At 39.9% G+C, this 144,179-nt stretch overlaps 2 protein-coding genes and 1 long non-coding RNA gene across 6 annotated transcripts; 2 read left to right on the top strand and 1 right to left on the bottom strand.

Moving 5' to 3' along the window:
- The first annotated feature begins 4,695 nt into the window (after positions 1 to 4,695).
- celsr2.L (cadherin EGF LAG seven-pass G-type receptor 2 L homeolog) lies at positions 4,696 to 105,591 on the top strand. 2 transcript variants are annotated; one of them, XM_018246553.2, is made up of 36 exons: positions 4,696 to 8,701; positions 26,140 to 26,402; positions 29,115 to 29,496; positions 30,466 to 30,688; positions 31,654 to 31,769; positions 33,686 to 33,774; positions 35,495 to 35,652; positions 38,913 to 39,076; positions 46,880 to 47,005; positions 47,161 to 47,327; positions 49,972 to 50,154; positions 50,269 to 50,382; positions 50,543 to 50,702; positions 51,381 to 51,522; positions 53,857 to 53,977; positions 54,235 to 54,418; positions 54,524 to 54,625; positions 54,716 to 54,810; positions 56,554 to 56,763; positions 56,910 to 57,093; positions 58,033 to 58,176; positions 59,165 to 59,342; positions 59,472 to 59,630; positions 60,333 to 60,462; positions 69,349 to 69,549; positions 76,776 to 76,950; positions 77,138 to 77,250; positions 79,074 to 79,153; positions 81,236 to 81,362; positions 81,442 to 81,558; positions 86,918 to 87,033; positions 89,294 to 89,382; positions 90,660 to 90,821; positions 90,899 to 90,979; positions 101,206 to 101,380; positions 105,376 to 105,591. In XM_018246553.2, the coding sequence occupies exons 1-36, from the start codon at positions 5,218 to 5,220 to the stop codon at positions 105,395 to 105,397; spliced, it is 8,736 nt and encodes a 2,911-aa protein (XP_018102042.1). In that variant the 5' UTR covers positions 4,696 to 5,217; the 3' UTR covers positions 105,398 to 105,591. The 2 variants fall into 2 exon arrangements, with proteins under 2 accessions (XP_018102042.1, XP_041437972.1); XM_041582038.1 differs by lacking the exon at positions 101,206 to 101,380.
- Positions 105,592 to 116,711: 11,120 nt separating this feature from the next.
- On the bottom strand, positions 116,712 to 119,292 carry ppil1.L (peptidylprolyl isomerase like 1 L homeolog). Of its 3 annotated transcripts, none has more exons than XM_018244889.2 (4): positions 118,992 to 119,078; positions 118,753 to 118,907; positions 117,697 to 117,765; positions 116,712 to 117,616 (listed from the first exon to the last, which is right to left on the bottom strand). In XM_018244889.2, exons 2-4 carry the CDS (start codon positions 118,904 to 118,906, stop codon positions 117,396 to 117,398), a joined length of 444 nt encoding a protein of 147 aa, XP_018100378.1. In that variant the 5' UTR covers position 118,907; positions 118,992 to 119,078; the 3' UTR covers positions 116,712 to 117,395.
- Positions 119,293 to 123,327: 4,035 nt separating this feature from the next.
- LOC121399977 lies at positions 123,328 to 128,412 on the top strand. The gene is made up of 2 exons (XR_005965392.1): positions 123,328 to 124,479; positions 128,019 to 128,412. It is a non-coding gene; the product is annotated as an uncharacterized LOC121399977 (long non-coding RNA).
- The last annotated feature ends 15,767 nt before the right edge of the window (positions 128,413 to 144,179 follow it).

Raw genomic sequence — 144,179 nt, forward strand, 5'->3', positions numbered from 1 at the left:
CACACACACAATGCAGCACTTCTGTACTGCTAGATTTGCATTTTTGTATATGATCCAGAAGGGATAGAACAGACAAAATGACTCAACTACACAGATGTGCCATTCAGGGTGGCTCCAGGTTTCCACAGTGTCAGTAAGCACATTTGAATATGATTCCATGATGCATTTCGCTGCGTGTGCATTAGCGCAGGCAATTTTGCGTTGTAGCCTATGGGGAAAAAACGCTGAGGCAGTTCGGGGATATAGTCGCGCAAAAGACGTGGTGATTAGTCGCCAGGCGACAAAACCTCCCCGAATCTCCTCGTCTGGCCTTACCCTTAGACTATGGCTCTCTGCACAAAATGTAAAGTTGATGTACTGTGTTAGCTGACAAAAGTGCCACAAAGCTGATGACTGTTAAGTAAGATGATAATTACAGCAAACATTCAGAGCCTTTCATTTCCATAAAAGTGAATCAACTCACAAAATTAAAGGAGAAGGAAAAGCTTCATGTACTTGGGGGTGCCAAATGTTAGGCACCCTCCAAATGATTGTATTGACTTTCCTGAAACCCTGGGCCGGTGCTCCTATAAGCAGAAAACTGCACCTGCCCAGAATTATACCAGTAAGCACCATGGAGCAATCCTTTTCCGACTTCCTCTTTCTTCACACGGCTGCGCAGTAGAATGAAAAGCCGAACTTTAACTAAGAAGTCGGCTATTTCGCTCAACTGCGCATGTGTGTGCAACGGGAAATTTGAAGAAAGAAGCCGGAAGACAATTGCTCCATGGTGCTCACTGGTCTTTACTTATCCTAGAAATGTTTAGTTAGCCAATAAAGGTATCAACTTTATGCCTGTTTATTTAAGTTAGTGTTTTTTACAAAATGTCTAAAAACTTTGTTACATATACCTGTATGTTTTAATGTTCTAGGATGGACAAAGGAAAATAATGTTATCAGTCTTTTGAATCCTCAGATATGAATTGTAAAATAGTGCACTGTTGAAACACAACTATATTCTCTGGAGTTTTTTTAGGCTCATGTCCCGTTCTCTCGCCACTCTTAAAGGAGAATTCAACCTGTGGGGAAAAAAACCCATACCCACCACCCCAGGTAGACCCCCCTCCTTCCAGGCTAACTACCCCCCCCCCCCGGGGAAATGCCCCATACTCCATACTTAACCCTCACTGCAGATTCTTCCAGCGGAGTTCCACGCATCCATCTTCTGTAAGCTGATTGGGAGATCGGTATTTCTGCGCATGCGTAGTTGGAGCAGTTTGCCGGTTTGCAAAAACTGCACATGTGCGGAATTACACTGAAATTGCCGATCTCTCAGTCAGAGGGGGGGGGTAGTTAGCCTGGGGGGAGGAGGGGTCTACCAGGTTTTTTTCCCCACAGGTTGAATTCTCCTTTAAGCATTCCCCCAGTTTATGATGATTTGCTGCGAAAATCCAATGTGCACATGTGTAGAGCATTTCAGTGACGACAGTGGGAGTACACATGCACAACATAGAATCTTTGGCTTCAGGAAAGGTCTGTGCATGCACGTGATGCCACTTCCAGGTAGGAAAACAAATTACACGCTGTGCTCGCTTCTCCCTAAATGCGAGCAATCGAGTTTGTAGTTCTGATATAATGAATTTGCCTACCCGGAAGTCAATTATATTTTCAACTTTTTGATTCCTTCTGACTATTGACAATAATTGGTGAAGAAGGGGGTGGGGAAGACATATAAGCATATTAGGAATCACAAGTTTTAAAAAGGCAAAAACTATGTGAATATTCAATGAATCCTAAAGTTTCAGCTCAAACATAACAGGATTTATCTTCCAGGTGTGGCAAACTGTCCCAGGCTAAACAACTTTTGTGGGGAAATTAGCAATGGTAGAAGTAGGATAAAACTGCACTCAGCAGTTCTGAGAAAATGGAGCAAAAACAGGAATTTTATTAAAGGAGAAGGAAAAGCAAATGTTACAACCCCCGAGTGACTATTTTTACTTACCTGACACCTCGGGCCGGTCCTCCAATCAGCAGAAAACCGTACCGGCCCAGGGTTTTTCTAATGAGAACCACAGAGAGATCTTCTTCCTGCTTAATCGGTTTCAAATCTCCCGGGGCAGACGCATGCGCAGTAGAGTGAAATAACCAACCTTTTCATTAAAGTCTGCCTTTCCACTCTACTGTGCACACGCAACTGCGAGAAGACCCAAAGAAGCAGGAGGAGGATGGTGGTCCATGTTTGTGGCTAGAAGAACCCTGTTAAGTAAAAGTAGTCACTTGGGAATGCCTGAGTGTCAGCCAATAACAACCAACAGTTAAGGGGAAGTACACCACTACCACAAACAGACATACTTTATTTCTTTGTTTGTATCCCTTGTTATCTGTCTCCCTTGTTATCTACTGCACAAAGGAGTGTGAAACTTTTCCTTACTCACTGGCAGCATTGTGCTGTTACTGAATAGACAAAGGGTACCCAACATTCTGCAGGAGACTTTTCTAGCATACAACAGATTCTGCATCCTTCCTTTTGTGCAGACTGTGAGCAATGCAATGGTGGATGATGAATGTGAGACAATAGGAGTTAGGATCCCCAGCCTTCTGTCACATTCAAATGTAGAAGGTTTAGGGGGCTTCAAGTACAAACTATTAATTGGCACTCCTTCAATCAGGGGTGCTTGCACCTCGATGGTCACCATCCACTAATAAGAGACACTAGATACAACCCTGACAGCATGCCAAAAACGTTACATACTTTATTTAAAAAAATTATTTATTGATATGCTGTCTAGATTGTATTCAGAAATTCAGCCACAGAAATAATGCATGCATTGCCATAATATTATATACAGTTTCCAAATCAATGCTGGTTGGCTCTTGGCAAGCCCCATGTGGGGTATGGCAGTATTTAACTGGTTGTATGCGTGTGTACTCCAGTAGTTATAATTGCTTCTTTTCCACTATGAGAGCTACACTTCAAAGTTGAGCATCTGCTCTGACACTTTTGGGAGCAACATTTAATGTTGTGGCAAGCAACATGTTGGTTGCACTGACCCAAATTTGAACATTCTGCCCAATGAGAGCAAAGGTGCAAACAATCATTAAACAAAAAAGATTGCACTGATTCATGGGCTGGGTCAAGATGCAGCTACAGGTCCCATACAGCATCATGTCACAGATGCTTAAACTTGCTACACTCCTTAGCTCAAGTTTGGCCCCACCATATTTTGAAGGTTTATCATAAAAATAGTTCTTTGCAAGCATAATCACATTATAACTCAAAAAACTGTGTGTTGAAGTATATGTATTAAAATAATGCTTTACTGGGGCTGGTTTGTCAAGTGGCTATAGTTTTCGTTGGCAATAGTTCTCCTTCAACAAAAGGAACAAGAAAAACCTTACATAAAGTCTAATTTATAGTCACGATGTGTGCGTGTTTCCTTGGTTTCCAAATTTATAAAAGACTTTGTACAGAAGCCTCCAATAAGTGAAACTATTTAAGCTTCAGTAATTGTATACAGTATGTAATAACATTTTATAGCCAGTCTTCCACCAGCCTGCTCAGTTTTTACATTACATTAACAAAATCTGACTCATATATACCAGTAATATAAGCAAGGTCTAAATTATTTTATGTAACTTCTTACCACTATTTTTAACCAAAATGTGAAATTATGGAAAAGCTGCCCTTGGTGGGTTGAAAAAACAGTTAATAGCTTTCCACACCCTTTGGGAAAAAAACTGAATTAATCAGCTTCACCCTTCTGCTTCTATTCTTTCAAATGCTAACATCCTAACACAAAAAACCAAGACAGAAGCTGTGTTCCAAACCTTCCCCCTCTCTTCCTTGGGCAGGCACTGAAGTGTCAATGCTTTTCCAGTTCCAATAACAAAGCATTTTTAATACTAAACCTTACATCTCACAGTTCTGCAGGCATCACTGAATGCTTTGAAAAGGAGGGTGATTTAAAAAAGGAGGGGGGAGAAACAAATGTATTTCCCTTTTTAAATTGTCCTCTTCTCAAATCACTCACTGATGCCCGCAGAACCTTGTGAGATCAGTTTTAGTGTAAGGGAGCTTTGTTATGCGATAATATTTTAGCTGCTGGACTCTCATGTTAAACTGCTTAGTCAGGCATCTGTAAAAATATGATTGAATTATACATCATTCATAGAAACAAACACAAGGTGTATACAGCCCTAAAATGTAAACCATAAAATTAAACATTCAGTGTTTGGAATTGAAGAATTTGAATGTAAAATAAATGAGCATTATTGGCGGGGTTTAATTTATAAAATACGGTAAGTTTCCACAAAGGCAACAGGCAAAAGTGACGCATTTTGAAAAGGATCAGAAGGCCGCGCGAAATCATGAGAGTTTGGTCGCAGATCATGAATATGGGGATAAGATCGGATTTCTATATGAAAAAAATATGTTCACTTACAACACACATAATACTGTTTCATAACATTAAGACAATATTGATTGTAAAAACTTATTTTCTCAAGAAATCAAAAATGTGTAAAGTAACTGCGGTGAAATGAACGCACATTGTACTGGTAAGGTGGGCGGGAACGTTCAGGTAACTCCGCATCTGGAATAGACATTTTATTAAACGTTTCTAATAAATCAAATTCAGAGCAATTTAAACAATTCTTTTTCTCCACCACTAAACAGTTAAGCTATTTAAATAGCCTGCATTAGTTCCCCCTCCCCCTCTGCTTTTCTTTTCTCACCCCTCCCCATACCATTCCCCATTCATTCTGTGGATCAGATAGACAGCCCGCACTGCTGCAGGCATTGAGGTGGATTTTGCGGTCACATTTACAGTGCGAGGAAAAGGAATCTCGTTTCAGGGCGTCACCACTACCCGTTCCGGTCGTGTGTGAAATCCTAGCTGCTATTGATACGGATTCTCACCTGGCGTTACCTCTGTAACTGGCAAGCTTTCGGGATTTTAACCTAAATAGTGTTGAATTAAAAACAAGATTATCGGCAAAACATGTGGAGACGTATACGGTGGTTGTTACTGTAGTTTTGTAAATCTGAAGAGGAAATTGCTGAGGCTGGGCCCTGGTACCTGTGCAGCTATTATGGACTCTGTGTGATTCCGTACCGGGGGGATCGAGGATTGCAGGTTGCCGTGATCACAGTCCAGCTAAAGCCTGGTTCCCACATCTCTGCTTCTGAGAGTATCTTCTGCAACATGTGTTCGGGAGAATATTTTGCGTGCACGAAATATGCTTGTTACCTCTGACTCACACTCATCTGGCTTTGATCAGGTAACCCAGACGCCCATGGCATGCATCTACAATCCACGACACCTTAAGAGGCATTTTACTCTGATTACACCTGCTCCTTATCTATCATTGCTGCTTTTCCTACCCGTGTTATGGGGGCATTTAAATCATTCCTCTCAGGATAACTGTACGCTTTCACTAGTGTGGGAAGATTCAAAACATTCACACTGCCAACCAGACCTTTCAAAGCTTCTCTTTTGGCTATGCACTCATCCTTTCACTTCCAAAGTACAGCCAGTTCTGGGTATCAGCAGCCTTGTGAAAGCCAAGTTCCAAAAATGTCCCATTGCTTGTATACATATAAGTTCTTTTTTGTTTTCGAAATTTATGCCTGCTGGAGAACAAGCCCAACTCTGTTTCAGCCCTGGAATGATTATGCTTCAGTTTCCCACTTTAAAGTTCTCTTTATGGGGCACCTCCAAAATAAATTGTAAGACTGTTGGCATCCCTGGAGCAAGTTTTTCACATGGGATATTGATTGCCTCACGTCATCTCTGCCTTAGTAATCAACAACATTTAAACTGGAGCTTGCACTGCCAGCTGCGTGGTAGGCGTAAGGAGCAAAAACTTATGTTGATCTGGGACATAGTACTGTTACAATCCGCTATGCCTTCAGACAGTGGCTTGGGAGCCGCAAGATTCAAAAGGAATGTAAATTTAACCCCTAAATTTCATTCACCCACTTACCAAGTATCAGTGGCTGAAAACAAACCGTCTGGAACCTTTGTTGTTCAACTTCGAGCTAGTGACCCAGATGAAGGAGAATTTGGTAAATTAGAATATTCCATGGATGCACTTTTTGATAGCCGTTCTGCCAGCTACTTTACACTAGATTCTAGCACAGGAGTGGTCACCACATCAGGTGAATTGGACAGAGAGACAAAGAGCACCCATGTTTTCCGGGTAACTGTCCGTGATGCAGGTAGTCCCAGTAGGACTGCAATGGCCACCTTGACTGTCACAGTTAGTGACACCAATGATCATGATCCAAACTTTGAACAGCAGGAATACAGGGAAACTGTACGTGAGAACATGGAGGTTGGCTATGAGGTAATGACAGTCCGTGCAACAGATGGAGACTCCCTTGGGAATGCTAACATTGCTTATAGGTTAATATCTGGAGGCAGAGAGGTCTTTGAGATAGATCCACGTTCTGGGGTCATCAGGATACTGGGTCCTGTAGATCGTGAGGCGGTAGCATCCTTCCAACTACTAGTTGTAGCTAATGATCAAGGACATGACCCTGGGCCCCGCAGTTCCACAGCAACTGTGCACATAACCATAGAGGATGAAAATGATAATGCGCCACAGTTCAGTGAGAAGCGCTACGTGGCACGTGTACCAGAAGACAGCGCTATAGACTCGCAGCTTGTAGTGGTGACCGCTACAGATTGTGACCAAGGTGCCAATGCTGCAGTGCATTATAGCATCTTAAGTGGCAATTCTCGTGGACTTTTTTCTATTGACCCATTAACTGGTGCTATATTTCTGGCTGGAACGCTGGATTTTGAGACCGGACGAGAGTATTCCTTAAGAGTGCGGGCACAGGATGGTGGACGCCCTCCTCTGTCCAATGTTACTGGTTTGGTTATTATACAGGTACTGGATGTTAATGATAATGCACCTAATTTTGTGAGTGGTCCTTTCCAGGCTTCAGTCCTGGAGAATGCTCCTATAGGTTACTCTGTACTACAGGTTCAAGCATTGGATGCAGACTCTGGTGACAATGCTCGTCTGAATTACTGCCTCAGTGGCATTGCTGGGCCATTTGCTATAACCAATAGTACAGGTTGGATTTTGATTCAGACAGAGCTGGACAGAGAGGAAATCGAATTCTACAACTTCATAGTTGAGGTACGGGATCGTGGTCAGCCTTCATTATCCACTTCAACATCTGTAAGTGTTCAAGTTTTAGATGTTAATGACAATGCTCCAGAGTTTACTCAAAGTGAATATCATGCACGGCTGAATGAGGATGCAGCAGTAGGTTCAAGTGTTCTGACAGTGTGGGCAGCGGACAGGGATGCTCATGCTACTATCACCTACCAAATTACTGCTGGAAACACTCGTCATCGCTTCTCTATCTCAAGTCTTTCAGATGGTCAAGGGCTGCTGACTTTGGCACTTCCTCTTGATTACAAGCTAGAGCGACAGTTTATTCTTACCATTACTGCATCTGATGGAATGCGGTCAGATACTGCAAGAGCTATTGTAAATGTTACTGATGCCAATACACATCGCCCTGTTTTTCAAAGCTCCCACTACACAGTCAGTGTGAAAGAAGACCAGCCTGCAGGTACCACTGTTGTGGTTATTAGTGCTACTGATGAAGACACTGGAGAAAATGCACGTATTGCTTACTTAGCAGAGGAAGGCCTACCACAGTTTGCCATAGATCAAGAAACTGGTGCGGTGACAACTACCATGGAACTCGATTATGAGGATCAGGTCTCTTACACATTAGCAGTAACAGCACATGACTATGGCATCCCTCAAAAATCAGACACTACCTATTTGGAAATCTTAGTAATTGATGTTAATGACAACCCTCCTGTGTTTCAGCGTGCATACTTTAGTGGAAGTGTGCCTGAGGATTCTCCTCCTTACACAAGTGTACTACAGGTATCTGCGACTGATCGTGACTCTGGTCTCAATGGAAGAATATTTTACACTTTTGCAGGTGGGGATGATGGAGATGGAGACTTTACTGTGGAATATACTTCAGGGATTGTGCGAACGCTGAGACAACTAGATAGGGAGAATGTGGTTGAATACAGACTTACTGTATATGCTGTAGACAAGGGACATCCATTTCCACATCGTACCCCGACTGAGGTGTTGGTCACTGTTTTGGATGTCAATGATAATGCACCCGTGTTTGCTAGAGAAGAGCTGGAAGTGAAAGTTTTTGAGAACAGTCCTCTTGGACCACCACTGGCCAGAATTACAGCCACAGACCCAGATGAAGGACCCAATGCACAGATAATGTACCAGATTGTAGAGGGCAACATTCCAGAAGTGTTCCAATTGGATATATTTTCCGGGGAGCTTACAGCCCTCGTTGAATTAGACTATGAAGAGAGATCAGAATATATAATTGTGGTGCAAGCTACGTCAGCACCACTTGTAAGTAGGGCAATTGTTCGTGTTTGTTTGATAGATGTCAATGACAATGCCCCAGTCTTGAGTGACTTTAGGGTGGTCTTCAATCATTATGTTGGAGGGGGAGGCAGTTTCCCTGATGGAATAATTGGAAAGGTACCAGCTCGAGATCCAGATGTCAGTGATGTACTAACTTTTAACTTTCTCCATGGAAATGAGTTAGGATTACTTCTGCTCAATATAAGTAGCGGGGAGCTACAGTTAAGCCATGATCTTGATAACAATCGTCCATTCGAAGCAACTATGAACATAGAGGTTACAGGTAAGTTAATTTTTTGTTATTCAACAGAATTATTTATAAACCAGGAACGACCCCAAATGTTGACTGGACAATATTTTAATGTCTAAAATAAGTCTAGGGTCCTGTTGTTGTTGTTGTTGTTGTTGTTGTTGTTAGATGTTGCTAAACTACAACTGAGTGGTAGTTATGCCTTTCTCGAGGCCTATGATTAAGCAAGTGGTCTAGGGCCATTTAGTATGTAGTATGAAATCAGGAATAAAACATACTTTTGTGTAATGTCTGATTACATTCAGTTAAATACAGTTGCATATTCGGCTAAATCGATGTTGCACGTTTTCAATATCAAAATGTTTGTGACCTGTTGCTTTGTAAATTTTGCACTTATCATATTCCCTGCAGCTGCTATAAATATGCAAGGCTCAATTGCTTCCTGTCATTGGTTGACCTGGCATTATTTTCATGGATGGATCTATGCATTTTAGGAGACCCTACTGCCTTCCTGATGGGAAGTTTTTACAATTACAGTGTATGGAAAAACAATATATTATATGAGGCTTTTTTGTTTTGTGTTGTGGTGGCAAATTGATGATCTGATTAAGCATACAGGCTAACTTGTCTTTCTGGTTACTCCTTAAACTATAGTAGTGTCACTGTAATTACACTATTTCATGTCTACATTTTATGGTTTCATTTGGTGTGGGAGAAGACTAGAATTTGGACTCCAAATGGGGCTTTAAACCAAATTCTGAAATCAAAAGTAAACCAAAAATGGATTGCTTTATTTTTACCCAAGCAAATTATTCCAGCTAATCAAACAGACTTCTATAAACATGCTCTGTATAAAGTAGCTCCTCTCTACATGCAGTTTTTGTCCCAGGCTTACAGATAAGGAGGAGTCCATTATATTGGGTGGGGTATAACTGCTTTGGTGATAGATAAAAATTAGTAAGTAAAAGCATTTCAATTACACTATTTGCACTGTTTAGGAGTAGGGATGTAGCGAACTGCCGTTTAAATGCGAACAGTTCGCGAACTTCGAACATCCGCAAATCGTTCGATTCGAACGATCGAAGGATTTTAATCGTTCGATCAAAGGATTTTCGTTCGAATCGAACGATCGAAGCCATTCGATCGAATGATTTCATTCAATCCAATGGCTTTGATCGTTCGATTCGAACGAAAATCCTTCGATTTTAGCGGTCGAAGGAATCGAATGGTCGAACGATTTTTGTTCGAATCGAACGCGAACGCCTATTGGCGAACGTCGCGCGACGTTCGCGAACATTCGGCGGACGCGAACAGTCGAAGTTCGCCGGCGAACAGTTCGCTACATCCCTATTTAGGAGAAGGAAAAATAAAAACCATAGATATTTCCTATTTGAGTGATGGAAATGATGTCCTACAAAAGTCTTAATCATTAAATTCATGTTGCACTCATGTGATGTATAGTTGTTTAAATTTGAGAGGATTTGATAAATGTCTGCGGAAATTTGTCATACTTTTTAAAGGACATTGGTACTTTAGTTGTTTTTCTACATATGCATACTTTCATCATGCAAATTTGGATTGGAGCAGATCAGTGTGCTACTAGCCTGAATATTGGTAATCCTGTTTCCGTGTGGATCCCAGCTGAAGGCCTGTAGACCGTTGCCAGCCTCCCAAATCAGTGGAGCATAAAACAGTGGATAGCAGGCACAGTTTGGGGTATATGCTTGCTTGTTGTCCTGAATTCTCCTTACACTGTTAAAGGGGAACTATTACACACATATTTGCATATATGTTTAAAGTGGCAGTATACCCCCTATTCAAAATTAGATTAATGAATAGGACTTGATGAACATACTTTTTTTTGTAGTTTTTTTCTAAATTACATTTATTACCTTGCAAATAATTCACAGGAATTACAATATAAAATGTAATTCCTGAACCAGCAAATGTATTTTTTTATTTATTTATACTATTGGTGTGTAGGCAGCCATCTCAGGCCATTTTGCCTGGTCATGTGCTTTCAGAAAGAGCCAGCACTTTAAGATGGAACTGCTTTCTGACAGGCTGTTGTTTCTCCTACTCAATGTAACTGAATGTGTTGCAGTGGAAACTGGATTTTTACTATGGAGTGCTGTCTTGGATCTACCAGGGAGCCGTTATCTGGTGTTAGGTAGCTGCTATCTGGTTACTTTTCCATTGTTCTGTTGTTAGGCTGCTTGGGTGGGTGGGGGGGTCAGGGGGTGATATCACTCCAACTTGCAGTAAAGAGTGGATGACATTTTTTTAAAAATTTATTTATTTGAAATTTCGACAAGTAATTGCATAATATCACATTTTAGACTCATTGTTTCACATCATATTAGGTGGCACGGTGGTGTGGCATACACTTATGCAATCTACTCCTATGGAGTAGTGGCCATGGGTGTATACCATTTAGTGTGTAATCTTAGGAAACAGCTGTGGGTTTGAGTCATACATAATAAAGCAGTGCATAATATAGAAATAAAGGAATTAACTTTTAACCATTTGAGCCCGGGGGAATCGTAAATGTGGCCCTTATGTACTCTTAGAGGGGAGAGGGGGTTTGTTCCCTCAAATGTCACCTTGCTTCTAAGGGGGTAGACAACTTTGGGTGAAGAGGGAGTTAGTTGTAGGGTTCAGCAGGTCCGATTGTGATCATACTTTATCAAAGTTCATCAACTGGGATCGATGTAGTGCTGCTAGATACTCCATCCTTCTGACATCCTGGATGGCTACTTTCAACTTGTTATCCGTAGGAGACCCTGGTTTCTTCCAGTTTCGAGCTAAAAGACGTTTAGCTACAGTCAGTATAAAGTTGGCCTACTTTCAACTTGTTATCCGTAGGAGACCCTGGTTTCTTCCAGTTTCGAGCTAAAAGACGTTTAGCTACAGTCAGTATAAAGTTGGCCTGCTTCTGTATTTGTTTCTTAAGTCTGGGAAATGGTTTGCCTAAAAGGAACGTTCGTGGATCCAAGTGTATGGGTTGTCCCAGTAGGGGTTCTAGTAAAGCCAATACGACTTTCCAATAGTCCTCCAAAAGGGGGCAAGTCAATAATATGTGGTATAGTGTGCCTTCCTCACCACATTGTCTCCAACATTGTGTTGTAACAGCTGGGTATATAGAGTGTAGTTTGGCGGGTGTCATATACCAATGCTTGAGGATTTTATAGTTAACCTCTTTATGCGTGACATACACTGAGGTTTTCCCATATTGTAATCCAATCATGCAGGGAGAGCTCCTCCCCAAGGACTGTTCCCATAATAACATATACCTGTGTTTCACAAATGAGAGTTTCGTGTCCATCGTAAGAATTCCATAGATATCTGAAATAAGACCTTTTCTATTGAATCTAGTAGCCATAATAGTGTCCAGTGGTGTATGGTTTCTAGGTAGTTGGGGGGGCCAATCATCCTGAAGGCGTAATGTCGTATCTGCAGATGTTGATTGAAAATTGTATTGGTTAGGTCATTGTGTTCATTGTGTTTAGTTTTAATTCCTGAAAGGTATGGATTTTGCGAGACAGTGGGTTGTAGAGGTCCCTTAACTGCGTTAAACCCATTTTCAGCCAGGGTTGGGCGAATGTAGTGGACAGGCCTGGTGCAAAGTCAGGGTTGCCAAAGATAGGGATTAATCTGACGGGGCCTTTAACAATATTGTAGCGTGTCTTGGAGTAGTTCCATATGGCCAAAGTCAGTTTCACAGAGATCAGTTTAATGTCTTTCATAGGAATCATTTTGTTTATATCCCACAGTAAAAAGGCTATTGTATATGGAAACATTGCATCATTCTCAATTGTGACCCATTTACCACAGTGTGATTTGTCAGACCAGGCCACTGCTTGTCACAGTTGTGCTGCTAAGTAGTACTTATAAATATCTGGTGCTCCTAGGCCTCCCCATTTAATTGTCGTTATTAATACATTCCTAGCTATCCTATGTGACTTGGAAGCCCAAATGAATTTAGTAATCCTAGTCTGCAAAACCTTCATAACCTTATTGGGTAAACCGATAGGGAGTGTTTCGAAATGGTATAGCAATCTAGGGAGGGATATCATTTGTATGTGAGTTCCATTTTTCCATGTCCCTATATAGTTGTGAGAGAAGGGGGGTATAATTTTCCCTGTAAAGCTTGCATACGTAGGAGTAATCCTGACACCCAAGTATTTGATATAGTCAGATTTCCATTTATAGTCAAAGTTTAATTTTAGAATTTTGTTTTGAGTGTGTGGTATATTTATTGGGAGTGCCTCTGATTTATCCTGGTTTACCTTATGGTTGGAGAGCTTACTGTATGTCTCCAATAGAGTGTGCAGATCTGGAAGAGATGTCATAGGGCGTGTAATAGTGAGGAGGACATCATCTGTCAATAAGGATATTTTGTATTTTCCCCCCCGATGAGTGATGCCATGTATATTTGGAGAATAGCCATAGGGAATGCATTGTTCCCGTAGTGTTGTCGTGACTGGCTTGAGGGCCCTTCACTTGGCTAGGGTGGCGGGAGAGAGATCATTAAAGATCTGGAGGGTGTCATCTTTGTCGGTAATATCTCGCTTGTTCCGTGTCGCCATTATTATTTTCTCCTTAGGAGAAGAAGTGTAATCTCAGAATGACATCACAGGGTTGTTTCGTCTGCGGGGGTCTCCCTGTCATTGCACGATGGGCCCTTACTAGGCGCCATTCTTCTTTCGGGAGGTCGGGCACTATGTGCTGGAACAGAGCTATCCGGTAAGCATTTAGTTCTGTGTGGCCTACCTCCTCTGGTATCCCCTGGATTCTGAGATTCTGCCTGCGATCCCTGTTTTCTGTGTCCTCCTGCTGATACTGGAGTCGTTGCAGTTCCTGCCGGAGGGCCTTATTTTCTTACTCCAGGTTCGACAGATGCTGTGTGATCTCATCGGTTGTGCATTCCAACCGTTCGATCATCAATGTTTTGCACTCGGTCCCACAGTTCCTTAGTCGCTTCAGCAATGGAGGTACGGATCGTGGTTTTAAGTTTCTCATGTAGCTGGAATAACTGAGTTTCGAGTATATCCTCAGTGACCGGGCTCAACTGACCTGTGGTCTGAGTTGGGTATATCAATTCTTGTGCCTGCTCATCCGTGGGTCTTTGTGGGCCTGCCGCCACGCGGGTGGGAGTAGCTTTGACCGGGTATCGATCCATGGAGTCTTTCTGTGGTTGATTTCCACGTTTACCCATGCTCACTGCGACGTCAGGAAATAGTAGGGATCCCCGGTACGCTGTAAATTTAGCTCTGGAATGCTATTATCGGGGACGGGTCACGGAGCTACTCTACTCTGCGGCCATCTTAGTTGCATGCGCACATGCGCCCCCCAGAGGATGAAGTTTAACAGAGCACAAGTCACACGACTGGGGGCAGCTTGGAAACTGGCAATATGTCTAGCCCATGTCAGATATTAAAAAAAAAAATCTGTTTACTCTTTTGCGAAACGGATTTCAGTGCAGAATTCTGCTGGAGCAGCACTATTAACTGATGCATTTTGAAAAAAACATGTTTTCCCATGATAGTATCCCTTTATGGTGGTGGCACACGTGCAGATTCTGGGGAGATTAGTCACCCAGCGACAAATCTCTACTTCTTCGGGCGACTAAACTCCCAGAAATGCCTTCCTGCCAGCAAGAATGTGAATCGCCGACGGGATGGCATATGGAACGCATATATGGAAAACAAAGCGATCCAAATGCCATCCCACTGGCGATTCACATTCTGGCCAGTGAGAAAGCATATTGGGGAGATAAGTTGCCCAAAGAAGAGGAGATTTGTCACTGGGCGACTAATCTCCCTGGAATCTGCAAGTGTGCCACCACCCTTAAAGGAACAGTTCAGTGTAAAAATAAAAAACTGGGTAATTTGAAAGGCTGTGCAAAATAATAAATGTTTCTAATATAATTAGTTGGGCAAAAATGTAATCTATAAAGGCTAAAGTAAATGGATGTCTAACATAGCAGAACAGATCATAACTTGCTTTTCAGCTTTCTAACTCTGAGTTAGTCAGTGACTTGTGAAGGGGGGCCACATGGGATATAACTGTTAAGTGAGTTTGCAATTGATCCTTAGCATGCAGCTCAGATTCAAAAGCAAGTTATGACCCATGTGCCCCCCCTCAAATCACTGATTGGTTACTGCTTGGTAACCAGGGTAATCAGTCAGTGGAAACCAAGAGAGCTGCAAAGTAGGAAGTAGTGTTCTGTTCTGTTAGACATCCAGTCACTCCAGCCTTCATAGATTACATTTTTGGCTTACTATATTAACACAATTTTTATTTTGCACAGCCTATCTATTTATCCAGTTTTTATTTTTATACTGAACGGTTCCTTTAAGCTTCTCAGTTTTGGGTCCTTTGCGAAGTAGATAATTAGATTACCAGATAAACTGCATTATGCAGGGGGACTATCTGTGCACTGGGAATCCAATTACTCCAGCCCTATTAATTGAACTGATGTTGAAAACGGGTTATAATGCTCATTCTATTTTGTGTGTTTGTTTAAAAAAGTAATCATAAATAAGTGCTAAGTACTATCTATAGTAACTAGTTGTTTGAAAGTCAGACTGCAAGATCATTAGTGGAGGGACGAAAAGAAAGATAAAGAAATTTAAATCAAAAACAAAAAACTCAATCCTCACAGTAGTGCTATTTAGCTTTTCGTGTCAGTAACCCAGGCAAGTGGACAGGATTGTCAGTTGAAGGCTGTTTATGGGCAGAAAAGGAATGATAATAATTCATAAACCATAGAAAATGATTATAGCCAAAAGTTGCTTATACAGTAGCTGGTTTAACCATAACATACTAAAAATTAATATAAATGTGATCATCCCCTTTAACCCTAGTATAAGCTTTGGTGGCTTGACCAAATGTTGCAATTAGTCATTTTTAAAAATGAATCTAAAAATTATAAAACAGGAAAAAACCTTTTACAAGCCATCAATTATCAGCTTTATAATATATAACTTTTTAAATGGCAAACGTTTAGCTTCATTCACTCACTGTAAATTGACATACCCTGCATAATAAACTGAATGAGTGATATGGTGCAAGTTGCATTTTCAGAAAATGCACGCTTCCTGATTAAAATCTGTTCTATGTGCACACTGTTAATGCACATAGATGCTAAGTGGAAGGCAGCAGAATCGGAAACAATGATGGGGAAAATGCAACCTGTGCCAATAAGGCACAGGTGAATCATTGATGGAAAAGTACTAATTGATAATAGCTGGAGCAAGCAGTACCAGATTGGATAAAAAAGGAGTATTTTCATGTATAGAAAAGGGTGTAAACTTATTGAAGAAGAATTTAGTACTACATATTTATAAGGAGCTTGTAAGGTCACATCAAGATAATGCAGTCATTTTTGGTGTCCTATGCACAAAGAACATTATTGAACTAGAGCAGTGATCCCCAACCAGTAGCTCGCGAGCAACATGTTGCTCCCCAACCCCTTGAATGTTGCTCCCAGTGGCCTCAGAGTAGGTGTTTATTTTTGTATTCCTGGTTTGAAGGAAAGCTTTAGTTGCATAAAAACCAGATGTACAGCCAAACACAGTCTCCTGTAGGATGTCAGTCCACATGGGGTGCTACCAAATAGCCAATCACAGGCTTTATTTGGCACCCCAGTGAATTTTTTCATGCTTGTGTTGCTCCCCAACTCTTCTTACTTTGAATGTGGCTCACAGGTAAAAAAAGGTTGGGGACCCCTGAACTAGAGTGTCAGTAGTAGAGTGGCAAGATAATTGAGTTTTTTTTTTGTTATGCAGATACATAAGTTTCTTTTGGAGAAAATTATTATTAGTATTGTATAATAAACTTCTGCTTCTTGAAAATAGATCTTTTCAAGTATAAATATCAAGAATATATATCACATAACATTATAAGGAATCAGGTTTACTATGAAGTACCTAGTTTCCATTTTCATATATTCTGCTGTTATATTTCTGTTTACTTTGTTCTCTTTGTGTCCTGTCTTGGCTTGCTTCCCATGTCCCCTTTATTTATTCACATTCATTCTTCAAACTGTTCTTTTTATTTACCTTTCTTTAGCTGTTTTTCTTTCCTATTCTGTCTGCCATTTTTGTGTTCTCCTCCATTACCTTTCCATTACTGCTTTTTCAGTTCCTTTTCTTTCTTGTATTTTCTATTTTCTAATCTCTTATAGTTGTCTTTATCCCTTTCCATTCAGCTCTCTTTCTGGTTTACCTCACCCTTTTCACTTCTCTTTTTCTTCACATTATTTAACTTTCCTTTATCCTAACAGTCTTTCTGTGGTTGATTTCCACGTTTACCCATGCTCACTGCGACGTCAGGAAATAGTAGGGATCCCCGGTACGCTGTAAATTTAGCTCTGGAATGCTATTATCGGGGACGGGTCACGGAGCTACTCTACTCTGCGGCCATCTTGGTTGCGTGCACACATGCGCCCCCCAGAGGCTGAAGTTTAACAGAGCACAAGTCACACAACTGGGGGCAGCTTGGAAACTGGCAATATGTCTAGCCCCATGTCAGATATTAAAAAAAAAATCTGTTTACTCTTTTGCGAAACGGATTTCAGTGCAAAATTCTGCTGGAGCAGCACTATTAACTGATGCATTTTGAAAAAAACATGTTTTCCCATGATAGTATCCCTTTATGGTGGTGGCACACGTGCAGATTCCAGGGAGATTAGTCACCCAGCGACAGATCTCTACTTCTTCGGGCGACTAAACTCCCAGAAATGCCTTCCTGCCAGCAAGAATGTGAATCGCCGACGGGATGGCATATGGAACGCATATATGGAAAACAAAGCTATCCAAATGCCATCCCACTGGCGATTCACATTCTGGCCAGTGAGAAAGCATATTGGGGAGATAAGTTGCCCAAAGAAGAGGATATTTGTCACTGGGCGACTAATCTCCCTGGAATCTGCAAGTGTGCCACCACCCTTAAAGGAACAGTTCAGTGTAAAAATAAAAAACTGGGTAATTCGAAAGGCTGTGCAAAATAATAAATGTTTCTAATATAATTAGTTGGGCAAAAATGTAATCTATAAAGGCTAAAGTGAATGGATGTCTAACATAGCAGAACAGATCATAACTTGCTTTTCAGCTTTCTAACTCTGAGTTAGGCAGTGACTTGTGAAGGGGGGCCACATGGGATATAACTGTTAAGTGAGTTTGCAATTGATCCTTAGCATGCAGCTCAGATTCAAAAGCAAGTTATGACCCATGTGGCCCCCCTCAAATCACTAACAGTAGACTTTTTAGGGCAGAGACACAAGCAAAGATTCAGGGAGATTGTCGCCCGGCGACAAATCGCCTCTTCTCCGGTTGACTTTATGAGGTGACTTTGTAAAATGAAGCGCTCAGAGTGCCATCCCCCGGCTTTTCGTGGAGATTAGTCGCCCAAAGAAGAGGCAATTTGTCGCCGGGCAACTAAATCTCCCCAAATCTTCACATGTGCCCTTACCCTTAGGGTGAAGATACACAGAGCTACTAGTATCAGCTACTTGTCACTGCTACAAAATATACAATAATTGGCTTTGCTAAAGGTGGCCATACACGGGCCGATAAAAGCTGCCGACAGACCGTGTCGGCAGCTTATTTGCCCGTGTATGGGGCCCCACGACGGGCTTCACCGATCGAGATCTGGCCGAAAGTCGGGCAGATCTCAATCGGATAGGACAGAAAATCCCGTCGGATCGCGGCCGCATCTATTCGTTGACGCGGTCCCGCGATCCGACCACCCGTTTGGGCATCGTTAGGATACGATCGTTGGGCCCTAGGGCCCACGATCGGATCAGCCTATATTGCCCACCTCAAGATGGGCATATCGGAGGGAGATCCGCTCGACATCACCAAACGAGCGGATCTCTCCATGGATGGGCACCTTAAGACGCTACATGAGTTTTAGCAGAGGCAATTTTCTGTGGCAGGGTATTTAGTTGTAATGACAAGTAGCTGCTGCTAGTAGCTCTGTACGTATTCACCCTTAGGGTTGTGGCAGATGGGGAGATTAGTCACCCACCGACAAATCTCCTCTACCGCCAGTGATTAATCTCCCGGCACTGCCTTCCCACCGACAAGAATATGAATCGTAGGCGGGATCGCTTCGGATTTCCGAAGTCGTCCGAAGTTGCCTCCCGTCTGCCACCACCCTTAGGCTTATTTTGCACATGTAATGTTCTCCGTCAGTGGAGAAACTGTCAATCACGAGGCAACTTCAGAAATCCAAAGCAATCCCATCGGCGATTCGTATTCTTGCTAGTAGGAAGGCATCTGGAGAACTCTGAGCAACAATGGTGTGTGTGGCATTGTTGTAAGGAGAAAGCCACTACAGGTATGGGACCTGTTATCCAGATTGCTTGGAACCTGTGTTTTTTCAGATAACAGATCTTTCCGTAATTTGGATATTCGTACCTTAAAGGAATTGTTCAGTGTAAAAATAAAAACTGGGTAAATAGGCTGTGCAAAATAAAAAATGTTTCTAATATAGTTATTTAGCCAAAAATGTAATGTATAAAGGCTGGAGTGATTTGATGTATAACTTGTCAGTCAGATCACTACTTCCTGCTTTTCAGCTCTCTTGGTTTACACTGACTGGTTACCCTGGTTACCAGGCAGTAACCAATCAGAGACTTGAGGGGGGGGGCCACATGGGTCATTTCTGTTGCTTTTGAATCTGAGCTGAATGCTGAGGATCAATTACAAACTCACTGAACAGAAATGTACCATGTGGCCCCCCTTCAAGTCGCTGACTAGCTTAGAGTTATAGAGCTGAAAAGCAGGAAGTTGGATTTTGGCCGTTTTATTAGACATCTGTTCACTCCAGCCTTTATAAATTACATTTTTGACTAACTAACTATATTAGAAACATTTTTTATTTTGCACAGCCTATTTATTTACACAGTTTTTATTTGCACACTGAACTATTCCTTTAAGTCTACTAGAATCATTTAAACATTAAATAAACCCAATAGACTGGTTTTGCTTCCAATTAAGATTAGTTATATCTAAGTTTGGATCAAGTAGCAGGGATCCCCAACCTTTTGAGCCCGTGAGCAACATTCAGAAATAAAAGGAGTTGGGGAGCAACGCTAGAATGAAAAATGTTCTTGGGATGCCAAATAAGTGCTGTGATTGGCCATTTAGTAGCCCTTATGTGGATTGTCAACCTAAATTAAGGCTCTGTTTGGCAGTGCACCTGGTTTTTATGAAACCAAAACTTGCCTCCAAGCCTGGAATTCAAAAATAAGCCCCTGCTTTGAGACCACTGGGAGCAACATCCAATGGGTTGGAGAGCAACATGTTGCTCACGAGCTACTGGTTGGGGATCACTGAAGTACAGGATCCTATTTTATGATTACAGAGAAAAAGGGAATCCTTTTTAAAAATTTGGATTATTTGGATAAAATGGAGTCTATGGTAGATGACCTTTCTGTAATTCTGAGCTTTCTGGATAACGGGTTTCCAGATAAAGGATCATATACCTGTACTATCCAAAAACAACATTGCTGCCCATGTTCAGTGTTCAGTGTGTGGGTCAAAATCAAATGTTTTGGCTTGAATGTAAAGTGTTATGTTTGGTGTTATATTTTTTTTGTGCATCTATACTAAGGTATTCAATTTGACACATGAAATTTTGAAGTGATACTGGCACATTCTGATAAGATAAGGTATGTGTCCGTATAATTTTTACTCTTAGTTAACATTTATGGCAGGGCTGTGCAGGTGTAGCCTTGACACTCCCAATTTAGGGTAATTGTCACACTGTGCCTTCTTATATGATACCTATGAAAGTAAGTGAGAATAATTATCCTACACCCACTCTCAGAGAAAGAGCGATAGAGAGAGAGAGAGCAGTATATTTATTGTGCTTATATAAGGGTTTTAACATTTTTTTTTTTGTTATATTTTAAAATGTTTTGATATTGTCATGATTTCCCCAATAATTACCTGTCCAGGGCTATGTATGTTATGATTTTATCACATCTTAGCCTACAATGAATCTTGTGCTTACATTATATATTACATTATAGGTAAAACATCCATCCTGGCACTTTTCACTATCCCACCCAGGTCTTAGATTAACATGCTGTTCTGGACTGTGTCCAAAATTCACATGGCTTGGAAATGCCCCACGTGCTGTATGTCTTTTGTGCCTTATCTATTATTCTTGCTCAGTTCTGTTTTCTCCCTCTACTGCTTTCAGTCTTCATCATCTGTATGTAACAATCTCCATTTCAGAAAAGAAATTCACTTCCTTTTTCTGTGTTTTCCTATTATTTGGAGCTTTCTGTATAACAAGTTTTCAGATAAGGGATCCCAACTTACATGTTTTTGGAGCACCACAAAGGCTGATTCAGATCTTTAGAAAATGCTACCCATCTAGCCAAAATAGAGAAATTTTTATTACTTACCGTAATTTCTATTTCCAAGTCACCTTCCATGGCAGCATTCACCAATATGAGTATTCCCGCCCCACAGGCCACTGGACAGGAAAGGGTTAACTCCAACTACTCTATAACATCCGCCCTGTTACACTCCCCCTTTGTCTATGTATCTTAGCTTCAGAAGGGAGGGGGATTGGTGAATGCTGCCATGGAAGGTGACTTGGAAATAGAAATTACGGTAAGTAATAAAAATTTCTCTATTTCCCAAGCCACCCATGGCAGGAATTCACCAATATGAGAATTCCCATAGCCAAGAAAAAAGAAATGAAGGGAGGGACAATCAATGCTTAAGTCTTTTAATTATGAATGCACCACAGCCTGTAAGACTTTCCTCCCAAATCTAGCATCTTGGGATAGCCAAACATTCAATTTGTAATGCTTAATGAACGTATGTAAGGAGGACCATCTTGCCTCCTTAAAAATCGCTTCTGGCGGAGCCCTGGCTTCTGCCGCCCACGACGTAGCCAACGCTCTGGTAGAGTGAGCCCTTAAGTCTCCAGGATCCTCTCTGCCTACTTTGTGATACGAAAAGACAATACACCCAACGATCCACCGGCTAAGAGTAGCCTTCGAAGGGGCCATTCCTCTCCTTGGACCTCTAGGAATAACGAACAATCTGTCAGTCTTCCATCACGAATTTGTCCGATCTAGATAATGGGACAGAGCTCTCACCAAATCCAAAGTATGCCACTCACGTTCCTGCTTGTTACTTGGATTCGGACAAAATGATGGTAAGGTTAGTTCCAAATCTAGATGAAACTGTGACATCACCTTAGGCAGGAACTGAAATGATGGCCTTAGAATAACTTTATCTGGAAATATCACCGTCTCTGGTTCTTTCGCCGACAATGCATGAATCTCTCCTACCCTGCAAGCTGAAGTAATCGCTACCAGGAAGAGTACCTTCAACGTAACATGCCAATCTGATGCACTCTCCATAGGTTCAAACGGAGCTGATGTTAACACCTTTAAGACCAAGGGCAAATCCCACGGAGGTACTCTTTGCTTTCGAGAAGGTTTCACTCTCTTTAGGGCGTTGAAAAAACAAATCACCAACTTTTCCTCAGCTAAATCCTTGCCAGTTATAGCCGAAAGGGCCGAAACTTGACCCCTAAGCGTGCTTGCAGCCATACCCCTCTGAAACCCTGCAAAGAGGAACTCTACTACCGACACTGCTGATGGAACTTTCGGATTAAATCCTCTCTTTTCTGCAAATTTGGCGAAACAAGCCCACACTCTGTAATATTGAGTAGACGTGGATATCTTTCTGGATTTCAGTAATAAATCTGTTAACTCAGTTCCACACCCCTCGTCCGCAAGCCTCTGCCTTTCAATTTCCACGCCGTCAGTGACAGGCGACACACATCTTGAAAAGGTATCGGGCCTTGCATCAATAAATTCTTTAGGACTGGCAACCTTACTGGAGGTTGTACTGCCATCTGTGTCAGCAGAGGGAACCAAGGACGTCTCGGCCAATACGGAATTATTGCAATTACTGAGGCCTCTTCTACATCTATTTTCCTCAACACCCTCCAAATCATTGGAAAGGGCGGAAACACATACCCGAATATCCCTCTCCAATTCTGGAGTAGCGCATCTACTCCACTGGTTTTTTGTGACGGGTATCTTGAAAAGAATGTCCTGCATTTGGAATTTTGATCTGATGCCATTAGATCTATTTCTGGTTTTCCCATTTGTTGTACTATGTTGTGAAATACATTTGGTTCTAGGCACCATTCTCCTGGATCTAAGACATTTCGACTTAGAAAATCGGCCTGTACATTCGTTTTTCCTGGGACATAAAGGGCTGTGAGACCTTCTAGGTTCACCTCTGCCCAATCCATGATGGTCGCCACTTCTCTGAGCAGTTGACCACTCCTGGTCCCTCCTTGTTTCCGGACCTACTGTATGCCACCGCAGAGGCGTTGTCCGAACGAATCTTTACCCACTTGTGAGCAATTCTTTTTGCGAAAGCTTCTAACGCCATTCTTATTGCTCTTAGTTCCAGCAAATTGGAGGGAAGATGAGCTAAGTTCCACTGCCCCTGTGCGGACACGTCGTCCATTATTGCACCCCAGCCTGTCTGCGAGGCGTCTGTGGTTATGATCACAAAATTGGGTTGTTTTAGGGGCATTCCTTTCGATAAGTTTCGAGGATCCAACCACCACTCCAGATTTGACCCATTTAGGAACACGAAGGGACTGACCCAATCTGAGAGAATTGATTGCTCCCGATTTCAGAAAGAAATTTTGAAGTGGCCTCGTGCCACCTTGCCCAAGGCACCATCTGTATTGTAGAAGAGAAGAGGCCTAGAAGGGACATACATTCCCTGACTGAAACCTCCAACTTCCGTCTGAAGGATCCCACTTTGTCTATTATCTGGAATATCTTCTGTTCCGGAAGCGACACTGTCTTTTGAAGTGTATCCAACTCTGCGCCTAGAAACACAAGTTTTTGTGTGGGTATTAGCTGACTTTTCTGCCAATTTATCACCCAGCCGAACCTTTGAAGTACAGCAACTGCTCTGTCTCTGCTTCTTTTTGCCTCTTCCTCTGTATTGGCAACCAAGAGGATATCGTCCAGATAGTGGAAAGCTGAAACCCCTTCCACTCTGAGATGAGCTATGATCGTTACTAGAACCTTTGTGAAAGTTCTTGGCGACGTAGAGAGGCCAAATGGGAGACATGTGAATTGTACATGTTGGTTTTGATCTACAAAGCGCAGAAATTTTCTGTGAGGACTGTACACCGGCACATGGAAGTATGCGTCTTTGAGATCTAACTTGACTAGCCATGTTTGTGGGGACACCGCCACAATTATCGACGCCAGCGACTCCATTTTGAATTTTCTGCAATTTATGAATCGATTTAAAGGACGTAAATCTAGTACTGGTCTGAAATCTCCTGATGCTTTCCTGACCAGAAAAAGCTTTGAATAGAATCCTCTCCGTCGCTGTAGAACAGGCACTGGTTCCACCGCTCCTATTTGCAGCAGTTGATCTACATAATCTTGTAATATTTGTCTTGCTCCTTGAACCTTCGGAACTGACGAGACACGATACACTTCGCGCTTTTGCACTCTTGAAAATTCCAACCGATAACCCTCTTTTATAATCTGAAGAACCCGATGATCCCGAATTCTTTCGACCCAGACCTCTTCGAAAAGCGCCAGACGCGCCCCTACCTTGTAGATCTGGGCTGGCCTGATCTCATTGTATTCTGCTCGAGGATGCTCCAAAGGAAGTGTTCTTTCTCGTTGGTTGCCGAGACTCTCCCTTAGTATTCCTCCAGGATGCTTGTCTATTCTGCGGTCTTCCAGGTTTATACTGCCTTGAGTTTCGAAACGACCTATTCACTGGCGACTCTGCTCTCGCCCCTTGACGTCTGAATCTTTTCTCTTGAGGCAGGAACACGCTTTTACCTCCTGACACCTTCTTAATAATAGAATCGAGATTCTCTCCGAATAACCGCTCGCCTTCATATGGAAGTTGGCACAGGTTTGTCTTTGATGCCGAGTCCGCTAACCAGGGCTTCAGCCATAGAGCTCTTCTAGCCGCAACCGAAAGAGCCATAGACCTTGCTGCTAGGTGGACTAAATCTAATGAGGCCTCCGCCACAAAATCTACTGCCACTTTTAGATCTGACAGCATCTCTCGCAATGTTGATCTTTTCACATTGGAAGCTATTGCCTCATCAAGATTATTGACCCGCACCTTCATGGCCCTTGAGGTCGATGTTAGAGCCACTGCCGGTCTACAGGAGGCCCCTGCCGAAACACAAGATTTCTTTAAATCAAACTCCATTCTCTTCTCCATTGGATCTTTGAATGCCACTGCGTCATCAACCGGCAAAGTGGTTTTACGGGCCAACCTGACTACCGCTACATCCACCTTAGGTGGATAATCCCATAATTTTGCATTAGCTTCTTCCACCGGATATTTCTTGGCAAATTTCCCCTGAATTACAACTCTTTTTTCAGTTTTCTTCCACTCAGAATTAATTAATTCCTTTATCGAATCAGGTACTGGAAATGTCGCTGCTCGCTTTTTCACTGAAGGAAACAGCTTATCCGCTGAAGAACTCTTTGGTAACTCTTCTGTTAGGTTCAAGGTCTTCCTCACTGCTTTAATTAAACCATCAATCAGTGCTGTATCAGAGTTTGATTCCTCTTCCGAGAGAATTTCACCTTCTTCAGAAAAATCCGACTGACCATCCGCTGGATCATATAATTCTTCATCAGATATATCTGAAATGGAATCATACAAAACCTCCCGCGGTCTTTTAGGTTTCCTAGATGCCCCAGAGTTAGATGCCTCTTGTACTCCTTGAACCACTGCTTGCTTAATAATAGAGCAATCAGAATGACCTCCTCACAGAGCACCAGCTGCGCTCCGCAGCTCCAGTTTAAAACCGGAAGTGACGTCACCGGACACGCGCATGCGCCCAGGTGGAACGCATGCATTCCAAACGCTAACTCTGGGGAAACGCTGTACTGTGCGCACATTTCTTCAGTTCCTCATGCGCCAGTAACAATGGCGGTCCTGCCTAGACGCCGCATTCTGCCACCATTTTATTTTACGTTTTTTTTTGTTTAGTTGATGGTAGAAATGGGGGGTTGGATTTCTATTGTTAAAATAGATGAAAAGGAAATAGGTATTGGCATCAACTAAGACTATGATCAATACAGTATAAGAAATAGTATGGGATATTTTACCTATAGTTTAACTTCTGCCAATGGAATGTATGTATAATATTTATTTTTTTTACTTTTATTCTCCCTGTGAGCTTCGTTTGGCAGCTTGTCCAGTCTGCATTTATTTGGGTCAGTATGGAGGGAGTATTGAAGGGGCTAAAGTGGATAGACTATTCTCAACATTAATTTTCTCTACTTGCTTAATGTTTATATTCTAAATAAGAGTTTTTGCTGCATAATTATGTTTACACACATTTATTTGTGAAATTTTACCAGTTCTGTTATTAACATTATTCTCTTATTCATCTTTTCTTTCTAGATGGTAAACACAGAGTAACTGCACAGTGTACCTTGCAGGTGTCTATAATTACAGATGAGCTGCTCTCACACAGTATCACACTGCGTCTAAGTGGGATTTCCCAACAACAATTTCTCTCACCTTTACTTCCACTCTTCACTCAGGCTGTGGCCCAAGTACTTTCTATATCTCCTCAGAGTGTGGTAGTCTTTAGTATGAAAAATGATGCTGAGGAACCAACAACAATACCTGCAGACAGGCAGATTCTTAATGTCAGCCTTTTGGTGAGTAAGCTTTACACATACTTTAATATTATTACAGTCATGTTGTTCTTATATGTGTAATTCGATTTAAATGAGCACACAAAAATAATTCCAAGTATTCCAACCTTCCAAAAGCATATACACTTTGTGGCAAAAATTAAATGATACCTTAAGCTGGCCCCAGTTATGGGAACCTCCCCTCAGGCCAAACAATCAGGTCAGCTTGATATCACCCACCTCAATTGTTAAGCGAGGATGATGATTTTGGGATGATACAAAGCTATTCTTAATAACAGTATTAACAACATTTTGTCTGCCTGTTAGCTGTGATAATGTAATTCCAAGACTGAAGAAAACAAGAATTAAAGGGGTTATTCACCTTCCAAAACTTTTTCCAATTCAGTTGTTTTCAGATTGTCCACAGAACTAGACTTTTTTTCAATTACTTTCTGTTATTTATTTTTTACTGTTTTTCCAAAATCTAAGTTTAAAGCTCAATGTCCCTGTCTCTTGTGTTTGAATCTGGCAGCTCCCCTTTAATCTTTACTTACACTATATAAATTACTTATTTTGCACAGCAAGCACAATAGAAATTAATGTGGAATTGTTTAGTAAGGTGGCAGGTCCCCATTAAACTTCCCTGGTTTTATTCAAGTTTTGCAAATTTGGCCTAAATCATTATGGTGGTCTTTTATTATCTAATTGTAAAAAGGTAAAATGAGACTTAAAATGAAAATGTGATTTTTTTTTTATTTAATAATACATTTTTTTACATATATAATACTTCTAAACATTTCGAAATATCTCTACAAATCCAACCAGGGTATATGAATGAAAAAAAAAAAAACGATACCAAAATTCCATAAGCGAACTGCTGTTAAGGTCCCCAAACAAGAGTAGAGAAGAAATTACCCTCGCACACCCTGGCCTTCCTGATCTGTATGAGTCCCAGGTGCTCAATGAAGGAGGCATTGGCAACCTTAAATTCAGCGTGAAGAGCAGAGAAATCACTGGCACAACATGGGTTATTTCTAGCAGGGAAAACCCTTGCTGATTTATTGCGGTGCAACGTTTCGGGGCGTAACCCCTTTGTCAAACAAGCTTGACAAAGGGGTTACGCCCCAAACAAGAGTATCAGTCATCTCAAGTTGGGCATAATGGGGAATGATATCGGTTGATCTGATCGTTGAACCCAAGGACCAAACTATCGGTTCACAACGTCTGAGTATACAGGCCGTTTGGCGAGGATTGCGTCAGAGGATGCAGTCCTCACCCTGATGGGATTTTCAAACCTGCCTGATCAACTTCTGCCTGATTTTTGGTCAGATATCGGTAAAGTGGGCTCATGAAAGGGCCCCATACACAAGTTGATAAACTGCCATCTCCGCACATTGGCAGCTTTTACCAGCACATGTATGGCCACCTTTACAGTGAATAAACCTTTCCTTGAACTTTTTGTAGCACAGTGACAGTAGGTGACTAGATGACATACAGTGCATCAAAAGTGTATGAAAGTATGGCGCACAATTATTTTCCTTGTCTGCAATTTAAGAAAACTGGAGGGTGCATATGCTATAGCTATAGCTAACAATTTTCCTCCCACTGAGAAATTTCGGTAACTTGTGTTCCATTTCCTTAGGCCTAAGACACACAAGGTATATTTGAAACAATAGGCTAAAAATGCAGACAGAGGCGTGCCCCTACTGCCTGTTATCTAGTCAACTGAAGTTAACCTATGATCAATCGTGACCAGCATATTCCATTTAACTAAATGGCAGACTAAGGGCAGGGGCAGAGTCGGGGAGATTTCCAAACTGCTTTCCCCCTGCCTTCCACCTGCTATAATGAAAAATCGCCTGCGCCAATGCACTTGTGGAGTTTCGATTTCCGAAGTTTCCTCACTAGGCAACTTCGAAAATCGTGCTGTGCCATCGCGAGTGCCATCGCGCTGGCGTTTTCTCATTATAGCAGATGGAAGGCAGTACGGGGAGATTTTCGACCCGCAGAAGAGGCAATTAGTCGCCAGGCGACTAAATCTCCCCGAATTTGCCCGTGTGCCCCTGCCCTAAATGGGCACATTTGAAAATAACAATAATGGAAATACATGCCATGTACTATAGACCATAGAATAGTTGCGTTATGAATTTTATTGTGAAGGAGGTGGTAATTAGTGATTGATTGTTTTAAACGCAACAACATTTAAAAAACATTTATAGCTGCAAATTTTAAACTGATATAATTTCTGAACCAATGAGTTACTCCGATAATTGTAGTTTGAGATCTGTTTTGCTCTCAACTACTTATTGGTAGCTGAGTCAGTATAGAATGAGTTCAGCAACGGTGGTATATGATGGAACAAAGTAACATTTTTCCGCATTTTTCTTTGCTCAGCCACCCAAACAGATATCCAAAAACAATGGATAAAGAGCACTGCTCTTTACTGTTAGAGGAGAGAGAGAGAGAGACACTATTTAATAATCCTTACTCTGCATATCTGGATAGTTAAAACTCGTATGCTTTCTATTTTAAGGTCCAAGGTCCTGAAGAGTTTCTACCTTCAGAGAAATTGCGTGAGCTGCTGTATCTTAACCGCACACTTCACACCCAAACAGCTATCCAAAAACAATGGATAAAGTGCACTGCTCTTTACTGTTAGAGGAGAGAGAGACACTATGTAATAATCCTTACTCTGCATATCTGGATAGTTAAAACTCATATGCTTTCTATTTTAAGGTCCAAGGTCCTGAAGAGTTTCTACCTTCAGAGAAATTGCGTGAGCTGCTGTATCTTAACCGCACACTTCTGGGTGCCTTGGCACAACAAAGAGTATTGCCTTTCGATGACAACGTGTGTCTTCGGGAGCCATGTCCCAATTATATGCTGTGTGTATCTGCCCTTCGTTTTGACAGTTCTGCTCCATTTTTGGCTTCTGACACCTTGCTGTTTCGACCCATTTTGCCAGTAGGGGGGCTGCGCTGTCGATGTCCCATTGGATTTGCTGGAGATTACTGTGAGACAGAGGTAGACTTGTGTTATACTAGCCTTTGTGGAGACCATGGCATTTGCCAAAGCCATGAAGGAGGCTATGCTTGTCAATGTGAGGAGGGTTACACAGGTGAGAGGAGGCTTGAATTTTTAATAGTTAAGATGTAGCAAAGATATAATAACATAGATACAGCTCTTATATCAATGTCTAGTGAGAAATTACAATAGTTTGCATTGTGTCTTACTCTGTAGGACTGATTTACAAAGATTGGTGATAAATTGTACAAGCGCAGTTGCCAATAGCAGCCTATCTGCAATTAGTTTTGAATGGTATACTACAAATTGGAAAATACTTGATTAGCTTCTATTCACAACTGCACGTGTGCAAGTTAGCACCTGTGTTTGTAAATCAGGCCTTCTCTCTGTGTCTCACTCTTTCTTCCCATCTTATCTGAAACAAATAAATGTTTGAGTTACTTGAACTTTAGAAATAAGATATTGTGTTTGATCCAGAGAAAGCAATGGTTTAGGAAAGCTATACATATATATGTACAGGTATGGGACATTTTATCCAGAATGCTTAGGGTTTTCCAGAAAACATATCTTTCCATTATTTGAATCTTCATACCTAAAGTCTACTAGAAAATCATGTAACCATTAAATAAACCCAGTAGGCTGGTTTAGCTTCTAATAAGGATTAATTATATCTTAGTACAAGGTACTATTTCAGTATTACTGAAAAAAAGGGAATAATTTTTAAAAATTTGGATTATTTGGATAAAATGGAGTCTTTAGGAGACGGCCATTCCATAATTTAGAGCTTTCTGGATAAGGGTTTTCCGGATTACCGATCCCAGAGCTGTATATATTTATTTTTACTCTTGGCCTTCAATATAAAGGTAGTTTTATTACGTAGAAAATTATTGCTGTGAGAGATTGTAAAATTTTCAGTGGATAATGCTGTTTAGGGGAAGCAAAGGCAAAATTGCTAACACAATTTGACACCCGGTGTTCCTGTTCACTGGCCCAGGGTACTTCTGTGGAACACTATGTCTCTCTCTCTCTCCCTCCATTCATTTTCTTTTTTTCTCTTCCACAGGGACTCACTGTGAAATCTCTCTTCGTTCTGCACGCTGCTCAACTGGCCTTTGTAAGAATGGGGGGATGTGTGTGAACCTGCTGGTAGGGGGATTTTACTGTGAGTGCCCACCAGGGGGTTACGATGCTCCACAATGTGCTGTCTCAACACGTTCCTTCCATGGGGGATCATTCCTTACATTCCGAGGTCTAAGACAGAGGTTCCACTTCACAATATCACTTAGGTGAGTAGTCGCTTTATATTTTTCTATGTAATTATAAGTGTTTACTCTTTTTCACTGCATGTCATGCTTCCTAACATTTTTCATTATTTCTCTGTACCTACTCCACTCTCAATTTGTTAAAACCTATTAAAGGGATACTGTCATAGGATGCAAAATGCATCAGTTAAGAGTGCTGCTCCAGCAGAATTCTGCACTGAAATCAGTTTCTCAAAAGAACAAACTGATTTCTTTATATTTAATTTTGAAATCTGACATTATCAGTTTCCCAGCTCCCCCAAGTCATGTGACTTGTGCTCTGATAAACTTCAGTCACTCTTTACTGCTGTACTGCAATTTGGAGTGATATCACCCCCCCACCCCAGCAGCCTAACAACCGAACAATTGGAAGGTAACGAGATAGTAGCTCCCTAACACAAGAGAACAGCTGCGTGGTAGATCTAAGAACAGCACTCAATAGAAAAAGACAGTTCCCACTGTGTTACATTGAGTAGGAGAAACAACGGCCTGCACGAAAGTAGTTCCATCCTAAAGTGCTGGCTCTTTCTTAAAGCACATGACCAGGCAAAATTACCTGAGATGGCTGCCTAAACACTAATATTACAACTTAAAATAAATACACTTGCTGATTCAGGAATTCAATTTTAATTTTATATTTGAGTGAATTATTTGCAGTGTAAAATGTAATTTAGAAATAAAAAAATACATTATAAAAATCATGACAGAATCCCTTTAAGAAGTACAGGATATATTTGTATATTTTGCGAGGTAGGTTATAAATTGCTTTATTTAATTGGGTGAGGGTCTGTGGTACTTTCTAAAACTGATAATGTATTATGAACTACCTATAATTTTGTAGTTTTTCAGAATTTGTCAATAGAGTTTATAATGTAGTAAGCTAACTTTTTCTTAAAAAGCCTGATGTGAAAAAATGGGCACATTTTGATATCCTCTTGTCTTTCCTTAAGTTTTGCTACTCAGGAGCAGAATGGCCTTCTCTTGTATAATGGGAGATTTAATGGAAAGCATGACTTTATTGTCTTGGAGATAACTAATGAACAGATCCAGTTAACTTTCTCTGCAGGTAGGTCCCACTTATAAATCAGTCTATGCATTACAGTACTTTTTTTTCAGTGTATGAAGAAACTGAAATACAAGTATTATATATAATACTGTACTGAATAATAAATGACTTTGTTGGATTTGAAATATTAGGATGTCGGAGACATTGATAAGAAAACACTTGATGTAGCTTTCTATCCTTCAAATTTGGACCTTAGTATGAACAGCAATTTTTTGAAAACCTATTTAAAATTCCCATAATACAATACATTTTGCTGTTGCAAAATATTGTGCACCAGATATCCATCAATTCTTTACTGTCAGGCAGTCGGGTTACAGAATTCTGTACCAATAATTGTGCCTGTAACTGACTAAATCCCATAAAGTAAGTGGTTTTGTGTAGGACAAATCAAGTCAAACAAATCTGCTTGCATGTATACTAATAGGCATGCTCTACCATCTGGCAGATGTAGTAGATAGATGTGTAGAATGTAAGGGATGCATATTGATTTGAAAATATGAAGGTTGTTTATAATCTTAATCAGAATAAAATAATTTTTACTGGAGACATACCTAGGAATATGTGTGATGGATAAACTGACTACCAAGAAATGCAAGTCTACAGCAAATATTCCATAAAAAGTAAATGTTCAATAAAGGAGTATTCAATTCTTTAAGTTAAAGGACAAGGAAAGGCTAACATAGGTGGTGAAGTTAAGCACTCTACAGTGAATTAAATTGATCAATTTTAACATTGTTATACTTCTAGAGTGGTGCATATGCAGAACAGTAATTATTTCCTACTTTATCATACTGCACATACACAAGTCTGGTGTGGCACAAGACAGTCCTGGGAAAACAGGGTAAGTTGGGGGCATGGAGCTTATATAAAAAGAACCCCAACCCAGTACAATTCACTGGTGCGCTGAGTTAGCCTTTGCTTTTCCCCGATCTATGCTGTATATCTTTGTGCTTCATTTCTCAAAGACTACATTGTGGTACAAAGGTGTAGTTGAGTAATATGGAGTGGAATGGAGGATCTGAATTATGAAGATAAGCTGACAATTTTTTTTTACATTTCCAAAGATTCTTTGAAGATACTACTGGTTTATCCTTCAGGCTTATGGCACTCTGAATCTACTGCTCAAATGAAAACCAGTGGTGATCAAGAGAAAAGCCCTTTGTATAATTAGCTTATTTTTATCTAATAGTGTTACTGGCTCAGTTGCAGATAACCAATGTGCAATATATGGTACAAGAGTAGAGAGTGTTTAATTAATATTGTAGTTCTGAAAGTGGTTCTTGTCTGTCTGGTTTAGCTTAATTTTTAATTACAGGCACAGGACCTGTTATCAAGAATGCTTGGGACGTGGGGTTTTCTGGATAAGGGGTATTTCCATAATTTTCATCTCCATACCTTAAGTATGCTAAAAATCATTTAAACATTAATTAAACCCAATAGGATTGTTTTGCCTCCATTAAGGATTTATTATATCCTAGATGGGATCAAGTACAATGTACTGTTTTATTATTACGGAACAATTAATAAAAAATAAGATTAAAATGGAGTCTATGGGAGACAACAGGAGCTTTCTGGATAATGGATCCCATACCATTTGAAATCTTTTTCCTGCACTAAACAAAACCACACACATTGGATAAACTCTAATAATGCAAAATTTGCTAAATATGTATTCTGTTATAAATTGGAAAGGAGAACATTTTTTTTCATTAAAAGCAAAAATAGTTTCAGAACTTGACTGGCTTCACACCAAAAGATATTGCACTACTGATGCTGTCTATACCTGTGTTTATACAAACCTTAAATGATTTAATGAAAACACTGATTCTAAATATTTTTAATTGCTACACTCTTTTCTTAACCAGGTAGGAAAACAATAATTCCAAAATAATAAAAGCATTTTTTTTGGTCTTTAGGGGAATTCACAACAGTGGTGTCGCCTTTTGTGCCAGGAGGAGTTAGTGATGGCCAGTGGCACTCTGTCCACCTTCATTACTATAATAAGGTAAAATAAAAGTTCTATAAGTCATGTATGGCATGATTTTTTGGTATGTATATATATATATATATATATATATATATATATATATATATATATATATATATATATATATATATATATATATATATATCTCTGCCCTTGTGCATGTAAAAACTGAATATACATATAGAGAACAAAGGAAACTGCACCAAGGGTCTTTGCAAAATATTTGTATTATGGAATGGTATGCTCAACCGAAGGTTTCAGTCCCCAATGGGTACATACATACATATACACACACACACACACACACATATATATATATATATATATATATATATATATATATATATATATATATATATATATACACACATACTTAGGGGCCCATTTACTAAGGTTCGAAGTGAATTTTCGAATTAAAAAACTTTTAATTTCGTAAAAGTAATTTTTGGGTACTTCGACCATCGAATAGGCCAAATTCGACTTTGACTTCGAATTGAAAATATTTCACAAATTTGACCATTCAAAAATCGAAGTACTGTATCTTTAAAAAACGTTGACACTTCACCACCTTAAACCTGCCGAATTGCTATGTTAGCCTATGGGGACCTCCTAGAACCTATAGCCAGTATTTGGCTAAGTTTTGAGAAGTCAAAGGATTTTTTTTGTAAAATCGTACGATTGTACGATTAAATCGTATGTTTTAAAGAACGATCATACTTCGACTTCAAATGTCGGACTACCCTATTCGATAGTCGAATTTCAATGTTTTTTTCACTTTGAAATTTGACCCTTGATAAATCTACCCCTTAAAGTCCAGTGTATGCACTCTTACCGGATTATAGATATTCCTGGGTGCAAGGGTCAACATTGCTTCATATAATGTTTCAGAAGGACCCGCACTCCATTTTCTTGTGAAACAACTGGGCTTTATTTAATGCATATCCATATGCATTAAATAAAGCACAGTTGTTTCATTCGAACGATTTTAGCGTACGATCGAACAATTTTACTTCGATGTGTAAAGACTTAAAAAATGGTTGTATAAAGTCCCCATAGGCTAACATAGCACTTCGGCAGGTTTAATATGGCGAAGTATTGAAGTCGAAGTTTTTTTAAAGAGACAGTACTTCGATTAACGAATGGTCGAATATTCAAACTATTTTTACTTCGAATCGAATTCAAAATAAATTCGAAGTCGTAGTATCCTATGAGATTGTCGAAGTATCCAAAAAATTACTTTGAATTTCGAATTTATTTAGTTCGAAAATTCCCTCGAATTCAATTAGACCCTTGATAAATCTGCCCATATATGTCATTATTAGAAAAATGTATGTAGTGCTATTACCTCATAGGGATTGCACTGTGCATGGCCATTTTGATTTTTTTTCCTGGAGGTGTGGCCTGATTGACGCCAGGAGTGTAAATAGGTGTGCAGTGTAGGGGACAGGGGTGTGCAATGTGGAGGTGGCTTGGTGGTGGGCCCTTGACTCCATAAAGCCCAACATTCCTTTGTATTTCTTTAAGTAAGGTCTTAAACCATTCCATATTTAAGAGAAAATTACGTTTTTGTGTGATTAGTTTATTGGAGGTTTTTTTTCCAAAGGCAAGTATGTACTACCTGTATAGTATTTGTTGTAGCTGCTGCTAATGTTTATGGCAGAATTTTTCAAAATGTTTTTTTTAAGCTTACAAGGCTTTTGCACAAAAGAATGGTTTTATTATTTTTATTTATTTTCAGCCTGTTATGGGACAGTCTGGAGAGCTGCTTGGTCCTTCAGATCAGAAAATAGCCGTGGTGACTGTGGATGATTGTGACACTGAAATGTCTTTGCAGTTTGGAGCTATCCTAGGGAACTACTCATGTGCTGCAAAGGGAACGCAGTCTGGCACAAAAAAGTAAGTGGAACAGATAAAACACTAAAATAGCAATGTATATTGGGGAGTTTTTATGTATTTGGGATGCCCTTAAAAAAGGGTTGGTTCACCTTTAATTTAACTTTTGGGGGCAGATTTATCAAGGGTCGAATTTCGAAGTAAAAAATACTTCGAAATTCAACGATCGAATTGAAATACTTCGACTTCCATATGCATTAAATAAAGCACAGTTGTTTCATTCGAACGATTTTAGCATACGATCGAACAATTTTACTTCGATGTGTAAAGACTTTGAAAATGGTTATAGAAGGTCCCCATAGGCTAACATAGCACTTCGGCAGATCTAATTTGGCGAAGTATTGAAGTCGAAGTTTTTTTAAAGAGACAGTATTATCGAATATTCAAACGATTTTACTTCGAATCGAACTCAAAGTAAATTCGAAGTCGTAGTATCCTATGCGAGGGTTGAAGTATCCAAAAAATTACTTCAAATTCCCCTGAATTCAGTTCAACCCTTGATAAATCTGCCCATTAGTATGTGATAGAATGGTCAGTTCTAAGAAACTTTTCAATCAGTCTTTTATTTATGTTTTATCTGTTATATTCTATGTAACCAGTGCCATTTAGCCCTATATCAATTGCCTCAATTATTACAGCACCTTGTTTATGTACACAATAGCTGTGTTTTCCTAAGCATATAGATGAGTTTTGGCAGTGCAGAGCAACAGTACATTATATTTTAATTACTTTAAAACACTTTAATTTTTTGGGGTTACTGTTTTACCTTTAAAACAGCCCAGCACTGGAAGCTTTTTTTGGACATGTATCTGGTACTCCTTGTGTGCTAAATATCACTGTGCCTTACTTTGTCCTATTATATACATATAAACAGACATTCGCTCCTTTTTCCCTTTCCCTTCTAGTAAAGGGTTTTTCAGGTGGACTGTTTAATATGGAGAATAATCAGATGCTATCCTTTACTGCCAATTTGTGGACATTGTATTCTTCTTTTACAACCTTTTCAATTTTTAGTTCAACGTATGGTGTATCTTTTTGTCTGGGTTTTTTTTTTTTTACAGTTTTCAGTAGGCAGTAACTTTGTGTTAAAAAACACTAGTGTGATAGTTTAATGCATTTCTAGTTCTACATTGCTGTTGAATTCTTGTTTGTTCCCATAAAATAAACCTATGTTTTGACCACCTATTTACTACATGTTAATTATTTTTAATAGTTCTATTGGATTTTTATTGATTATATTGCATTCTGCATTGTTCTTGATGGCAATATTGTAATTCTGGGCTCTTTCTATGCTACACAGTTTCAGAATACTATGCACATTGGGCATTAAACTGTTCATAATAACACTGGCATTCATATTAATGTGTTTGAACTCTATTTCTAAGGGCAAGTAATAACTTTAAAGCTATTTTCAGAAATTCCATCAAAAATTTGCAATAGCTTTGCCGCTTGGTTGTATTTAGGATTAGAAATTGTAATTTGTTAAATCTGGTATTGTGCTTATGAAAAATTTTCTGAACTAGTATTTTGGCCATGTATATTATATAGAGTGGTATATCTTGTTACAGATGTAGAATTTACAAGTCAAAGGTGGTCATGTAAAAAACATTTAGTTTTTACATAAACTAAAAGCCCACCCCTAAGAAATAACTCTAAAGTGATAGCACACTAAAATGAAGACTAAAAAGCAGCTGGCACTGCAAGGATAAAAATAACTTAAATACAGATGGAAGTAGGACTCATCAGAAGGTTTGAATCATAAGCCAATATGCCATAAAAAATCATCACTAATTCATTCAGTAACTTGACTTGATACATATCATACAGTTACCCTTATTTGGTAATTTATTGTAATTTGGTTTGTTATAATTATTGTAAAGCACTGCTTAAAGGACAAGTCAACCCCAAAATAAATTTATACCTAATACCTGTGCAAGAAAACTTAATTCAAAGCACCTTTCCAATATACATTTGTTAAAATTTTTCAATGCTTTTAAAGGTGTTTGTAAAAACAATAGCTATTGAAAAGCAGCATTTGCTTTATTCCTGGTTGTTTCTTTTTAAACAATGTTGCAAAAGTCTTGGTTCAACAGCAAAGACAGGTCTGTTAATCGGCTGCCTTGTCTTAAATTGTATCAACAGCCTGAGCCATCAGGACAGAGAATAGAAAGGGACAAACACTGCTTTCAATAGCAATACATATACAAATAACTTAAAAACCAAGTAATTGGAACAGATAAAACACTAAAATAGCAATGTACAGTATATTAGTGCTAAAAAATCACAGGGCTTCCACTGCAATTTTTATGTATTTGGTTGACCTTTAATTTACTTTGTATGTAATAGAATGGTCAATTCTTAGCAACTTTTCAGTCTTTATTATTTGTGTTTTATAGTTTTTTTTTATTTGCCTTCTTCTGACTCTTTCCAGCTTTCAAATGGGGGTCACTGACGCCATCTAAAAAACAAATACTCTGTAAGGTTACAAATGTATTGTTATTGCTACTTTTTATTAATCATCTTTCTATAATGCACAAAAGCCATGAATATCTTGTAAATTATATCCTTATAAATGGTGAGTTCTGATGTCATCAGTTATAAATGGTAAGTTCTGATGTCATTTCTGTCACATGACTCACTGAAACTTGTGTAATATAATAAATAAAGTACCCCCAGTTGCAAAATATGAGGATTTTAGAAGTTACCTCGGCGTTCTATGACCTGTATAAAAACAATGGGCCTTCGGCCTCGTGTTTTTTTGTATGGTCATGAAACTCCTCGGTAACTTATAACATCCTTATAATTTACAAGAGGGGATACTTTATTCACTATATTAACAAATCATATTCCAGTCTCTTATTCAAATCAACGCATGGTTACTAGGCTAATTTGTACCATAGCATCCAGATTTCTGAAATTTCATATTGGAGAGCTGCTGAATAAAAAGCTAAATAACTAAAAAATCACAAATAATAAAAAATGAATATCAGTTGCAAATTGTCAAAGTATCACTCTCTGCATCATACTAAACGTGAACAAACTAAAGGTGAAAAACTCCTTTAATGCTGCTTTTGAATGCACTGTAAAGATTAAATTGAAACAATTCAATGTTCTTCAGGTTTTTCAATGATCTGGCTTACATCACTGTTTTAGGGGTCAGAGCCAGAAAGTGTAAACAGACACATACTGAACAGAATATTGAGCAGAATATGATGTATATAAAAAGTAATAAGTAAGACAAATTTTCATGGTTTCTTTCATAGGTCCCTGGACCTGACTGGTCCTTTTTTGCTTGGAGCTATTCCAACACTCCCTGAGGGATATCCAGTAACACATTGGCATTTTGTTGGCTGCATGAAGGATCTGGTGATCAACAACAAGGCTATCGATCTTGAAGATTATATAGCAAACAATGGGACAACACCTGGTATATTATATTAAAAGATATATGAAGACAATTGAACATTAATTAGCCTTAGAGATTAAAAAAAAAACGGCAGTGGAAATGGGAGAGAAGTAAACGCTTGAACTATATAAGTGTTTAGAAAGAAAAAAGGGTGCACATTGTGGGGTAAAAAATTGTGAGATGCAAACAAATTATAGGAAATCCATAGTAGCACAGGTTGTAGGAGATACATAGGTACTCTGAATGTTGCTATTTGATAATGGTCCATGGGGCTCTTTTTGGCTCTTTAAGCTCTATGTTTTTCTGCAGCCTGAAATTGTGGCAACAGGAATTGCCATAACCAGTGTTTTTGTAATCACTTAAAGGACCAGTAACATCAAAATGTTTTACAAAAAAATTCGTTGGAATACAACAAAAAAAAAAACACCAACACAAATTAAAATTTAAAATAGCAAAGCCTTTATTACGAAATAACTTACATACCAGAAGCATCATTTTTACAACATTAGTTACCAGCAGATTTTTAATGATCCCACTAATACATATCCAGCTGTATGTTTCTAGTCAACTTTCACCTGACAAGCAGTTGCAGAAGCACATTTAAAGGACCAGTAAAATCAAAAATTTTTAGAATTAGAATACAACAAAAAAAAAAAACACCAACACCTCTTCAGAAAAGGCGACAGGGCGACCATCCATCCTGCGGCACTCGATTTCTCCTCCCTGGCTATTCACTGACAGCGTGTCCTCTGCCCCAATCTCCGTCTCTTCTTAATCCTCCTCCCAGGAGCAGCAGTAGGAAGGCGATCTCGGCAGCTCCCCGTTGCCTCCACATGAGGTGCACGAAGGTAGAGGATGGCAGCGCATCCGGTGCGTCTCACAAGATCTGTTCCAACAGCTCTTTCCCTTCATTGCACTCGCACTCTGCCCACATCGCTATCCAGCTCAGGCCGCACACAATCTGCGCTTTCCCTGACTGGCCAGTGTGATTGCATCTCCCCAGCAGTCCTGTCTGTCCCCAGGCTTCCTCCGTGATGTCCTGCCAGTGTCCCTCGCCTCCTACAGAAGCCTGCTGTCACTGCACCGTCTGCTCCATTCTGCCGATCTGCCGAGCGCACTTTCATACACTGCATACTAACACGTGCATACCTTTGCAGTAAGCAGGGTGTGGTGTTTATACAAATACTCGCTTGATTTAGTGCATTTCAATCTTATTCTCCAAGGTAAAACACAGTAAGGGGTAATTGTTACTATACTTGGTGCGGCAAGGAAAGGAAGTTATTCTTTGTTGGGGTACCATGTTCCTGCATTGTATGTCTGTGAACTTTATGTATTGTTACTTTTATATGCTCATAGATTCTTTTGTATGTCGCGGTGTGTGTACACAGGTATGCACGTGTTAGTATGCACGTGTTAGTATGCAGTGTATAAAAGTGCGCTCGGCAGATCGGCTCAAGCATTCTCTGCGCTTTACTGATGCGCCATAACACATGGATAGTCTGGCTAAGGGCCAATTTAAAAGGTCACATTTCACATTCCAATATTTATAAAGGGAGATCTAACTTGCTAGGGTACACAAAGAATAAAGTTAAACAATCAATGCTGCTGTATTCCAAGAGAAAACTACACAGTGACTCCAAAGAGAGAAGCAAAATGATACTAAGCGCCAAAGATAACAGTAAATTGCTACAGATTACCAGCATTAGGTCCTGGGGAACAAAAAAGTCATAATTGTAACAATTTAAATCATTAGGGCTCTAGAAAGGAAATAAACGTGTTACAAATTGTATTTGGCCTGAGCTGGGTATCGATGCGTGCAGACTGCAGAGTTTGAGAGCAATGACGGGAAAGAGCTGTTGGAACGGATCTTGTGAGACACACCGGACATGCTGCCGTCCTCTACCTTTGTACACCTCATGTAGAGGCAATGGGGAGACCGCCAACATCGCCTTCCTACTGCTGCTCTTGGGAGGAGGATGAAGAAGAGGATCAGGGGCAGAGGACACGCAGTTAGTGAATAGCCAGGGAGGAGATATTGAGCGCTGCAGGATGGATGGTCGCCCTGTCACCTTTTCTGAAGAGGAGGGGAAGCGGAGTTTATGCAAGTGATTTCTTAATAAAAATTAATCTGCTTCCATGCTATTCAATGTACTCGCACTCAAATACAATGTCTCTGCTCGGGTGCAGACAAGAGCGGCGAATTTTGGAGCCTAAACATGAATTTTTGCATTTCTTGCCAAAATCCACTATGTGTGCCTGTACCCAAAACAAGGCAATGTATTTGGGTGCAGGCACATCAAATAGCGGAGGAAAAGCAGATTCTCAGCCTGAATTCTGGGTTTAACTTAAGTCGGGGTCGATGTTATGCCTGAAACACATGCATTGTGCTTTGTTTGCAACAATATTAAAGAGGATCTAACCCCCAAAAATTATATACAGTAAACGTATTCTTAAGTAAGCAGTTGTGCAAATGAAATTCAATTTAAAGGGGAGGTTCACCTTCAGAACATAGTCTAAATTTTAATAGCCCCAGTCAAGAAACAGTTGTGTAATTTATCTTTTCATTATTTTAAATGGATGGTTTTGAAGCTTCAGACCATATAAGCTGTGGATCGCTGTTGCTTAAAAGGCTCTCTCCTCTGCTCTCTGCCCCCTCTCTGGAATTCCATTCTGCCCATACAGGAAGCTGACACTGAACTGGTTACTGTGCATGCCTGCCCTCTCCTGCTTCATTTGCATTTCACTGATCCTATTGGTTAAATCTCGCCATCCGGGGGCCTGTCCTGATGGCACACTGAATCAGAAGCATTTTTTAGAGCACTCCTTGATAAAAATCTAATCGCTCAAAATTGGGAAAAACCATAAGACCTTATCCATGGCTTCAACCCCCAAACCCTTGGGGGTGAAGTGCAACAAGTATATAGAAAAGTTTTTCGAGAAACTACCTGAAGATGCTGAGAAGCCGAAGGCTCCAATATGGCAGACAGAGAACCCAAGCCACCGCTCCAATGAATGCCATACCAGCAAATACCACTCCAGATCAGCAATCCCTCCATACACTACTCTCCGATCTACCTAATAAGTCTGATCTAGCAGAGCTTCTTACGGACATCGACTTCCATAAAACAAGAAATAATTGCACTGCAGACGTAATTGATGAAACTCGCAATTAAGTGGACCTCGCTAGAATCGGAGCAGACCGTTCTGCAAGACAAAATGACTCAAATAACGGCTAGAGTCGATAATTAGAACTGGCAAGTGTATAAGCTGTGGAGAGCAATGGAGGACGTGGAAAATAGGAAATGGCGGTGTAACATACGGATCAAAGGATCCTCGGAAGATGTGAATCCCCCTGAGGCCAGTCAACTTATGGAAGACCTTTTCCGACAGCTTCTAGGCCTTGAGAGAGACATACCAATTTGGATTGATCGGCTTCATAGAGTGATGTCAGGCAGACATGGGAAACCCAGGGATGTTCTGTGCTGCTTCCACTATTTTATTTAGAAGGAAGAAATTCTCCGTAAAGCTAGGGAAGTCTGAGAACTGAAAATAGAAGAAGACAAAATAGAATTATAACAGGATTTGGCATACTCTACTATCTTGCAAAGCAAATTCCTAAAATAGATTACAGGAGTATTGAAATCTTGCAAAATCATCTACCGCTGGGCCCATCCACCAGCCTGACATAATGGGGCCTGGCTTCACCTACGCGAACCCACCAAGGCCGGCCGCTTCTGCTCAGCTCTAGAAATCGCAACCCTGGACCTCACGGATTGGTCTCAATACGCATATGGATCTCAGATCACAACCAGGGAAGATGGCTGACCGCTTTATCTGCCTCTCAACATTTACTTTTATACCCTGGAACTCGGACGAGTCCCACAAAGACAACTTTCCTTTCAGAAAATAGATAAAACACGGCACTAGTAAATTTGCCCACTAGTGGCTTTACCTCATTTTTTTCTCATTTTGGTAAATCTGGACTTAAATCATTACTGCATTGCAGACTCTTTAACATTGTTCGATTTGCCTGCTGTTGCTTAGTTGAGACTAAATTATTGTGATCGGACAGTAGACTAGAACTTCCCTACTGCAGGAAACTTCTGCCATCATTCCTAATAACTACTATGGTTTAACATTCTATTTAATTGGTTACCTGTTATAACCTCTACTGTAAAGTTTGATGTGATCTACTTTATAACATTCTAGGTAATGTTATTCAGACGCTGTACCAACACTCATTCCTGTAAGGGTAAGGCCACACGAGGATATTTGGGGAAAAAGTCGCTCAAAAGACGAGGCGATTAGTCGCCAGGCGACAAAATCTCCCCGAATCTCCTCATGTGGCCTTACCCTAAAGATGTTACACATCTAAATGTGAACAGATCTTAAGCACTACGGGTCTCATATAATCTCACAAACAATTAGCACTGATCTAGGGACTCTGTCATTTAGTAGAGATCAAGTTAGCATTTGACTGCACAGTTAACCATATATTCTCTATTGCAGAGAACACTTGCTTTAATTTGCCATAATTGCTATTTTTTAACATGACACTGCTTAAAGAGGTTACAGGTTATCATCCCTGGTACAAAGGTTAAATCGATACACTCTATAAATGTCTGAACCACCCAGCATGTATAGCGCATTGAACTTTACGATGATATGTATATGTTGAACTTGTATATAATTTGCACAGTTTATGTATACGAGGATAGGAAGATAGTTTTACGCACCCCGGATCTTAATCAACCACACGACGAAGTAGCTTACCTCCAGACATTTTAATAGACAAGGCTAATATCCAAAATATTCCCCTGACAAATGAAACTATTGGCTCCTAACACTAGGGTGTACCGGAGCACTACTACGATCAGATTGCTCCCAGATACACAATCCCCTATCACGCTCATCATAAACACATTACCATGTGGAGGCAACTGCACTGTCTATCCTCTGTAGGTTGAAGCTTGACAACTACTTCATACTCATCTATGAAGAGGGGATCTCTCTCATCCTCACCCTATTCTTCAACTCACTGACTTTTACCTAGTTTCTTAACTTTACCTCCCCCTTTTTCCCCTCCCCCCTATTTTTTCTTTACACTAGAATTGACTACACTATCTGAGCAACTTAAGCAATGCAGACATATCCATGGCTTTGAACTTAAAGGAACAGTAACACCAAAAAATATAATTGTGTTCAAGTAATGAAAATATCATGTACTGTTGCCCTGCACTTGTAAAACTGATGTATTTGCTTCAGAAACACTACTATACTTCATATAAACAAGCTGCTGCTGAGGAAATTGAAAAACAGCTATATGGCACAGGTTAACTAATGGATAACAGATAACACCATTAGACAGACAGAGCTTATTTGCTATGCAGCTTATTTATATAAACAATAGCAGTGTTTCTTAAGCAAACACAGCAGTTTTACCAGTGCAGGACAACACTGCATTATATTTTCATTACTTTAAAACATTTAAATTTTTTGACGTTACTGTTACTTTAAATACGAAATTCCCTAAATGTGGGCTTTGGAGACTAAACGAGTCAATACAGGCCTCACCTTTTTTAGTGTATCCCACTCACTTTTCTGACAAATGGCTAAAAACCTTTCAATCCTCAATAATCAGATTTATTTGGAAGAGCTGACCACCAAGAATGAAAACCACTCCTATATTTAGAAGCAAGATAGAAGATGGCCTAGTACTTCCAGATTGCATACGATATTTGAAAGCTTCAACACTTGCCAGAATAATTGACTGGTCTCATCACCTAGATAACAAGGACTGGGTAGAAATCGAACAACAATCTACAGCCACACATCTAAACCATTTGCCCTGGATAGATAAGGTCCACTGGAGGATATAATATGATTCTCACCCCTACTGAAATGTACATTAGCAACATGGGACTACGTGAAAGGGAATCCCAAATTTACTTCCTTTCCTTCACCACTCACCCCTATCACCAACAACCCGGCATTTCCCTAAGATCTTAATCCCAATGCTTTCAAAGAATGGCTAATAGATGGCCACTTAAAATGTGTTTATATCATGGAGACTTGCCGCCTTAGGGGTACTTGCCGCCTTAGGGGTACTTAGACAGGCCACATCCAACAACACTCTGCAAGAATTTCAATATTATCAACTCAAACATTTTTACAGATACAGCGGAAGCGGTAGTAAAATAGGGAGACAGCTAACCCAATTTGAAAGCCTATGTCACAGTTATATACCTCCAAAACAGGTGATATCTATGATATATGAAATGCAAGATTCAGTGGGTGGTAGGAAAGAATTGTTCTTTATAAAGGCATGGGAACAATATCTTGGACTGGAAATTTGAGAAGAACGTCAAAAAAAGGATATTGCCCACTTACTATTTAGCTTATTGTGTAGATGGTATTATACTCTGAACAAATTGAAATTGATCTATCAAACAGCAAGTTATGTATGTTGGAGATGCAAAGCTGAGACTGGCATACTCCTTCACATTTTCTGGGAGTGCCTCTTTCTCACAAACTATTGGTTAGCAATTCTCCGGATGTGTTCAGACACTAGATTGAGTCGTAACTAACTCCTCGGAACAGGTCCTCTTGTTCTGGGAAGGGGACTCTACAGAGAATGTACCCGACACAACTTTAGAAAGCCATTTATTTAATGCAGCAACGTTACTTAACCCCAGATTGTGGAAATCTTTCACTGCTCCCAAGCCTAAAGAATGGATAGATAAGGTGAACGAAATTGCAAAATTTGAGGAATCATCCTCATTTACAGAAAAACAACAGACCAACTTTAGGGACACATGGTTACGTTGGTTTCTGTTTAGGTACACCACTGAATACAAACAACTAATGAGCTCTTAGGAATGTTTGAAGAACAATGCTATCAAAACCTTCCCATCTGTTTATTGGAGAAAGTTCTGTGAATATGACAGCATTAGATACTTACTTTACAGCACTTAACACAATTGCCTTAGGATGCCTTTGTTAATATATTTGGATGATCTCACATTCATTGTTAAATCCTACATTTACAAATCATCTGATTAGTGCTATGTACTACTGTTTCCCCACTCCCCCATTCTTTTTTCTGTACCCCTGCCCCATAACAATCTGACCGATAAATAAAAATATATTATACAAAAAAAAATCTTGCCAGTCAATCCCATCAGACATGCAAATGAAACAGGATAAGGAAACATGCACAGAGACAGTTCAGTGTGAGTTTTTTTTGTTCCCTTGTTCGGCTGCCTGCCATGTCTTGGCCTAGGATATCCCATACAGAGAGAGTTGAGAGCACAGAAGAGGGAGCTTTAGCAGGGCTGATCCATGGTTTATATGTAGCCTCAAAACTGAACATTAAAAATAATAAAAATAATTTGCAAAAATGTTTTTTCTCACAGGGGCTAGTCAAATGAAGAATATGGTTTAAGGTGAACATCCCCTTTAAATTCATTTTCTAATGAGGTGCTTTCTAATGTTGTGGGTTTTTTATACAAGTAAGGAATCTCATTGAAACTATATGTATTTGGTATTGGTGCACGCTGGAGATTATGGCTCAGACAAACCATTCTTAGTAGAAAATTAAGAAACCCGAGAGCCTGTTTATCATTGTAATTGTTCTATATTCTGCACATTAGCATAAAACTGATCAGTTTATGTATACCTCTGTAAAAGGCTCAGTTACAGAACAAAAGGTAACTTTGCCTTCAATGTATACAATGTAAAATGTATACAATATATGTATAAGGGGCAGAAGACAAAATAATTTAGAGCAGATGAATTGAAATTAATTACTTCTTTCCAATGCAGGATGTCTGGCTAAGAGAAACCAGTGTGATGGAAACATTTGCCAAAATGGGGGGACATGTGTAAACCGATGGCATGGTTACTCCTGTGAATGCACTTTGGGTTATGGAGGCAAGAACTGCGAACAAGGTAACTCGTTATTTTTGTTCTTGTTTAAGTGAACATTAATTTTTACCACCATGCCACAATTTGGCTCCATACTTGAGTGTTTGCATTTTTTTCTTTATGTTTAGAAAATAACATCTCATTTGCTTTATACTTTGTTCCATTATTATATATTACAGAGATGCTGTTTCCGTTACATTTCCTTGGTGATGGTATTGTATCATGGAAAGGACTGGTACTGCCCCTCTCTGTACCATGGAACCTTAGTTTTATGTTTCGTACACGCCAGGCAGATGGCTTTTTATTGCAAGCACATGATAAGCACAATTGTTATGTCACACTACAGGTAACCTTTAAATGGATGCTTAATCAGTTTGTTTACACAATTCCTGATTCTTAGCAAGTCAGAAAAAGTTTGAAAAAAATTATGGATTTGCTTTAATAAAAATGTTATAATTGTGTTTAATCTTGTATAGCAAGTTATAATAATTTCTTTAAGGGTACACCCCTTTTGCCCTTTTTAAACCATGCCCGGTCAAATTCTAAAAAAAAAACCTATACAGTATATCATTTATAGATGCTTCTAGCCTGCTATCCCAAAAAAGTAATGTTTATTAAAGGGAATGTTCACCTCGGGCCGTAGTCTGAAATTGAACAGCATTCCAGCCAGTCATACCAAAGACATCCAAATGGAGCAGGAGAGGAAAGGAATGTGCAGTACCAGTTCAGTTGTGAATTTTCTTATTTGGCTTTCTGCGTGTAATACAGTGAGTGTTGTTGGGGATCCCCTGCCTGAGGAGAAAGTTTAGTATCAGTGGTGCTTAGCTTATTTGATGTGTATCAAAAATGTAATATTTAAAGTAATAAAGGTGATTTAAAAAAATAAGGAGGAAGCTCATGTGCCATGTCAATGCCCCTCATTTGATGTGTGTCCTATACAGCCTATTGGCATTAAAGGGGTTGTTCACCTTTAACTTTTAGTATGATGTAGAGAGTGATATTCTGAGACAATTTGCAATTGGTTTTCATTTTTTAATATTTGTGTTTTTTGAGGTATTTAGCTTCTTATTCAGCAGCTCTCGAGTTTGCAGAATGAACAATCTGGTTGCTAGGGTCCAAATAATTACCTTAACAACCATGCATTGATTTGAATAAGATACTGGAATATGAATAGAAGGGGTCTGAATAGAAAGAGGAGTAATAAAAAGTAACCAACAAAGCATTCAGTGACCCATGTTTGAAAGTTAAAAAGTGTCAGAAGCAGAAGGCAAATAATTCAAAAACGATAAAAAAAATAATAAAGACCAATTGAAAAATTGCTTAGAATTAGCCAATCTATAACATACTAAACGTTAACTTAAAATGCATCGGTTAATAGTGCTGCTCCAGCAGAATTCTGCACTAAAATCCGTTTCTCAAACAGGTTTTTTTTTTTAATTTAATTTTGAAATCTGACATGGGGCTAGACATATTGTCAGTTTCCCAGCTGCCCCCCAGTCATGTGACTTGTGCTCTGATAAACTTCAGTTACTCTGTACTGCTGTACTGCAAGTTGGAGTGATATCACCCCCCTCCCTATCCCCCACTAGCGGCCTAACAACAGAACAATGGGAAGGTAACCATATAGCAGCTCCCTAACACAAGATAACAGCTCTCTGGTAGATCTAAGAACAGCACTAAATAGTAAAAATTCACGTCCCACTGTGGCATATTCAGTTACATTGAGTAGGAGAAACAACAACCTGAAAGCAGTTCCATCCTTAAGTGCTGGCTCTTTCTGAAAGCACGACCAGGCAAAATGACCTATGATGGTTGCCTACACACCAATATTACAACTAAAAAAAAAATACACTTGTTGGTTCAGGAATTAAATTTTATATTGTGTGAATTATTTGCAGTGTAATTAAGAAATAAAAACTACACAATGAAAGTCATGCTGTCATGGTACTAACAAAAATGTTAGTACCATGATTTCGGCAAGATATTTAAACTCGCGTGACATGTCAAAAGCCCCTTATTTAACATGAATCTTACACTGCCTATTAGCATTCTATAACTGTAGTGAATTTAAAATCAAGATGACAAGAATCAAAATTATAAAAAATAAAAAAAATTCTGACGGGCTATTCAAATTTGAACTATTGTCTGAAGGTTAAAATCCCATTTAAGAGATCGTTTTAATTTTTACCTTGTTTTTTAAATTTGTGCTTCTCAGGGAAAGTTTTCTTTTGTCTAACTATTGTCTGTGCAGGGTTTTGTTATAAATGCTGGAGTTTTTTTTTTTTAATACAAACATCCTCCTGTGTCTAAATCCTTAGATGGTGTTTTGTCTGGTCAGAATTGCTTCACCAGATCGTATACTGCATTATTTATAGTCAGGTTAACCCCTCATGAATTTTGATCACCCTCCATACACAATGAACTAAATGAACTCATGTGCCTGTGCCCAAACTGCAACCTGCCATGTGTGGCCATGTCATCATTCACATGTTCCAGTGAGGTGTTCAGTAACCAAAAGCATAAACGCTGGAAGCCAACCACTGGACCTTGTCCAGTGCTCCTGATTCAGCTGTAGGTTATGTAGCATCATGCCTCTCTGTGTTCATTTATCTTATTTCTGTCCAGGCCCTCTAATACAGGCATATTAAAAAGTGAAGTTACTTGACAGCACACAAAGTAGCTACTTGGGGAATGTTTCCATTTGTTAAATGTGTCAGTCTCTTGTTTGCTATCTGTCAACAACGCTTTATGAACTCTCTATATTAGTGGGGATGGCTACAACAACCTGTAGGGTTGGGCAGGCACACTTTTGCTGAACACCACAGGCCACCTCTGAGTTAGATGAAGCATGTAGGACATCAGTTGGGCTGCCCAGTTATAGTGTAATGTTGGAACAAAATTGTATGTTTGATGAATACACTGCTGGCTGACTGACTTAATTGACTAGGCTTGTGTTTTGAATCATACATATTTGTATAAATCTTTTCTAGATGAGCGAGGGGGGACTCCTCTTATCTCTGTATAGCTCTGCTGGTCTCCGTTTTTCTTTATCTCTTCATCATGTGAAGCTGAATGATGGAATTTGGCACCATATTGCAGTAGAGGCTAAGAATGACCCTTTAGTGCCTGGCACTCCAATAGTTATTCTAAATGCTGACTATGGACAAGAACAGGTATAGTATTATTGTTTTACTTAGCTTAAAGTTAAAATAGCATTCACTTATGCTAAAGAATAAGATGACCTGCTGGTATTTTACATGCCAATAAACCCAGTATCTTTCCTAAAGGTGAAAGGCTATTTTCCAAATGACCTCTTAGGGATTACTGTTTCTATTCTCAATATTGGAGGTGTAATCATTGATGGCAGTGTTGTTCAGTTGGGATTTCGTGGATGTATACAGGTGAGGATACCAAATATATTTCATGGTTAATTTGCTTGTTGTCTTGTAACTGTTGCTGTGTTGCTTCCCTTGGTTCTTCATAGCATAGACTAATGCTTTCTACGCCAGCCCTCTCATAACACAACGTTATTCTCTATTTGTGCTTCTTTGTATCTATAAGGGCGTACGAGCAATGGGTTCCCTGCTGTCTCTGCTTAATGCAGAGACTCTGAATGCAGAAAAAGGTTGCAGTTTCCCTGACCCTTGTGACTCAAGCCCATGCCCTACACACAGCTACTGCAGGGATGACTGGGACAGCTACTCCTGTGCTTGCCACTCAGGTAATGAAACATATTGACTTTAAAAGTTCTAAATGCTAGACAGGCTAGAGAACACTGAATACAAGAACAGAAAGAGAAAAGCAAATCAAGCATTCATTTTAGTATCCTGCACACCAAAGTTGTGTGTTATGCATGTTTAGTGTTTATCATGCTATTCATTTATTTTTCATTGTTTATTTATAAAAAAAACTTTCTGTGCAACAAGAAGAGAGTATAAATGAAAAACAATTGACAACTGTACATTTACAAATTCTGGTACAGGGTGCTAAGAGGTAAATTTGAAGGTTTTTGCAAAAGTACCAAGTGGCTAGGCTGAATCTGTTCAGATACTGAAGAATACAGCAAAATCCAGCCACTCAGTTGGCAGCAGAGCAGATGTAGATAAGTTGTTGTAACAGGGTTAAAGTGTGGTGTCACATGGTGCAGAAAAAACATTCAGGGAGAAGTTTACTAGAGATCAGCAGTTGTGTAACCTTCTAAACTATAAAAGTAGTAACAGTGTCCTAACAAATCTGTAATATACCTAAAAGATGATACAGGTAGGCATGGGAGGGTAAGTAGGAGCAAAAAAAGATAACATAAGATAAGGTTGAGATAAGGGAGAGGGGTAATAAGGTATTTAGCGATGAAAGTCCATGCAGGGAATTTGAGAAGACATTTTTGTCATTTTCTTGACAGGATTCTATGGAGATAACTGTACAGATGCCTGTGAGTTAAATCCTTGCCAGCACCAGTCTACATGTGTCAGACGAACTGGTTACCCTCATGGCTACACGTGTGATTGTTCCTCGGGTTATTATGGAACATACTGTGAAAAAAGGTAAGTGAAAACAATGTGTTTACATCTAAGTAAATGAATTTCATACTGTGTGTATGGGTTCCTCTGGGTACTTAAGATTACCTCCCACTGTAACGGGTTTATTGGCTTCTGATTAAACTCATCTTATTAAAGGGATAATGTCATGAGAAAACATATTTTTTTTTCAAAACGCATCAGTTAATAGTACTGCTCCAGCAGAATTCTGCACTGAAATCCATTTTTCAAAAGTGCAAACAGATTTTTTTATATTCAATTTTGAAATCTGACATGGGGCTAGACATATTGTCAGTTTCCCAGCTGCCCCCAGTCATGTGACTTGTGCTCTGATAAACTTCAGTCACTCTTTACTGCAAGTTGGAGTGATATCACCCCCTCCCTTCCTCCCCCCAGCATCTTAACAAAAGAACAATGGGAAGGTAACCAGATAGCAGTTTTCTAACACAAGATACCAGCTCCCTAGTGGATTTAAGAACAACACTCAATGGTAAAAGCCAAGTCCCACTGAGACTCCTTCTGTTACATTAAGTAGGAGAGATAACAGCCTGCCAGAAAGTAATTCCATCCTAAAGCACAGGCACAAGTCACATGACTGGGGGCAGCTGGGAAACTGACAATATGTCTAGCCTCATGTCAGATTTCAAAATTGAATATAACAAAATCTGTTTGCTCTTTTGAGAATTTCAGTGCAGAAGTCTGCTGGAATAGCACTATTAACTGATGCGTTTTGAAAAAAACATGTTTTCCCATGACAGTATCCCTTTAAATGTGTAATGGTAAATAAGACTGTAAGCGCCACTGGTGTAGGGACTGATGTGAATCACCTTTGTAAGGCATACCATGTCCAGTGTCGGACTGGGACACCAGGGGCCCACCAAAAAACCTTAGACCAGGGGCCCACCCTCAGTATTATTTTTCTTCTCTTCACTTAACCTCTATTCTCCTGTTCTCTTTTCTTTACATACTATAATCTATTGTTCCATCTATTTAGCTCCTTTGTGCTCATAGAAATAGGGAATGGAATAGGCCATGGAACATGCCAAATGTTTAGAAACAGGAGGGCCCACTGGGAGTTTTCCTGGTATCCCGGTGGGCCAGTCCAACACTGAACATGTCAGTGATAAATAAATTATATTGGCTATGCCAAACATAGTAAGGAAAAATAAAAAGCAGATGAGTAAACAACAATAGTGCCAAACCACATAAAAATACTTAAGTATGCAATTCGGAGCCAAAATATGAGTGTGCCATAGGAACATGTAATTTATGTCACTACTTAGATAGATATAGGGGCAGATTCACTAAAGGGCGAAGTGACTAACGCTGGCGCAAATTCGCCAGCGTGACGTCATTTCGTAACTTTGCCAATTCACTAACGGGCGCTGGCGTAAATTCGCTAGCAAAGTAGACCTACTCTAGCGCTACTTCGCACCCTTTGCCAGACGAAGTTGCGATATGGCGAATGGGATGTAACTACGCTAATTCACTAACTTGTGCATTTTACTGAACGTCACCTCTTGCGCCAGACTTGCCTTCGCCACCTCAGACCAGGCGAAGTGCAATAGAGTAGATAGGGATTGCTTCAAAAATAGTTGAAATTTTTTCTAAATCCAAAAAAATGCTGGCGTTTTTTTTCTATTTTAAGGGTGATAGGCTGAAAAAGATCGTAAACTTTTTTGGGGGTACCCTCCTTCCCCCCTACATTTCCTAACATATGGCACCTAAACTATACAGTGGGCACATGTGTAGGGCAAAATAACAACTCTATTTTATTTTATGAAGGTTTCCCAGGCTTGTGTAGTGTAATGTACAGTATTTGCAGCTACATATACGTTCATTCAACTTTAACTTGGCGCCGTATGCAAATTAGGCATCGCTAGCGTAACTTCGCTTTGCTTGACGAATTAACGATTGCGCAAATTCGCTACCGTTCGCCTCCCTGAGCGCAACTTCATATTTTAGTGAATTAGCGGCGCCCTGGCGAAAATTCGCCTAGCGAAGGCGTCGCTAGCGAATTTTCGCTGCTTAGTGAATTTGCCCCATAGTGAGCTTATTTGCTTTTTCGCGACCTTTAGTGAAAACACCATTTGTGACATACCTCTAATTACCTCTAAGGTTTTCTTTCATCCAGGTCATTCTATATCTAGTATAAATAAATCTATAGCAAATGGACATGCTGAGTAATCATTCAAGTTGTTTCACTACTCATCTGAGCAGCTTCCTCAATTCAACTGACAATACTAATACTACTTCCATACTTGGAACTGAGAGCTAAACTGTTTGCTGCAGGATATTTTAATACACTTTATTCAGCTTTGTTCCTGTTTTTCAACACAGGCTTGATCAACCTTGTGCACGTGGCTGGTGGGGTCATCCTGTGTGTGGCCCATGTAATTGTGATGTTAACAGTGGCTTTGACTTAGACTGTAATAAGACTACGGGAGATTGCCGTTGTAAGGTGAGACCATGGTTTCAAAAACAATGTGAAACAAAGTTTAATGGAAAACACTTGCCCTGCAAAAAAAGGAGTTTAGGAGAATAAAGAAGGAAATGGCTTAAGTGCAGATTGTGTTGGAACGTAGACAGACACAATTATATGTATATGTCTAGCAAAGTGAAGAAGGACTAAAATCATTGCTTTGGAGTTCTCCTTTTCTTTAATCATATTTAGAAAAAAGACATTTGTTTTATGCTATCTTTTTTTTTTCTTTTCAGGATAGTCATTACCGCCCCATTGGTGCTTCATTTTGTTTACATTGTGATTGCTATGCCACTGGATCAATAAGTAGAACTTGTCATCCTGTTTCTGGGCAGTGTCCTTGTAAACCTGGAGTTATTGGGCAGCATTGTGATCTCTGTGACAATCCCTTTGCTGAGGTTACTATGAGTGGTTGTGAAGGTGAGGACATCTAAATTGCTGATTGTGTTATGTGGGGACAGAATACTGGGATGTGTTGACGTTTTTTCAGATTTGTTTGGTGTTCACTGTTTTTTGTTCTGTTAGTTAATTATGACAGTTGCCCTCGAGCTGTGGAATCTGAAATCTGGTGGCCAAGAACACACTTTGGGCTACCAGCTGCAGTATCATGCCCTAGAGGCTCTGTAGGTAAGCATCTCTTCTTGTTTTATTCTGCTACCTTTCGTCATATTTTTGTACCTAATTTATTTTCTTTGCCCCCCCCCCTTTTTTTTCCAGGAACTGCTGTTCGGCACTGTGATGAGCACCGAGGATGGTTACCTGCGGACCTCTCAAATTGTACCTCCAATGCATTTATACCTCTTAAGGGAATGGTAGGTAACATGCTGTAATGCATCTTCCTCGGCCTCTGCTTTTAACTTTATCTTCCTTTTCCTGTAAGACTGCATTTTATCTGTAATTTTATCTATAATGATCTATATATATGCAGGTATGGTATCCCTTATCTGGAAACTCATTATCCAGAAAGCTCTGAATTACAAGAAGGCTATCTCCCATAGAGTACAATAAAGCAAATAAGCAAATAATTTTAATATTTTAAGATAATTTCCTTCTTATTTGTAATAATAAAACAATACTTTGGAGGCTAACTAGACTGAATAAATTATATATATATATATATATATATATATATATATATATATATATATATATATATATATATATTTATTATTTTGGAGGCAAAACAATCCTACTGGGTTTATTCAATGTTTAAATATAATTTAGAGGACTATGGGGCAGATTTATCAAAATGTAGATTGCAGCCAAAGAAAAACTCACACACTTTCTGTTCATTCCTAAGACTATGGGGCAGATTTATCAAAATTTAGATTACAGCCAAAGAAAAACTTGCACACTATGGGGCAGATTCACTAAGGGTCGAATTTCGAAGTAAAAAATACTTCGAAATTCGACCCTCGAATTGAAATCCTTCGAATATCGAAGTCGAAGGATTTAGCGATAAATGTTCGTTCGATCGAAGGATTTTTCGTTCGATCGAACGATTAAATCCTTCGAATCGAACGATTCGAAGGATTTTAATCCAACGATCGAAGGAAAATCCTTCGATCAAAAAAAGTTTAGCAAGCCTATGGGGACCTTCCCCATAGGCTAACATTGACTTCGGTAGGTTTTATCTGCCGAAGTAGGGGGTAGGGAAAGTACTTCGACTATCGAATGGTCGAATAGTCGAACGATTTTTCGTTCGAATCGAAGTCGAAGGTCGTAGTCGAAGGTCGAAGTAGCCCATTCGATGGTCGAAGTACCCAAAAAATACTTCGAAATTCGAAGTATTTTTCATTCGAATCCTTCACTCGAGCTTAGTGAATCGGCCCCTATCTGTTCATTACTATGGAATTTTTAGAATAATATATTTAATCATTCAGCCAAATCGATGTTCATAATCAAATGGTAAACTCTAACTTTCACCCATAGATAAATATGATTTAAAAAATCCCATTAGATTGAATTGAAAGTGGTGAGTTTTTTTGTGGTAAGGTGTCTAAAATACAGAAAAAAAGCATTTTTTTCCCCCAGAAAACTCAATGTTCTCTGCATTCTGGGTAATAGATTCAATACCTGTAGTACATATCTATACACAAAATTCTGTTTTGCTTCATTATCATACTTTTCCTTATACATTTAGAGATATATCTGTAGAAATAAGTCAAATCAACTGGACTTGCTGTGTTTTTCTTGAAGACATTTCACCAGTCATCCAACTGTCATTCTCAAATCTCTCCGATCTTTCTGAAATAAATACCCTGGAATGTTGTATGTGGCAGACAATAGATGTTGCCCCCCACACCTCTATTCAAACTTGGTTTTTCAGTTTTTACATATATGGCTTCTTCAACACCTCTTTTGTATGAATCATTCTCCCGGTCTAGAATCTGGACTTGGCAGTCTTCAAATGTATGTCCTTTTTCTTTTAGATGTAGATAAATCGGAATACAATTCTGGATGAATGGTGAAATGTCTGTATGTGTAACAAATTATTGTAATTTTTTTTATTCAAACCATTAAACTACAAATTGCTCTTTTTAATATTATCTTAGCTTGACACAGTCAATAAGAACCTGTCGTTATTGGGATCTGCCCATGCACAGAAGGGATCACATGATCTTTTGAGTGCTATGCAAGAAGTGAAAACTTTTTTGGATAGTGATGTGCGCATATCTTACCGTATGTTGAGTGCGATTCTACAACAGCAGAGCCAAGAAAGTGGTTTCAGTCTTGCAGCAACTCAGGATGTTCATTTCACAGAGGTGACTTTTCCAGCATCTGATAATGCATGGGGCAATGTCATTGCCTATTGTTCACAGTTGGGCTGTAATAGTTTATAACATAATCATAAAATCAGTTTGAGTTATTTGTAATGCTAAATCCTTTTCTGTACAATTTGGTTTTGCAGAATGTGGTGAAAGCTGGCAGTGCGCTTCTTAATATTAGCACTAAAAAACAATGGGACAATATTCAGCTGTCTGAGCCTGGCACCGCTCTTTTGTTAAGGAACTTTGAAACCTATGCAAGCAGAGTTGCACAAAATATGAAGCAAACCTACCTCAGTCCATTTACAATCAATACTCCAAATATTGGTGAGTTTAAAAAATGCTTTATTCATCACCCCCAATTTTTTTTTTTTTATAGCCTTCAAAGTAGTGCTTGGCATCCTACAAATGTCTAGCTTTCCTAAACTTACATAGTTTAACACTGCTGTGGAGAACTTTTTACCTTGAGCAACTTGATAATTCATCTTCTTAAAGTGGGTTGTAAAGTGATACAATTAAAGGAAACTTTGGCCAAAATGCTTTTAATTTATTTGTTATTTGAAGCCATGTAAAATATAACACTTTTATATAACTCAATGGAGCTGAAAGCTCAGAAGCTTGCTCTCATTACTGCTGGGCCCAGGCAGATGAGGAGATTAGTCTCCCCAGAAATGATGTGAATCAACGGTGAGAAAACATACAAGCTGCTCCTGCTTTGGTAGGTTGCCTCCCAAGAAAATTTTGCTCGACTTTTGGTGTCCATGTGAGAATGGTAGAAGAACATGATAATGAATGGGGAGTTTAGGAAGGAAACTGCTCCTTATCTATAGATGTCATTATATGTCTAAAATCTGTGCCCACATATTAAATTTGCACCCAGACTGCTGGTCCAAATGGCCAGAAAGAACTGCTAAGCCATTAGAAAATCAATAAAATCAATAATAACTTTTAAGTGTATAAGTGGCTTAAAACAAAAAAATATATAACTGATCATTTGCTCAAATAAAGCATTTTAAGCAAGTTTACATTTTTAATTATATTCCCCACAATGGCCCCTCCCAGCATCAACAGTTTACCATAGTGCTCATAGTAACTGTTTTATACTTGTAAAGAGTGCATTGCATATCCAAATACATCATCCTAGTATATCTTAAGTGTAATCTTTGTAAATATGAACCGTGTTATGCCAATAGCTGTATAAAACCGCTTGTTACAATAGTATCCCTTTAACTGCTATCTTCTACTGATTTATTTTATATTTTTCAGTTGTCTCTGTAACACAATTGGATAAACTGAACTTTGCTGGAACTGTATTGCCACGATATGAGACCCTGCGTGGAATAAAGCCAAGTGATCAAGAAACTACAGTGATCCTACCACGGCCAAATTTCTTACCACATACTACTTATGGTACGTATTAATTGGACATGGCATTAAAGATCTAGTCACCTGGTTATACAGGACCCTGGCTTTTTTATGTACAGATAAAGTATGTTTTTTTTCTAAATAGTATATTTTTGAATAAAGATACATTTCTGTAATAGGGTATTGTGCTGTTTATGTATCTTGAAAGCAGAGAATAAAAAAGCCCAAAGCCCTGCTCTTCCAAATGCCATGGAGCATGCAACAAAACCCTGCATTCAGATAAAGTATTTGCCATATAATACGTCTCTATTAGTTCTGCCATTAAAATGTTATCCATGGACATCCATTTTGCAGAAATTGCAAAGACTTATATGATTGGGGATATCTGTGACAAACATCTCTGCTGTAAAGATACCTAGAATCTCGGGCATAAAGCCATGTATAAGCATACAGTTTTTTAAAACATTTTCTAAACAGTTACATAGTTTACATTGCATATTTTACATAGTATATTGCATAAGTAAAATATTGCCTTGCGATTTTAGACTATACATTAATATGTATTTGTGTGCCTGGGTTTTAGAGCAGATCTTGATAATTTTTTTTAAAAAAAAAGAGATAAAAAGTACCCCGCTAACTATCTTACTTGGCAGTTACTTATGTAATTTGTTTAAATACCTGTTAGTTTGAGGACTAAATATATTCCAGTGCAAACCCTGTGATTGTCATTAGACCAATCCCATGGATTGTTAATTACTAAAGTGCCGTGCTACAAATTCATTATATAATAATTAAGATTTAGACAATAGAAATTAATTGTAAATAAAGTGCAGTGCAACGGGGTACTTTTTCTTTCTCTGTTTTTTTTTGTGAATTAATAAGTACTGACTTAGGTCAGACCTCTGCTTCAATCTTAGGATAAACTATTGTGACACAAGTAAAGGGATCAAGTGTTTCAAGTGTTTCTTGATAATTTTTTAATTATAAAGTTTCTATGCTTAACTGACTTGCTCACTGTTGTATCATTTTCCAGCACCTTTTGCTAGTAAATATCCAGAAGATACAAATAATAACAGTAGAAAAAAGAGAGATAAGCAACAATGGGAAAAGAGGATACCGGGAGATAACCAGGCAGTGATTACTGTCATAATATACCATAGTCTTGGTTTACTTCTACCTCAAAGCTTTGATCCTGATAAGAGGAGCCTCAGGTAACCATAGAAAATGTGGAATGTCTATATTTTAGCCCTGTCTCTCATTGACCCATTATTTTTTTATTTTGACTTTTTTCAATGTCATCTAGCATGTTTTGTTCAATCACGTTCATATTTTGCTGTTAGGGTCCCTAAACGTCCTGTAATAAATACTCCTGTGGTCAGTATTAATATCCATGAGGCAGAAGGTGGAGCTTTGGATCAACCAATAACGGTGCAGTTTCGCTTGCTTCACACTCAGGACCGTTCCAAACCGATATGTGTTCACTGGAACCATTCTCTTCCGTGAGTAACTTCCCCCCCCCTCTCTTGCCCTGCAGTACACAGGACCCAATTCTTTACTTGGCTGAAAAAATCAGTTGTAAAAAACATTACTGGTGTACTCTTTTAAAAAACATTGAAGTGAAAAACATGAAAAGTATTGGGTAAACTACTACTTTAGGATAATGCCAGGCTGAGAAACAGCGCGTACACTGGCATCTGCCTTCTCCTGTGCCACTGTCTTAGCTCAGGTGCAGGCACATGCAGCAAACTTTGGCACCAAAAGGTGTGTTTTGCCAAAGTCCGCTCTGCGTACCTTCGCCCAGGCCAGCACAGTGGCTCGATGCAGTCACAGCAGAAAGCTAATGCCAAAGTATGGGCTGATTCTCGAACGAGAATCAGCCCCATAATTAGACTGTAAGCTCCTTCCTACTGTCTGTCTTACCACATGGCACTTTAGCTCTGTGTACTTTTACATATATTGTATTTGTTACTTGTTCTTCCGGGGGGGATTTTTAAATATTGTAAGAATGTATAACTGAAAATATTTACGGCAGTGTGTATACAGGAATTTGTGTGTCTTTGTTAGGGTAATCAGATCATAAGCTGGAGCAGGGATTGGTGTGAATGATTAAGGCATCTATGCAAAGCATTTTCAAAAAAAGAAGTTTTTCATTTCAAAATGTTTACTCTGCTACTCATATATTTCTCTTTCTAACCACACAGAATACAGCACCCTGGTGGTGGATGGTCAGCTCGTGGCTGTGAGCTTGTTTTTCGCAATGAGACACATATCAGCTGTCAGTGCCATCATATGACCAGCTTTGCAGTCTTAATGGATATGTCGCACCGAGAGGTAAAATATTTCCTGAAATATCTATATTTCTCTAGTTGGCCCTCCTGTCCCAGAAAGGCCAGTAATTCCCTCCTTGCTTACACACAGCATGTGGAATCAGTGCATATCATGCTGTTGGTAGGCCCAATACCATTCAGCAGTACTTACATTAGAGTAAAAGGCATGCTGTGCTAACTATTATTACTCCCTATGGCCAAAACGAATAAAGTGAGAGTAAAACGAACTACAGCTTCTTATAATTAATTCCCTAACCCTTAAGGTGACCAGTGTGGTATCTGGTTTTTTTCGCCCTTTCTCGAGGTGCTTTTGGCGCCACGTGCATCACGCCAGCGCCAATTCAGGACGCAGGCGTCCATTTTCTTCCGATGCGGGTGTCAAACCTTGGCGCATACATCAAAACTTTGCGACGTCATTATGTACGTTACGCATATGATGTAATGACGTCATAATCTGCACGGAACTTTTCAAAGCTGTGTCACACACCACAGAGAAGTGCAGCAAATATGCACAGAGTATATTACACTCTGCACCAAAGCACAACAAGACTCTACATCCAAGTGAGTTACCAGTGTGCCATAGGAGCTTGATAATAGCACTCTGGAAAGGTCAGATTCCCACAGGGAGCACATTCAGTCTGCCAAATCCACTAAGGGGACCACAAAAAGGGCAGAGAAGGTGATGAAATGCAAGGAAGTCTGAACAAGACTATTGTTCTGACTGTATTACAACAGAGGCAAGCTTAGATCAACCAAACAGGTTTTCTAATCATGGTCTACTCCACATAAAAATGACCGGTCATTACGATCCTCCGCCTTTCGCAATTCCAATACTGACCAAGGTTCATCGAGAAATAGCCCGCAATAGCAACAACCAGCGCGGCAAGCCAGGAAACCGCCTGCCTCAAAACCTATATCCTCATGACTCACCTCATCGAGAGTCCCAAGTAGGAGGCCGTCTAACACAGTTCCTCTCCTACTGGGAGACACATGTCACAGAACAATGGGTGCTACAGATCATACAATGGATACATAATCCCCTTCTCAGCCCCCCCCTCCAATTTGTTTTGTCTGTGCACTCCCCACTAAGAAAGGATGCATTTGATCTAGAGTTATCCTCTCTACTTCATCGCTCCAGTCCCAGAACCACCAAAGTTTTGCGGTTTCTACTCCACCCTCTTTCTAGTGAGAGAAAAAAAAAAGGCTCCTTCAGACCATTCCTCAACCTAAAAAGGTTAAACAAATTTGTTTCCAACCACAAGTTCAACATGGAGTCAGTGCGCTCCCCCATAGCCTTCATGGAAGTTGACAATTTCATGACTTCAATCGGCCTGCAGTATGCATACCGATTCATCCAAAATCACAGCCATTCCTTAGGTTTGCTGTCAGAGCCCAGTACTTCCAGTTCACAGCACTAACTTTCGGCCTCTGCATGTCCCCAAGGGTATTTACAAAGGTCTTGGCACCAGTTATGGCACACCTGCGACGCATAGGAGTGCACACCCTGCCTTACTTGGACGACTTACTACTGAGAGCTCAGTCAGTAATGCAGGCGACAACCAACACAGAGACCTGTCTACAAATACTACAAAAGCATGGCTGGTTAATAAACCAGCGCAAGAGCTCCCTCATACCATCACAAAAAATTAAATTCCTAGGACTAATGTTTGACTCCAAAAAACAAATGGTCCAGCTCACAGACGAAAAAATACAAACCTTAATCAGCAGTACCACAAGGACAGGATTTCTACAGCTACTCTGTTACATGGTAGCTGCACTGGAAGAGGTACCTTATGCATGGTTCCACATGCGACCCCTACAACTAAAATCACCAATATCTTCAGCAGATCATTCCCATATCTCACAAAACCAGAGAGCTTACTCTGGTGGACAGTGTACAACCATTTGTCCCAGGGCAGAAGCTGGGCACAACCACGATGGGAGGTAGTCACAACCAACACCAGCAAGTTCGGATGGGGAGCAGTTTATCACACCCTCACTCTACAAGGGCGCTTGAAAAACCAAGAATCACAACTCCCGATAAATATTCTGGAACTATGAGTGATAGTCCTAGCGCTCCAGGGCTGGTCCAACAAACTCCAGGGCCGCCCAGTATGAGTACAATCAGACAATGCCATGTTGGTGGCTTATGTCAACAAGCAGGGAGGCAGGCTAGCTATGCAGGAGGTAGCAAAGGTGGTGACTTGGACAGAAAACACGGTGCCTGCCATATCTGCAATATTCCTTCCCGTAGTCTTAAACTGGGAAACTGACTTCCTCAGCAGACAGACAATTGACCAAGGGTAATGGGCACTATACAACGAGGTATTCGCTCAACTAGTACAACGGTGGGGCCTACTGGACATAGATATCTTAGTCTCCAGACACAATGCCAAACTTCCCTGCTATTGCTCCAGGACCAGAGACCCAGGAGCAGTATACACAGATGCTCTGGTGATTCCATGGACTTTTCATTCAGGGTCCAGCCAGACACCATGACCTGGCCATGCTCAATTTGACTGCCTGGTTTTTGAGTCCAAATTATTAGCACAAAGAGGCTTTTCATCATTAGCCATAGAAGTAATTCTCCAGGCTTGAAAACCATCCACCACTAAAGCATACCACAAGGTATGGTATACGTTTCCTACCTGGTGTTCAGCCTAACAGTTAGCATGGACTGACAGTACAACTTAGATAATCACAGACTTTCTGACGAATGGCTTTACTGGAGGCCTTGCGCTGAACATGCTAAGGTGTCCGGTTTCAGCTTTTATCAGCATTCAGATATCTAGTGGGCAGTAGACACCACCATACAAGGTTTTTTTACAAGGAGTCTTACATGCCAGACCACCTTTCAAAGATCCAACTCCTCCTTGGGATTTACCATTACTACTCTATATGCTACAAAAAACACCTTTTGAGCCATAAACTCTTGTGAGCTTAAATGGTTGTCACTCAAGGTGGCATTCCTCATAGCTATAACATCAGCTAAGAGGATATCCGAAATGGCGACTCTCTTGCAAAGAACCATGGCTAGTTATGCATCAGGACAAAGTCGGCAGAACAGTACCAGGTTTTCTACCAACGGTAGTCTCCAACTTCTACATTAATCAGGGTTACCATCCCTGTGCCCTAACCCAGCAAATGATAAAGAAAAACAGCTACATAAACTAGATGTGGTGAGAACAATTCACATCTATTTAAAACGGACTGCAGTCCTAAGGAAATCAGACTCTCTGTTGATATCATACTCCGCAACTCACAAAGGGCAGGGAGTTTCCAAAAGAGCCATTGCTAGATGGTTAGTAGAGACAATTAATTTTGCTTACGAAATTAACAAAAAACAAAGCCATTTCAAGTCAAGGCTCACTCCACTAGCACAAAGTACCTCATGGGCCTTACAAAACTTGGCTACACCTGAGCAGATATGCCGAGCAGATATGCCAGGCAGCCACTTGGGTTTCTCCAAACACCTTTATAAAGTTTTATAAACTATATGTCTTTGCTTTCAACTTTGGCCGTGTTTGGCCTCAAAGTGTTACAGGCCGCAAAGTGTTACAGGCCGCGGTGGCACAGTAACAGTATTCTTCAATGTTTTATTGTTGGCATAGTGATACTTGAATTGTTTTATTGCAAAAAGTATACTTTCAATGTTTTGTTGTTAGCATGGTAATAATTGCATCGCATTATACAGTAAACTTTACACTACAATGTTAGAAAATGTTTCTGTTATTATCCACCCTAAAAGGTGGGTAATAAAAGGGATTTTATACTCACTGGGAGTTCCTTTTCTAGTAGGCCCGAACTGTCAATATGGGTCTGTGGAACAAAATTCTCTATATGCTACTGTCTCTTGACCTTACTTCCTACTTTCCTAATAAACTCCACCTCATTAAGCTTTACAAACCAACTGGCAATGGTAGGTGGAGCCACAACTTATATACCAGGGGAGGGGTCAAGAGTCTTATTCTTCTGTCCTGCCTTCAGAGATGAGATTGATATTAACCCACACGTTTGCACTGACAGTTCGGGCCTACTAGAAAAGGATTTTCCAGTGAGTATAAAATCACATTTTGTAATACGTTAAGTGCCAGTGAAACATTCTAAGAGGCAGCAAATAAAACAACACAAAAATTAAATATATATTATGTTGTTAATTATTTCTGTATATTTGGATTTATAAAAAGTGATCAACAATAAAAAAAAAAAAAAAATCAAAAACTTAAGAAAAAAGGTAAAATTTCACTGTTTAAACCAGTGGTGGATCTAATTAGTTAGAGGTTATATACAGTATAATCAGCATGTCCTATTTATGGACAAATTATGACTAATTTATTTTTTCTCCATTGTCTGCTTGGGGGACATAGAAACAGTGGGGTATATAGCTGGTACAACTAGGACACAACAATATAAAAAATAGAACTAGCTCCTCTCTCACTGGCTATACTCCCCAGCAGGTGGAGCCAAGATCAGTTTTTTGTTGTGTCCTCAGGAGGTTAGGACATGCTGTTGATATTCGTTCACTACAGTCAGTTATTCTGACACCAGGAGATGCTCAAGATCCCTAAACTAAGTAGGTGGCATCATCCAGTGTAGGATTGTCTTTGGGGGTCTAATGTGTGCCTTCCGGCACTGACCACCCAATTGCTCTAACTTCTCCATTCCCTCACAGGAGGAGAGTTAACTGGCTGGAAGACACAGAGGGAGCTGAGACTCACATTGCGTAAGTATTGCTCCCATCCCCTGGTTGCCTTCCCCTGACCCAGGCTACTGTCAGGGACATAGGTGGTGGACTAAGGAACAGAGCTAGAGGCGCCCGGGGTGAGCGCTTCATTCACTCGATGTCCTGCACTTGGAGTGGTACCATGGCAACCCATTACAGCACATATGGCTTCTGAGCGACCGGCCGGGGACGCAGTGGGGGCATCAATATATTTAAATTGGAGCGAAAAATATCTGTTGCGCGAACTCGCTCGCAACTGGAAGTGCTTCAGTGGGATTGACACGCTTACACCCTGCACCGCAAGAACTTGTCAGATTGGCGCCAAGACTTTGTGCCGGACCACGGAACAGGGATTCTTCGTGCAGACGGATTTAGCTGCAGTCACTACCCAGCAGGCACACCCCACTAGAGCTTCGTCTGCTGCTCCTGCTGCCTGCCTCCCCCGCTACAGGCTGGCTCAGTGCAGTGACAGCCCAATATAAAAGCAAAGCCTCCACATCTCATACGTCCCATTGACTTAGAAGGTAACTTACTTAGACACTTCTGAAGGATCCAGCCATGGCCCTCTCTCCAAAGGAACCTCATCAGCATCCATAACATTTTTTGCGTTTTCCAAAAGCCACAAATATTTGCCCACTGGGCATAAAGAGTCCATATGCGCTTTTTGTAAGCCCACAGCTCTAGGCTCGGAACCCCAAGGACCTACTCCTCCTCAAGTGCAACAGACTCCCCAGGTGGGTACAGTGGTCACACCCATGGACACTTCACCCTCTGATGCACAAGCCATTACTGAATGGGCATCCCAATTGGCAACAGGTATCCCAAAGCTGGCCAAGTCACTGGATAAACTCCTATCCTGCCTCAACAACCCAAATACCCATATAAGTAGAAGGCACTCAGAGGAAGAGCGTGACGGTGGCTCCAGAATTCAATCCCCCCCTCCCCCAGACACCACCCTCTCGGAAGGAGAACTGTCACTCAGTGACTAGGAAGAGGAGGAATCCATCCACATTCCTGAGAGGTGATAGACTCCGTGATCCTATCGGCCCTAGAAACACTTCATCTTTAGGAGTCGGAGGCCGCTTCTGCGTCATCTAGCTCTCTCTTCATGAGACACCGCAAAGCATATCTGGGTTTTCCCTCTCACATTTTGACCACATAATCCAACAGGAGGGGGACAAGCCTGAGAGGGGTTTCCAAGCTAACTGAAGGTTCTTAAATCTTTACCCGTTCCCAACAGAGGTAACAGAAAGGTGGTCCGCCCCGCCCTCAGTGGATGAGCCAGTATCCCGCCTTTCCAAGAACACTGCCCCACGAGTTCCAGATGCCTCGTCCTTCAAGGACGCTATGGACAAGAAACTTCCTTTTGCCTGGCTTTGGCCATGGCCTGGGTTAGCAGAGCGATCAAATCCTGGTCAGAGTCTCGACTTGGGCTTCACAGATCAAAGATGCAAATGACTACGTCGGTGAGGCATCCCTGGATACCGCCCAGGTGATAAGCCGAACATCCGCACTGGCGGTGGCTGCTCGTCGGTCACTTTGGCTCAATCTTTGGTCTGCAGACTTTTCTTCTAAGAAATCCCTGACTTCCATCCCATTCAAGGGAAAGCTGTTCTTTGGCCCTGATCTTGATAAAATTATAAGCCAAGCTACAGGAGGCAAGAGCACCATACTTCCACAACCAAAGATGCGTTCTTCTTTTCGCACAAGCATCTCCTCCACGCCATTTGTCCTCAGGGAGGTAAGACCAGATCTTCCTGGCAAAGTCGCAAACCCCTTGCCAAGACCACAAACCCACCCCAACATGACGGTCTACCACCTAGAATTTGCTTCCATCCCTCCTTGTCACTTCCTTTATGTCCTGGCTCCCTCGGGAACTGACCAAACGCAGAGCTTTTCAGGGCATGATCTCCACCCTGCTCTGTAGAGAAGTAATCATTCCAGTCCCATCAGGAGAATGTTTCAAGGGTTACTATTCAAACATTTTTGTAGTCCCCAAAAAGGACAGATCTCTCTGACCTGTTCTGGACCTCAAGGAGCTGAACAAATTCATCCGCTCACGCAAGTTCAAAATGGAGTGACTCCGCTTGGTCATCGCAGCAATGACTGCGGGCGATTTCTTGGTGTCCCTTGACATAAAGGATGCATATCTACACATATCCATTTTCTCTCCCCATCTCAAATTCTTATGATTTGCCTTACAAAACTGTCACTACCAATTCACGGCACTTCCGTTCGGCCTGACATCAGCTCCCCCTGTCTTCACGTAGATAATGGCGGCAGCCACAGAAATGATCCGCAACACAGGCATTTCGGTCATTCTTTACTTGGACAACCTCCTAATCAAGGCATCCTCAGCCTCGGAGACCCAAATGGGTCTTCGCTTCACTGTGGCCACACTCTAGGACCTGGGATGGTGTCTCAACCGGGACAAGTCCTCCCTGATTCCCAGTCTACCACAGGGTATGGAACACCTATCAGCAATGGTGTACCCAGAAAAACTTTGAAAGATTCTTCATCCCCAACCTTCTGGATTTTCTCCAGGATGGGCTGTCCATGGGTCTCTCTCTAGGATCTCTTAAAGGAACAGTAACGCCAAAAATTAAGTGTTTTAAAGTAATAAATATATAATGCAGTCACCGAAGGTTACTCAATCCCCCCCCCCACCCCTTCCCCCCCCCTTTTTTTCCCATTTTAAACAATAAAGAAAAAATGGTTAACACGCAAAAAAGGTTTATACATGTGATACAATGAGATTGACGAGATTGTATTTCAGTAAAGATTTTTATTGTTGTATGTATGAACAAAATGCCATATTACAGTCTGTCAAAGTTTTGTGTTAACTTTAATAAACAGAAAGTTGAAAAAAAAAAAAATATATATAATGCAGTGTTGCCCCGCCCTGGTAAAACTGCTGTGTTTGCTTAAGAAACACTACTATTGTTTATATAAATAAGCTGCTGTGTAGCAATGGGGGCAGCCATTCAAAGGAGAAAAAGCTCAAGTTACACAGCAGATAGCAGATAAGCTCTGTCTGTCTAATGGTGTTATCTGTTATCCATTAGTTATCCTGTGCCATATTGCCGTTTTTCAATTTCCACCATTGCTCCACAGCAGCTTGTTTATATGAACTATAGTAGTGTTTTTTTTTTGAAGCAAACACAACAGTTTTACCAGTGCAGGGCAACACTACATGATATTTTCATTACTTTAAAACACTTAAATTTTTTGGTGTTACTGTTCCTTTAAGTCACAGATTTCTGCCTCGTTGGTCTTTTTTCAAAGACGCCTAGCTCTCCTACCTGATGTAAGGACCGTCCTACAAGAAGTAGCTCACCTAGCTACTCCAATTCGAGCACCTGTCCCCACATGGGACCTTACCTTGGTTTTGCGGCCACTCCAAGAACCACCATTCGAGCCCATGGTCTCCGTCTCTATGCAGTTGCTCACGTTGAAGGCCGTGTTTCTGATGGCCATTGCACTGAACTCAGTGCCTAATTGTGCAAGACTCCTTTCCTTATTTTCTATTCTGACAGGGCGGTACTTTGTTCCGTACCATCCTTCCTACCTAAGGTGGTCTCGGCCTTACACCTAAACCAGGACATCACCATCCTAACCTTTTGTCCCTCGCCATCCAATGCTAAGGAGGTGGCTCTACATTCACTGGACCCCGTCTGGCTCTCAAGTTTTACCTCTACATGTACTCACCTTTAAATCTCTTTCTATTCAGTCCCTTTGGGGACACAGGACTTCCCTCCCTGGATAGGGCTATGACTGCCACACGTGGTTACTAACTAATTGTTAATAACGGGTTTCCAGACAAGCTTCATATTGGCAAAATAATACAACTTTCTAAATCTAATCAGTTGAAAATGTTGTACCATTTTTGAAATAATTAAATTACTCTTCTTTATTCTCCTCTCATAAATCTGTAACAGCATTGCCACAAAATGCACGAGAGACAGATGTCTCAGAGCGGGATTGTGAAGCATAATTTGATTATTTAAAAACATTTATTTTTAACTTAGAATATTTAGAACATTTATTATTCTTATGATTGTTATATACAATTTTATGATGTGTAATTATATCTTGCTTCTAAATGTATACAATGTTAGTTATCTCTGTGTTTTTAAACTTTTTGTATCTCTATTTTTGGCTGCTCAGAATGGTGAAGTTCTTCCTTTGCGTGCCATTACATACCCGTGCCTAGGGCTGACTTTGGGATTCCTGCTTCTTTGCCTGCTCTTCTTGTTTATTTTGAGTTCTCTACACTGCAACAAACACAGTATCTACCGTAACCTAATACTTGCACTACTCCTCTCTCAGCTCAGTTTTATGCTGGGTATCAACCAGGCTGACATGCAGGTAAATGTTTACAGGTTTTTCTATTGAAAACATCAGAATTATGTCTGTAGTTTACAGAATATAAAAGTGTGTGTTTATTTCATGGAATGTAAAGTGCAGAGATGCAGATGCCAGATGTCTGTTGTCAGCATTACAATGCCATATATCTAATAGTGCAGACAACCTACAAATTACAGATACAGTTCTAGCTGCAGGTTCCAGGAGTACATTAAGTTTTTTCCTTATATGTATGTGAATGCTTATATTTTCTCCCCAGAAACAAACATGCTGAGAAAATGCAAGGAATTCTCTTGAATCATTTCCTATCATAGTTAATTTGAATTGCCAAGTTTGTGGTGCATTACGGAATATGGCTTCAAATACAAGCTCTGTGCTTTTTGGTAATATATTTCAGGATGCCATTATAAAACTGGCATGAACAGTGTATAATGATAGGGTGCAAACAATCACAAAATGTATTATTATTCCGACAACATTGTCCCAATAGTCATTCGGTCAGGTTCAAAAATAGTCATGAGACAACCAGATAATCATTGTTTCGTGAATGTTCACTGCACATACCTTAATATGAAAGTAACCAAAGTTATATAGGTAATATATGTTATATCTTGCAGCCAACACAACAAAAGTCTCCTCACATGTTGTTAACCATTGATGAAGCAATCGTTCCTTAAAGGGCACCTGTTACCCTAAAATATTTCCCTCACCCAAGGCGTGGGCTAATAGAGCCCTCACTCCAGTTGAAGATTACAGTAGCTTAAAAAAAAAAAAAAAAAAGGTTCCTGGTTCGAGCGGCCGCATTGGGGCACACATATTCGCGCTTTGGGTGAGGGGAAACATTTTTAGGGTAACAGGTGCCCTTTAAGGAACGATTCATCAATGGTTAACAATATGCCTCAACTTTCTAGCACATGCTGCATGACATCAGCTCCCTCCCTCCCGGTGCAAGTGTTTTAGTGTTGGTGGGACAATTTTTTAAAAAAAGAAATCTACTGTTACCCCCAACAGGAGTGCGGTGGAAAATATTTTAGGGCAACAGATGCCTTTTAAAATGATTGGTTAGCCGATAAGATTGTTAGAAGAATGGTGACAAAATCTGCCTGTGTATGGCCAACTTTAGAAAGGCTCCAGCTGTGGAAAGGGACCAGTTTGTATATATCCATTTGAACAATAACCCTACTGGTAGGGGTAGCGGGGGAGGATGTTCAGTGGGGAATAAAATGTTCCATTAATGCTTTATAATTTGGAAAAAAACTAGGAAAACATAGATTAAATTTAATTAAAAAATTGGCACAATACAATTTCAGCATGTTATTTATTGTGGTCATTTTCTGTATCTTTTTTTTTTTAAAACTCCAAAATTTAAATACTTTACGAGGGATGCACCTAATCCAGGATTGGTTCGGGATTCAGCCTAGATTCTGACTTTTCCAGCAGGATTCACATTCGGTCAAATACAGTTGCCTGGCCTTACTAAATCAAAAAAATCATGTGACTTCACACAAACAAGGAAGATCTCTTTCTCTCTTTGTCCCCTAATTTACATGCAACTGAAGGGTTGGATTTGGTTCTGGATTTGGCCGAATCTTTCACAAAGCATTCAGGATTTGGCCGAATCCAGTGCATCCCTATACTTTACACAGTCTAATTTCAGATTATGTTAGAATATTGTTGTTTCTATCATATATACAGGCTAGAAAAATATATCATATAGCAGGCTAGCAAAGGTGCTGTTTCACAAAGAAAGTAAGTTTTGATATATATATATATATATATATATATATATATATATATATATATATATATATATATATATATATATATATATATATATATATATATATATATATATATATATATATATATATGAATTATTATAGCTGAGACAGCTAAAATTACAAAGTTACCCAAAAAATGCTTGCACAATGAAAAGAAATATAATTGTCCAATATGCATTAATTAAAAATTGATTCCAGACCATCTATTAGGGTGACTAAAAAATAATGCATAACCAATTGTCCTAAATATGCACCTCCCCCACTTCAGCTCTATAGTAATCCAGCTGTATTATTCTATATTAAAAGACTTGGCTGATATCCCATCTGCTTAAAGTGGATCTGTCACCCAGGCATAAAAAGCTGTATAGTAAAAGTCCTTTCCAAATAAGACATGAAACCCAAATTATTTTTTTCATTAAAACATCCACACTTGTTATAAATGCATTTTAAAGCCTCTATGCCTTAGGCATATGAGAATTTGGAATTATTTCTTAGGGTGACATGTCCTCTTTAATGAAACTGCTCCTATAGTAAGACGTAGACCAAACGTATGTGCAGAAGGAAGATGTTTGTACTCCCCATTATATCTTTTCTCTCTAGCCATAAGGGGGGGCACAGGAACTGTGGGGTAAAGCCCCCCCCCAACAGGCGGCAGGACACTGCAGTGATATCAAAGCTGTAGCTCCTGCCACTTGCCTTTTACCCCCCCCTTATCTTCCTTTCTCTTGCGTCGTGGGGGACACAGGAACTGTGGGGACATACCAAAGATGCCCCCTATACCAAGGGAGGTAGGAACTCATGAAGAAACTGCTGCCAGTAGTGGTGTGTAAGGAGGCCCAGGTAGCTGCCTCGCAAACCTGATCTGCTGACGCCATATTTCTGTGAACCCAAGAGGCTCCCAATGCTTGGATAGAGTGGACCAGAATTCTAAGAGGAGGGGTCCACTTTTGCAACAGGTAGCACTGTAATTGTTTCCTTGATCTAATGGGCAAGGAAGGGGAAGAATGTTCTCTGCATTGATGTGAAAGGACCACCTTGGGACAAAATCCAGGGACATTGCAAAAAATCCCACAGTCCTCCTGGAAGATGAGAAGGGGTGGTGAGCAGGATAATGCCCCCAATTCCGATACCTGAATCGAATGGAGGAAATTGCCACCAGGAAGATAGTTTTCCACATGAGCCCAGAGGTCTACCAAGTCAAGGGTCCCATGGGGGAACTGGATGATGGAAAGGTGGTGCCACTTAAGAAAACCCCTGAAGGAAGGTACAAATGTCCTCTTGGAGAGCCAGGCATTCCTGAAAAAGGACTGGAAACGCAGATACCTTCGACTTTAGGACCCCTAGACTAAGTGCCTTGGACAGACTGGACTGAAGAAAGTCTAGAACACTCGGAATGTTGTAGTCCCTGAAATCAAGGTTCTGTTGTGTGCACCAGTAACAATTCCATATCCTATAATAGATCCTGAAAGTAGACGGTTTTCAAGCTTTAATCATGGTCTCGACGAAGTAATCAGAGAAACCCTTCTTTTTCAGTATTGTGGCCTCGAGCCAGCCCATTAAGATGCTGAAGAGGGCCTTGACAAAGGAGGTTGTCCCTCATAGGCAGTGGTATTGGAGGCTCTAGAGAAAAAGCCACCAGGTCTGCATACCAGGATCTCCTGGGCCAACACAGGGTGACCACTAAGAACGTGATGGTGTCTCTACATATCTTTTTGAGTACTCAAGGAAGAGTAGGGAAGACATGTGCGATGGCGGTGGCTTTGTCCGTCTGGAAGCGCAGCGGCTTGTGTTGTAGAAGGTCCTGCCAATACTGAAGAGCTAGGCGAATTGCTCTAATTTCCAGGTGTTTCCTCGAGGGACCACACCCCTCTGAACTGATCTTCCCCAGCTGTGGAGACTGGCATCTGTTGTGATTGTTTGCCAGCTCGGTTCAGAGAAAGTCTGTCCCTGAGCCAGGCAGTGGGATTGAAGCCACCACCTCAACGACCTCTTGGTGTTAGGTTAGGTGTTGTTAGGGATATCCGTTGGTGCAGGGATAACGCATGCCAGCTTCATAAGATTGCTGCCTGAAGAGGACAGAGATGAAATTGTGCAAACGGCACTGCTTTGATTGCTGATACCATGAGGCCCAGCACTCTTACAAGTCTATTGTCTTGAAGCTCCATATGGATGTTTGCAACTTGAGTTGTTGTTTTTCCTCCGGCAAAAACACTTTCTGTTGCCTCGTGTTGAAAAGGAGACCCAGGAAGGTCATGTGCTAGCTGGGTAAAAGAGAGGACTTCTGGAAATTTATAGTCCAGCCGAATTCCTTAAGTCTGGATGGTTAACTGAAAGTAAAACTAGGCATTGGCTTGTTTTGTTGAAGTGTACTCTTGAGCTGAGGTCAGCTGACCACATCTTTAGCCACAGTGACCTACAGGCCGCAACTGAAAGAGCTGCGGACCTGACTACGAGCTGTGCTGCATATAACACAGCTTCCCCTACAAATGCATTAGTCTCGGAAATTTATAAGTCTAGCTGGGAAAACTAAATGGTAGTAGCGTCATCCCATGTCATCTGGAGCAATGAATTCGACCAAGTCTCAATGGCCCGACTAACCCAGGCAGATGCCAGGATTAGGAGTAGCCAGGATTAGGAGTAGGGCCAGCAGCTAATAAAACTGCTTTGAGGAATTCCTCAAGCTTCTTATCACTGGGGTCTTTAACTGCTGAAGCATCTGGGACAGATAATCTAGATACTGTAGCATCCACCAATGTGGGTATGCTCCATTTTTCAGTAAGCTCTTTAGGAAAGATACTGGAGCATCCACCACTGCGGGCATGCTCCATTTTTCAGTAAACTCCTTTGCCTGGCAAAGTGCCTGGTGACCTGAAACTTTTTCTCTGGTGCTTGTCACTCTCCTGAATGAGTGACCAGAGTTGCTTGTGAGCTAGAAAGGTAGCAAAAGTCTTATGATGCTTTTTAAAAAGAATCTTTGCTTTGCCTTGAGCAGAATCTGTTTCTTCAATCTGCAATACCTACAAAAACCGCTCTTATCAAGTGGTCTACATTGTAGAAGGATTCTATGGAGCTATCCTCACCTTCAGACTCTTGACTGCGCAGAAGAAAATACCTCATCCTCGCTTGCTTCGTCCAAAAGGTTTGTCTCTGGCCTACCAAAGTCACGCTTGCGTTTGGTTGGCGCTGGGATATCTGCCAATTTCCCCAACATCTTATCAATAGAAGAGCCAATTGTGGTATTCATTGGAGACCAGACAAGGATTGAGACATAGAGATGGCCCAAGCATGCACATCTGAGGAGGCCTGTGTGGCTGATACTCCAGTGTGAGAAGTACCTGCAGTGGGTTGGTCAGAGAGACCCACTGAGGGGAACTCAGGGTGCTCTATGGCCTGTGTATGGCGCGGGCTACAATCAGGGCAAAGTGGGCTAGACTGACCCTCCTTAAATTTGTTAAGGCACTTTGCACAGTTGAAGAAAGTTACCATAGGTGGGTTTTGCCTGCTTCCCCTGGTAAATAAATCCCCCCTGCCTTCAGCAATGCTGTGGAATAACTTGACTGCCATCCACAAAGTTACCTTACCACCCCTTGAGCAGAGTAGAGGGAGAGAACTGCAACCAGTCCTGCATGTGGCAAGGTGCTCTGTGCTTTGCTCGAAGCGGCATTAGTGAATTGGGTTCATGGAGTCGAGTAGCTGCGGCTGTGGGGAGCGAGGTGCCAGCAAAGTGCATCAGCAACTGAGGACCCTGTCCCGCCATCTGACGCAACCGCGCACTATGGGATCTGCCTTGAAAGGCATGATTAGCTGTGACGTTATCGCAACACAAGAGATACTTGCAGCACAAGTTGACTGAAGGCAGAGGCGTTGCCCAGGAAAAAGCCTGCTTACCTTAGCGGAGATAACTACTGTGTGGCACTTGTCTCTTCCCTGTCCAGCCACGGACACCCCAAACTCTCTTTGTGCTGTGCCCAGAAGGGAGCTCACTCAGGATACATATATTCATTTTACAGAGGGGGAGGAAAATTCCTGCAAAGGCAGTGGTCACGCTGAGTGCAGACAGGTTGCTTAATCTTTTAATGCTAGTCACTGACCAAAGTAATCTCTGTGAAGGGCCTCCCTAGAGGCCAGTCCTAACCTCCTGTGACAAGTACACTTAAAAACTGAATGTGGTTGGTTGAGCAAGGGGGTAAAAGGCAAGAAGAAGGAGCTACAGCTTTGACATCTCTGCAGTGTCTTGCCTCCTGGTGGGAGGGCCCTTTACCCCACGGTTTCTGTGTCTCCCATGATGTAAGAGAAAAATCTGTTTACATTTACACTGACCTGAACATCATGTGATCAAAGGATAGCTGCATGTGAAAAGAGTGATTTTCTCCATGGTCTGGCTCTGACTCCTGAGACAATGTTGCAAGATGGCTGAATAAAGGACCTATGTGAAAATGTAATAGAGGTGCAAAAGAATCATAATTTGCCAGCGGGATGGCACTCTAAGCGCTTTGTTTTCCAAAGTCACCCCAGAACACCAACCAGGCTCACCTGCCACTGGCAGGGTAGGGCAGGCATAGTATGGCACACACAGGCAGTGTAGAATAGGGCAAGCAGAGTACTACTTACAGTGACACCATGCTGGCACGACTCCTACAGTCTGGCTGAGATGTGGACAATGTGGGCGCTTACAGTCTGAAGTGTAAACAATGCAGGGGCTTAAGCTCCCTATAGACGCGACGATTCTTCTTGCCGAACGACCGATTTTAGGGAAGTCTGACCAATCCTTGGAAATTATGGTGTGGTTAGTGGGATTCGAACGATCGTACATCTTACGATTTTTCGGCCGACATCTGTCAGGAAATTGATCGGCCAGGTCAAAAAATCTTTGTCGGTCCCAGTGCAATCTATCTATGTTTGCAGGGCCAAGCTACTCGTTGTTTTCCTGGCAAATTGGTCTTTTTAGTTGATGGTAAATTTGTACAATCGTTCTGAGGAGATCGTGGTCTCACGATCAGGATCTGATCTTTTAAAAATCTTAACATCTATGGCCAGTTTTACATGTGTGAACAGTGCAGGAACCAGTTAATCTCTGTACTTATACCTTTTAAAGCTTACAGAAGCAGGGAGAAGTTAAAGGTAACAAGTGTTTAAGGAAACCGTACAGAATAGTTAATTGATTATAAAAATTCTTAATATCATGAGATCAAGCAGTTTATCCAGTGGCAAAATTCTGCACCCTGGGAAGGTCATTCATTTTTAAAAAATCAAGGTTGTGTACATGTTCTGTCAAACAGTTTAATTTTGTCTGCACATGTTCTTCTTTATTTGCTGTTTACATGCAAATAAATACTCAGAACACTTCTAATGTTCTTCTTATTTTTTTCTCTCCAATCTTCTCTCTCTTCATTTAATATTTTTTCATGTTTTCCCACACTTATTCCTACCGGTGTGTGTGCCTTTCAGTTTGCCTGCACTATCATTGCTATCCTGTTGCACTTTCTTTCTCTCTGTTGCTTCTCCTGGGTTTTCCTTGAAGTTTTGCACCTTTACAGAAGACTTAATGAAGTTCGTGATGTTAACTCTGGGCCCATGAGATTCTACTATGCACTTGGATGGGGGGTCCCAGCCTTCATAACTGGTATGTGTGCTTACTCTGTTTCTGTCCTTTCATGAATGCCTCGTAAAAGATAGATATATATAGATATATATATATATATATATATATATATATATATATATATATATATATATATATATATATATTTAGTCTTTTAGTCTGATTAATTCATGGAACACCTGCTTATTATTCTATACCTTTTTAACAGGGCTAGCTGTAGGACTGGATCCAGAAGGTTATGGAAACCCAGATTTCTGCTGGCTCTCTGTGTCTGATACTCTTATCTGGAGTTTTGCTGGACCAGTTGCTTTTGTTGTGTCTGTAAGTAAATAATGTGGATACTTTTGTATATTTGTTTTTTTAAGTTTTTCATCTTCATAGACAGAATGTAACACTTGGCCCCACTTACAATAGCAACAACTTGCATTTAAAAGTTAATATAAAAAGAAACACAATTTTGGTGTCTGTATTTTCTCTGAGTGAAGTGTCACTCAAAAAAATAGTGGTCTGAAATCCCTTCATTGTGCTATATCACAAGACAACTTGCTTTTTCATTTTATGTTTAAAGGTGTCCTCCACCCAAAAAACTATTTATTACAGTTACATAGTTAAACCGTGTTGAAAAAACACCGTCCATCAAGTTCAATCCCTTCAAATGAAAACCCAGCATCCACACACACACACACCTCCACCCTTTCCCATAAATTATATATACCCATATCTATACTATCTATAGAGTTTAGTATCAAAATAGCCTTTGATATTATGTCTGTCCACAGTCCTTCTGTGTGGCACTGTATCAAATGCTTTAGCAAAGTCTATGTAAATCACATCCACTGCCATCCCAGAATTGTGGTCCCTGCTTACCTTCTACCTTCTCATAAAAAGAAATTAATTTAGTCTGGCAAGATCTATTACACATAAAACCATGCTGACACAAACTCATAGTATTGTTATTTGCTATGAAGTCCAGTATCTTATCCTTTATTACCCCTTTGAAAAGCTTTCCTATCACTGATGTCAGACTAACTGGCCTATAGTTTTGGGGCTGAGAATGGGATCCCTTTTTGAATAGAGGCACCACATTACCAATTCACCAGTCTCCTATAAATAATGAAAATATTTTCAGTGGTTTTGAAGTTATTTGTATATGTAACTGTGATTAAAACCTTAAAAGCTGTATAGGCCTGGCTATTTACATTCCCTACATTCCTGGCTCTAAGTTTTGAAACAGTGTTACATACCAGCTGATATCCATATCTGAATGAGACCTGACTGTTGTTGCTTTGTTTGTGAGATCCAGAGAACAGAAATGGATTAACAACTGCTTAAATCTATAATTACATTTACATATAACTTTACAACCACTGAAAATTAATTTAACTAATTTATGTAGGGCTGAAACATATTAATAGAACATAAATACAAAAACATATCCACCCAAATGTATGTGACACAAGTAAAGTATTTGTCTGCACTTACACTGGTATATTCATCATATATTCATCTTTAACAATAAGTAAAATCCACTTGTTGGGTTCACATTCAAGGTGTGCTCTAATAGAGGAAGCCTTGAATATGCACTTCAAATGCAAAAAAACTGTTCTTTGGAGACACTTTCCACCCAAATTCTTCATTTATATAAAGGGAAATTTTTGCTTTTATTAAAATTGTAATACATTGTAAATGATGCTACTTTTTTAAAAAGGTTTTTAAATGTTATTCATTTACAGAGAGTTTTAGTGTGCTTCCTCTGCTTAACATTTATTTCCTCTGCTTAACATTTATTTATAGAACTATACTATGGTTTTTGTCATTAGTTCATTTTATATCACAAACTCCTGCTGTAATCCTTTAATTCACAACATGTGTGTGTTGATTTCAGGCACAACCAAAATGTTAGGTTTATAACAAATACATTGTGATTTTTCTCTTACATTGTACAAAGTACTTGAGAAAAAGCTTTACGGTATTTGATATCTGCTATAAGTGACATTTTTTGATAGTGATCATATAAAGGGTTTGTTTTTGATTACTTGCTAAACTACAGCCCATAATGTTGATCATATGTCTGGAATAATGATCAGTGTGTGATCACATTTATATGGTTTGCATTGGCATGCTTAATTTTCTGTCTCTCGTAGGCTGGCTTATTCCTGTGTGTCCTCTTAGGCAGAGTATCATGTACAGCACAGAGGGAGGGCTTCCACAAGAAAGGGACTGTGTAAGTATATTGACTTCCGTTCTGCTTAATACATTGAACAGAGGAGATATATGCAGTATAAATTATGCAGTTTGGGTGGGGGAGATGTGTCTAGATTATAAACATGGTAAGCAAATATAGTATTTACCTGTCCTTTAATTGTTTAACAATTGTGCATGTACACACTTGAGAAAGGGCCCGTGATGCCAAAAACATGTAGTGTGGACTCACAGTAAAGCACAAGTAAGCAGTTATCCTGTGTTTGTCCCTGTCCCCTGCTTCTTATGATAAGCTAGTATATATGTTTGCCTTTGGTTTGTGAGCATAGTGGTCCCTCAATCAGAAAGAGGGTGTTTTAAATTAGGTCTGTTTTTGTGGTATTTGTTATAAAGATCTGCAATTTTCAAGGTTATAAATGAAGTCTTAAAATGTGTTCCTATTCTTTTTTTTTTTTTTTTTTGTATTTGGAATTATATTTTGATTATATCAGTATGAATGAATTTGGCATTTCTTAAGTTACCTTTGTTCAAGAGCACTTATAATGCTTTTGTATGTATTTGTATACCTGGAAGGTAGACCTCAGACGCTGTTACTTAAATTTAAATATGGAAATTAAATATGGAAATAAAGATACTTTTTTTTTTTATACCTTTAATCGTGGAGTAAGCGATTCCTGAAAAAATCCCGGTGTGTGTTGCTGTAGCATTTGGTGTACCTGAAAGGTGCATTAACTCTTAAGTCCCTCAAAGATTTATTGTCCAAAGGCTCCACTAAATCTCAGAGACTGTTTTATGAAACCTTTAGGGGCCCATTTACTTAGCTCGAGTGAAGGAATAGAAGAAAAAATACTTCGAATATGGCTACTTCGACCATCGAATTGGCTACTTCGACCTTCGAATCGAACGATTCGAACTAAAAATAGTTTGACTATTCGACCATTCGATAGTCGAAGTACTGTCTCTTTAAAAAATTCTTCCCCCCCCCTAGTTCGCCACCTAAAACCTACCGAGGCCAATTTTAGCCTATGGGGAAGGTCCCCATAGGCTTCCTAACAATTTTCTGATCTAAGGAATATCCTTAGATCAATGGATTAAAATCCTTCGAATCGTTCGGTTAGAAGGATTTAATTTGTTCGATCGTAGGAATATCGCTAAATCCTTCAACTTCGAATATCGAAGTCGAAGGATTTCAATTCGGTAGTCGAATATCGAGTGTTAATTAACCCTCGATATTCAACCCTAGGTAAATCTGCCCCTCAGTGTTATATTTGTGCAATCACTTGCAGAAACTACGAGCAAGCTCCTAAACTCATGTTTTTAACAATCGATTGCAGAAAACATAAGTGGAGTTCAGTATTTCTGCAAGTGATTGCACTAACTTGGATAACTCGTATGTCTCTTATGAGTGAGACGTGTCAAATGTGTCATAATAATGGCTGGATTTATGAACACTTGAGTGCTGGCTCAAGGGTTCATAAATCTGGCCTTTTTATGATATCATAGTTTAATTAAATCTGACCATATTTGTCCTGAAGTGGATATATGACCCACTACATGTACCAAGTTGAATAACTCTGAAGATCGGACCAAAACCAAAAGTCCAACCAAAATGTCAGTTTTTTTGGGTTTTTTTTGTCAAATAGGTCCGTTTTCATTTGAATAGGTCTATATTCGGCCGAATTCGAAGCGAAGGAATATTGCATTCCACCTAATTCGATTCAAAGTTTTTCCCAAAAAAATCTTTGATTTTTCAAAGTCCACCAATTGACTCCATGTAGGTTCTAGGAGGTCCTCCATAGGCTTAAACAGCAATTCGGCAGGTTTTAGATAGCAAATGGTCGATGTTGAATTTTTAAAAAGACAGTACATGATAAATTTCGATGATATAATTTTTTTCAAATTCGAATTGAATTTGGACTATTCCTTAGTCGAAATACGCAAAAAAACAGCTAAAAATTCTAATTTATTTCATTCGAAAATTCACCTCGACCTTTGATAAATCTGCCCCTCTGTGTACTGTCTGTTTAGCACTGCATAAGCATTTCTTTACCATCTGTCCTCATTCAATACCTAAATATCTTCAATCTCATATACCCTTTCCTAGCTCAGGGCTTCATTGCACCGTGACCTTGCTTCTGATAGTCAGCGTGTCTTGGCTTCTTGCTCTTCTTTCAGTTAACAGTGATCTGCTCCTCCTCCACTATCTATATGCAGGAGTTGTCTGTGCACAGGTAAGCTATTAAACATGATTAATCTGAAATCTACCATTGCTTTACTATTTATATAAGTCACAAAAATTTATTTTGTCAGGGTCCTCTAATTTTCCTGATAAGTGTTGTACTGAACAGAGATGTACATATGGCATTGAAGATGAGTTTGAGTAAAAAGCATGACTCCAGTGTCACAACAAAATCTACATTTACTTCGGTAAGCATTCCATTAATATTTGAACAGAGACAACTTTTTTCTAATTTTGGTTCTGTACATTAAGACAATGAATTTTAAATGAAGCAAATGAAACAACTTAGACTTTCAGCTTTAATTCAGTGGGTTGAACAAAAAGATTGCATGCAAATGTGAGGAACTAAAGCCTTTTTTAACACAATCACTTAATTTCAGCGGCTCAAAAGTAATTGGACAAATTAAAAAACTGAAAATAAAATATTCATTTCTAATACTTGGTTGAAAACCCTTTGCTGACAATGACAGCCTGAAGTCTTGAACTCATAGTTTGTTTGTGGGCCTTTCTGTTTAAAGTTTAGTCTTTAACAAGTGGAATGCATGCTCAATTGGGTTCAGATTCAGACTGAATTGTCCAAAAACAGATTTGTTTGTACCTGCTAGTTTGTAACTTCTTACTCCAAACATGCTTTATCCTGCATTTCTCCTCCTTTCACTCTCATGTTTCATAAAACATTTTTGACTACCTCCTCCATCAAATCCCAGTTCTATACAAATCTCAGCCTCTCTACTCTCTTCTCCTTCCCTCTCCACACATGAAGTTTATAAAGTACTCTGTTTAGCTATTCCACAAAACTCCTCCTTTTCATACAAACCAAGGACTTATAAATCCCACTCTCACTTAGTCTATCTTTCCTTTCTACTGCTGGCAGCTGGGGACATTTCCCCAAACCCTGGCCCTTACCCCATCCCAGTTATATCACGGCCACGAGCTCCTTCTCTCCGGAGCAATTTCAAACAGTACAGAACACTTACTCCTATACCCAAAAACCCAGTTAATCTTTCATGTGCTCTCTGGAATGCCAGATCTGTTTGCAACAAACTCACCGCTATACACAACGATTTCATTGCAAATTCCTTTAACCTACTTGCGCTTACTGAAACCTGGCTCTCTCCTACTGACACTGCCTCACCTGCTGCCCTGTCCTATGGGGGCCTACACCTTACTCATACTCCCAGACCTGGTAACAGACCTGGAGGTGGGGTGGGTTTGCTTCTCTCTCCCCGCTGTACTTTTAAAGTTCTTCCACCTGTTCCCTCTTTATCATTCTCCTCATTTGAGGCTCACTGCATTAGGCTCTTTTCTCCTGTTTCACTCTGCATTGCTGTTATATATCGACCACCAGGACCAACTGCACAATTTCTGGACAACTTTGCTGCTTGGCTTCCTTACTTTCTTTCATCTAACATCCCATCCATCATATTAGGTTACTTTAATATACCCGTTAACAACATCAACAACTCTTCTGTCTCTAAACTTCTTTCACTAACCTCCTCCCTAGGCTTATCTTTGTGCTCAGACTCCCCCTCTCACTCCAATGGTAATGCTCTGGATCTCATATTTACCAGACTCTGTTCAACCTCCAATTTTACTAACTCCCCATTTCCCCTCTCTGATCACAATATGCTCACATTTCAACTCTCACTAACTCCCTCCTCACCCCCTGCTATTCCCCAAACACGTACTTACCGTGACTTGCAAGCTGTAGACGTGTCACATCTCTCTTCTTCCTTTGACTCTCTTCACTCTAATATCTCAGCCATCTCATGTCCTAATGTGGCTACCTCTGTCTACTATAGTACTCTCACCACTGCCCTAAATGAGCTTGCTCCTATAAAAACTAAACGTTCTCGACCCAAACCACTTCAACCGTGGCATACTGCTCATACAAAAGCGCTCCAAAGACACTCACGTGCACTTGAGCGTCGCTGGCGCAAATCCCGTTCAGAATCAGACTTTTGGAGCTACAAATCCGCCCTGCGCTCCTTTAACACCAGCCTCTTCCAAGCCAAACAAACATACTTTACTTCACTCATTAACTCCCTTTCTAAAAAACCAGCACAACTTTTCTCCACCTTTAACACTCTCCTTTCCCCTTCTCCACCCCCTCCATGCACATCTGTCTCTGCTCAAGATATTGCTGAGCACTTCAAAAACAAAATTGACACTATCAGAAGGGACATTACACTACTCAACCCCCCTAGACTTCCACCACCCTCCCTCCACACTCCCCAGTCTCTCCTGTGCTCCTTCACCCCTGTCACTGATGAGGAAGTCTCAAAGCTTCTGGCCTCTTCTCACCTTACCACCTGCCCGCTTGATCCAATTCCCTCAAAACTTCTCCGCAATACCAATCCTTGTCTAATCAAAGCCTTAACTCACCTATTTAATCTTTCGCTCTCAACTGGACTGTTTCCTTCTCAACTAAAACATGCTCTTGTCACCCCCATTCTGAAAAAACCCTCTCTTGATCCCTCCAATCTTGACAACCTCCGACCCATCTCTCTGCTACCTTTTATCTCTAAACTACTTGAGCGCCTAGTCTACAACCGACTTACCTCATTCCTCTCTGACAATAACCTGCTGGACCCCCTACAATCTGGTTTTAAGCCACAACACTCCACGGAAACTGCCCTGACTCGACTAACTAATGACCTTTTAACCGCTAAAGCCAACAATCATTTCTCACTACTAATACTGCTTGACCTCTCAGCCGCATTTGACACTGTAGATCACCCTCTCCTCCTCCAGTCCCTCCAGTCGCTTGGCCTTCGTGACACAGCCCTGTCCTGGTTCTCTTCTTACATCACCAATCGTTCCTTCAGTGTCTCCTACAATGGAGTATCATCTTCTCCCCTACCTCTTTCTGTTGGAGTTCCTCAAGGCTCTGTCCTGGGACCATTACTATTCTCCCTCTATACTTCCTCCCTTGGCAAATTAATAAATTCGTATGGTTTCCACTACCACCTCTATGCTGACGATACTCAGATCTATCTCTCATCTCCTGATCTCAACCCAGAACTCCTAACTCGCGTCTCCTCCTGCCTGTCCGCTATCTCTACCTGGATGTCGCAACGCTACCTTAAATTAAACCTCTCTAAAACTGAAATGGTTCTCTTTCCTCCAATTAACACCAGTAGCATCCCCGAAGTATCCATCATAGTTAACAATTCCACAATCACCCCCTCTCCCCAGGCCCGGTGCCTTGGGGTTATCCTAGATTCTGCCCTGTCATTCACTCCTCATATCCAATCACTTATTAAATCATGTCACTTCCACCTAAGGAACATATCCAAAATACGATCATTTATCACCCAAGACGCTGCCAAAATTCTTATTCACTCTCTCATCATATCGCGTCTAGACTACTGCAACTCTCTTTTAATTGGCCTCCCCCTCCAGAGACTGTCACCTCTTCAGTCCATAATGAACACTGCTGCGAGGCTCATACACCTCAGCAACCGCTCCTCCTCTGCCTCTCCATTCTGTCAATCCCTGCACTGGCTTCCGTTACCTTTCAGAATCAAATTCAAATTAATGACACTGACTTTCAAAGCACTTCACAACTCTGCTCCACCCTACATCTCTGAACTCATCTCTATATACTCACCCACTCGCTTACTACGCTCCTCTACTGACCTGCTACTCAACTCTTCTCTCATTACCTCCTCACATGCTCGCATTCAAGACTTTGGAAGGGTGGCACCCCTCCTCTGGAACGCTCTCCCACGGTCTGTCCGACTTTCTCCCAACCTTTCTGCTTTCAAAAAATCTCTGAAAACGCACTTCTTTCGAGAAGCCTACCCTCACTCTGCTTAACTACCAAACGCAACACCACATACAGTACCACATTTCTCACCCACTTACTTCGATTTTGCCCACTCCCACACCTTGTGTATTACTCCCTTCCCTTTAGACTGTATGCCTATGCATAGGGCCTTCCTCACCTCTTTGTACCTGTATTGATTGTGATGTTTGTTACTCCATATATTCTATATATGTAATTCATGTGATGTAGTTGTATAATCACATTTACTTTACAGTGCTACGCAATATGTTGGCGCTATATAAATACATGTTAATAAAAAAAAATAATAATAATCTGCAGAGGCGGGCCAAGCAGGCCGGGCGCTCTGGGTAGCTCAGCCAGCCTGCTCGCCCCTTCCTTTCCCCCGTCACTCGCGCATGCACAGTAAAGGCATTCCCAGCACGCATGCTCAGTAAGGGCGTTCCGGCGCGCATGCGCAGTAAAGACGTTCATGTGAACCGAAATGCCACTCGAGCGTGTGGCGCTTATTGCAAACAGATTTCCAGATGGGTTCGGTCTAGAGGTAGGCAGAAGAGGCAGCTGCCCAGCGCCCCCCAATCATTGCGCCCTAGGCAGCTGCCTCTTCTGCCTTCCGGCCCTGTCCATCTGTCCAATTAATTTGACTGCATTTAGCTGGATTTGAGCAGACAGTATGTCTCTGAGCTCCTCAGAATTTATTCAGCTGCTTCATTCCTTTGTCACATCATCGATAAACACTAGTGTCCCGGTGCCACTGGCAGCCATGCACGCCCAAGCCATCACACTGCCAGCGCCATGTTTTATAGATTATGTGGTATGCTTCGGATCAGAAGCTATTCCACAGTTCTCCATACTTTTTTCTTGCCATCATTCTGGTAGAGGTTGATTTTGGTTTCATCTGTCCAAAGAATGTTTTTTCAGAACTGTGCTGGCTTTTTAAGATTTTTTTTTCAATCTAGCCTTTCTATTCTTGATGCTTATGAGTGGCTTGCACCTTGCAGTGTACCCTCTGTATTTACTTTCAAGCAGTCTTCTCTTTATGGTAGACTTGGATATCGATACGCCTACCTCCTGGAGAGTGTTGTTCACTTGTTTGGCTGTTTTGAAGGGGTTTCTCCTCACCATGGAAATGATTCTGAGATCATGCGCCACTGTTGTCTTCCGTGGAAGTCCAGGTCTTTTTGCGTTGCTGAGTTCACCAGTGCTTTCTTTCTCCAGATGTACCAAACTGTAGATTTTGCCACTCCTAATATAGCACCAATTTCTCTGAGGAGTTTTTTCTGTTTTTGCAGCTTAAGGATGGCTTTTTTCACCTGCATGGAGAGCTCATTTGACCGCATATTGTCTGTTCACTGCAAAATCTTCCACATACAAGCATCCCCCTCAAATCAACTCCAGGGCTTTTATCTGCTTCATTGATAATGACATAACAAAGGAATTGCTCACATCTGCCCATGAAATAGCATTTGGGTCGATTGTCCAATTGCTTTTGAGCCCCTGAAATTAAGTAATGGTGTTAAAAAAAAGGCTTTAGTTACTCACATTTTTATGCAATCTTTTTGTTCAACCCACTGAATTAAAATTTATGGACCTAACTGTATATATAATAGATTGATAGATACATTCATTACTTTTTAAAAAAAAATAAAAGCTAGTGGTTTAGTGTGTTTTTTTTTTTCATTTGAAATCCCTTATATTGAATATTGTATTCCTTTTTATTGACAAAACTATCTTGCAACAAAATGTCTACCTTGCAGTCACATCCTGGCACCACTTGTCTTGATAACCAACTCTATCACATGCCATTTGGCTCCTCTCATGGTTCTTTGCACAGTTCTGGGAGAAGTCATAACTACCTGCCCTTTGTGCTCAGGTAAGATATTTATCATGTCTTTTTGTTCCTAGAAAATTCTTCAGATCTTTACAAAAAATGGTCATTGTCCATTTTTGTATGAGTTGTATTAAACACATCTAATCCAAAGTAAATTTATCCAAAATAAAATTGAAAATTAAGTGGAAAATCAGAAGCGTTGTTTAAAGTGATTTTCTTCCTCTGAGCAATGCCCCTTACATGGGCTGTTAGACTTTGGTCCAACTCCTTTATAGATGTTTTCTGGGTAAAAGACCTTACCAAGACCCAACCTTAAGGGCTGCTGCCACCTACTGTCCTAAGTAAAAAATACACATAAGTATTTATAATCTTATAAGGAGGTTGAATATATATTTTCAGTGAATAGTTAATATGGTTTTGCTATTTTCAAAAACTTTCCCTTTTAGTTGTAATATTGGGGTAATTCTCATTCTGTGGCAAGGGTATCCGCTTCCTTTTGCTGAGTATTTAACTAAATTTGGGTGGTATGTATTCATGCATTGTATACTTTGCTGACAGTTTTGTCTTACCTTGCATACAGTATATAACTAAATTGATTTATATTTGTAATTGCCTATGATTCTGTAAATACATTTCTTCTGCAATACCACTTGGTCTGTTTATTCAGTGTGCAAGCCCTTTTTGTTAGATTGTACTTACAGGTAAAAATAAGTCTGTTATACATAGTTGTTACTATTACTACTGTGCACTGGAAATCTGATTATCTATCTCATAAGAACCAAATATGAAATAGCGTCAATTTTCCTGTGAGCTCTGTTAGTTAAAACAAGCCGTATTAGTTGCACTAATGTTAGAAAAGATGTATATTACCCCTTTACAGTTAAAACAAGCCGTATTAGTTGCACTAATGTTAGAAAAGATGTATATTACCCCTTTACAGTTACACATGCATGATAGAAAATCTCCTTGGTTTTTTATTTGCGTGCAGCTTCCCATTCATTCAGGGTTTTAATTGTACCTGGAAATAACTCAAGATCAAAGAATATAATGCATACACTTTTAATTCAATAGTAAGGTAAATGGCACAAAACACAGATGATTTCGGGCTTCCTGGTAATACATTTAAAAGTAGAGAGTTAGCACCAAATGTAGCAAAGTGATTAGGACTCCAAGCCCAAGGGTTTTATGGCCTTATTTAGGTTGTAGTTCAGTCTAGCTGCCTATCCTGATGGCTAAACTGGCAGTAACCCATGGCATCTAATCACGTTTGCTTTAATTGTTCTTACTACATCTGGTTGAAACAAATTACTGATTGGTAGCTATGGGTTACTGCCTATTGTTGATAGATGAACCCCATTGTGTTCCAATTCGGCCAATACAAGTTCAGATTCAGTTGCTTGTCAATTATCTATAAAATCAGCTCACTAAAGGTGGCCATACATGGAGAGATCCGCTCGTTTGAGGTGGGCAATATCGGGCTGATCCGATCGTGGGCCCTAGGGCCCAACGATCGGATCCTAACGATGCCTAACGGGCGGTCGGATCGCGGGACCGCATCAACGAATAGATGCGGCCGCGATCCGACGGGATTTTTTCTCCCATCCGATCGAGATCTGGCCGACTTTCGGCCAGATCTCGATCGGTGAAGCCCGTCGGGGGGGCCCCATACACGGGCCAATAAGCTGCCGACACGGTCTGTCGGCAGCTTTTATCGGCCCGTGTATGGCCACCTTAAGGTAGATTATATTGTCTATCTGGCTTATGATTGTATACACAGGTCAACACAGTCGTCTGTTTAATTAGTATCTAATCAGAATGTTTTTGAAACTGAACACAGGCATATATAGACCAGTTGCTCTATATTGGACAAAACTATCTGAATCAGGTTTATTCATTGTAAAAGCACCTGTAACCAACTAAGGGCAACATCATAGAAACACCAGAAACCAACTAAAGGCAGCACTATTGAGAAATCAGGAGCAAACTCAAAACAAACTGACAACTGTATTACTGCTGTAACTAGACTGATGTCAGAGTGATGTCATTTAGTAAAGATTAGTAATTGTGATTTGAATATAAAGGATTTGTAGAAGTGTTGGATGCACAGTCATAATCCACAGTTTTTTTAGACACCCATTTGAGAAAACACACAACATATTTGAGACCAGTAGTAAAGCAATAGTATTTAATATCTGCATGTTATTATTTTATTTTTTTTATGATACAGAAACTGTATTTCTTGAAAAGCTCACTAGTTATCCAGGATATGTAGATTTATATTTTAAATGTGTTATGTTTTTAGAGATGGAACTGGGCCTACTAACTTCCAATCTCTTGCTGAGCTCCATGATCTTGATGGAGTATTCCTAGGACCAAAGGAACCGAGTGAAGGTGATCATTTGTTCATACTTTGAATAGAAAGTGCATGTGTTATACATTTTCAAAGCCCACACAATGCAAACCTACAGACTTTTTACACTGTCATATGCACAAGTGCTACCTCTCTGTTTTATTCCTGAATCAGTCTGTTCCCTTGCAACCTACTCACGTCCATGTATATGCTCCATATTTACTCACTATAAATTCCACCAAAGTAGGTGGAAAATTATAATAGCACCCATTATGCTTTTGTTTTCTCTGTCCTTTGAAGTTCTTTTCTCATCTCTTTGCTTACTTTTATTCTCTTCATAGTTGTTATATTTTTTAATTATTTAACTTTCATATTTGTAAACAATCTGTTATCCAGAATGCTTGGGATCTGTAGTGTTCTTGATCAGGGATCTTTTAGTAATTTGCATCACTATTCCATAAGTTATTTGAACATTAAATAAATGCAGTAGGATTGTTTTGCCACCAATATGGATGCATGGAACTTAACTGAAGTACAAAGTAATAATTAAAAAATATAATTATTTGCTTTAAATAGAATCTATGGGAGTCCTGTAATTTGTGGCTTTTTGGATAAAGGAAAGCCCAATTTACTGTGGTTGCCAATAAGTTAAGCATCCCCTTTGAGTTCAATCAGTCTTTTTTTTCCCCTCATCCTCACTTTAAGAAAAAAAATCACTGGCTCTGGGAAAAATTAATACCATACTGCCATGTTTCTTACTTTCCATAGGCATCTATAGCACAGACTCAACTAGGTGCAGTAGAGTAAAATGTGAAACATTGTACTATACTGTGTCTAAGTCCATGAGGGATGTCTGGAAAAGGTAAGAACCGTGGCAATGTTGCACATTTTTCCTAAAAGAAGCACCAGCCCAGTGAAAAAAAGGAACCATTGAATTCACTAGGGGTGCCTAATATATTGGCACCCCAATGAATTCCTTTTCTTTAAAAATACTTGTAATAAGGTTGAGCAGTTTATAAATTATTCTCTATTTAAACAGCTTTAAAAAAATAATTTTTAAAAAATAATTTTTTTAATGACAATGACACATCATGTCTAAGTTCAGGACTGAGGCAGTACATATTGTAAGACTGCACGGCACTAACCAGAGTACCTACCAAACAGACCTACCAACCCAGGCTACACAGTTCTGCAATTTGCAATGCAGCTCAAGGCAACTGCACAGTCAAAACATCTGTGAATATACACCCTTAAACATTATCTTCTGTACAATTTTAATTCAGCGATATTTTTCTTTACTTATCTTTACTCACCACAGATTCAGATTCAGAAAGTGATATGTCCATGGATGATGATCAGAGCTGCTCTTTTGCATCTTCCAACTCCTCAGATAGTGAGGAAGAGGCTGAAGGCCATAATCCCCCATGTTGGGAAGTCTTAACCAGTCTAAATAATGAAAAAATAAAAACCTCTCCAAAAGGTATTATTTACTTCTGTGATTGAGTTTTTTTGTTTATTTTTTTGTTTTTAAAGATAACAATTTTTATTTGCCTTAAGGGAGCCTAATGAATGGTGCGGCACACCCTGTGGATACAGTAGTAACATCAACAAATGGTCCCAATCCTCTGCCACAAAAAGGTAACAGGTTGTGTATTAAAGAGTACTAAAAATCGTATTTCCTTCCTGCAGTCTCATTCCTAAAATGCATTCTTTGATAATACCCATATGACAATACCAGCATGTCCCATTGATGCCTAAAATTCAACAATGGATTATGGTAGCAATCTTGTACTTTAGATGTGAAGGTTAGGCAATGAGCAAGATTGATAAATGTGGTCAAACCCTGTAAATAAAATTCAGGCTAAATTGCTTGAAGAGTACTCCTGTCACTGGCAACATTTTGTTTACAGGGAGCCGTCATCTCAGGTTATTGCGTCTGACCTGTGCTTTCAGAAAGAGCCAGCACTTCACAATGGAACTGCTCTTGTTTCTTCTACTCAATTAACTGGAGGAGGAGTCATGGTGGGGCTTGGGTATTTTATTAAGTGATATTCTCATATTTACCATTGGGGGGCATGAGAGCATTTTTAGCGCTGCATGTGTCAGGTTGCTGATATCTGGTTACCTTCCCATTGTTCTGTTGAAAGGTTGCTGGGGGGAAAGGAGGGGAATGATATCACTCCAACTTGCAGTGCAGCAGTAAGGCTGTGGTCACGCATGCGTTTTTAAGTTGATTTTACTGCGCGCTTTATAAAAAAGCTGTGAAAACAGCTGTGTAAATACACATCAAATGCTGCCCCATTGAGTATGATGAAACCCACCGTCTCCTAATCCCACTAGGCATAAATCAGCAGATGTCCGCGAGGGAATGCAAGTCCCTGGGTTTTTTTGGCTGAACCGCCAATATGCAGCAAGAACAGTTACCTATTGAACTGTACAGAATCCACAATATACTGAGCACATTGGCTGAATCATAGGTTCATCAAAACGCCTGGCCGAAAACCGTGTTGCAATGGCACTGTGGGTTAACACGTGCATATTTATGCAGCTGATTTAAAAACGCATGTGTGACCATAGCCTAAAGAGTAACTAAAGTTTATCAGACCACAAGTCATATGGCTGAGGGCACCTGGTAAAAAAGAACATGTCTAGCCCCACATTAAATTTTAAAATTATATATAAAAACATGTTTGCTCTTTTGAAAAATTGATTTCAGTGCAGGATTCTGCTGGAGCAGCACTATTGCCTGATGCATTTTGAAAAAAATTAACGTTTTCTTGTGACAGAATTGCTTTAACATAAACAAGTTTTCAGTAATTGACACATGACATGGTACATGTCATGGTTAGCGCTGCTAACTGTAGCTGTTTGTTTCATGCTGAACTTAAACGGGAACTCCACACAAACATAACTTAAGCTTTCTGAAAAGTAAACATAATTTCAAGCAACTTTGCAATATACTGTACAAAATATGAAGACTTTTCGTTATTTTAATGGTTTGGAACAGTTCCCTAAGCCTAGCCCCCTGCTCTCCTGCTGATCTGTCTGACTACTTTGCTGAGCTGGCTGACTACTATTACTTTGTATCAGCAGCAATCTGTCCTTAGCCTTCATCCTTCTAACCCCACAATTCCCTGCACATGTGATTTCAATAAGGAATGGAACATCACAGTGCATTGCGGGTTATGAAGTTCCTGCAGGCTGTCTGTAAGCTGTGGAGTAGTTGTTACAATTTGTAATATCAGTGTTTAGTCCCTCCTGCCCTGAAAGGATTTCAAATAATGCAGAAAGAGAATAACTGGTAAACAGCTGGATTTTAGCATAGAAAATTGCATTTATTCATAAGTTTCCCAAGTCACCATGGCAGCAATTCACCAACATGGGTTATCCCCTCCCCTTTTGGTCATTGGACAGGAACAGAAAAACCTCCTCTATAAAGCCTCCTCCCTCCCCCTCTCCACTGTCTTTTTTTCCTGTCCTTCGGTCATATGGATTGTTGGAGTGCTTACCCAGGCTGTGTTCCGTGAGAGGGGGGTTTTTCTCTCTCTTTTCCCCCCTCTTCGATGCCTCCCTTGTGCTCCCTGCGGGGGGTCGCCGTGGGAGAGGAGCTTCCAGATGACTATGTGGGTCACCAATGTCCGTACCCTGTGAAGCAGGGCGGGTGGATTGGAAGCTGAAAGCAAAATATGCAGGGAAATGGCCTAGCATTCTTTTCCGGTGCGTGTGCAGTCCAAAATGGCGCCTATGCGTTCCAAGGACCGGAAATGACGCACACATCCGGAAGCGTGTTTGGAGGCAGAATGAGCGGCGTGTTTATGCAAGCGTAATTACGTCACTTTCAGGCGCCTTTAATTGAACGCTGGCGTGTTTTCGCTTGTGACGATCGCCATCACTAAGAAGCATGTTACAATATGGAAACAGTTAGCTCTGGGAAAGGAGCGCAATCTAAAGGCTCAGGGTAAGCAAAACAAAGATATTAAAAAAAAAAGAGAGAGAGATATATGGAGTATCGCTAATTAAGCAGGCTGTTGTACTGGGAATACAGGAAGCCTCAGCATCAACTTCTGTACCTGTAGCTAGCAGGAGGTCTAGAAGAGTCAGGGAATCGCTCTATGACTCGTTATCTGAAATTTCAGAACAAGAGTTGTATGATCCGGTAGGAAAGTATGACTGAGGAAGGAAAATTTGTTTCAGAAGAAGAAACTACTCTGGATGTCGCAGCAGTTGACAATTTGATTAAAGCTTTAAGAAAAGCGTTGACGTTAACAGAAGAGACACCGAAGGGTTCCTCAGCCGATAGATTCTTTCCATCTCTCAAGAAAAAAGCACCGACATTTCCGGTACATGAGTCGATTAAAGACTTAATACACTCAGAATGGAAGAGTACAGAGAAGAAAGTGGTGATACAGGGGAGATTTGCAAGAAAATATCCAATTGAGAATGCTTTTTCGAAGTTATGGGATAATCCGCCCAAGGTTGATGCAGCGGTAGTTAGGTTGGCAAAGAAAACTACGTTGCCAGTCGATGATGCTGCATTCAAAGATCCTATGGAGAAAAGAATAGAGTTTAATCTTAAGAAATCTTATGTTTCAGCTGGAGCAGCTGGTAGACCAGCAGTAGCAATAACTTCTATCTCGACTAATGTGAGAAGGGCAAATTTGAAAGAGATGCTCTCGGAGTTAAGACTGGCTGTGGAATTTATGGCAGATGCCTCGTTGGATTTGATAAAACTTTCAGCGAGGTCTATGGCACTGTCGGTGGCTTCAAGGCGGGCCCTGTGGCTGAAACCATGGTTGGCGGATTCAGCATCTAAATCAAATCTGTGTCAGCTGGCCTTCGAAGGAGAGATGCTGTTTGGGGAAACATTAGATTCAATTCATCTGGGGGGAAAAGCGTATTTCTTCCCCAGGAAAGAAGATTTAAGCGACAGAGGTCCACACCATCATCCCCAACTGGGAATACTTTTTGTGACCGAAGATATTCCAGACCAGGTAGAAGCTATGGCAAACAGCAGAATTGGAGAAACTCTCATAGAGATGGACGGCAGTCCAATAAAAAGACTTCGGCCTTCCTCACAGGTTCCAGTAAGTCACAATAAGATAAGGCAGACCCAGACTGTGGCAGTGGGGGCGAGGTCAGCCCTTTTTCAACAGATCTGGGTCTCAAAAATCCAAGATGTCTGGGTCTTGAATATAATCCAGGAGGGGTATCAACTGAAGTTTCCAAGATGTCGAGACACAATATTTTTTGTTGTTCAACGGCCCCGAAGGTTTTAGGGGCGGAAGCTATTTTTCAAAATTATGTTCAACAGCTCAAAATGTCTGGCGCAGTGGAGATGGTGCCGGTCTCCCAGCAACGCTTGGGGTTCTATTCAAAGCTGTTTTTAGTGAGGAAAGCATCAGGGGCCTTCAGGCCAGTTCTGGATCTGACGCCACTCAATCGGTTCATTTCATGTCGAAAATTCAAGATGGAGTCCTTAGCCTCAATCATTATGACAATTCGTCCAGGGTCTTGGCTGATAAAGCTAGACCTAAAAGACGCCTATTTCCACATACCAATTTACAAGCCGCACAGGACGTTCCTTCGGTTTATGACAGGAGACCAACATGTTCAGTTCACCTGCCTTCCCTTCGGCCTGTCAAAGTCGCCAAGAACGTTTTCGAAGGTGTTAATAACCAATATAGCAGCCTTAAGAGAGGCCGAAATTTCGGCATACCATTATCTAGACAACATTCTGTTGGTAGCCGAGTCACAGGAAGAAGCCACAAGGAACAGAGACAAGGCGATACAGGCATTGCAAGCTTTCGGTTGGGTCATAAATTGGCAGAAAAGTTGCCTTGTGCCAACTCAGGATTTGGTATTCTTGGGGGCTCAAATAGAGACCGACAGAGACCGAGTAAGTCTTCCTCAAGAGAAGGTAGAGCAGATTCAAGAAAGGATGTCGTTATTTGCGGCACAAACAAAGGTTACGGTGAAGGACTGTATGTCACTTCTGGGAGTAATGACATCGACCATTCAGATGGTGCAGTGGGCGAGATGGCATCTCAGGCCTTTGCAACAGTTTCTGATCAAGTCATGTGCTCTGAATCCTCTAAATCTAAAGGAAAATCTTTACTTGCCGGAGGAAGTTCGATCAAGTTTAAGGTGGTGGATGGAGCTACAAAATCTTACCAGAGGCATGCCTCTGTCCGAACCCCAGTGGGTTACGATTACAACAGACGCCTCGGAGTCAGGTTGGGGAGCAGTCATGCCTGGCAGATCAGTGCAGGGAAGCTGGGATCTGCGTACCCTCTCTTCCAATATTCTGGAGTTGAGAGCCATAGGTCAAGCTCTAAGAGCCTTATCAGGAGAAATATCTTACAAGTGGGTGAAGATACGTTCCGATGTTCCGACAATGCCACAGCAGTGGCTTACATTCACAAGCAAGGGGGAACCCGAAGTCCCAGCCTAATAAAAGAGTTGGCTCCGATAATGTTCTGGGCAGAACAAAATCTAGCAGGACTAGTAGCCTTTCATGTGCCAGGGGTCCAGAATTTGCTGGCAGATTATCTAAACCGCAATTTCCTAGCTCCCGGGGAGTGGAGTCTCAACTCTGCAGTTTTCCACCAAATAACTCAAAGATTTGGAAGACCAATGGTCGATTTGATGGCAACAAATTTGAACCAGAAATGTCAGATTCTTTTCCAGAAGAGCCTGCCCGTCAGCCGCAGCAGTGGATGCTCTGTTGCAGGATTGGAGCAAGATGTTCTCCTATGTCTTTCCTCCATTTCCCATGATCTGGAGAGTTTTGAAAAAGATAGATCAGGAGGGTGCCGTAGTGATAGCGGTAATCCCCCATTGGCCCAGAAGGCCTTGGTTTCCCCTGTTGCGTCAGCTGGCGATAGAGAAACCGTGGAGACTGCCAATTAGACAGGACCTGTTGTCACAGGGTCCTGTGTTCTGCGAAGAGGTGGCACACCTATCCTTGACGGTGTGGAAATTGAGAGGCAGAGGTTGTATGAGAAGGGGGTCAGAGGAGACCTAATGACCCTTCTTTTAAAGTCCAGAAAGACTTCTACCTCATCGCAATATTATCGAGTTTGGGATCGATTCGTGCAGTTTGCTCAGTCCAAGGGTTTGAGCCTATAGATCCAAAGCCATGCCACATAGTGGATTTCCTTTTCTCTGGATATGAGAAAGGCCTGAGTAATAGTACATTAAGAGGCAAGATTTCAGCCTTGTCCGCTTTGAATGGTAAAACCTGGACAGAAGATTCTTTGGTTATAAGATTATTTGCGGCGTTGAAGAGGATTCGTCCATATGTTAAGCCGCGTGTCCCTCCTTGGGAGTTGCCAGTGGTGCTGAAAGTTCTGATGGGTTCACCATTCGAGCCAATAGAAAAAGCTTCAGATTGGCATGCAACCTTAAAAGTGCTATTCCTGGTAGCAGTCACCTCAGCATGTAGGTAAAGGAGATTCATGCCCTCTCAGCAAAGGAGCCAGACACAGTAATCTTTAAAGACAAAGTGGTGATGAGACCTTCGTTTGGATTTCTTCCGAAGGTAATCTCTCAGTTCCACATGGATCTGGAGGTGGTCTTACCCTCTTTTTGTCCCGAGCCGAAGACGAAACGGGAAGAGCAATGGCATACACTAGATTTAGTGCGAGCAATCTCGCACTATTTGGAGCGAACAAAGAATTGGCGCAAGTCAGACAGACTCTTTCTGATTCCAAGAGGCCCAAGGAAGGGTCAAGCTCCGTCCAAGTCTACGATTAGTCGATGGATAATTAATTGCATTGTGACCGCTTACCGGTTGACTGGCAGGGAGATTCCCAGAGACCTTTAAGCTCACTCAACCAGGGCTGTGGCTACATCCTGGGCGGCGGAAGCCAGGGCCCCACCAGAGGTGATCTGTAAGGCGGCTAGATGGACATCAGCTTCAACCTTTGTTCGGCATTATAAATTGGATGTGTTACAGTCCCAAGAAGCTAGATTTGGGAGAAAAATCCTTCAATCTGTTGTTCATTAATGAATCAATTAAAAAAAATGGAATTATGCAGCAGACAATGTGTCCCTCCCTTCTTTTGCTTGGTAGATCCCATGTTGGTGAATTGCTGCCATGGTGACTTGGGAAAGGTAGAAATTTTTTTCTACTTACCGTAATTTCTATTTCCAAATCACTGTCATGGCAGCATTCACCAACTGCCCACCCTTCAGACGCTAGTTAAGAAGACAGTGGAGAGGGGGAGGGAGGAGACTTTATAGAGGAGGTTTTTCTGTTCCTGACCAATGACCAAAAGGGGAGGGGATAACCCATGTTGGTGAATGCTGCCATGACAGTGACTTGGAAATAGAAATTACGGTAAGAAAAATATTTCTACCTTTTTGAAGAAACCGGTAACTGTGATGGGTTTATTAGGGGTTTCTGTGTTATGTGGGCCTCTTTATCAAATTTTGGTTTGGAAGGCGGAGTTCCCCTTTAATGATGATGTTCCTGAATACAAATGAGTAGTAAGTAAGTACTGTATGCACAACTGTTCAGCCAATGAGTGGTTACTGTAGAAAGGTAGTTGCCATAGGGCTACCTAAAAGAAAAATCAAAACGCTAATTTAGTAAATGATGTAACTACACTTGTTTGTCTAGCACTCCGCAATACCTTACAATTACACATCATACAGATGCAAATTTACAATCAGCCATTAACATTCCTTAGTTACAAGCGTCCCAGCACTTGTACATTTGGGGCTTTAGAATCTCAGACAATTTGCAATTGCTTCAATTAATTTTGTTTAAACAGACCTGATCCATACTGAACCGAAACACTCTCAATAACTAAAATCCTTTCCTACAAATGCTGTGTTAGCTAGTCTCCTTTACAATCTATTTTAGAAAACTAACCAAATTGTCATATGGTTGATTGGAAAACTGTGTGTTTGTATTTATGCTTTTATTTTACAAATTGTTTTTCCTAATGTAACCGCCCCACTAGACTGCTTAAAGGAGCTGTTCATCTTTGAGATAACTTTTAGTATGATGTAGAGAGTGATATTCTGAGACAATTTGCAATTGGTTTTAATTTTTTGTTAATTGTTTTTTTTAAGTTATTTAGCTTTTTATTCAGCGGCTCTTCCATTAGAATTTTAAGCAATCTGGTAGCTAGGGTCCATATTACCCTAGCAACCATGCATTGATTGAATATGGAATATGAATAGGAGAGGGCCTGAATATAAAGATGAGTAATAGAAATTAGTAATAACAATACATTTGTAGCCTTACAGATTGTTTGTTTTTTTATAAGGGGTCAGTGAAAGGGGTCATTTGAAAGCGTTTGAAAAAGTCAGAAGAAAAAGGCAAATAATTATAAAATTATAAAAAAAAATTAAAACCAATTGAAAAGTTGTTTAGAATTGGTCATTCTATAACATACTAAAAGTTACCTTAAAGGAGAAGTAAAGGTAAAATAAAGCTCTATGGATTGCCCCTTAAGTGAAGAGCTACTTACAATAATGCTGCCTCTATACAAGTTCCTATTCAGCTGTAGGCGAAGATCGACTTTAAAAATATTGAAAAGTGCATAAAAGATAAACGACATCCCTCTGCTGATAGAAAACTGCACAACATGACTTGTACATGCGCAGAACAAATCATCCAAGCCCTGCGCCCTCAGACCAGCGATGACGTTCCGGTCATGTGGTAAAGACACACGCCTCAGTTCTCTTCATGGGAGCGTGCAAATGCTGTAATATGAGTGTGTAGGAGAAAATCACTCTGAACTCCCTCGCAGTTTGGCTTACTGCCCAGTCAGTGGCTACAGAGCTGCAGTAAAATCCACACAGTATGGCTGCTGCAATTAGGAATGTACCTGTCTTTGACCTGTGCGAAGCTTTTAACTATTCAGAGCACAGCTACTTATCGTGATCACTATGCTGCCGAAATGCATGAGTAGTAACTATCTGGCACACTACAGATGACCAGCTCCCTTCAGCTCAAAGCCAGGCACATTCCAAACATCTGCAACTGTCTAAATGGAATTCTGACATGTTCAACTACTTTAAAGGAAAACTATACCCCCCCAAACAATGTATTAAAAGATACTGAGTAAAACAGCTCATGTGTAAAACCCTGCTTCATGTAAATGAACCATTATCATAATAATATACTTTTTTAGTAGTATGTGCCATTGGGTAATCATAAATAGAAAATTGCCATTTTAAAAAATAAGGGCCGCCCCCTGAGATCGTAAGATTCACTGTGCACACAAACAAACCACATGTAAGGTCACATGAGCCAATTAACAGACAGAGTTCTGCCTTTTGCTTCCTCACTTCTTCCTGTTACAGTTAGTGTTGTAGTATTTCTGGTCAGGTGATCTCTGAGGCAGCACAGAGAGTCACGAAATGGTGGTTCAAGGCAAGAGATGTAAAAGGGCAGTATTTATGTAAATATATATTCCAGTTTGGTAAGATTCTTTAATATGTCATTCAATTTGATATAAACTATCTGTTGCTTAAGTATTCATTTTGGGGGTATAGTTTTCCTTTAATAAAAATATTTTCCAAGGCATATCAAAAGCTTTGTTTTAATGATTGGTGACAACAACAATAACGATCTTAAACATGACATTTTGTGCAGTGCAGTAATTAGCAAGCTCTGATCCTCCAGAATGAACCAGAAAGAGCAGTGAGTCATGCATGGACGAGCTTAGAAAAAACAAACTGCTGGTGCACGCTGGCTCCTGCTTTTTTAATCCCACATGCCTGTGCAGCAGACTCCTCTCCTACTATTCTCATAGTCGCAGAGATAGAGGATATGACGGATATGATGTGACCTTAACCAAGATGGTGGCCGCAAAGTCCGCAGTGGTGATTTTTTTCAACGTGCCGGTACAATTAAACTAAACTAAATTTGCTACTCGAACTATGGCGTTTTGGGAGAAGGAAATATAACCAACAGTTTGCCATAGCAGTATAAAAATACATTTCCTTCTCCTTTAAATGTGAAAGGTGGTTGTGGCTCTCTGGAGTGTTTTGCTCACAGTAGTTCACTATCAAACACACTTCTCTGTCAGCAGCAGCTTCTTATTCTGCTGAATAGGAATAGCCTGTCATGTGGTAAATTCCAGTGCCAGCAGAGATCAGTGTTCCCAACCTATACTTATTTAAAATGGAGTGTGCTGTACATGAGTCATTAACCATTCACCAGATTATTAAAGGGGTTGTTCACCTTCAAGCAACTAGTTGTTTTCAGATAGATCACCAGAAATAACAACTTTTTCCAATGACTTTCTATGTGTGACGGTTTTTCTATTATTTAAGTGTAAAGTGTCATTTCTCTCCTTCTGAAGCAGCTCTGGGAGGAGGGGTCGCCGATCCTGTAAAGTGTTCTAAATTTATACATTTAGTTGATACATTTTTTATCTTTGTCCCTGCTGAGCAGAATCTCTGGGTTTCATTACAGGCAGCTGTTAGAATTAATACAATAGTTGCTTATACTCCAGAGATGCTGCTGAGAAATGTATCAACTCAATGTTGCAAAATTGTAACAGTTTAGAGTCTGCACCTGAATTACTGAGCTGTCAGACTCAAACACCAGAGACACGAACATTCACCTTTAAACTTAGATTTTGGAAAAAAAGTAAAAAATAAATAATGGACAGTAATTGAAAAAAGTCTTTATTTCTGGGGAACAATCTAAAAACAACTGAATTGAAAAAAGTGTTTGGAAGGTGAACAACCCCTTTAAGTTTGCAGCAGGGAAGTGTGCTTTGTTCTCTGGTTTTCAAGTAAAGGACTGCAGAGAGCAGAAATTGTCATACTGGAATAAGTATTTCAGATGCTTAATTTTTTTATATATATATATATATATATATATCTCTTTAACACAGGAATATTAAAACAGAAGCAGCAGGTTGCTATAAATCGGATCTATAATGAGCTAGGACCTAATACATTACCACAGTGCGCCCCCAACACTGCACCCAGCCTTCAGGATCAGCTTAATGGGACGACTACTATGAACATCAAAACAGGAACCGCAGACAAAGAATCCACTGATTCTGAGTGAGTTATCATTATATCTCTTTCACTGCATTATTTCCAAGTTAAAGGAGACATTTTATGTAAAAAAATTAAGAACGTACCAGTGCATTATACTCACTTAGATATAGAAGAATGGTGCTTAAAAAAGTAGTGTGTCTGGTAGGGATGGGCGAATTTGACCCGTTGCCGCCAGCGAAATGTCGAAGACACCCATTAAAGTCTATGGGCGTCCAAATAATTTTTTTTACGCACATGAATTCCCAGGCTGTGCAAGGGAGCCAGTGGCTCTCTGCTCACTGCACTGTAGGATAGCAACCAATCAGCAGCTAGCAGGACCTGATAGGAAACGGAAGCCTGTCTGTGCTTGTGTGACTGCAGGGCTGTGATTGGCTGCCCCCCACCTACTGTGCTTCTGGCAGGGAACGTTAGGACACGACCACCCCTAATTTGAAACAGGGACCAGAGAACATATATAGGGAGCTCCAATAAAGGGGCTATGTTTAAAGATATTCATTTTTAGCACCATTTAAACGCAACACCATATATTATTTATAATTGCCTACAAAAGTTTTTTGTTTTTTTTTCTTTTATCCTATGTCTCCTCTAAACAAAGCCCTGAGAAAGTGAACAAGTTACTAATTCAGATAAAATCAGTTTGATACCAACAGGAGGAACCAGTGGCGTAACTGTAGAGCACTGTGAATACATGGAGCCGCACACACTAAAATGATGCAGTTGGGGAGCGTACCCCATTTATTGCTTCATAACAGGTGTGCGGTGGATCCATTACATATGTAACTGTAGAGGATACAGACCCCATGGTTGTGGTGGGCCCGGACCACGCGGTCTGTTTCCTCTATATCGTTCAAATCTCCATCTCAGTCACTTTCTTCTTCTTTTAACTGATGCGCTCGTGCCTGAGAGAGCATGCAGCGGTAGGGGTCGTTGCAGACAAGCATGAGCACCTATGCTTTCTGGGCCCTTCGAAAAATGTTTACTGGTGGGGGGCCCGGCGTGCTCTTATTACACACTGGAAGGAACTGACTTGTTGAATGCACCATAAAGGGACTTATCATGATTTCAGAAGGGCAATTGCACCAGTCCATTAAACAATTTAGTATACAACACTTTCTTAAAATAGTCTGAAGAAGCTGTACTTGCACATGCTTTAAAGAGGTAATTTCACCATTTTTTTTTTAAATTCAGGTAGTTTATTGAAGAAATAAAGCAAACAATGTACATCAAAAGTGTCAGAAAAAGGAGCACATAGAATTACATGTCACATATCTGAATTAAACACAAAATAGGGAGCATGCCATATAACAAACACAGTACTATTAGTATAAGAATAAATGACCTCGTGTAGTGTCTGTCTCCTAATCTTGATCTGCTAAGGGTCGTCTTGGGTGTTGGGGGTAGATGTCGGTCCAGGGACCCCAAATTTTGTGAAATTTAGTGGGAACTCCCCTTTTTAGATACATTAAGTACTCAGTGCTACAGGTGTCCCGCATTATAGCTTTCCATGAGGAAAAGGTAGGAGGGGTCACTGCTCTCCAATTCTGAGTTATTAATCTCTTAGCTAGTAATAGTGCCTCCAAGAGAAAGAGGGAGTGATATTGGTTTAACTTAAGATCTTGTATTATGGCTAAAGCTGGCCATAGATGTTGAGATTTTTAAAAGATCAGATCCTGATCGTGAGACCACGATCTTCTCAGAACGATCGTACGATCGTACGAATCTACCATCAACTAAAAAGACCAATTTACCAGGAAAACAAAGGGGAGCTGCCTGCTTGGCCCTGCAAACATAGAGAGTTTGCACTGGGACCGACAAAGATTTTTTGACCTGGCCGATCAATTTCCTGACAGATGTCGGCCGAAAAATCGTAAGATGTACGATCGTTCGAATACCACTAACCGCACGATAATTTCGAAGGATCGGTCGGGCTTCCCTAAAATCGGTCGTTCGGCAAGAAGAATCGTCGCGTCTATGGGGACCTTAAGACACATAGTTTAGGTGTTCTGGTAATTGTCACCTGAAGAACCCTTTCTAGAGTATCTAGTATTTCCCTCCAGTATAAAGTAAGATCGGGGCAACTCCACAGCATGTGTAGCAAAGTTCCCCTATCCAAGGCACACCTGGTGCAGACATCCGGGGTATTGGCGTCAATATAGTGGAGCCTGACTGGGGTGTAATAAGCCCTGTGGAGAATATACAATTGAATTAGCCGTAATCTGTGATTGGGAGATACTAACTGTGGGGATTCTTGTGCTTCCTGCCATTCCTCATCTGAGATACTGCCAACGTCCACCTCCCATTTAGCTCGTAGCTCGACTAGTTCACTTCCATGCACCTCTTGTAGCAGCTTAGCATATATCATAGTAACCAGGCCTTTGGAATGTCCCCTCTTAATGTACACCAAGAAGGGGTTTGTGGACAGCGATATGGCATGACGCTTGTGTACGATATTAAGGGCACGACTAAGCTTGTGAAAGGTCAGCCATTGGTTGTGCGAAATTTGAAATTGATCCTTCAACTGTGCAAAGGAGATTAGTTTACCATCATGCCAGACATCTCCTAGAGTAGTCACCCCACGGTCGGACCAGAGGCTCATAGGGCCTAATTTTACCAATAGGGGATAATCTTGGTTGTTCCATAGTGGCGTAAGAGGGTCTGTGGCAGGAGCTTTAAGGTATGTGTTAGCCGTTTTCCATACCCTACGAAGGGAACTAATAGGGGGGGAAGTCAATGCTTGGGATGTGGTAATAGATTTTCCTAGCATCCAGCTTACTGGATTGTCAATAAAGCCTGTCAGCTGAGCCCAAAGTGAATGCAGTACTTTATGGTGTGAGTTTTCTACCCATGTAGTTAAGTGGCACAGTTGCGCCGCCAAATAGTATAAGTGCATATCTGGGAGGGCCAAACCAGCTTTGCTTTTTGCACGCATTAACGTTTCAAGTTTTAGTCGTGGCCTGGTGTGAGCCCACACGAGTTGCCTAAATATAGCGTTTATTTTAAGAAAATAAGGTTTTGGTATCCATACAGGGGCTTGTTGTAATACATATAGAAGTTTGGGTAAAATAATCATTTTTATGAGATGCACCCGACCCGTGGGGCCTACTGGTAGGTTAGCCCATGACTTAAGTTTTTGGGACATCCAATCATTCAGCGGATCCAGGTTAAGAGTTAGGTATTGTTGGGGGATCTTACCTCCAAGGTAAGTGATCTTAACTCCAAGGTACGTAAATTCCGAGACTACTTTAAAAGGAAAGGAAGTCTTACTTTCCTCTTCTGTAAGCGGGTCTAACATGAGGGCGGTGGATTTGGACTTATTTATTATCAGCCCGGACATATCACCAAACTCGGCCAAGACCTTCTGGACATTAACTAGTGAAGTACCTCTATCTCCCAGGTATAGGAGGGTATCGTCTGCATATAGTTGGATGCGGTCTTCCCTACTTCCTAGAACAAACCCTGTGATATTATTATGAGACCTGATGAGGTAGGCCAGTGGTTCAATAGCCAATGCGAATAATAGAGGGGGGTAATTTCACCAGTTTACTATAAAAAAAACTTTTTTTCACAGTGATATGAAGCTTCTTTTTCCAGTCTCAAGGATGCCCTTTAGTCATCTCAAAACATCTACTGGTGAATAAGACCACATAATGCCCTTTTATCAGCTTAGTAGTTCTTCTCCAGACACGGAATCTCTCAAGCATGGAACCGAATAGGCTGGAGAGACACTTTACATTAATGTTTAGTCTAGGTAGAATAGGGGAAGCAAAAATAATTTATTTATAGTTTTATAGAATAACTGAAGAAAATTTAAAAAGTTACATATGGTATACAATTTTGTAAAGGTACACTGCTCCTTTAAAAAAAGAATAATTTATATTTTACTTTGAAAGATGATTGCAACAGTGATAATGTGTTTCTATTTGTGCATCTTTTTTCTATATTTTTAAAATCAACATTTTGTTTCTTATCTCTCTCATTCGCTTTTCCCTTTATTTTAGGAGCGACGAGACATCCATCTGAACTAAGCAGTGAAAGAATAGTAACTGAATGTCAGATTTGAAGCCATGTTGTTACTTTGTTTTTTTTATTACTGCTGGACATATGTGACTGTAGAAGAGAAGAAGCTCATTCTGCATAGTTTTTGCACCAAGTTGTATATAAGAAGGTGTTCGTATGGAATTACAATAAAAATTTATTTTTTGTGTTTTTAAAAATGTGCCTGTTTCTTTCTGAACCATGACTAAAATACCTGTATAGACATAACGGGACCTCTGCATTATACCTGACTAAATAACTTTAGGAAACTTACTATAAAACACAGTGCTCAGAACTTAAATTGCAATAAAAAGGTTACTTTTCCCCTGCTTTTAAACTCTGCAGAGTGCAGCCTTCTCTGCTCTTTAGCACTCTTTTAACATAGCTTTGTTACTATGTAACTCCAGGGAATGAAAAATGACCCCTAATGAATCCCCTTCTGACTCCACAGTGGTGACTAAATAGCCTTTTGCATCTATTACTAATTTGCTAAAAAATTAATCAACCTCTTAGCAGTTTCATAATTTGACTGCCGATATAGAGAATTTCTACGCCAATGGCAAAATCCTCAGTGTGTAACGGTTGCATCATCCTTTGGGGTCAAAGTTTGCTATATAGATTCTTGTGTTGGCCTTGTGCATATTTTCCTATGCAAATGTCAATGGACATATACCTATTTTTCAACATGAGTTCAATGAAAATGACTTGTGCTGAACACACATTTTGCCTATTGTTTTCATTAGCTAAACAGGTGGAAGTTGACAATACTCCTTATTTAGTGCTTGTGAGATAATTAGATTACCAGATAACCCCCAGGCATAATGAACTCCGGCTAAAAAAACAGTAATTCAAAATGTGACTTAAAGGAAAACTATCATGTTTTGGAATTTTCACTATGGAATTAAAATTCCATTTGTGGAATAAAATATTTTTTTATTCCACAAATGGTGTAAAAATAAAAACTGGATAAATAGGCTGTGCAAAATAAAAAATGTTTCTAATATAGTTAGTTAAGCAAAAATGTAATGTATAAATATAAAGGCTGGAGTGACTGGATGTCTAACATAATAGCCAGAATCCTACTTCCTGCTCTGAGCTAGTCAGCGACTTGAAGGGGGGGGGGGGCACATAGGACATAACTGTTCAGTGATTTTGCAATTGAGCCTCAGCATTCAGCTCAGACTCAAAAGCAACAGTTATGACCCATGCCCCCCCTCAAGTCACTGATTGGTTACTGCTTGGTCAGCAGGGTAACCAGTCAGTGGAAACCAAGAGAGCTAAAGAGCAGGACGTAGTGTTCTGTTAGACATCCAGTCACTTATTTTGCACAGCACATTTACCCAGTTTTTACTTTAATACTGAACAATTCCTTTAAAACACAAATCTTTTGGTGTTACTGTTCCTTTAAAGTAATGAAATTATCATGTAGTGTTGCCCTGCACTGGTAAAACTGATGTTTGCTTCAGAAACAATGCTATAGTTCATATAAACATGCTGCTCTGTAGCAATGACGGAAATTGAAAAAAAGGCTATATGGCACATATTAAATAGTGGATAACCGATTATGTTCTACAGAGCTAATTCGTTATCTACTGTGTAAACTGAGCCTTTTCTCCTTTAAATGGCTGCCTCCATTGCTAAACTGCAGCATATTTATATAAACAGTAGTGTTACTAAAGAACACAGCAGTTTTAACAGTGCAGGACAACACTGCATTATAATTTTATTACTTTAAAACACGTTCATTGTTTGATGAAACTATTAAAGTATCAGTAACATCAAACAATGAACGTGTTTTAAAGTAATAAAATTATAATGCAGTGTTGCCCTTGCACTGTTAAAACTGCTGTAAAAAGAATGAAACTATTAAAGTATCGGTAACATTCTTTTTACCAGTTTAGTTGCACATATCTGCACTTCCACCCTTTTAATATGCTTCCTATATAAAGGAAATGCATACACAAAAATGAGTTGGTCCCTCTATGCCCCCTTTTGATTGCTTTTGTTGATACTGACGCACATTGCATTGTTAGTTATCAACAGTAATCCCAAGTGGGCTTTCAGATCACTGCTTGCCTAAGTCAGTGGGTGGTAGCCCAAGCAAATAAGTTGAGTAGAGCTCACCTATATAACAACTCACCCTCCCCTTAATCCACCCCAACTACAGATGCACTGCAGAATATGTTGCCACTCTATATAAAATTTTATTTTTTAACCTCCTACGTCTGCTGAAATCCCATATATTTAATATTTTGGTGCTATGCAAAAGGTTGAAAAATCCGAAAATGCACACTGTTCTACCTTTTTTCACTGTTTATTTAGCAAAATTGCACCATCAAATATACATCAATGTTAATGGTCTGGAACCTTTATCAAGATGTATTACCATATGGTATCTCTCATAAGGAGAATGGTGTGTGTGTGATTGTCAGACTTTTTTATATATATATATCACAATATTATATTTTTTATATATATATATATCACAATATTATATTTTTATATATATATATATATATATATATATATCACAATATTATATTTTATATATATATATATATATAACAATATTATATTTTTATATATACATATATATATCACAATATTATATTTTTATATATATAACAATATTTTATATATATATATATATATAATCACATTATATTTATATATATATATATATATATATATCACAATATTATATATATATATATATATATATATATATATATATATATATATCTCACAATATTATATATATATATAATCACAATATTATATTTATATATATATATATATCACAATATTATATTTATATATATATATATATATATATATATATATATATATCTCACAATATTATATATATATATCACAATATTATATTTGTGGCAGCTCCCTTCTGATTGCCGGAGAGTTGCTCTAGTCAAAAAAAAGAGTGCTAGGAGACTTGCTCCTAGTGCAGTCTATGTAGACCCATGGTGGGAATAAGGATTGGAATTTCATTAAACTGGGGCACAAAGGGAGATCCCCCAATACTCTAATAAGACAGTCTAACCCTGATCAGATGTGAAGTGATTACATAGCTTGCAAACCAACAGGGGTAATATAATGAAAATCTGCCACATCTAGTAACCAATAAATTATTTCAGTAAATCCTGTCTGTTGCTATGACTTACTTGACAAGTACAAAGCACCATTTATTACATTACCTGAATCCAAATGTCTAAAATGAATAGCTGACTGATTGCTATAGGAAACTGCACTTGTGCAATCTTTTACCTGTCAATAAAATAAGCCTCATTGAATACAAAAAATGCTGAAATCATTTCAAGGGGATCTCTAAAAAAAAACTGCATTTTCATCAAACAGTAATAAAAAAGATGAAATGGTTTTAAAGAGTTTGTTCACCTTTGCATTAACTTTAAGTAGAGAGTGATTATCAGAGACAATCTGCAATTGGTTTTCAATTTTTATTTGTGGTTTTTGAGTTATTTCTCTTTGTATTCAGCAGCTATCCAATTTGCAGTCTCACTAATCTGATTGCTAGACTGGAATAGAAAGATGAGTGATAAAAGTAGCAATAATACATTTGTAGCCTTAGGGTAAGGACACACGAGGAGATTTAGGGAGATTTTGTCGCCTGGCTACTAATCTCCTTGTCTTTTGAGCAACTATCTCCCTGAACTGCCTCAGCGTTTTTCCCCATAGGCTACAATGAAAAGTCGCCTGCGCTAATGCATACACGGTGATGCGTTTTCAATCAGTGAGGCAATTTCAGGCAACTATTGAAAACGCATCGCCCTGTGTGCATTAGCGCAGGTGACTTTTCATTGTAGCCTATGGGGAAAAACGCTGAGGCAGTTCAGGGAGATAGTTGCTCAAAAGACAAGGAGATTAGTAGCCAGGCGACAAAATCTCCCTGAATCTCCTCGTGTGTCCTTACCCTTACAGAGCATTTGTTTTTTTAGATGGGGTTAGTGACCCCCATTTGAAAACTGGAAAGTGTCAGAAAAAGACAGCAAATTATTCAAAACTAATCAAGGGGGGGGGGGAGACCAGTTGAAAAGTTGCTTAGAATTACCCATCCTATTAACATACTAAAAGTAAATATAAAGGTGAACCAACCCTTTATTTGCCAATGTAATGGCAACCCTACAGTGTTGCTTGCTGTATAGTCTACATTGGTTAAAACAGAAGCTAGTGTGCAGGCATAGGACTGCTGCTACTGCTGGAAAGCAACCGTCATTTATATTAAAGGGAATCTGTCGTCATTTTAAACTTTTTTTTTTTTTTTGCATTTTTATAAAAAACACACATCCATAAACACTGTCTGGCAAATAAAATGTTAATCCACAAATCCATGCATAAGTTATTTTAGTTTGTATTTTGTCATGGGGGCTTCCATTTCTGCTCATTACACATTCATCCTGTGCTGCTCTAACAGCAGGCACAGCATTACCTGTGTGCTTGGAGGCCACTCTGTAATGAAAAGCCAGGTCACACTGCGACATGAGAATATAGCTGTACACTCCCCCTCCCCTCTCTGCCCATGCGTGTGATGTCTGGAGGAGAGAGGTCACATGGTTTGCAGGGAAGCAATTACTTTCACTTTCCTATGTCCTGCCTGCTCTACAGCTTGCACTAGCAGCCCCTCCTCCCACAGACACTATCAAAGCTCCTGCAGTTCTGTAAGTTTGTTCTCTGCATTCCTTTGGAGGGGGGAGCTTTCTCTCCTTGCTGCCTTCCTAGTTTGTTTTACTGGTTACTAGATGAGGTAAAGGAGCTGTGAGTTCCCACTGCCATCCACCTCACACAGACCTTGCTCCTTTCCTGCCTGCAATACTTCTTTTTTCATTAACTACTTAGTGCCTCCTTTCTCCTGAGCTATTTTAACCTTTCCTAGACTTCCTCTTAAGTTTCCCTGGTTTTCAAGTATATCCTCCTTATTTTATCTATTCGCTGTCATCAGTCCTGGGAGTGTACTCCTGTGTTTCTGCCATTCATTTTTGTGTAAACAAATATAATAAACTATCTATATAAAATATTTTTTCCAGTGCCCAAAATGAATTGTGTGTGTGTGTGTATGTGTATATATATATATATATATATATATATATATATATATATATATATATATATATACGTTCAAAATGGACCAGCACTCCAAATTTTCAATCAAAAAGTGTTTATTTCAACATCACTCAAGTGTCCAACGTTTCGGCCCACATTAGGGCCTTTATCAAGGATAAGTGTGAGTGACCATGTGGGTGTTTAAATACAAATAAAAGTGGGCGTCAGGATGACTTCATTACCAATCAATTAACGCAAATGAGTATCACAATGCATACAAGTGAATATTGTGTTTCAATTCCAAATCCAACATCTAGGTGTCAGCATTGTACCAATTACACCATTTTGTTTTTTTATAATAATCTCTGTGATTTCCATACTGTGAGGATTTTGATATGCTCATGTGTGCTTGAATATATGTGTACAATGTGTATCAATTAAAAAAATAAAAGAATATGTTGCAAAGGAAATTCTTTTAGTCTCTTATTGGACTTCTTACTTTGTCTCAACTCAGTAGGATTACACACACCATCTAGAAAGAAAAAAATGTGTATCAAGGTTACAAATATTGTTACTATTTATGTTTCATTTTGCATCTGGTTATAATGTTTCCTTATTATGTTTCGTATCACTACTTGTCACTGTTATTTGAGACTGGGGGGAAAAAGGATTTCTTAAGTTAGGAAACAGTTAAGGATTAGCTGCCCATTTAGACCCTTTGGTGCCACGCAGTCCAGCTCGTGTATCCAGAATGCCTCTTTTTTTAAAAGCATCTCATTATAATTGCCTCCTCTCACTTTTTTGGGGATCTGGTCAATTGGCATACATCTGAATGCCGAGGGGCTGTGCCTTGCTTCAGCCCAATGTTTGGCTACAGGTTGTTGTGAAATATCCTGTTTTTTACTCTTAATTTTTTGTGATCTGTCTGGATCAAGAGCTGCTCTTATGCTTGACCTATGCATTGCTATGCGTTCTTTCAAACGCCTAGTGGTTTTCCCGCAGTACACCAGCCCACACGGACATTTTATTATGTAGACCACCATCGTTGAGTCACATGTTAATCTTTGTCGTATATTGTATTTTCTGCCTGTCTGTGGATGGAGAAAATGTGTCCCTTGTATTAGTGTTCCACACATTATACAGCCTTTGCATCTGTACACACCTGGTCGCTCAGATAAAAAATGCTGTGCCTTATCCTTTAGGTATTTATCCACAGGGTCAGAGGGGCTTAAAGTTTCTTTTAAGTTTCTACCTCTTCTGAAACTGAATTTCGGTTTCCAAGGTAGATACTTAGAGATAGTTTCATCTGTGGTTATTATGGGCCAATGTTCTACCACACTTTTTTTGATAGACACACTATGTACATCATACTGACTAACATAGTAGAGATTTTCCCTCCTGTTAGTTTCATTACATTTTTTTGGTCTCCCCTGTTCGCCCATGACCTCAGCGCGATTCAGGGAGAGTGCCCAATCTTTAGTATCAGACAGTAATTGTGCTGGATACCCCCTCTTCAGGAATTTGTCCTGCATGACCGACAGATCTTCCTCTCTCTTGGTACGATCGCTATCTATCCTCACGACCCTCAACATTTGTGACTTGGGGAGGGAGTTTAATAGATGTTTGGGATGGTTGCTGTGATAGTGTACCAGGGTGTTCCTATCTGTAGGTTTTGTGTAGATGCGTGTCTGTAGGGACCCTTTATCTTTGTACAGCTCTACATCTAAAAAGTTCATGCATTGTGAGTCATGCTTTACAGTAAGTTTTATGGGGCTGTCCAATCTGTTTAATTGCTCTACAAACTCATCTAGGTCTCTGGAAGGACCCAACCACAAGAAAAACAGATCATCGATATATCTTCTGTAGAAGGCTCCATATTGCCTAAATAGGGGATGGTTCAGTATATGGTCATTTTCAAACTTGTACATGTATGCATTTGCATATACCGGGGCTACCTTTGACCCCATCGCCGTCCCCGTACACTGTACATAGAAATTGGTTTCGAATGTGAAATAATTCTTGTGTAGAATGAATTGTATCAGGGTGAGCAAAAGTTCGATAGGAGGCCCCTTGTACAATGGATTTTGAGTTATCAGCTCACGAACAGCCTCTACACCGGCATCATGTGGGATGCAGGTGTAGAGACTCTGTACGTCCATTGTGACCAATATCACTCGTGTTATGTCTAAATCAACACTTTGTATAACATGCAAAAAATCATTAGTGTCTTTTACATAACCATAAATGTTCTGGATGCATGGCTGTAATACATAGTCCACATATTCGGCTATACCTTCATTAAGTGATCCATTAGACGAAATTATCGGCCGCCCAGGTGGCCTTAGGGCATCTTTGTGCACTTTGGGTAGTGTATAAATTACCGGTCGTATGGGGTATGGAGGCAGAAAATATTTACACATGTCCCTTGTAATCCAACCATTATTCATAGCCATGTCCAAAATTATGCCCAGCTCACTGCTGAACTTCTCAGTTGGATCAAACGTCAACTTCTGGTATTTGGATGTATCAGATAATTGGGATAGTAATTCTTGTCTATAATAGCTATAGTCCATGATTACTATCCCACCTCCCTTATCAGCAGATTTGATAATAATGTTCGAATTTTGTTTCAGCGATTTAACTGCCTCTCTTTCTGCTGCTGTGAGGTTGCCCCTCCATTTGTGCTCAGCATTACAATGGATGGACATATCCGTGTTTAGCATGCGGTTATATATTTTAATGGATGCATTCATGCTCACAGGGTCATAATCACTCTTTGGTTTAAATTTGCTTATAGTGAATGGGCTTGCCGTCTCAATATCTGCACCCCTTGTGTTGGATATATCCAATTCTTGCATTCCTACGTTTGTAGCATCCATGGCCCCCTCAGGGATAATCGTGTCAATATCAGGAGTTTTAACTGATGCACCCCCAGTGTCCCCGAAACGCTCTCTGAGTCTTAATTGCCTAGCAAACTTATAGTTATCTATGTAATGGGAAAATGAGTTGCCACTCACCATTGGTACATATCCAAGGCCTTTCTGCAGCAGTGATCTCTCTGGGTGCGTGAGCTGGTGTGAGGACAGGTTGAATATCAAGTCTTCCTCCTTGTCTGCGTCCGCTGTCGTTGTGGACGGGCGTCTGCGGATGCATTTGCGACCCCCGCGACGGGGGGCCTTCCTGGGTCCTTGCTGCTGCCTTGGCGTTCCCCTAAAAAAGAAACCTGCGGACTTGGAGATTCTTGCGCGCTGATCTCTCCCTCGCTCTCCGACGATGCACTGGTTACAGAGCGCGCTGGGGATCTCCGTGCTCTCCATTCCACTCTGCGTCTTCTCACTTCCGTTCCCTGCTGCCAACGGTGTACTGTGTTTTCTTTATAATCTTGGATTACCTTCAGACGCTTGCCGCTCTTGAATGCCAGAAGTTCAGCTTTATACTTGCCGATTTGTTCTCCTAGGCGTCCCAACCAGTCTGTTTCCTTATCGTTCTGGAGGGTCTTTAGATGCGCCTTGTCAAAGCTGGCGATATCGCTGCGGATTGTTCTCAGCTCGCGGCCTGCTTCCTCAATCACGAGCAGCATCAGATCCAGGGAACATCTGTCTATCACCTGGCACCATCTCTTACAGAAATCCGGGTTGTTTCTTCCAAGGGTAGGTGTGTTGCTTATCCTAAATCCCCTGGGTACTTTATTCTCCCTATAATAGTCTGATAGGGAGACTCCGTGTAAATGGAGTTCGATCTCCTTCCTTTTGAGTCGCAGTAGTTCGTGGTAAGCTTCCTTAGCTCCTAAATTGCCAAAGGTTTCCTCATAGGTCTCTGTGAACAGAATCCTCTGGATTTCCTCCCTCGTGAAGATTTCCCCTTGTGTGGTTGCAGTCCTGGGGTTGTTGTCATCCATGTCCCTTTGTTCTCGGGATTTACTGGTTACAATAGGGGGTGCTCGGTACAAATTAGGAGAATTGGATCCCCGTGCATATAAATGTTCACAAAGTACCTGCACTCCTTCCTTCTCGGCGTGAGTGGGTGCCTGGTCAATCAGGGTATACACGTTCAAAATGGACCAGCACTCCAAATTTTCAATCAAAAACTGTTTATTTCAACATCACTCAAGTGTCCAATGTTTCGGCCCACATTAGGGCCTTTATCAAGGATAAGTGTGAGTGACCATGTGGGTGTTTAAATACAAACAAAAGTGGGCGTCAGGATGACTTCATTACCAATCAATTAATGCAAATGAGTATCACAATGCATACAAGTGAATATTGTGTTTCAATTCCAAATCCAACATCTAGGTGTCAGCATTGTACCAATTACACCATTTTGTTTTTTATAATAATCTCTGTGATTTCCATACTGTGAGGATTTTGATATGCTCATGTGTGCTTGAATATATGTGTACAATGTGTATCAATTAAAAAAATTAAAAACAATAAAAGAATATGTTGCAAAGGAAATTCTTTTAGTCTCTTATTGGACTGCTTACTTTGTCTCAACTCATTAGGATTACACACACCATCTAGAAAGAAAAAAATGTGTATCAAGGTTACAAATATTGTTACTATTTATGTTTCATTTTGCATCTGGTTATAATGTTTCCTTATTATGTTTTGTATCACTACTTGTCACTGTTATTTGAGACTGGGGGAAAAAGGATAGCAAATTTTAAAATTAGATATAAAAAAAATCAATTTCTTGTTTTGAAAAACGGATTTCAATGCAGGATTCTGCTGTAGTAGCACTATTAACTGATACATTTTGTAAAAAACATGTTTTTCCACGACAGTATCCCTTTAAGGAGTAACCTTGTATGTGCATATGCTATTTAGGAGACATTTGAGTTCTCTCCCAGCCAGGATTATGATTCAGTTGTTGGTGCAGTAGCTGCATTACCAGATCAGCCCGATTTGTCCCAGCACATAAGTGGCCAAATTGGGCAGAGACCTGTCTGGCCTAGGTGGGCAAACTTTGACAACCTCAGCAACAGTTATATCATTATTATATAGAGGCAGGTTTTTCAAAATGTGAGTTTAGAGCTGAATAACTAAAATTCACCCGCATTCTATTCATCCCTATGGGGTTTTTAGACCCGTATTTATCAAATGGCGAGTTCTAACTTTAATAAAAGAAAATTCCGAAGGCACATAGGACTAATTGCAAGCAAAATTGCCTTGCGCGTTTAATGCATTAAACACACTCCGCATTAAACAGGCAAGGCAATTTTGCTTGCAATTAGTCCTATGTGCTTTTGGAATTTTCTTTTGAGCATCATATGCGAGGTGGCCGAACCTCTACCTCAGCGCACCAGGTATTTGTCACTTTATTTAATTTAGGGTGAGCGAGAGCCAACTTTCTTGCAGAGTTCTAACTTTCACCCACTGATAAATACTGTTAAAAAAATCATAGGTATGAATAGAAAGTGGGTGAGTTATTTATTAAACTCACATTTTGATAAATCTGCCCCTAGCACACAGCACACATTAAAACCCAGAAACATTGTACATATTCCTCAGTGAAGTAATGGTAGCCCAATGTGATTTATTATTTACCCCTTATGTCATACATTTACCCAATGTATCTGTCATATAATCAACTTGCAGAACATAGGTCAGTAGGTTTGCTCATGCTACATGCATTATGGTAAGCAATTATCATATCAGATTTGATTGGCCAAAACCCAGTTTGACTGTTCAACAGGTTAATGGCACACATCATTTATCTACAGCCATATACCAGCTGGAAAAGAAATGGGCAATACCATGCCCCCTCCCCCATGCCTTCTGTCAGACATCAATAGAAGGCAGGCAATATAAGCCCGTCTTAAGCTGTAACATGTGGCGACATGCATTTTAATGACAAAAGGCACAGGAGTAAAATGCTATGAACATCCATTAATCAAATGGCTATGGAATATCTGGCATGTGCTTCTAGATTTGTTCTTAGCAACCATGCATTGATTTGAATAAGAGACTGGAATGAGAATAGTAGAGGGTCTAAATAGAAAGTTGAAAAATAGGTTTGTAATCTTACAGAGCAGTTTATAAAATGGGGGTCAATGACCCCCCCCCCTTAGAAAGCTGAAAAGTCAGAAGGCAAATAATTAAACTATAAAAAAAAGAAAATGAAGGACAACTGAAAAGTTGCTTAGAATTAACAATTCTATAACATAATAAAAGTTAACTTTTAAAAGACCCATTGACTGCAACATATTTATATAGAACACAATACGTTTTTTTTTCATTGCTGCATATTTTTATTAGATGCTTTTAGCCACTATAAGTACTCTGCATATGTCAGCAGCTACACATATTATCTTCATTATATTGTATCTATTATCTGGAATTCTTGGAACCTTGAGTTCCAGAAAATGTGTTTGTAATTTGGACCCATATTTCTTAAGACTACTAAAATAGGGGTTGTTTTGTCACCAACACGAATCTACACTATCTTAATCAATGTCAAGTAAAAGGTTCTGTTTTACCATTATGTACTGTTTGGAAGGTTTCAGAACTTGCCTCAAATTTGTTTCCAGATAATAAATCCCCCTACCTGTGCATGCAAAATATCTGGAATGCACGAAGGTCATGAGGTTTAGTAGATACAAAATCTCCAAGTAATTGTAGAAGCATCCTGCCTTTATTCCATGTTACTGTCTTCCTCTAAAAGTTAGGCAGGCTTGGTCAATATTTGGACACTAGATGGACATGTATACATCAAAAACACAAGTAAATCCATAATGGCTTAAAAACTGTGGCTTTCAGCTAAATACATTTTACACATAGAAAAACAAATTGTGTTGGAACAAAACTGACTGGTTGTCAGTTAAAATGTTGGCACATTTCAAGTTTCGAGATTACAAAATGTATACCCATATTCTATCACTTTAGAAAATACTTATTTTATCTGCCTCCATTTAGCCAGATGGATAAGCCCGCAATACTTGAACTTCATCAAGTGGTCGGTCCTGAGAATCTGTTTCCACCATTCCAAGTCTGTTTAGTGTCCCCAGACCATGACTCACACGTCCAAAAATGCTGTGTTTTCCATCCAGCCACGGTGTAGGTGCCAGAGTTAGGAAAAATTGGCTCCCATTGCTGTCTGGACCAGCATTTGCCATTGCTAGAATGCCTGCTCCTGTGAAAAGAAACCGCAGAGATCTAGAACAGTATACGTCATATAAAAAAAGAGAGGATTTCATAGAGCTTTTGTCACACCTGTAAATTTTAGGTCTGGATGAATTTCATCTTCAAATTGTTTTCCATATATAGAAGCTCCTCCCCTTCCTAATAATCAAAATAAAATAATGACATATTTATCAGTTTGAGGGTGCGCATGGAAGCTTCAAAATAATGAAAAAAGGTTACCCACATTAAGTAAAAGCACAACGGTTTCCCACAGCCATATTACAAGATTATTAGGATAAAATGGTATAGTAATTTGTACATACTCATCGCTACAGTTGCACTGCCAATTCAACAGCAAGTTTGACAGGGAATTGGAAAAGGGATAATGCTGGTCCGAGTGGCTCTAGCAATATAGATTCCCTGCTGAAAACTTACAGTGCCAGTACATCTGTTCTATATATGTACATACATAAATAAATGTATGTCAGTTGTGATATTTTGTGAATTATTCTGAAAATATGTGGGATTTTTATGTCTGTAGCCAAGTTTTTTGTTGAAGCTCTTTGTTACAGCTAAAACGAAGGACAAAAGGCATGGGGCTTATTTGGATGCTTTACATGCCATGTTTCTGGTGCTAGTTGCAAATACAACTGTGCTTGTTTTCCGGTTACTATAGCCTGTGCTTCTCTTGCAATATACATTAAAGTATAGGAGGATTGTTTTGTGCTACAATAATAGGCTGTGGCATTCAGCTATAAAGACCAGACGAGATAACAGTAGTAATCCACCTTCACCTTAACTTTAAGACCACTTCATCTTTTTATTATTTTTAAATCCTTACATTTTTTGTATCTCTGGAATTCAAGTGACATCAAGGTTGCTAGTCAGTGACCCTAGCAACCAGGCAGTGATCTGACTGCCAGAAAAACAAAGAAAGGCTGTCTTTAAGATGCTGATTTAGCAATATGATGATACAGGTGCTGTGATCTCTGCCAAACCTAAATTACAAATCATTAGCTTTTGATTCATAATGTAGGTTTGCCAGACATCACAGCACCTTGTCTTGACAGATGACGTAGCGATTACGCCTTTTTAGTATACATAAAGCGTAAGTAAACTGAAATTACACCTGAAAACACATTTTACCTGTTCCAGTTGGGTCTCCTCCCTGTGCCATAAAGTCTTTGATAAGCCGGTGGAATTTCGTTCCATTATAATACCCTCTCCGAGCAAGCTCTGCGAAGTTTTTACATGTCACAGGAGCGTGCAGCCAATACAGCTCCACAGTAATCGTACCCATGCTAAGAGACAAGAGAACAACGCAGGTTAAAAACCTATAATATCACTTGCGGCCCTCTAACAAAGGATGAATCGATTTCCCTCACAGGTGGTATGAAGCGGTGCAGCACAACTAGAGAAAGAAATTTTCACATTTTCGACAACAGGTGCATATTCCACAACGAAGCATGCACAGATTTAACAGCTCACCTTGTCTCTACTAACACGTGCGGCGGCTGCCATGTATCATGTGGGATTCCAGACATCTTTGATTTAACCCGCAACAAGCTTCACTGAACGTAAGTACAGACGCACAAGGATACGCACGTTGCGTTCCACCCCTCGGTCTCATGTAATGACGTTCTTACGCTAAAGCCGCGCTTTAAGAAAGTTAAAGGGATACTCTCATGGGAAAACATTTTGCCTGGTAGATCTAAAACAACACTCAATAGTAAAAGCCAAGTCCCACTGAGACTGATTCAATTACATTAAGTAGGAGAAATAACAGCCTGCCAGAAAGTAGTTCCATCCTAAAGTGCAGGTACAAGTCACATGACTGGGGCATAGTGTTGCCACCTGGCCGGGCCGGTATTTTACCTAAAAAAAAAAGCCCGTGGCCTGCCCCCAGCGTGCTCCAAATTTACCTTTTTTCCTGGGCTTCTTGCCAAATTCGCGCCTTTGGCTCTGCCCCCTTTGACATCACTACCCTGCCAGCCTATAGCGTGTCACAGCCCCGCCCCCTTTATCGTCACAGCCCACCCTTTTAACCCCGCCCCCTCCACCTGCCGGTATAGACTATTTTAAAAGGTGGCAACTCTACTGGGGCAGCTGGGAAACTGACAATATGTCTAGCCCCATGTCAGATTTCAAAATTAAATATAAAAAAATCTGTTTGCTCTTTTGAGAATTGTATTTCAGTGCAGAAGTCTGCTGGAGCAGCACTATTAACTGATGCATTTTGAAAAAAACAAATTTTCCCATGACAGTATCCCTTTAAGGTGGCCATACACGGAGAGATCCGCTCGTTTGGCAATGCCTTGAGGTCGGCAATATCGGGCTGATCCGATCGTGGGCCCTAGGGCCCAACGATCAGATCCTAACGATGGCTAACAGGTGGTCGAATCACGGGACCGCATCAAGGAACAGATGCGGCCGCGATCCAACGGAATTTTTAGTCCCAACCGATCGACATCTGCCCGACTTTCGGCCACATATCGATCGGGGAAGCCCATCGGAGGGCCCCATACACGGGCCAATAAACTGCCGACTCGGTCTGTCGGCAGCTTTTATTGGCCCGTGTATGGCCACCTTTACTGCCATTTAGTCATAGTACCAAGGGGTACTTTTACCAGTTTGTATAAGTGCAACTCTACAATTCTTTATTCACTTTTATTAATTTTTAAAGGAACAGTTCAGTGTAAAATGAAAAACTAGGTAAATGGCATGTTCAAAATAAAAAATGTTTCTATAGTTAGCAAAAATGTAATCTATAAAGGCTGGAGTGACTGGGTGTATAACAGAACAGATCTTCCTACTTTGCAGCTCTCTAACTCTGATTTAAGCAACTTGAAGTGGGGGCCTGTTCCAACTGTCCTGTTTTTAGAGGGACAGTCCCTCTTTTGACAGCTCAACCCGCAGTACCTCATTTGTAATGGAAAGTCCAGTTTTTCTCTGCACTGAACAGCCAGAAAAATAAACAAAGTTTCTAACTTATTTGGCTTTTGGCAGAGAGCCCAGAACAGCCATAGCAGAAGATAAGATACCTTTCTAATGATTTCTAGATAAGCAAATAAGTAATTGTAAAAATATAATACTATGAGTTTGTGCCAGCATGGTTTTATGCGTAATAGATCTTGCCAGACTAACTTAATTTCTTTTTATGAGAAGGTAAGTAGAGACCTCGATTCTGGGATGGCAGTGGATGGGATTTACTTAGACTTTGCTAAAGCATTTGATACAGTGCCACACAAAAGGTTACTGGTTAAATTAAGGAATGTTGGCCTGGAACATAGTATTTGTACCTGGATAGAGAACTGGCTAAAAGATAGACTACAAAGAGTGGTGGTAAATGGAACATTTTCTAATTGGACCAGTTGCTTTTCAACTTGTTTATTAATGACCTGGAGGTGGACATTGAAAGTACTGTTTCCATTTTTGCAGATGATACTAAATTGTGCAGAACTATAGGTTCCATGCAGGAAAAAAGGGCATTTACGCAAGGGATGAAAACATAATTATGCCTCTTTATAGGTCCCTGGTTAGGCCTAATCTGGAGTATTGGACTCCAGTCCTTAAGAGGAATATAAATGAGCTGGAGAGAGTGCAGAGACGTGCAACTAAATTGGTTAGAGGGATGGAAGACTTAAATTATGAGGATAGACTGTCACGGTTGGGGTTGTTTTCTCTGGAAAAAAGGCGCTTGCGAGGGGACATGATTACACTTTACTTTACCTTTTTACCCATAAAGTGGATCACCGTACCAGAGGCCACCCCTTTAGACTAGAAGAAAAGAACTTTCATTTGAAGCAACATAGGGGGTTCTTCACAGTCAGGACAGTGAGGTTGTGGAATGCACTGCCGGGTGATGTTGTGATGGCTGATTCAGTTAATGCCTTTAAGAGTAGTTTGGATGATTTCTTGGACAGACATAATATCAAAGGCTATTGTGATACTAAGCTCTATAGTTAGTATAGGTATGGGTATATAGAATTTATGTGAAAGTAGGGAGGGGTGTGTATATGGATGCTGGGTTTTTATTTGGAGGGGTTGAACTTGATGGACTTTGTCTTTTTTCAACCCAATTTAACTATGACTAACTAACTATGTAACCTTAGCTTTCTCTGAGGAAAACCATTGAGGAGTGAGTTCAAACTGAATGAGACATTGATTGAGGAACCCATGACAAATCTTGGGATCACCAGAAAAGCAGACCGGTGAGGAGAGCTTATGTTTGGTAGATGAGGATACCGTTGCGGGAGGAGTTACGACTGGAAGTTGATGAGAAAGAACGGGACCCTCATGAGAGCCCTGGAGAGCATTCAGATGAGCCAAAAACAGTTGAAGGGAGTGCTTCTAGCACATTCTCTAGAGAAGTGACTGGAGCGACAGTCTGAGAGGGCTCCATCCTGGCCCAAGCTAATCTGTTATGGTCTGTAGTAGTAAGAAGCCAGGGCCTACCTCTAATGAATCACGCTCAATTCCAGGCATGCGTTCCAGAGAAGCCCAGGGGGGGGCGGCGCGTCTAGAGGTAAGCATGCCTGCCAGTCCCCCGGTGCGTCTTACACGTTCCTTTATTCAGTGAATATTCTTTGTTTCTATTACCATTCTCTATGTGCAGAAGTATTTTCGAATTATTGTAGTTAATCTATTCTGCTGCTACATAGTACCCTAATACTATGGGGCTCACTACAATTCCGCTAACTATTTTTCTGTGTTTTTTCATAAACATGGTACTCAGTTGTGGCAATACAGGGAACATATTTTTACATCAAAATACTTTTACTCACTGTCAGGCTACTAATGCATTAATACTTTGATGCTGCTGTATTTAGCATTGCAAATACATTCTGGGTTGATTAAATATACTTCTGTTATCAAGATTGCAGATTATCAATCTATTTTTGCAACAGATTAAAATTTACCTTTCAAACTTTAAGTATTTAAATGTATTAATCCTGAGCCTTACTACATATTGAGAATTATCATACAGTCAGAGGGGTGAGTCACCTATCATTCTTTGGGGTTCCACTATTTGGGACATTAGTCTTGACATGTCAGTACTGTGTTTCGCTTACAGTATTCGGGGTGTTCCCATGACATCTGAAAATGCACAATGCTCGTTATTCTATGGTTTCTTCTGTGATAGCATTAGATGCTGAAATAAGGGGGCCTTTGGTCTTAGTTTGGTCTCAGTTTATTATTCTGACATGATGGGGGGGCAGTGGACTGCATAGTGGTACAGTGTTCACAATTATCCCTCCCTACCGTTTAAGCTTGTTAAATCGCATTGGTTGCCCACTGACTAATCTGGAAATCTTATTATACTTTGCTGTGATTTTCATTTCCTGGACTGAAACATGGCAGTGGGCACCAGACTTTGCGACTCTAGTGGGGATAGCTCTCAGCCTTATGTCAATGAGGATGGGCTAGTGGGGCGGGAGCCAAATTTATTGATTGCTTGCTAATTATTGTCACGTGATGGGGATAAACCCATTGGTTGCCCACCTCCAGGAAATGAAAATCACGGCAGGTATGACAAGATTTCCAGTTATCTGGTTAGCTGCCCATTGTTCTGTTGATAGACTGCTGGGAAGGGAGGGGTGATATCAGTCCACCTTGGAATGTGTAGCAGTAAAGAGTAAATAACTGAATTTATCAGATCACAAGTCACATGACCTGAGGGCTCCTGGGAAGCTGACACTATGTCTAGTCCCATGCCAAATTTCAAAATGAAATATAAAAAAGTTTGCTTTTTTATTTCTTTTTTTGTAAGTCTTTATTTTGCTTTTCATATTAATAGGGGGATTCATCCAAATGTCATATGTATATTAACACTCTTGTATTCAGTAGTTCCACATACATTACTGCTATGAACTTCTAACTTTCTTATCATTAATTAAGCTATGTTTTTTTGTCTTTCGCTTTTATTAACATTGTATTGCTACTGAACAGAATATAGTAATAACAGTAAAAGTGGGATTGGTTAGAAATTGGAAAGTGGGGTTAAGGCAAGGGTGTAGGGTAGTAAGGGAGTAGTGAATTGTATAGGTATGGAAGCAGCTTTTTCTTTGTCTTTGTTGACTACTGTGTGTCTCTTCTGTTCATGGAAATTAAGTGTGTGGTTCATCTGGGCTCTGAGTTAGTGTGCTGTATCCAATCTTCCCATACTATTCGGAATGCTTTAGTTGTCCCATTTTTTATTGCTGTTCATTCTCCCATTATCTTTGTATTTTCTAATTCTCTTATCCATTCAATTTTACTCAGTGCTTCCTGACTTCTCCCGCGTTTTGGAATCACCGCTCTTGCTGCTTGTAGCATATGAATTATGAGTTTATACTTTTTGTGTGTTGTTATCTAGACTGAATAGTACTGTCTCTATACTTTTTGGTGAACTTCTTAGGTCTTAGCTCTTCAATTGTATCAAACACTTCTCTCTTCACGCAGGAACCAGATTTGACTGAATGATCCTTCTACCTTGTTGCATCTCCAACACTTCTCTGATACATTTTCATATATTTTGTGTACATTTTGCGGAGTTCTGTACCATCTGCTTATTAGTTTGTAATTTGTTTCCTGTGCTCTCGTTGATTTTGTACCTTTATGCACATGGGCTAAGCCTTCCCAAACCAGCACAGTAAATGTCCTTAAAACGGGGGGATTTGAAAGACTGATTTTAGCAATACCTTGCTATAGAACGCAGTAACTTTGTTTCACTTGCAGCTCCCGTAGTCTCACACAGGCTGAGAGATCAGCTGACTGGGGAACGGGAGGGGAGTGGGCGGGACCTGCACAGCTCAGAGCTGATCTCTCTGGAAGAAACGCTGTATGCTAAATGGAAGCTCAGGTTTAGCCATGTGCAGCATCTCCAGGACTACAGTGAGTTTATAAGATCCCAAGTAGTTATAAATATGTATTTATTCCACAAACCAGGTTGCCAGTTGCTCATATATATTTCTATTTATTTATTATATCACACAGACATTCAGAGACTTAGGCAATGAGAAGGGAACAATTATTTGTGTAATGTGTATCACATGTATTTGTTGCTCCCTTTATCCCATGGTTAGAAATATGTATTTAATCTGTGTCAGCTTGCTGCAGTTTTACCCCTTCCTGACTGACATGCCAAGATGTGCTTCTCACATGCAATCCTGGTGACAAAACTAGAGTACAGGGAGGAGGACAGTGGGTGAAATAGAGCAGACTAGCCTCTGTATCTGTCTGTACCTGTTCCATTTAATCACATGACCTTACATTTTGGGGAAATAAATTTTCCGAGGTGAAGACTTCCACTAAAATCACAAAATGTATTTCTGACATACTATGTTATACTTGATGTTTATTCTGCATTTATTTTGCTGTGTTTGTCAGGGATGTTATACACTACATGACACTATTTAATCTCTGCTTATATGTATATACTGTAATTGTTCAAGAGGGTATTCAAGAATATTTATTGCAGCATCACTGTGCTTTTGTGGAAGCACAGTGATGTTGCAATAAATATTTTGTGAATTTAAAAAAATCAGTGTGCTGGTCCCTCTTGAACAATTATATACATTTACTTGGCCAAGCACCCGTAAAGTGGAAGTCAGAGACAGAGTGCAGGTACCTTCCGCATTAATAGAGAGAGAGAGAGAGAGAGAGAGAGAGAGAGAGAATTCATGCAGGGATACTATTGACCATAGCTTTTGTTTAAAGGATGCCTATAATCTAAAAAATGTTTCAACAACTATAGAAACATTCCAGATGGGGCACAAAATAATATTTGTTTTAAAGGAGAACTAAAGCTTAACTAAAGAAGTTGGGCAGAAATGTTGTACATTATGTTTTGGGGTTCTGTACCAGCCCAAGGGAACCACAGCCCTTTAGTGGAGAAGATCTGTGTCTCCAAAGATGCCCCAGTTCCCAGTCATCTTTGTTTATTCACTGCACATGCTTTGGGCTTAGGGAAAGACACACAAGCAACTAATCTCCCCAAACTGCCTTCACCCTGGCTAGAATGTAAATCGCCTGCAGGATGGCACTCGGAGCGATTTGTTTTCCAAAGTTGCCGAAGTTGCCTCATGAGGAAACTTCGGAAAGCCGAATCGATCCGAGTGCCATTCTGAAGGCAGTTCGGGGAGATTAGTCTAAAACAAGCAAAGTTAAAATAAGAGCAGATAAAACAGGAGCAGATAAAACAAGTCCAGATACAACGTGTCGATGAAGTGATGATGGGCACAGATAAAACATGCACAGATAAATTGAGCGCAGTTAAAACATGTGCAGCTAAAACATGTGCAGCTAAAAAGAGTGCTGATAAAACGAGTACTGATAAAACGAGTGGAGATTATTCAGGTGCAGGAAAAATGAGTGCAAAAAAAAAAAAGGAGTGCAGATGAAACAAGCTCAGTTAAAATGAGTGCAGGTAAAACTGGCGCAGATAAAATGAGTGCAGATAAAATAGGTGCAGATAAAGTGATGACTGGCGCAGATAAAATGTGCAATAAATAGGTGATGACTGCAGATAAAATGAGCACAGTTAAACAGGCGGCTGCAGGTAAAACAAGTGCAGATAAAACGAGCACCAGTAAAACGAGTGCATATAAAACAAGCTCAGTTAAAAAGCAGGTAAAACCGCCGCAGATAAAATGAGTGCAGATAAAATGAGTGCAGATAAAGTGATGACGGTCACAGATAAATCGAGAGCAGTTAAAACATGCGCAGCTAAAACTAGCACAGTTAAAATGAGTACAGATAAAACGAGTGGAGATAATACTGTATGATTGCAGTTAAAACAGGTGCAGATTAATCAAGTGCAGATGATTGATGACGGGCACAGATAAAATAAGCACAGTTAAAATGAGCGCAGTTAAAATGAGCACAGATAAAATGAGCGCAGATAAAACAGGTGCAGATTAAACAAGCGAAGATGGCAGATGAAGTGATGACAGGCGCATATAAAATGAGCGCAGTGTGGGGGTGTAGTTTGGCTCTGGGCAAGATGGACATATAGTCTGGTCTCTCTTAAAAAACAAGTTAGACTGGTCCGAACAGTACAAACACTAAGGGAAGCAACGGAGAAGGTCTTACACACTAAACCGGCAAAAAGAGACGCAAATATGGCGGAGCCCAGCCCAAACCGTCTGCCTCACCTCGTCCGTCTGAGCTATCGCGGGATTTCGGCATCTTCCACCGAATACTTCAATTGAAAAGTAATACTTTACCCGCTATCAGCGCTGGCCAACATATCACCGGGAGCAGGGGCGCTTTGCCAATGAGGCGAGTTGAGGCTGTTGCCTCAGGCGGCAGCGCCCCACTAGGTACCAGGGGCAGCAAAAATGCCACTCCTGGTACTTTAAGAGCCGAATTTCCAGTTCTCAAACCGAAAATTCAGCTCTTCTAGCACAGAGAACGCAGTTAGGCTCCTGCGCTAGCGTACTGATGCCCTCTTGGACCCCCTCAGGTGCAAAAAGGTAAGCATATGGGGGGGGGCAGCAACTGCTGCTGCCTCAGGCGGCGGAGGGGCCAGGATCGCCCCTGACCGGGAGGCAGAAGTAATAATATCAAAGCGGCTTAATTGTAGCATACTAGGTGGTTGGATACATACTGGGTGTGCAGAGAACTAACGCGTTTCGTGTCCCCTCAACCAGACACTTCCTCAGAGTTAAGTGAACGTGACGTGTGAGCTTTCTTAAACATTAACATACACCTGTAAAACATTATACTCCTTATAAAGTGCAGATGCATGGAATAAAAAATGCAGTGAAAGACAACAATTCATGCAATTATTAAGTTATTAAAATCTTGTTAAATCAATCATAATCACATATTAAATATAAAAAAATATATATAATGACTCATATATTAAATTTAATTTCTCTCAGTAGATGACTGAGTATAGAGTTAATTGTGAAAAATGTACAATAATCATTCTGTATCAATAAACAACTGTGATTAAATAGATGTGAATAATAAGTGTCAAAATCAATGCATTTATCATTTATAATTCAAAATGTATTGTTTAAAAGTATTTTTTAAAAGAAATCAATCTCATTTTCCTGACTGTGTTACTCTATATATTACCCAAAGTATTTCTCATATGTATCCAGTAATAAAGTTGTTAATCATTTAAACGTTAGTTATTTTTAGGGGGGGAAAGACAATAAGATATTATCAGATTGTGTTATTGAATTAAAAATATTGTATTATAATAATTAATTAACACTTTCAGCTAAGCACATTTGTTTCTTTAATGACAACTATATGTATTGTCCTAAATATGTCCTCCTCTATTTAATCCATATTAAATTTAATGTCACATGCTTTGTTTAACCCTTGTGTTGTGACAGTTTCCAATAAAGACATCCACTTGATCTCTTTTCTAGATAATAACTTATCAATGTCTCCTTTTCTCTTCCCCAATCTCGCAGTCTCAACCACCTATAATGAGACAAAGTGTTCATTAGCACCATGTTCATTAATAATATGTGCAGCAGTCTTCTGGTTGTCTTGCCTACATATTGCTTGCCACACTGACAAGTGACATCAGCGAGCGACTTGGATGTGAGCCAAGGAGAAGAACAGGAGGAGATGGATTACCACACAAACAGGAGGAAGAAGGAAAGAGAAGAAATACAGGCACGAGGGGAGGAGGTTCTATGCAGAAAAAGGGAAACAAGGTCAAAGAAAGGAAGAGAGAAGGGCATAGTAAAGTACAGATAGATCCCAGTGGGAAGGAAATTGATGATCTGGTAATCAATTTATCTGACTATACTCTGACTGATGGAGAGAAAGCATTATTTAATAAAGGCTTATCTTTTTGCCCCTCTATGCATTTTTCTTTCATAGACACTATTATAGATGTCAATAGACTCACTAGAGTAATAGCCCTAAAGAGCTTTTTCTGTCCTAGAAATACGATACAAAACAGGTGTTACAGGAAGAAGGGAATAATGAATTTTTTACACAGGATGTCTTGGAGGCAATAGACTGAAATAATGAGGATAGAAGTGATATAAGTAGTCAATCCATTATAACAACTGGGGGTACACCCACGACAGGACATATAGTACATACTGATTTAAGAAGCACGTCATATTTTAATCCTATAGAACACAGAAGCCCATTTATAGAGAGATTTTATGAGATGGTTGTCAGTGATTTAAAGAATTTGGCCACGTTGTGTGAATATAAACATCTTGATAAGGGTACTAATAAGAAGTAGAAACCATCCCTGAACAGAGGCGGGGGCCTTCGACACCACCTGTCTGATACATACAATGCTGTTCTCACATCAATACCCTGGCGGTTTGAGAACACTTCACACATCCGTTCATGCAACTTTCACAAGTAACACCTGTTTCTAGGAGTTGCATGACACATTGGATAATCCTATCACAGTGACTACACAGAACCAGTTGAAGAGTTACAATGTGCCATTGTGATTAGATTAGTGGAAGAGTTTATATGCCGAGAATTTCTCACACCAGTCAGTTGAATTGAAGACGCTGCTTGGATGAGTAGTGAAATGTCTTCAATGATTACTCAGCAAGTCCAGTTGTTTTTAGATTTACCTATACTAGATATACCATGACCTAGAATGAATGAAAATCTTCATAGTCATACTAATAAGAAACACAACTTATCCAAATTAGAATATCAAGCAATAAAGACCTTACAGATAATCATGATATAGTGGTGAGAAACTCAGATAAGGGTGGCTCTATTGTCGTAATTAATGCAGATTATTATGAATCTGACATTTTACAGCAATTAACTAATCCAGATAATTATCTGAAATCGAATAGTGACCCCACAGAATGTTTCCAAGGGAAATTAAAAAGACTATTACATCACGGCAGAGAAATGGGGATATTAAATGATAATGAAGTTGGATATATATGGGTCGAACATTCCAAAACCCCTATATTCCATACTTTCCCCAAAGTACATAATAATCCTATATAAGCTAAAGGAAGACCTATTGTGGTGGAATGGGTTCACTAAATGAAAGACTGAATTAGTATATAGACAAACTTATACAACCCATAGTAATGGCACTAGCCTCCTATCTTAGGGACAGTGGTGATGTCATTAACAAAATAGGTAATATGAAATGGAAAGATGACTTCTTGTGGGTCACCATGGGTCACACAGGTAAACTTTAGTGAATCGAGCTTATTCACAGAACAGCGAGCTGCTTTTATATTAGAATCTTTAGAAATGGAAAGTGGGGAGGGAGTAAATAGGGTTGATATGGATATTGAATCAATTAGGAGAATTAAAAGTCAATCAATTTTTTATCCGGTTAATAGCCGAGGCACACTGACTGACATTTTTCAAGAGCTTGTGGAACAGGATTTAACTAAACTTTGGCACGAACAGAAACGATCAAATGTGGGAAATCTATCAATTGGCCAGAGAAAAGCATTAGAGGAATTAAAGCTAAACAAATCCCTAGTATTTAAGCAAGCGGACAAGGTGGGTCTCCTGGTGATACAAAATGCAAGAGATTATGAGCAGGAAGCATTGAGACAATTGGAGGATCAAGTAACCTATGAGGTTTTAAAAGGGGACCCTGTGAAAAGATATAAAAAAGATCTAGAAAGTATAGCACTATTTGGCAAACAAATGGGCATCATTATTGATAGTATGTGGGAAGCAATAGGACCTGAATACCCACGAACCCCCATATTCTACCATTTGCCCAAAGTACATAAAGGAGAGAGGCCGCCAAAAGGCAGGCCTATCGTCTCAGGGATAGGTTCATTGAATGAAGGTTTATCTGAATTGATTGACGTTATGTTACAGCCTTTGGTTAAGTGGTTAGGCTCATATATTAAGGATACACGAGATGTCTTACAGGTGTTGGAAGACCTAGAGTGGAAATCGACATATAGTTGGGGGACAGCTGATGTAGTATCACTATACTCCAGTATACCGCATAACAAAGGCATGATAGTATCATTTGGACAAATATAGTCAGTATTCCGAACAGGTAAAGGAATTTGTTTTGGAAGCAATCTGGTTTTTGCTAAATCATAACTATTTCTCTTTTAATGGGACATTTTATCTCCAGAAGCGAGGGACGGCTATGGGGGCGCGGTTTGTGCCAACATATGCGAATTTATACCTGGGTTGGTGGGAGGAGACCCATATACTTGGAGCTGATGCCCCATATTTAGAGTACATAGTTATGTATCGTCGGTTTATCGACGACCTGCTTTTTGTGTGGAATGGAAGTGAAGGGGATTTTGACGAGTTTTTACAAGATCTGGGGAACGTTGAGCTTAACCTCGTGTTCACAGGCTGTTTTAGTAAAAGTAATATAGTGTATCTCGACTTAAATATTTACATTGAGAAAGGAGGAATAGCTACAACAGTACACACGAAACCAAGTGCAGGGAACTCCTTATTGCGAGCAGATTCATGTCACCCGAGTCACTTTAACAATTGGATACCCAGGGGGCAATTTCTTAGATTGCGGAGAAATTGTAGTTCTGATGCTAACTTTTTGATGGAATCCTGTAGATTGCGGGATAGGTTTTTGGCAAAAGGATACACCTTAACGACACTACAAGAAGCATTCAAGTTTGCCCTGCTGGCTGCTAGGAGTACTTTACTAAGGGATAGAAAAATAAAGAGACCAGAAAGGGGTTCTCAACACACCCAACCAGTAACTTTAAGTACGAAATATAGCAAACAGTTCAATAGAATCAAGAACATAGTAGATAAGTATTTACCAATACTGCATGCGGATAAGGATTTCAAAGAAATCCTCCGTACAGGGTATAGAATTGTAGCAAGGAGAGCTCCCACAATTGGATCCATGTTAGCACCTAGTTTATACTCACGTGCATTAAAACCTAAAACATGGCTACAGAGCACAGGCATGTTTAAATGTAATGCAACGAGATGTGTGACATGCTCAGTGGTCCATGTGGCGGATAGCTTTGAATGTAGTGTAACACGTGAAAAATATAAAATAAATGAGTTTATAAACTGTAATACAAAGTCAGTAGTGTATCTATTAACTTGTAGAGCCTGTTGCAAACAATATGTAGGCTGTACCATTAGGCCAATGAAAGAAAGAATAAGGGAACACATTAATACTATAAAATTGGGCAGTGAAACTACAGTAGTATCTAGACATTTTAAAATGTGTAATAAGAGTAATGTGACAATGCTGAAAGCACAGGGAATAGAACGTATAACTGTGGATGTGAGAGGTGGTGACCTGCGGGCTAAACTGTTGCGAGCGGAAGTGAAGTGGATACACAAACTAAATACTAGACAGCCGCAGGGATTAAATTCAGTATTTGACATTAGTTGTTATATATAATGAAGTTTTGTAAACGATTTTTTAGGTCGCAGAAATCTGATTAAATAGATAAAAATTGTATATAAAATTGTTAAATAAGAATAGAAATTTTGTAATCGCGAATGGATTTTGTACCCACTATGATTGAAAGTAAAATAGAAATATGATACAATATCTTTTTAACAGCAGTATTGCTAAGGAATAAGCTATATGGAAAAGTTGAATGAACTGCTTTTTGCAAGTTTTTACCATTTTTTTACTATTTTGTAACATTGTTGACCATACCAATTTAGATAAAGAAACAAAGTATAAATAAATGTATCATAGCATAGAATGAACCAGTATAAACATCGTTTAGATATGGATTTATCAAAGATTGACTATTAATATATGAACATAATAAATGTTGTAATATCTCATATTAAACATAGGAATATTTACGCAGAAGGAAACATCAGCAAATTGAGCTCAAGAGTGAGCGTAGTAATGTTTTTAACCTGTAAACTATTAAGACTTTTGTGTGTAGGTGATACTAATTAGTGAATTAACTGGTGTGTTGCATTATGGGGGGTTGGTCAAATGTGGTTATAAATGGAAGACACAATGGAAGTTGGTTTAGGTCTCCGATGAAGTATGTTTATACGAAACGCGTCAGACCATACACTGATGTAATTCTTTTTAACAATGTATGAATAAAAGTGATTTTTTAAGAAACTGAAGCGACCTATCTGTGGCCTTGGAAGTGCGCTCCCACATTTTTGGATTGCAAACCATGGATGTGACAGCCTTGTTCATACATATGAACTGCATGCATTACAATATTGGTTGCGAGAAAGTAATTTGTATGCACCTGAACAGAATCAATTTATTGTACAAGCTGTTGAATACTTGTTGGGCCACAACTTTTTCATGTTTGGTAACGACTACTATGTACAAAAGTGTGGTAAAGCGATGGGGGTGCATTTTGCGCCCTCATACGCTAGTCTCTTCATGGGGTGGTTAGAGAAACATCATATTTTTGGAGGGGATGCATCTTATCTCACCAATATAAGGAGATATCATCGGTACATAGATGACCTGATACTGGTATGAGAGGGCACTGAAGAACAGCTACAGCAATTTGTTAACCATTGTAACAACAATGGGAAAAATATTGAAGTGAGCCCCCGTCACAATTGAATTCTTAGACATACGATTTATATCGGACAATGCTAAAGTCCACACAGATGTATATAGGAAAACAAGTAGAAATTCCCTGTTACAGAGACAAAGTAGTCATGCTGAGCCCTTGCTGGAGAGCATACCTATTGGACCGTTCATACAATTACGTTGGATCTGTTCGACTTGGGATGCTTTCCAGCGAAGGGCTATGGAATTATGGGACAGACTCCTAGCAAGAGGATATGAGACTAATTTAATTAAAAGAGCTTATGGCAAAGCAGTACTTAGTAGGAGAGAGGATTTATTGAAGGCATATAGACACAAAGAGGGAAAACAGGAAAGTAGAACTGATAATAACAATAAAAAAGTCAATTTTATTAGTACACATAGTTTGGAAGTAAGAGAAATACAACAAATTATCAACAAACATTGTTGAATTTTGAAATCGGATCCAATCCTCACACAACTAGATCTTGGGAGGCCACGATTTGTATATAGGCAAGGATATAACTTGAGGGATAAGGTATCACCAAGTATGCTACCTGAGAAAAGACAGAATAGGAATTGGTTACACACCACGGGGACTGTGGTGCCAATGTATGCAAATGCTGTAAATTTATAAAAATATCGAAAGATATTAAAAGCACGTCTAATGGTAGATATAAGAGCTAAAATAAGAGCAGATAAAACAGGAGCAGATAAAACAAGTCCAGATACAACGTGTCGATGAAGTGATGATGGGCACAGATAAAACATGCACAGATAAATTGAGCGCAGTTAAAACATGTGCAGCTAAAACATGTGCAGCTAAAAAGAGTGCTGATAAAACGAGTACTGATAAAACGAGTGGAGATTATTCAGGTGCAGGAAAAATGAGTGCAAAAAAAAAAAAAGGAGTGCAGATGAAACAAGCTCAGTTAAAATGAGTGCAGGTAAAACTGGCGCAGATAAAATGAGTGCAGATAAAATAGGTGCAGATAAAGTGATGACTGGCGCAGATAAAATGTGCAATAAATAGGTGATGACTGCAGATAAAATGAGCACAGTTAAACAGGCGGCTGCAGGTAAAACAAGTGCAGATAAAACGAGCACCAGTAAAACGAGTGCATATAAAACAAGCTCAGTTAAAAAGCAGGTAAAACCGCTGCAGATAAAATGAGTGCAGATAAAATAGGTGCAGATAAAGTGATGACGGTCACAGATAAATCGAGAGCAGTTAAAACATGCGCAGCTAAAACTAGCACAGTTAAAATGAGTACAGATAAAACGAGTGGAGATAATATGATTGCAGTTAAAACAGGTGCAGATTAATCAAGTGCAGATGATTGATGACGGGCACAGATAAAATAAGCACAGTTAAAATGAGCGCAGTTAAAATGAGCACAGATAAAATGAGCGCAGATAAAACAGGTGCAGATTAAACAAGCGAAGATGGCAGATGAAGTGATGACAGGCGCATATAAAATGAGCGCAGTGTGGGGGTGTAGTTTGGCTCTGGGCAAGATGGACATATAGTCTGGTCTCTCTTAAAAAACAAGTTAGACTGGTCCAAACAGTACAAACACTAAGGGAAGCAACGGAGAAGGTCTTACACACTAAACCGGCAAAAAGAGACGCAAATATGGCGGAGCCCAGCCCAAACCGTCTGCCTCACCTCGTCCGTCTGAGCTATCGCGGATTTCGGCATCTTCCACCGAATACTTCAATTGAAAAGTAATACTTTACCCGCTATCAGCGCTGGCCAACATATCACCGGGAGCAGGGGCGCTTTGCCAATGAGGCGAGTTGAGGCTGTTGCCTCAGGCGGCAGCGCCCCACTAGGTACCAGGGGCAGCAAAAATGCCACTCCTGGTACTTTAAGAGCCGAATTTCCAGTTCTCAAACTGAAAATTCAGCTCTTCTAGCACAGAGAACGCAGTTAGGCTCCTGCGCTAGCGTACTGATGCCCTCTTGGACCCCCTCAGGTGCAAAAAGGTAAGCATATGGGGGGGGCAGCAACTGCTGCTGCCTCAGGCGGCGGAGGGGCCAGGATTGCCCCTGACCGGGAGGCAGAAGTAATAATATCAAAGCGGCTTAATTGTAGCATACTAGGTGGTTGGATACATACTGGGTGTGCAGAGAACTAACGCGTTTCGTGTCCCCTCAACCAGACACTTCCTCAGAGTTAAGTGAACGTGACGTGTGAGCTTTCTTAAACATTAACATACACCTGTAAAACATTATACTCCTTATAAAGTGCAGATGCATGGAATAAAAAATGCAGTGAAAGACAACAATTCATGCAATTATTAAGTTATTAAAATCTTGTTAAATCAATCATAATCACATATTAAATATAAAAAAATATATATAATGACTCATATATTAAATTTAATTTCTCTCAGTAGATGACTGAGTATAGAGTTAATTGTGAAAAATGTACAATAATCATTCTGTATCAATAAACAACTGTGATTAAATAGATGTGAATAATAAGTGTCAAAATCAATGCATTTATCATTTATAATTCAAAATGTATTGTTTAAAAGTATTTTTTAAAAGAAATCAATCTCATTTTCCTGACTGTGTTACTCTATATATTACCCAAAGTATTTCTCATATGTATCCAGTAATAAAGTTGTTAATCATTTATACGTTAGTTATTTTTAGGGGGGGAAAGACAATAAGATATTATCAGATTGTGTTATTGAATTAAAAATATTGTATTATAATAATTAATTAACACTTTCAGCTAAGCACATTTGTTTCTTTAATGACAACTATATGTATTGTCCTAAATATGTCCTCCTCTATTTAATCCATATTAAATTTAATGTCACATGCTTTGTTTAACCCTTGTGTTGTGACAGTTTCCAATAAAGACATCCACTTGATCTCTTTTCTAGATAATAACTTATCAATGTCTCCTTTTCTCTTCCCCAATCTCGCAGTCAACCACCTATAATGAGACAAAGTGTTCATTAGCACCATGTTCATTAATAATATGTGCAGCAGTCTTCTGGTTGTCTTGCCTACATATTGCTTGCCACACTGACAAGTGACATCAGCGAGCGACTTGGATGTGAGCCAAGGAGAAGAACAGGAGGAGATGGATTACCACACAAACAGGAGGAAGAAGGAAAGAGAAGAAATACAGGCACGAGGGGAGGAGGTTCTATGCAGAAAAAGGGAAACAAGGTCAAAGAAAGGAAGAGAGAAGGGCATAGTAAAGTACAGATAGATCCCAGTGGGAAGGAAATTGATGATCTGGTAATCAATTTATCTGACTATACTCTGACTGATGGAGAGAAAGCATTATTTAATAAAGGCTTATCTTTTTGCCCCTCTATGCATTTTTCTTTCATAGACACTATTATAGATGTCAATAGACTCACTAGAGTAATAGCCCTAAAGAGCTTTTTCTGTCCTAGAAATACGATACAAAACAGGTGTTACAGGAAGAAGGGAATAATGAATTTTTTACACAGGATGTCTTGGAGGCAATAGACTGAAATAATGAGGATAGAAGTGATATAAGTAGTCAATCCATTATAACAACTGGGGGTACACCCACGACAGGACATATAGTACATACTGATTTAAGAAGCACGTCATATTTTAATCCTATAGAACACAGAAGCCCATTTATAGAGAGATTTTATGAGATGGTTGTCAGTGATTTAAAGAATTTGGCCACGTTGTGTGAATATAAACATCTTGATAAGGGTACTAATAAGAAGTAGAAACCATCCCTGAACAGAGGCGGGGGCCTTCGACACCACCTGTCTGATACATACAATGCTGTTCTCACATCAATACCCTGGCGGTTTGAGAACACTTCACACATCCGTTCATGCAACTTTCACAAGTAACACCTGTTTCTAGGAGTTGCATGACACATTGGATAATCCTATCACAGTGACTACACAGAACCAGTTGAAGAGTTACAATGTGCCATTGTGATTAGATTAGTGGAAGAGTTTATATGCCGAGAATTTCTCACACCAGTCAGTTGAATTGAAGACGCTGCTTGGATGAGTAGTGAAATGTCTTCAATGATTACTCAGCAAGTCCAGTTGTTTTTAGATTTACCTATACTAGATATACCATGACCTAGAATGAATGAAAATCTTCATAGTCATACTAATAAGAAACACAACTTATCCAAATTAGAATATCAAGCAATAAAGACCTTACAGATAATCATGATATAGTGGTGAGAAACTCAGATAAGGGTGGCTCTATTGTCGTAATTAATGCAGATTATTATGAATCTGACATTTTACAGCAATTAACTAATCCAGATAATTATCTGAAATCGAATAGTGACCCCACAGAATGTTTCCAAGGGAAATTAAAAAGACTATTACATCACGGCAGAGAAATGGGGATATTAAATGATAATGAAGTTGGATATATATGGGTCGAACATTCCAAAACCCCTATATTCCATACTTTCCCCAAAGTACATAATAATCCTATATAAGCTAAAGGAAGACCTATTGTGGTGGAATGGGTTCACTAAATGAAAGACTGAATTAGTATATAGACAAACTTATACAACCCATAGTAATGGCACTAGCCTCCTATCTTAGGGACAGTGGTGATGTCATTAACAAAATAGGTAATATGAAATGGAAAGATGACTTCTTGTGGGTCACCATGGGTCACACAGGTAAACTTTAGTGAATCGAGCTTATTCACAGAACAGCGAGCTGCTTTTATATTAGAATCTTTAGAAATGGAAAGTGGGGAGGGAGTAAATAGGGTTGATATGGATATTGAATCAATTAGGAGAATTAAAAGTCAATCAATTTTTTATCCGGTTAATAGCCGAGGCACACTGACTGACATTTTTCAAGAGCTTGTGGAACAGGATTTAACTAAACTTTGGCACGAACAGAAACGATCAAATGTGGGAAATCTATCAATTGGCCAGAGAAAAGCATTAGAGGAATTAAAGCTAAACAAATCCCTAGTATTTAAGCAAGCGGACAAGGGGGGTCTCCTGGTGATACAAAATGCAAGAGATTATGAGCAGGAAGCATTGAGACAATTGGAGGATCAAGAGGTTTTAAAAGGGGACCCTGTGAAAAGATATAAAAAAGATCTAGAAAGTATAGCACTATTTGGCAAACAAATGGGCATCATTATTGATAGTATGTGGGAAGCAATAGGACCTGAATACCCACGAACCCCCATATTCTACCATTTGCCCAAAGTACATAAAGGAGAGAGGCCGCCAAAAGGCAGGCCTATCGTCTCAGGGATAGGTTCATTGAATGAAGGTTTATCTGAATTGATTGACGTTATGTTACAGCCTTTGGTTAAGTGGTTAGGCTCATATATTAAGGATACACGAGATGTCTTACAGGTGTTGGAAGACCTAGAGTGGAAATCGACATATAGTTGGGGGACAGCTGATGTAGTATCACTATACTCCAGTATACCGCATAACAAAGGCATGATAGTATCATTTGGACAAATATAGTCAGTATTCCGAACAGGTAAAGGAATTTGTTTTGGAAGCAATCTGGTTTTTGCTAAATCATAACTATTTCTCTTTTAATGGGACATTTTATCTCCAGAAGCGAGGGACGGCTATGGGGGCGCGGTTTGTGCCAACATATGCGAATTTATACCTGGGTTGGTGGGAGGAGACCCATATACTTGGAGCTGATGCCCCATATTTAGAGTACATAGTTATGTATCGTCGGTTTATCGACGACCTGCTTTTTGTGTGGAATGGAAGTGAAGGGGATTTTGACGAGTTTTTACAAGATCTGGGGAACGTTGAGCTTAACCTCGTGTTCACAGGCTGTTTTAGTAAAAGTAATATAGTGTATCTCGACTTAAATATTTACATTGAGAAAGGAGGAATAGCTACAACAGTACACACGAAACCAAGTGCAGGGAACTCCTTATTGCGAGCAGATTCATGTCACCCGAGTCACTTTAACAATTGGATACCCAGGGGGCAATTTCTTAGATTGCGGAGAAATTGTAGTTCTGATGCTAACTTTTTGATGGAATCCTGTAGATTGCGGGATAGGTTTTTGGCAAAAGGATACACCTTAACGACACTACAAGAAGCATTCAAGTTTGCCCTGCTGGCTGCTAGGAGTACTTTACTAAGGGATAGAAAAATAAAGAGACCAGAAAGGGGTTCTCAACACACCCAACCAGTAACTTTAAGTACGAAATATAGCAAACAGTTCAATAGAATCAAGAACATAGTAGATAAGTATTTACCAATACTGCATGCGGATAAGGATTTCAAAGAAATCCTCCGTACAGGGTATAGAATTGTAGCAAGGAGAGCTCCCACAATTGGATCCATGTTAGCACCTAGTTTATACTCACGTGCATTAAAACCTAAAACATGGCTACAGAGCACAGGCATGTTTAAATGTAATGCAACGAGATGTGTGACATGCTCAGTGGTCCATGTGGCGGATAGCTTTGAATGTAGTGTAACACGTGAAAAATATAAAATAAATGAGTTTATAAACTGTAATACAAAGTCAGTAGTGTATCTATTAACTTGTAGAGCCTGTTGCAAACAATATGTAGGCTGTACCATTAGGCCAATGAAAGAAAGAATAAGGGAACACATTAATACTATAAAATTGGGCAGTGAAACTACAGTAGTATCTAGACATTTTAAAATGTTGTAATAAGAGTAATGTGACAATGCTGAAAGCACAGGGAATAGAACGTATAACTGTGGATGTGAGAGGTGGTGACCTGCGGGCTAAACTGTTGCGAGCGGAAGTGAAGTGGATACACAAACTAAATACTAGACAGCCGCAGGGATTAAATTCAGTATTTGACATTAGTTGTTATATATAATGAAGTTTTGTAAACGATTTTTTAGGTCGCAGAAATCTGATTAAATAGATAAAAATTGTATATAAAATTGTTAAATAAGAATAGAAATTTTGTAATCGCGAATGGATTTTGTACCCACTATGATTGAAAGTAAAATAGAAATATGATACAATATCTTTTTAACAGCAGTATTGCTAAGGAATAAGCTATATGGAAAAGTTGAATGAACTGCTTTTTGCAAGTTTTTACCATTTTTTTACTATTTTGTAACATTGTTGACCATACCAATTTAGATAAAGAAACAAAGTATAAATAAATGTATCATAGCATAGAATGAACCAGTATAAACATCGTTTAGATATGGATTTATCAAAGATTGACTATTAATATATGAACATAATAAATGTTGTAATATCTCATATTAAACATAGGAATATTTACGCAGAAGGAAACATCAGCAAATTGAGCTCAAGAGTGAGCGTAGTAATGTTTTTAACCTGTAAACTATTAAGACTTTTGTGTGTAGGTGATACTAATTAGTGAATTAACTGGTGTGTTGCATTATGGGGGGTTGGTCAAATGTGGTTATAAATGGAAGACACAATGGAAGTTGGTTTAGGTCTCCGATGAAGTATGTTTATACGAAACGCGTCAGACCATACACTGATGTAATTCTTTTTAACAATGTATGAATAAAAGTGATTTTTTAAGAAACTGAAGCGACCTATCTGTGGCCTTGGAAGTGCGCTCCCACATTTTTGGATTGCAAACCATGGATGTGACAGCCTTGTTCATACATATGAACTGCATGCATTACAATATTGGTTGCGAGAAAGTAATTTGTATGCACCTGAACAGAATCAATTTATTGTACAAGCTGTTGAATACTTGTTGGGCCACAACTTTTTCATGTTTGGTAACGACTACTATGTACAAAAGTGTGGTAAAGCGATGGGGGTGCATTTTGCGCCCTCATACGCTAGTCTCTTCATGGGGTGGTTAGAGAAACATCATATTTTTGGAGGGGATGCATCTTATCTCACCAATATAAGGAGATATCATCGGTACATAGATGACCTGATACTGGTATGAGAGGGCACTGAAGAACAGCTACAGCAATTTGTTAACCATTGTAACAACAATGGGAAAAATATTGAAGTGAGCCCCCGTCACAATTGAATTCTTAGACATACGATTTATATCGGACAATGCTAAAGTCCACACAGATGTATATAGGAAAATAAGTAGAAATTCCCTGTTACAGAGACAAAGTAGTCATGCTGAGCCCTTGCTGGAGAGCATACCTATTGGACCGTTCATACAATTACGTTGGATCTGTTCGACTTGGGATGCTTTCCAGCGAAGGGCTATGGAATTATGGGACAGACTCCTAGCAAGAGGATATGAGACTAATTTGATTAAAAGAGCTTATGGCAAAGCAGTACTTAGTAGGAGAGAGGATTTATTGAAGGCATATAGACACAAAGAGGGAAAACAGGAAAGTAGAACTGATAATAACAATAAAAAAGTCAATTTTATTAGTACACATAGTTTGGAAGTAAGAGAAATACAACAAATTATCAACAAACATTGTTGAATTTTGAAATCGGATCCAATCCTCACACAACTAGATCTTGGGAGGCCACGATTTGTATATAGGCAAGGATATAACTTGAGGGATAAGGTATCACCAAGTATGCTGCCTGAGAAAAGACAGAATAGGAATTGGTTACACACCACGGGGACTGTGGTGCCAATGTATGCAAATGCTGTAAATTTATAAAAATATCGAAAGATATTAAAAGCACGACTAATGGTAGAACATACAATAATAGAAAATACACTAATTACCGGACCTTACATGTTATATACCTTGCCACTTGTCAGTGTGTCAAGCAATATGTAGGCAAGACAACCAGAAGACTCAAAGATAGAGTCCTAGAACATATAGCCTGCATAAATAGGACGGATGAATCATTTCAGGATACATATGAGAAATACTATGGGTAATATATAGAGTAACACAGTCAGGAATATAAGATTGATTTCTTTTAAAAAATACTTTTAAACAATACAATTTGAATTATAAATGATATATGCATTTATTTTGACACTTATTATTCACATCTATTTAATTACAGTTGTTTATTGATACAGAATACAAAAGGGGGTTGTGGGAGCACTCACATTGCTAAGTAGAAATGTATATAAGTATAAGGGAAGTGCTACTGACATAACCAAATGTGTCAGTGCACATTCCCTAGGCCCCTGTCTAAGTAATTCAGTAGATATGCAAATGCATGTGTTCACAAAGACAGGGGTTTTTAGTTACGGTACAAAGTTATGAGGATCCTGTGCCTCTCTGCATAATAGCATTAGTTGAAGTAGAAGTCTGCTGAACCTTGGTTTCTGTCTGAGGGCTAAATCCTCCCCCGCTGCTAACTTGCAGCTTTTAAGAGAGAGTGATTGCCCTAAACCAACGCCCATTTTAAAAAAAGTATATTATGAAAATGGTAAAGACAAAGTAAAATGAAATATATAAGTACATACTTAGAAAGTGTTTATATATGTATATGTGTTAGTACAGGTATAAATAAGAAAAAATGTGAACTAAAATAAGTAAAGGACACATTAAATAAATGTAGTAATGAGTAAAGTGAATGTAAATGGATGTCAGAAGTGTGATTTGGTGCAGTTAAAAACATAGGGCCACCATTAGTTGATCGGGGTGGGTATGGAGGGTGCTACAAACCACATGAAGCTTAGCCAAAGCTTCAGGTTACAATAGCAAATACAAATTTTACTTTGTCTACCATTTTCATAATATACTTTTTTAAAAAATGGAATGGTTGGTTTGGGAAAACACTCTCTCTTAAAAGCTGCAAGTTAGCAGCGGGGGAGGATCTAGCCCTCAGACAGAAACCAAGGTTCAGCAGACTTCTACTTCAACTAATGCTATTATGCAGAGAGGCACAGGATCCTCAATACTATGACTGGAGGTAAACAAGTTAGGGACCGCCATATGGGGTTTACCTTGACGTGGTATGGTGGCTTTTCAACTTTATGATCATAACTTTGTAACTAAATACCCCTGTCTTTGTTAACACATGCATTTGCATATCTACTGAATTACTAAAACAGGGGCCCAGGGAATGTGCACTGACCCATTTGGTTATGTCAGTAGCACTTCCCTTATACTTATTCACGCATGTGCACTTTATAAAGAGTATAATGTTTTACAGGTGTATGTTAATCTATTTAAGAAAGCTCACACGTCACGTTCACTTAACTCTGAGGAAGTGTCCGGTAGAGGGGACACGAAATACGTTAGTTCTCTACACACCCACTACGTAACCAACCACCTAGTATGCTACAATGATGCCACTTTGATATTATTTCTTCTGTCTTCCGGAGATATGTTGGCCAGCGCTGATAGCGGGTAAAAGATTACTTTTCAAGGGCTTGCACACCTCCAGCATTATGGGCCGAACCAAAAAATCCCGCTCCACATTAAAACTAACTGCGCTCAAAAGTGCCACACAGGGGACTCACACGGAAGCCCACACAAAATGGCACCGCAGCTTCAATAACAGCAGTGGTTACTCCACAATCATATTGCTTTTAATTGCTTGAGAAAGCCTTATTGTGGCGAAACGCGTTGCAGTATCCAGATGGGATCATTCCTTGGTGTGGACTTTTATTCTTTTATGCTTTTAATCCAAACTACAAAAAAAATAGTGAAAAGTTATAAATTGCCGGCTCTTCGTGATCCGCTAGTTCGTGAAATAGGTGAAGCAGCGGGAGATTGTGAAAAGGAATCAGAGGTTGTGTTCCGCTGTGGAGCGCACGGACTGAAACAGACGGTGTGCCATCTTAGATCAGCGTGAAAAGGACATCTGCAGAGAAGCAAATTAGTTAAACAGGCTTGAGGCTGCTGAGAGTTCAAATCCGGCTGTGCCCTTAAGAAATTCCGGAACTGCATATCTGGTGAGATTATTCCAACTTTTTTTGGGGGGGCCTTGGCAGCTGGCAAGGAGGAGGGAGTGGGGGACACCCTTTTATAATCTGCTCTCTAGATTCAGCCATCTATCGGCCTGCCTGTTTGATAGATCTAGCTAAGCACTCTGCACACTCCACTGCTTCACCATACTGGAAAAAACTCCGGCTCTAATTCCTGGGAAATAACTTTTTTGCCTTGTTGAATTAAAACTCACAGCCATTTTCCTGTCCTATAAATTACAAGCATATACCAACACCAAGGAACAGTCACTTGAATTTCCCCTACAGGAAAAGTGATTAC

The sequence above is a fragment of the Xenopus laevis genome, chromosome 2L, assembly GCF_017654675.1.
Source record: "Xenopus laevis strain J_2021 chromosome 2L, Xenopus_laevis_v10.1, whole genome shotgun sequence".
Taxonomy (NCBI): Eukaryota; Metazoa; Chordata; class Amphibia; order Anura; family Pipidae; genus Xenopus; species Xenopus laevis.

Bases quoted from the DNA above. Each gene is read 5' to 3' on its own strand.
- ppil1.L (XM_018244889.2), bottom strand. From the start codon at position 118,906: ATGGGTACGATTACTGTGGAGCTGTATTGGCTGCACGCTCCTGTGACA. The intron at 117,766-118,752 runs GTAAAATGTGTT...TTTGATTATTAG, and splicing joins AGGAGACCCAACTGGAACAG to GAAGGGGAGGAGCTTCTATA. The intron at 117,617-117,696 runs GTGTGACAAAAG...TTCTTTTCACAG, and splicing joins TCCAGACCTAAAATTTACAG to GAGCAGGCATTCTAGCAATG.
- celsr2.L (XM_018246553.2), top strand. From the start codon at position 5,218: ATGCTTGTTACCTCTGACTCACACTCATCTGGCTTTGATCAGGTAACC. The intron at 56,764-56,909 runs GTGACTTTTCCA...TTGGTTTTGCAG, and splicing joins AGGATGTTCATTTCACAGAG to AATGTGGTGAAAGCTGGCAG. The intron at 76,951-77,137 runs GTATGTGTGCTT...CCTTTTTAACAG, and splicing joins GGTCCCAGCCTTCATAACTG to GGCTAGCTGTAGGACTGGAT.